The 129650-nt window shown below is 34.1% G+C and overlaps 11 protein-coding genes, 1 long non-coding RNA gene, 1 other non-coding gene and 1 pseudogene across 19 annotated transcripts; 10 read left to right on the forward strand and 4 right to left on the reverse strand.

Moving 5' to 3' along the window:
• The first annotated feature begins 5128 nt into the window (after positions 1-5128).
• Positions 5129-5202, forward strand: TRNAI-AAU. The gene has a single exon. It is a non-coding gene; the product is annotated as a tRNA-Ile (tRNA).
• Positions 5203-7168: 1966 nt separating this feature from the next.
• Positions 7169-7585, forward strand: LOC109161662. Its single transcript, XM_019310153.1, has one exon. It carries the CDS (start codon positions 7169-7171, stop codon positions 7583-7585), a length of 417 nt encoding a protein of 138 aa, XP_019165698.1.
• A 5448-nt stretch (positions 7586-13033) lies between these two features.
• On the forward strand, positions 13034-16651 carry LOC109162193 (peptidyl-prolyl cis-trans isomerase CYP40-like). The gene is made up of 9 exons (XM_019310935.1): positions 13034-13343; positions 14060-14560; positions 14675-14762; positions 14865-14917; positions 15204-15308; positions 15475-15550; positions 15849-15886; positions 15963-16024; positions 16309-16651. The coding sequence occupies exons 1-8, from the start codon at positions 13173-13175 to the stop codon at positions 16014-16016; spliced, it is 1086 nt and encodes a 361-aa protein (XP_019166480.1). The 5' UTR covers positions 13034-13172; the 3' UTR covers positions 16017-16024; positions 16309-16651.
• Positions 16652-29675: 13024 nt separating this feature from the next.
• On the forward strand, positions 29676-44711 carry LOC109161837. The gene is made up of 3 exons (XR_002050963.1): positions 29676-29759; positions 35044-35049; positions 44701-44711. It is a non-coding gene; the product is annotated as an uncharacterized LOC109161837 (long non-coding RNA).
• A 2529-nt stretch (positions 44712-47240) lies between these two features.
• LOC109161828 (serine carboxypeptidase II-3-like) lies at positions 47241-49494 on the reverse strand. Its single transcript, XM_019310359.1, has 6 exons — positions 48886-49494; positions 48528-48799; positions 48073-48452; positions 47886-47981; positions 47688-47793; positions 47241-47587 (listed from the first exon to the last, which is right to left on the reverse strand). The coding sequence occupies exons 1-6, from the start codon at positions 49388-49390 to the stop codon at positions 47438-47440; spliced, it is 1509 nt and encodes a 502-aa protein (XP_019165904.1). The 5' UTR covers positions 49391-49494; the 3' UTR covers positions 47241-47437.
• Positions 49495-53616: 4122 nt separating this feature from the next.
• On the reverse strand, positions 53617-69478 carry LOC109161829 (putative serine carboxypeptidase-like 23). Of its 2 annotated transcripts, none has more exons than XM_019310360.1 (10): positions 69457-69478; positions 55640-56061; positions 55438-55545; positions 55253-55348; positions 55085-55177; positions 54876-54964; positions 54431-54789; positions 54233-54325; positions 54023-54131; positions 53617-53937 (listed from the first exon to the last, which is right to left on the reverse strand). In XM_019310360.1, exons 2-10 carry the CDS (start codon positions 56055-56057, stop codon positions 53803-53805), a joined length of 1500 nt encoding a protein of 499 aa, XP_019165905.1. In that variant the 5' UTR covers positions 56058-56061; positions 69457-69478; the 3' UTR covers positions 53617-53802. The 2 variants fall into 2 exon arrangements, with proteins under 2 accessions (XP_019165905.1, XP_019165906.1); XM_019310361.1 differs by lacking the exon at positions 69457-69478 and adding an exon at positions 65193-65332 and having other exon boundaries at positions 55640-55965.
• A 564-nt stretch (positions 69479-70042) lies between these two features.
• Positions 70043-73072, forward strand: LOC109161835. 3 transcript variants are annotated; one of them, XM_019310370.1, is made up of 6 exons: positions 70043-70316; positions 70979-71137; positions 71235-72028; positions 72281-72440; positions 72532-72666; positions 72758-73072. In XM_019310370.1, the coding sequence occupies exons 1-3, from the start codon at positions 70314-70316 to the stop codon at positions 71877-71879; spliced, it is 807 nt and encodes a 268-aa protein (XP_019165915.1). In that variant the 5' UTR covers positions 70043-70313; the 3' UTR covers positions 71880-72028; positions 72281-72440; positions 72532-72666; positions 72758-73072. The 3 variants fall into 3 exon arrangements, with proteins under 3 accessions (XP_019165915.1, XP_019165913.1, XP_019165914.1); XM_019310368.1 differs by lacking the exon at positions 70043-70316 and adding an exon at positions 70776-70832 and having other exon boundaries at positions 71023-71137; XM_019310369.1 differs by lacking the exons at positions 70043-70316; positions 72281-72440; positions 72532-72666; positions 72758-73072 and adding an exon at positions 70776-70832 and having other exon boundaries at positions 71023-71137; positions 71235-72270.
• A 1984-nt stretch (positions 73073-75056) lies between these two features.
• On the forward strand, positions 75057-76474 carry LOC109161833 (annotated as a pseudogene).
• Positions 76475-79380: 2906 nt separating this feature from the next.
• On the forward strand, positions 79381-80147 carry LOC109161836. The gene is made up of 3 exons (XM_019310371.1): positions 79381-79488; positions 79587-79765; positions 79845-80147. Exons 1-3 carry the CDS (start codon positions 79443-79445, stop codon positions 79986-79988), a joined length of 369 nt encoding a protein of 122 aa, XP_019165916.1. The 5' UTR covers positions 79381-79442; the 3' UTR covers positions 79989-80147.
• Positions 80148-82551: 2404 nt separating this feature from the next.
• LOC109161830 (putative serine carboxypeptidase-like 23) lies at positions 82552-85888 on the reverse strand. Of its 2 annotated transcripts, XM_019310362.1 has the most exons (9): positions 85206-85885; positions 84992-85099; positions 84602-84697; positions 84395-84487; positions 83991-84079; positions 83544-83902; positions 83355-83447; positions 83153-83261; positions 82552-83060 (listed from the first exon to the last, which is right to left on the reverse strand). In XM_019310362.1, the coding sequence occupies exons 1-9, from the start codon at positions 85606-85608 to the stop codon at positions 82926-82928; spliced, it is 1485 nt and encodes a 494-aa protein (XP_019165907.1). In that variant the 5' UTR covers positions 85609-85885; the 3' UTR covers positions 82552-82925. The 2 variants fall into 2 exon arrangements, with proteins under 2 accessions (XP_019165907.1, XP_019165908.1); XM_019310363.1 differs by lacking the exon at positions 83355-83447 and having other exon boundaries at positions 85206-85888.
• A 1820-nt stretch (positions 85889-87708) lies between these two features.
• On the reverse strand, positions 87709-91851 carry LOC109161832 (polyadenylate-binding protein RBP47-like). Of its 2 annotated transcripts, none has more exons than XM_019310365.1 (6): positions 91268-91851; positions 89713-90208; positions 89268-89344; positions 89069-89199; positions 88781-88880; positions 87709-88123 (listed from the first exon to the last, which is right to left on the reverse strand). In XM_019310365.1, the coding sequence occupies exons 1-6, from the start codon at positions 91610-91612 to the stop codon at positions 87953-87955; spliced, it is 1320 nt and encodes a 439-aa protein (XP_019165910.1). In that variant the 5' UTR covers positions 91613-91851; the 3' UTR covers positions 87709-87952. The 2 variants fall into 2 exon arrangements, with proteins under 2 accessions (XP_019165910.1, XP_019165909.1); XM_019310364.1 differs by having other exon boundaries at positions 89268-89350; positions 91268-91850.
• A 2494-nt stretch (positions 91852-94345) lies between these two features.
• LOC109161834 (probable carboxylesterase 5) lies at positions 94346-95449 on the forward strand. The gene has a single exon (XM_019310367.1). It carries the CDS (start codon positions 94471-94473, stop codon positions 95383-95385), a length of 915 nt encoding a protein of 304 aa, XP_019165912.1. The 5' UTR covers positions 94346-94470; the 3' UTR covers positions 95386-95449.
• Positions 95450-100770: 5321 nt separating this feature from the next.
• LOC109162147 (presequence protease 1, chloroplastic/mitochondrial-like) lies at positions 100771-110664 on the forward strand. Its single transcript, XM_019310860.1, has 19 exons — positions 100771-101131; positions 101219-101402; positions 101542-101716; positions 101856-101988; positions 102109-102179; positions 102528-102611; positions 104473-104563; positions 105208-105728; positions 105832-105996; positions 106103-106321; positions 106483-106610; positions 107018-107207; positions 107710-107793; positions 107878-107975; positions 108428-108692; positions 108784-108946; positions 109020-109200; positions 109734-109805; positions 110069-110664. The coding sequence occupies exons 1-19, from the start codon at positions 100900-100902 to the stop codon at positions 110208-110210; spliced, it is 3198 nt and encodes a 1065-aa protein (XP_019166405.1). The 5' UTR covers positions 100771-100899; the 3' UTR covers positions 110211-110664.
• Positions 110665-121170: 10506 nt separating this feature from the next.
• Positions 121171-122846, forward strand: LOC109162148 (cyclin-dependent kinase inhibitor 7-like). 2 transcript variants are annotated; one of them, XM_019310862.1, is made up of 4 exons: positions 121171-121626; positions 121749-121801; positions 122001-122207; positions 122464-122846. In XM_019310862.1, the coding sequence occupies exons 1-4, from the start codon at positions 121207-121209 to the stop codon at positions 122531-122533; spliced, it is 750 nt and encodes a 249-aa protein (XP_019166407.1). In that variant the 5' UTR covers positions 121171-121206; the 3' UTR covers positions 122534-122846. The 2 variants fall into 2 exon arrangements, with proteins under 2 accessions (XP_019166407.1, XP_019166406.1); XM_019310861.1 differs by having other exon boundaries at positions 121172-121626; positions 121998-122207.
• The last annotated feature ends 6804 nt before the right edge of the window (positions 122847-129650 follow it).

Consider the following 129650-nt stretch of genomic DNA (forward strand, 5'->3'; position numbering starts at 1 on the left):
AAGCTCTCTATGTGTTTCAATGATATTTAAACCATCAATATCGACTATGATAATAAACAAATAACTCCATTAGCAATTCTTTAACGAACACATAATGGTACATATTTGCATATTCCTTCTTCAGGAGGAAAAATACACAGTCAACTCAATCATTCAATGTGCATTCCTTCTTCAGGAGGAAAAACACTCAGTCAATGATATTCAATTCTTACAAAGACTTTTGTACTTTAATGATACACGTTGCGATTTTCACTTTCCACATTCCAAAAGTGTTGAATCCATCGGGAATTTACAAATAAATATTAGCGTCTAATGACCAGTAAATTACGGTCATGACGTTCATCAACTGCATATTTAAATTTATAATTCACTGCCAATAATGTTAATTTGCGGAACGTAATGCCATATGTTGTGGGAGAGAATATTTGATCAAAATTAATTCAGGGTCTCTGCGAAAACCCTTAAGCTACCAGTCTCGCTTTATATCAGACCACCGTATTGTTTGTATTTCTCTTTCGTACAAACACTCATTTGTAACCTACAGGGTTAACATTAAATGGTGTACGTGTTATAAAGAGAATACAGTTTTAGCGAGCTGAGCTGTACATGCCTTAATTGCTCCATTATACATAAAAAATACCAAGGCACAACTGGTGCCATGCTCTGGATCCAGATTCTCATATAACGATAACAATTTGTAAAGGCAATTCTGTTGTCGACAACTATAACATTTTTCATAAATTTCTCCCATATATATAAAATAATGGCAATTTCTAATTCAACCAGACTCTAGACATTTCCCAAAGATATTTTTATCTGGTTGTTCCGCATCCCCAATATTATGATTTTGGGTGCACCTAAAATTTTACTGGGGTTTTCGCCTTCTGGACGAATGTCTTCAGGACATACTTCTTTAAGAGATTTCAAGAGTGACACCATTTTCTACTAGATTTAGCTTTCCGCGGATTATACCAACATGTCTCCACGCTTCTGGCATCAAGGAGCATTGGTAGATACATATGGTCCAAGTTGGGGAAAATATGTAGGACCTAGTCACTCTTTATCAATATATATATTGACAGATTAATTATCTTCTGAACTTCTAGTTCAGTTTACTTCTTCTGAACTTCTAGTTCAGTCTACCTAGTACGTGGATTTAAATATTGAAGATCTTTTTATCAATCATCCACAGAATTTCTCGGCATTCTATTAAATTTGAGCTCTTATCTCCCCCTAATGCCGTGAAATGATCTTCATAAAGTGTGCAATCAGCGTACCTAATTATATATTGATCCCTTATCATGGGCTCTAAGAATTTAAATAACAGACGGAGGTTTATAATCAATATATACATGCCCACAAAGGTACGCTATGGTGGTGATATAGGAAAAAGACTGCACACTGTGAATAAAACGCAGATGGAAAATGTTTGGTTTTATACCACGTACTAGGTTCTAGGGGAAATAATTATGATATGCAGTAGGTGAGATTGTGATAACCACAATAGCATATAAAACTGATGTCCCCAACAAGAAAATATATAATCAGATATGAAAGCATACATATCAAATTATATTACAAGGGTACACAACAATCATAGGGAAGCTGTGAAGCTTGTCAAATAAAATAGATCTTCAAGATCTCCTAAAAATCCTTATCCTCAACTTTACATTAGTTCACTCACTGGTTTGGGAATTGCTTCGTGCAAATTCACATGATATATTTCATTCCCTCATTTGCTTCGGGCAAACTAATATGAAATAATTTAGTCCTTCGTTTGCTTCAGGCAAATTGATATGATATGATCCATTCTATCTTCCAAACCAATAACATCTAAATCAATCATATCATGTATGGCATAAGTCAAAGATCATTCTTATAAAACAGTATACCACTCCTTAAACAACACAGAATTGCACTAAGCCATAGTCGGAGAGGGATTTGTCATGTTGACATCTTAAATTTAGTCAAAAGATGATTATCATAATTTGTTGATAATAGCAATCCTTCCGGGATTGATATAAGATTTATGGAACAAATAATAATTCAATTTTGAATTAGCAGCCAGTCAATTGCATACGAGAGTTATGTTGCATGCATGAGAAAAATTTCCATATATAAATAAGCATGCAAACTAAGAGAATTAAATCTGAGAAGTAAACTTCCTCTGGAAAATAAAGTTCCAGAAAGTAAAATTTCAAGAAGTAAATCGAGAAGCAAGATTACAGAGGTAAGCTTAGAGATGTAAGCTTAGAGAGGTAAACTTTTTGAATAGTCAATTCGAGTAGTAAAATCAGCAAAGTAAAATCACATTGCCCTCATAATAATTTGCATCCAAAACAATAACTTTGCACTCAAAACACATTTGGAGTGTATATACTACTCGGTTACGCAATCAGTTATTGCGGCCATGAATTAACTTTTCGAGTGTTTCAGGCAAAAACTAACTTCTCAAATGCTTCAAGCATGAGTTAACTTCTCAGATGCTTCATGCTTCAGGCATAAACTAACCTTTTTATCCATGAATATATTTTCATGAATTACCCAAACATTATCATGACACCAATCATTTCTTCATCAATACCTCATCATTTCATTATCATCATATATCACAGTATTTGCTTCCGGAAAATTACTTAAAATCATCAAGATGATGTGCATTCTTCGACGACCAAATGCACCAACATTGTTAGCAAACCTGCTTCTGGCTAGGATTTTGCCTCGATGAGTTTGGTCATCCTTGAATATATTGACCACTTTGTTTCTTATTCTGAGCTCGAAACTCATATCACACCGGTTATAATTTCGACTGCAACCCATTATAAAGTTGCTCAACTGGGTAACATTATGTGCTTCAGGCACCTGTGCAAAAATCGACCAGACATGCATTTTGATTCTTCATCAACAACTAGTTATGTTTCTTAGCCACAAGGGGTGCTAAAATCAGCTTAGGATGCTTCTCATAATTTGTTGTCTTGTACTACTGCTGGAGTACAAATTACTCTCATGAAAAGTTGGCAATGTCTTTCCAATTAAATATTTCTCTGAAACTTCTTGTTTAGAGTTTCACTTGCGAGACTATTTTGTGCATAGCTGAATTATAATTAATCACTTACTTATATTATGATCTCAAAATTAAACATGAGATTAAACTAGTCAAAATGTGTCTAAGGAAGAACATTTGATGACTTCTGGTCGGAATAGTCCTTCAGGGACTACCATTAATTCAAGGGGTTCTTTTTCAATCAGATACTCATTTTTTTAAGGTTGTGGTTCAAGTGGTGACGTATGAAAATGAGAGCTTGTGCCTTCTAGGCATCGGTGCTTTGTGACTTAGCAACAAAAAACTTGGCTCAATTCTTTAGATGCCGAATATATTTCAATATCAAGAGCTCAAGATAAATAATTGCTTCATTCATAAGTGAGTTCAATAAATTCACATTTGACAATTGAATACGTAATCTACAAAACATATATCATATGTTCTCATATACATTCATAATATCACATGTTTATAGAAAAATAAGGAATTTAACATCTTCTAGATGCAAAATGAACTTTCCGAGATGAAGTCAAAAGATAAAATCAGAAAACAAATTGATCTTTCGAATATACACAAAAACCGAAATGGTGCAACACGAATTGGTGAGGCAAACACCAAATTGAAGCAACAAGCATCGGCTCGTGTTTATACCATCAACTCGTGCTACAAGCAACAAGGCACGAATCGGTGCGAAAACACCGAATTGATGCAGCAAGCATCGACTCGTGTTTATAGCATCAACTCACGCTACAGGCAACGAGTGGTGTTTCATTCTCCAATACACCGAATTGATGCTCCCAAGTCATCAATTAAGCTTTAAAGTCTTACTCACTCTTAAGCTTCCACAAAATAAACTTTAACGATCTTAATTAAAAACCATTCATTCATTGCCTAATCGGCACAAAAACTAATTGCTAATCACATGCAAATGACATATCATAAAAACATAATAATGCACTACATCATAGGGTATATAACATACAAAGTATGCGAAATGAAAATAATATGTATACATACATTGCATCTTCATACGAAAAGCCCCATCTATTTACACAAACATATATATCACATGCTTTTCTTTCAATTTTAAGAATCAAAAATAAAATTGGAAATATATATTCAGGAATTTACACAATTATATATATATGAACCGGTATGTGCAATTCATATTTCAAATTTTAGAATCAATATGTATCATATCAATCATGTATTTCATAATCATATCAAGAGGTGTAGAATCAACATGTGCCATATAAAAACATGTATTATATGAAGCCTATGAACATGCTTGCCTAGTATAAAAATATGTATTATAACATGTCCGAGCATACCGTTCACCGAGAAATATGTTGGCGATTCGTGCTAATAACGTGTTGTAATTTGGCCTATCAACTAGCTCAGTTCTCACGTGATGTTTGCACGGTAACTCGCCCGGAGGTTCATATATATGTATGCGTGTATACGTAAAGAAGAGAAAAAGGAGAAGAAGAAGAAGAACACCAAATGTAGGGGACAACAATATGTGTGTCATTTCATTAGCCTTCACTCCATTATATAAGGTTTCATACAACCTTTCACATACTCAACATCAATACATGATTAAAGGTTAAGCTATTGAAAGGTCTAATGGTTTAATGGCCACTAATAAAATATTTATAACATGACTTTTTGTGTTTAATTAGGTCATCGGCTTTAATGATTTTACCCAAGTGTGTCTTTGGCTATCATAATCAAGGATTAAATTGAGAAAAATTACTATAGTTGATAACTAAATTGGATAAAACTTCTATAATCGAAGACGAATTTGGATAGAATTACTATAGTCGATGACTAAATTATGTATTAATAGAGGTGAAATTACCAAATCACCTTAATAGATGACTCAATTGCGTAAAACTATCAAAGCCGATAACCTAATTAAGCACAAAAAATCATTTAGAATTATATCAAGAAAATCACTAGGGCTAAATTAGATATTACCCATTTTATTTGTGTTTCTGCGTGTGAAAATGACAAATATGGTTGGAGTACTTATTCTTAATACACTTTACTATATATGCAGTAGAGTTAAATCTTTTTTCAACTGGCCTATTAGCTCAGTTGGTTAGAGCGTCGTGCTAATAATGCGAAGGTCGCAGGTTCGAAACCTGCATGGGCCAATATTTTTATTAACTATATAAATAATTAGTAATTATAATACTCCGAATTAAGCTGCCCTCTTACGGCGCTATTCTGATTGGGATACGCAAGCGGTGGGTGGCAATCTGGCAGAGACCCTCAGACCCTTTCTCTCACTGAAACACTTTTTATTCTCACCAAACACAACAGACATATTCCCTTCTTACACTCAGATTCTCTCTTTATTATTTTTTATTTTTTAAAAAAACACATTTCCCCAAATCCAAATAATTGAACAACCTTCCCATATCACCCCCACACCCAAACATCTTTGAATCAAAAACATCAAATGACTAACAACATTTGCCTCCGATGGAGCTTATTGCTGCCTCCCAGCCCCCGCCACCGGGTACTAGACATGGACCCTTTACCGGTCCTGTCCAACCGTCAATATAATATTGTGCCACTTTTTGACTTTTTGCTCAAAAGCAACCCTGGCTAGATTAGAAGAAACTATTGTTTCTTAGAGCATTCATAATAGTTGAGATATTTTATGGTTTTTGAGGAGTTTTTGTAAGTGTAATTAGAAAAGAGAATATGGAAGGAAGAGAAAAAAAAAACAATAAAACAAAATTGATTAAAAAAAAAAAAAAGAATAAGAGAGAGAATGTCAGCGTGCCTGGGCACACTTGTGACAGCCACACGAGGTTGTTTTTTACGAGTTGTCTATTTTTACTGCCAATATCTCCATCCTTGCAGATAAACCTCAACCTTCTCTCTTTTGCTTCTCTCTTAGTCAATATGACTTTGTTTTCATAGAAATTGTGCATTATCCACATATGTGGATGGCCTTACATAGTTACATATATAGTTAGTGTATAAATAATTTGTTTAGTGCCCTAAAGTCTTATTGCTTGTATTCATGTTTCAACTCTCCACAGTGTTCTTCATAGGTAATGTAGACTTCAGAGAGCCCCAAAGTCTAACAAACCTATTCTAAAAAGCTTCAAAAGGTGAATTGAAATTCAGTTTCCACACAACAAATTAATGTTGTTGTCACATGAATGAAAAGTGGGAATTGAACCATGCTCATTATATTCAACTCTGTTGCCTGGTTGGTCACTTGGTCCTATATGTATATAAATAAAACCGTTGGGCAAAACAAGGCCCCCATCACCTAGCTTGTACCTCCACAACAGTGGTAGTGTAGCATTGAAGGAATCAAGAAAAAGTACCAAAATCCTCAATTATTCCACTCCTTGACTCACCATCGGTTCACTCCAGTAAATATGCCCTTTTCAACACTATAGAGAGACACTTCGTGTCACTTAGACCACAAGATCATTGACTGTATTTTATTTTTATTATTATTAATAGGATATAATAGAATTTGGTCACATCAGATGAATCGAACTGGTTTGTGACAGGTTGTAGCAGAAATTGGTCCCGTCTGGAAAGAAAAGCTAAACCCAGACACCACACCAAACCAGACCAACCAGTAGCACTACTGTAGTAGTATTTGTGCACACACACCTTTTTTCTTGGGCTTTGCCCACCAACACTAAACAAACATGCCCTTAAAATCTGCTTTTCCCTATACTTCTTTTTCCCTCCACTCCCATTCCTTTTACCACCTTTACCATTTGGAGGCTTCAACCCTTAAGCACCTCTCAAACTCTTCACTTTCTTTCCCTGCCTTAAGCTCTCCCTCCATGTACCCAATGAGGTAAAAGATCGAACAGTTCTTCTTCCTCATCGAGTCTAATCAGAAAAAAAATCGAGTTTTTAATGCTTTTGTGTTCAAAGAATCCAACTTTATTACTGCTTATTAACTGAATTCCAGAATTTGGGTTTCTGTTTTTTAGCTTGCATCCAAATTCTAGCTGTCATTTCAGTGTAAAGAAGACACGGGCAGAGAGAGAGAGAGAGAATGTCTGAGTCAGACCCGGGATCCGAAATTCCATTACCTCCCAAGATCGACACTTTGGGGTGGGGGTATCCGCCGGAATGTCGAACACGCCGGTGGTGGATCCTCTGCAGCAGCCGCCGCCAATGGTGATGGAGCAGCAAGTTTACGCGAGCCGTACGGCGCACGGGTCGGTCGGACCCGTGATTGGGGTTCTTGCGGTGATAGCTGTTCTGGGGGCAATAGCGGTCATGATCGGCCGGTTGTGTTCCGGGCGTCGAATCATGGGTCGCGCCCACTACGATTTTGAGAGCTGGGTGGAGACCAAATGCGCGTCTTGCATTGACGGCCGGCTCGACCCGCCACCGCGTCCCGCGGCGGCGACTCAGGGCGGTGGCGCGCCTCCCCCGCCGCCCCCCGAGGCGGAAGAAGCACCCCAAGAAAGCAAGGAAGAAGGGGCGGCGCCGGCGCCGGCGGAGGAGGAACAGAATCATTCACACGGAACAGCTAATTCTTGAAGTGGGTTTGGTGGTTCACATGTTGATGCCCAGCTTTTAGTAACTCATACACTTCCACCATTTCTCAAATGTTTTTTTTTTTTTTTTAAATTTCGACCATTATTTTTCATTTCATCACGTCCGTCCATTCAATGGCAAGGAGATTGTTGACTGAATTTTGACATTTGAAAAAGCTTCCATTGTGGTGTACAACTTACCCAAAAGAGGCCTCTTCTCAGTCCTCATGGACCTCATCACCATAATATAATCTAATCTTATCTTTTTTTATTCCCTCTCTCTTTCCATGATTTTCTTTTATGTTAGTCTTGCTCTACAATTCTTTTTTTTTTTCCCCACTAAATTGTGTTAAAGTCATAACATTTCATCTAAACTCGTAATGATATAAATTAATTCATAAAAATAAAAATATTGTGACCCACAAATTATATAATTTAGCACTTCATATAATCGTTTAAATACTGGATGTAAAAATGTTGATAAAAAAAAATATTTTGGATATGAATATTGGATGGTTATTTACAATCGGCCACTTGTATAGATAGAGATACCATTCAACATAAACTTTTATAAGGTGACGATAAGAATAGTGAGAATATGAAGAAGCAATGGCCGCCCAGTGGACCACCAAAGATGAGGCTGTAGAAAAACCCATCACAACATCATGGCCTGGTCGAATCCTTAGCCAACAAATTGGGCTTTGTATACCACAAACAAAAGTCAGAACTGAAATATATGTTTACTGGGTTTCATTGGTATATGAATTATGATGTTAGACGGGCTGGACTCTCTGGGATCCAATCGTTATGTTGTGAAACCGTGTCCACCTTGCAAGGTGGACACGATTCTATGTTCATAATTACTGGATTATATGTTCATAATTATAAAGTTATATATTCATAATTTTTGAATTTCATATTCATAATTATTGAACTCTATATTCACAATTACAGAACTCTATGTTCATAATTACTGAACTATATGTTCATAATTATAAAGCTATATATTCATAATTTTTGAACTTCATATTCGCAATTATTGAATTTCTATATTCATAATTACAGAACTATATGTTCATAATTATGTTCACAACTCTACATTCATAATTATGAGCAGTTTTAGAACCGTGTCCACCTTGCAAGGTGGCCATGGTTCCACAGCATAATTTGCCGTTACGTGGGACGACGTGTTTAAGGTTGGCAAATTATATCATGTATCATGGTGTACTTTGCATTGTGAACTATAATTTAAAATAACTTTCAGATAATGTGTCTGACATATTTTGTAGTTGCAGTTAACTGTTTATATGCATTTAAATAGACATAATATGTTAACTACGTGCAAATAACATTGTAACTACAAACACACAATATGTTAATGACATATAATATGTTTGTGTCTTCCGTTTATTATTTACAGACACCACACATAAGCTGTAAAGTGTAAGTACAAAATATATCAACTGCAAACACACAATTTTTATACCAAAATACATACCGTAAGATAAATGTGACTCAATGGTTCAGAGACAAGGCCAAATGTCGGTGTGCACAAGAAATCTGCTCACACTGTTATCGTCGATGTTCGAACATTGATCTCTTCTCCTAAATACTGTTCACTAAACCAGTGGGTAAGATGAATGTGATCCTGATATAACAATTGTGTAAAGTGGCAGCAGAGATTCCTGGAGAAGGGTGGGGTGTGCTTTAATTTGTCATTTACTTCGGACGTCAACGACACATATACCGTCAGTGTCGGCACAGTGGACAAGACAAAATTACCGCGGCCTCGATTTCGATCTCTCCCAACACACGGCAGTCATGCACAAACGCCAAAGCCCTCGTGCTTTCAAATCACCCCAGACAAACATTATCCATGAAGACACAAAACCTTTCCCCAAACACAGTACAATGTGCACACCCACGTCGATATATATGTTTGTTGTTCTTAGCGTAGCGACTAGCGAGTAGCGAGGGCGTTTGTTTGTCCATTTTCGCATATTCTAATCTGGGTAGTAGTTCAATTAAGCACAATAATCCAACCATTTTTGTGTGGTATAAACGTAAGAGAATGCCTTATTTGTGCGTCCTCTCATTTTATTCACAATTGTATGTTGGCCTCTCTCATCTTTATATGCACATAACCTAAGAAAAAAGGAATTGAAGCAGTACAACCGTATGTCTGTCTGTCTGTGTTTATGTAATTTATTGCCCGCTGGCGCTTCTGCTGCCAGCTGCCGCTGGGTCGATCAGAATTCAAAGTGTCCGGTCATCTTTTCCGTCAGATGTTCCCCCGAGTCCTCAGACACCACATTTATTTATTATGTACTACTATGTGCAACCTTACTTCTATGTTAAACCAAATTTTATACTCCGTAATATTGTTCATTCCTTTGGGTTTTTAAATTTATAATTTGTGATACCAAGCACTTTGTGCTCAAATAACACATTTGTGCCTTTCAATGTCGCGTGATCAAATTTTGATGGTGAGATATTAAATATTGACTCGAACTACTATAGATACAGTTGTAATCGAGTCAATAGTACAGACTAACACGTTCAATATAATTTCAAGAGATATAATAAAAAAAAGAATTGAATTATATTATTGCTTTCAGTATAAAATATTTTGAACTCATTACAAGCTCCTTTTCAGAATATTTATATAATTCAAACTAAATTAGGAAAGTAACCCCACTCATACGTACTAATTACAAATTGATTGCTTGTGAAAATCAGAATGTAATATTATAAATCCACCTCGAATCTCAAACTAAAATGGTTTGAGGTCGACCACTTGGATTGCGGTCGAATACAAGATTATCAATGTCAAACCCATCATTCAATCCTTTACTTTCTTATGACTCACATAGTGCCTATCAATTATTTGAATATTTCTCATTGAGGTGTAATAACCTTTATTACTTACCTTTTCTTTTGATACTAGTAATTTTATAAAAATAGAGAACTTCAATTTGTTACTTTGACAGCGCGTTTGGTTGAAGGGAATTTAAATTCCATTCCAACTTAATTCTAAATATCACTAAATTTCTTAGTTTGGTGGGTAAGAATTGCAATTGTCTCATTTTGTTGAAAAGTGTGGCACAATCTATGCCTACCTTTTCAATGAGTGTTTTTTGCTACCTATATTTGTTTGCACAGCTATTGAGCGAACCATGAACTGCTACTGGTGGGGATCTGGAACTGACCGTGGGATACACTGAAAGGCATGGGATAAATTATGCCCGAAGAAACATGGTGGTCTGGGGTTCAAGGACCTTCGTGCCTTTAACCTAGCTATGTTGGGTAAATAGGCCGAGGTATGTAGTTTGCTTACTAAAACTTATTCTTTGGTGGCTCGTGTCTATAAGGCTAGATACTATCATAAAGGGTCATTTTTTTATGCATGTTTAGGGAATAACCCCAGTTTTGTTGGCGGAGTATTATGGCAGCTAAAGGCTTAATTTGTAGTGGTGTGAGACGCAGGATTGGGGATGGGGAAACTACACTAATATGTGATCATCCGTGGATACAGGATGATCAGATCCTATGATACAGACTGAGATGCCTCCACAACTGACCGGTGCCAAAGTTGTGGATTTGATTGATCAGGATACGGGTTCGTGGGATCATTTTATTTGACAGATATATTTCTAGGATGTGGCTGGCATTTTGAAAATACCTGTTTCCCAAGACTATGAGGACAGTTGGTATCGGCATGGGATCCTAGAGGAATTTATTCAGTTAAAAGTGGCTATAGACTCATCATTGGAGATTATGCAGATAAGGCTTTTAATAAATGGCTCGCCCTATGGAGACTCAAAATCCCCCAAATGGAAAACCTTTCTATGGAGAGCTATTAGTGATATCCCCCACTACTAAAATTTTGCTTATAAAGAGAGTTGATGTGGATCCAAATTGTGCCATGTGTGGTATAATCCATGAAGACACTATGCATGCTTTGGTGTTGTGTGATTTTGCAAAAGTCATATGGGATCAATCCAACCTTCCAATCCCCAATATTGTGACAAATATGTTTCATGTCTAGTTTAGTGAACTTTTAAATGTTCTTGACTCTAAATGGGATTATCTATTCAGCAACAATTCTATATCATATTTGGAGAGTACGAAATGGAGCGGTTTGGAATGTTTGTCTTCCGCGGTCAAGGAGACTACTCGCGGCTGCCACCGCAGCCATGCAGGCTTTGCACCATGCATGCACGCCCGATTTCCATCTCACAGCCACCAGTTGAGCTGCCGTCTCAGGCACATCCAGCTGCATTTGCTGTACCGGTTACTGCGCCACCGCCGAGAGTCTGCCGCATCGATGTCGGGTACCACCACGCGATGGGCAAGGCTACGGCTGCAATGGTTCTTCTCGATATAAATGGGGGGTATGTTTCAGCCTTCAGTGCTCCTCTTCCGGATTGTTTTTCACCACTTATGGCCGAGGCATTTGCATGCAAGGATGCCTTGTCGTGGTTAAGGGATCAGGGCGAGCGGTCTATAGAGCTTTACACATATTGTCTAACACTTCAGCTCGTTATCTTATCTCACCACCATCTACAGTTCGTTCGTACATCAGTTATGATATTGGTAGTTGCAGAGCATCTACATCCTTGTTTGATTTTTCTTCAGTTAAATTTATTCCTAGATCAGATAATTATTTAGCACATACTTTAGTATCTACAGCTTTCCAACATTCTACTACTATGTATTGGAATCTGCTCCCTCCTGACTCTATTGTAGCTTATTTCTAATGAATACACCACTGGTTATTTTCAAAAAAAATATGTATTTCAATTTTTTTTTTTTTTTTTACTTTGTCCTCAAATAGTATGTTTTTGATTAAATTTTATTTATTTCTTTTTTCTTTCCTCATTTAAATCAAAACAAATGAAGTAAGGGTGTGTTTGGTTCGCATCGGGGAATCGGAATTGAGAGATGAATCAAATACTTGGTAATAATAATATGTTTTGGTGAAAATATTTTGAATGTTTGGTAGTGATTGGAATTGGAATGATTACCAATATTGTTGTTTTGTTATATATGACCCTATAATGAAAATAAATGTTTTAAAAATAAAAAAATAAAAAAATTAAGGCAATTGATCATAATATAATGACATCCAAAACACCAATATATAAAAAAAAAATCAAATAAAAAATCTAAAAACACTAATCCAAACTTAAAAAATCAAATCTCCATAAAATAATATCTGTTTTAATTATGTAATGAAGTTTTTAATTAAATACGTAAGTAAATCTATAATTATGTTTTAAAAAATTGTCAACCAAACATTAACTATCATTTTGATTCTAGTGTCAAACCTATGAACTAAACACACTCTAAGTTTCACTTAGAAGTTAAAACCCATTTTTTATTTTCCCCTTATATTTAATATAATCCATTGTCGCCCAGAGACTGTGAAAGAGGACGCCATTGAAAAATGAGTTAGACGTGAAACAGGGGAGCGGTAGAAGTTAGAAATAAATATATATAAATATATCTCTATATAAATACACACGCAAACGCATAGCATAGCAGAAGCTTGCCTAGGGTTTTCACTGACTGTACGCAGAGGAACGGAGATGGGTTGGCCGCGGTGCTTCCTCGACATAAGCATCGGAGGGGAGCTGGAAGGGAGGATAGTGGTGGAGCTCTACAACGACGTCGTCCCCAAAACCGCCGAGAATTTCAGGGCTCTTTGCACCGGCGAGAAGGGCATTGGTCCCAACACCGGCGTCCCTCTTCATTACAAGGTATTATCCATCCCTCTTCTCTCATTCTGCTGTATATCCGCGGGGTAGACATGGCTGCTTCCTGAAAATTTGAAATGATTGTTGGTTTTCAGCTGTTGGAAGTTTATTCTGTGTTTTTCTTCTTTGCCTGCTGTTTAGTTAAATTCAGTTCATATTCTTTTATAAATTTATGATGATATAATGCTGGGATAGATGGATATCCTTGTTGATTATGAATAGTAGGTCCCTTTGATAACTTAGAAGCGCAATAGTAGCAGTTCTTTACATTGCTTTTAGTCCATATATCAACTCTTTTGACTATTATTTCGGCTAAGATTGAATCCGGACACTCTGGATGTCTATTTTTAAACACTTTCGCTAAGATGAATTTTGGTACATTCTGGTACTAAAGTATGTGCCACTACTGTTGGTGGATTCACTTAACTAAAAATAAGTTACTATATCTGCTACATAACTTGCTATATACCTCTTCCTAATCATCCTGGTGCACACAGTAAATAATTGATAAAGCTTTTATCTTTATCTACACAGTAGACACCCAGTCATTAGATAAAGATTTTAGCTTCAAATTCCAATATTTTTCTGTTTGTTGGTACAGTTCTATAGTAAAAGCATAGTCATGTAGATTGAACATTAAGCATTCCAAGGATTTCTGGGAGAGACCTGATGGGGGTTTCTTTGACCAGTTTCTCTTGACTCTTTAACACGTGTTGCAGGGAGTCCGTTTTCATCGTGTTATTAAGAGCTTCATGGTACAAGGTGGTGACATTTCTGCAGGAGATGGTACTGGTGGAGAGTCCATTTATGGACTAAAATTTGAAGATGAAAATTTTGAGTTGAAACATGAAAGGAAGGGGATGTTATCTATGGCTAATGCTGGTCCTAACACAAATGGGTCCCAATTTTTTATCACCACCACTCGCACTTCTCATCTCGATGGAAAGCATGTTGTGTTTGGCAAGGTAATAAAAGGAATGGGGGTTGTTCGTTCTATTGAGCATGTTCAGACTGGCGAAAATGATTGCCCCAGTGATGATGTTATAATTTCGGATTGTGGAGAAATACCGGAGGGTGCGGATGATGGAATTGCAAATTTTTTCAAAGATGGTGATATGTATGCTGATTGGCCAGCTGATCTTGACAACAACCCTGATGAACTCTCTTGGTGGGAGAGTGCTGTACTGTCAATCAAGGCATTTGGTAACGAATATTTTAAGGTATTAGCCATTACGTAGATAATACTGAGGGTTCAACATTTCAACCATTAACTGCTGCTACCTCTTTTTATTTATTGATTTATTTTTTGGTTCCTTTGTTTTGCTTTTTTCAAGAAACAAGACTATAAGATGGCTCTTAAGAAGTATCGAAAGGCTTTGCGGTATTTGGATGTCTGCTGGGAAAAGGAAGGGATCGATGAAGGTAAGCTGCTGTGCCCTTAAATATTTATGTTACAGACTCATACTTTCAAACTATATCATTAAGTAAATACTGACACTGTAAATGTGGTTTGTATTTATGCAGACAAGAGTTTGTATTTAAGAAAGATGAAGTCGCAGATTTTCACTAATAGTTCTGTGAGTTCCTTACCTGTTGTTTGTCCAGTTAATATTTGTGTTCTCCTCTCATTGTTAGCATGTTTCAGTGATCAAGGGCCTTTGTGGGATATTTCTTTTGATTGAAGAGATAAATTAGTGGAATGTCTTACCTGCCCTGTCTCCTCCAACTAACCCATACCTAAATTTTGCCCTTTCCCTAGTTCTAGTTTTGGTCATGTCTTGCTTCTTCCTATATTTTATTCTTCAGTTCTTCACCAAAACCAAACTGCTCTTCAAGTACAGATTTATTTATTTATTTATTCAGGCTTGCAAACTGAAACTGGGAGATCTAAAGGGAGCACTCTTAGATGCTGACTTTGCTATGCGTGATGGAGAGAACAATGCGAAAGCTCTGTTTCGCCAGGGTCAGGTTGGTCTTAACTCTTAAGTCACTCGGAACCTGACTTTTTAGTGTTATATTTTGAAATTATAAATGGGATATCTTTTAGGGGGGACCATGTTGCTTTGGTGCATGTTCTTCCCATCAAATGATTTGATATATACTCCTAACACTATAGTCTCACTGACTCAATCAGGCACATCTTGCTCTCAATGATATCGATGCTGCTGTTGAAAGTTTCAAGAAAGCACTGGAGTTGGAGCCAAATGACGGTCAGTATCTTTCTGTTATCCTTCTTATGTTCTCTTCTTTACCAATGTGCAATTGCTTTTAAAGGGATGTGATGAGGATTTGCTGCTGTCTAACTATGTTAAAGTTCTCACTAAAGCACCAAAGTTAATTGACCGCTCATTATCTTAATTGATGAAAATGTCCGAGTCAAAGATATTCTACTAAGCATTGAGTGAACAATTGCTTTGCCTAATTAACATACAATGTATTAAAAGTGTTGTTGAGATTCTGAATGCTATTACGTAGCTGACTTGCTTGCTGTTGCTTACTTGCTTTCAGTGGGGATTAAAAAGGAGCTTGCTACTGCAAAGAAGAAGGTAAATACAGTAAATTAAATATTGAGTTTACTATTGTGGTGTATTCACAATGCTGATGCACTTTTCTTTGTCACAGATTGCTGATAGACGTGATCAGGAGAGAAGAGCATATGCTAAGTTGTTTCAATAGCGTTTGAGGTAATCCTGTTTTCCCTGTTAGATAATAATTTATTTTTTTTTTTTAAATGGTAGCCAAGCATGGTTTGTTTTAGCTCCATTATGTATCAAGAGTGTAGTTTCCCGTAGTTTTGGGCAATTTGATAAGTCTGATGTGAATCGTTTGTACAACAGTTTTTTGTGCGTATGGTGTCTATGACCATATCTAGAGAGTCTACTTGTCCGCTACCATTTCTTGATTTCATAAGTGTGGTGTAAGTAATGCAATATTTGTACTGATTGATTTTCGTAATATTGGTTTTCAGGAGGTTTAGTTTAAAAAGGAGAGCAATGGTTAACTGGCTTCCAACATAGATCGAAACAGGATGATGCGTGGCCATTTTCCACCGAAACATTTTGAACTGATAGTTGTTGTATCATGTACTAATCTTTGTCACAACAGCAGGCCATTGCCCTGATTAATAGTACTGTCAGTGCCTTTAAGGATATTTATCCTGCTTGTTGAACTTTTCAGGCAAATCTTTTTTTTTTTTTTTTTTTTTTAAACTTTTTTCTATTTTGGAAGAAATATGTTAAACTAAAACACAACTCAATTTCAAGCCCAGTATTTATCTTCGCTTGCTTCTTTGTATGTAGCAAGAAGACATATACCAAATGAAAACACAGTTGGGTTGTCATTTGGCCCAAAGGATTGGAGATATAGCTTAACCTTCCAAACATTTATGGGTTGCAGTTGGAGCTCAACTTAGTGCTATATATATATATATATATATATATATATATATATATATATATATATATATATATATATATATATATATATATATATATATATATATATATATATATATATAGTTCAATAAGTTATAAGTGTTAATGACTTATTATATTAGTTTATTGGGACAATAAGCCAAAATTTGAAAAGATAAAGGCCCTGTTTGGTAAAATGGCTGTTAGTTGATAGCTGTTAACTGTTAACTGATTGTGTTAATTAGAGGGTATAAATAATTGATAACATTGGTTGATTGTAGAAAAGTGTTTGGTAAATTAGCTGTTAGCTGATAGCTGTTTGGTATAATTTCTTTTTTTCAAAAAGCTAATTGAAAAAGTTGCTTGGAGTAGCTTTTTGAATTTTAGCCTTTTGGAGTTGCAAAAAGCTAATTAACCAAACATTTATATTGATATTTTAACTAAATCAAACAATTAATAGTGGTCAAATAAGCCAAAATTGGCCTATAGGTCAATTTTTTACCAAATAGGGCCAAAAAGAGTAGAGTTTTTGATTAGCTGATGGCTTTAATCATGAAATGACCATTTTACCCTTACCATCCCTAATATTTATATCTCTCTTGTTGTTTATCTACCTTGCCCATTTTTCTTTTTGTTTTCATAACAACAATAATAACTTTTTTATTTCACTCATAATGATAATAACAATAATAATAAATATTTTTTAAAAACCTATTTATATATCTCACTGTTTCAAAAAAAAAAAAAAAAACAGAAGATATATGTAGATGAGAAGTGGGCTTCATTTTCCAGACTTCACATGGAGCTTTAAAAACAGAACAAAAACAGTGTTAAATCTGGTTTCATGAAAATTGTATGTTTTTTGATGAGGGAATGATTGGATTAGATATGTATGTTTTGATTGAAGTATTATTGTGAAAACTAAGAGGCGTAACATATGGGGTGTTTGGAGGTGCACGTGATTTCCACGGCAAAGAGGGGACGGAGACTCAACAGTCAACAGTCAACAGTCAAAGGTCAACTAAGTCAACGGAGAGTAACTCATACGCATATGCATAGTTTCCATAATTCAATACTAATGTTTGCTGTTTTCATTACTGTCGTTTTCTTGTCTGCTCATTTCATCTACAACAACACCCTCTTTTTTCTTACTTTTAATTGAAATTAAAAGGAATAAATTTACTAAAACTATGAACTAATAATCAATTAAATAAAACCCAATCCAATTAAATTTTATTATTTTGCATTAATATAATATTTTATGGTTTTTGTTGAGACTTTGTTATTTCCAATTCAAGTTTACTCTGGTGGTCATTTTGTTGACTTTTATTGTTTTGATTTGTGCATGAATCAAGATGATATATATTGAATAATGGACCTTCCTTTCAATTACACTTTAGACTATTTCATATAGACTTCAGCCTTTTATAAATGTTTCCACCACCCTTAATTAAAAATTTCAAGTCTCCCCAACTTCCAACTCAAATTCCGACGGACTTTGGTGGATCAAAGACTTTTTCTTGGATTGGATTTGATCTCCTCATTGCATCATTCATCATATTAATTATACTTAGATTTCTTTTTTGCTTTTTTCCCCCCTTTTTAATCCAAATTAAACATTCTTCTTGCAAGCAAGTGCTTGCCAACGGGACATTAATAAAGTTTTATTCTAAAGTTGATATTTAGGCAGTTTCAAATGTTAATTAACGTACGCCAGCAACATTATTTTATCATACTCCATATAGGTGGGGAAAAAAATCCATATATACATCCACTTTGTATACATTAGATTTTGATAGTTATTCGGCAATTAGAATATTGCAAAGTAACAAGTATAATGGCAAGTTTAAACATAAATGTTGTAAAAAATAATACCATTAAGCTGTTAGCAATGTTATTATTTACATTATTATTTGTATTATTTATGTTGACTAGTCTTTGCATTAGGTTAGTTATTTATGACTTTCCTAGTTAATAGGATTAGTTCACGCTATGTATTTAGAATACTGTTCTGTAATCTCGATTGTGTTGGAATTGAAACTGTGATCCTTATCTCATCTGGTATCAAGCCGGGTCCGTTTCTCTCTCCTCTCAATTATTCTCCGATCGTTTTCGATCGACAGCTCCTCTCCCAAAACCGTCGGCGATACACTATGTCTACCAATTCATCCGAAAAGACAGTGTCCGCCGGCGACTCTCAACGGGTATTATTTTTGTTGATTGTGTTACATTTAAGTGATTACTTTGAGGTAATATTTCGAGTGAGATTCACTTCTAATTTGGGTTGGGTCAAAGTAGATTTGAATTTTTCTAATTGAAGGGATCAATTTGATATATTAATTTCTCAATGTGTACACATGGGATTGAAAAAATGGAGCTCTTTAAAGTCTTTTAAGTAGCATTTGTCCAAATTGAATCAAAATTCCAAAAATGAGTTCACGGAATGTTAGATTACCTTAGGGAATGTTAGATTGCTGGGAATGTTAGATTACTGGGAATGTTAGATTGCTGAGAATGTTAGATTACTGGGAATGTTAGATTACTGTGTTTGGTTTAAAACTAAGATATGTAAATAAGACAACAATAATAAGATAAATTGATTAAAAAAATACAAAGCCCAACACCAGTAATAAGACAAGGGAATGTAAGATTACCTAAGAAATTGGAGGGTATCTCACATTCCCTTACAATAGCTAAAAACTTAATGCAGAGGTTATCTGACATTCCCTTAAAAAGTTACAAACCAAACATGGGAATCTTATATTACCAACCAAATATAACCTTGGTTGTCTTATATAACCTGAATCAAACACTTACTAAATGTTTGTTCGATTCATTATAGAACTAAATGCGGTCACTATGGGGTCTTGAACTCCTAACTACCCCTTCCCTGGTTAAAATATTGATTTCCACACGTGTGAGGTTAGTTTACGTGATTTAATGATTTTTAAGTGTAAGACTTATACAATGTAGGGATTGTCTATTGAACATTATAATGCCTTTTTGTTTTGAAAACCAATTTTTTCATTTATGTGGGTAGATTTGTGAAAACTTGGCATAAAGTGGCATATGAGTTGTAATGTTGAGACATTGTTTGAAGAATGAAGATACAAACTTGAATTAAAGTTGTAATTGAATCGCAATCTTGAATTAAAATATAATCTAACAACATTCAAAGTGGAGAGAAGCTATTTTAGAGAGATCTTAGAGGATAAAGTACATATGAAGTCCTTGTACTATAGTGTTTTATTCAATTTAGTTCTTGTACCTTTATTATGTTCAATTTAGTCTATCTACTTTAAAAAGTGGTGAAACTAAAGACAATAGTTAACGGTGTTAATATTACTGTTAACTTAGCTTACATGGAGCTGACATTATTGCTGCCGCATCATGATATTTATATTCCAACTCGTATATTATTTTATAAATATTTAAAATTAATTATTTTTACCACTAATATATTACTTTAATATGTCAAAAATAAATAATTACAAGCATGCTGACATCAAGTATAGCTGAGGTGGCTTGCTGATTGCTTCACCTTCATGATGTATGGGGTGTTTGGTAGGATGGAATTGCAATTCCATGGAATTGTAATTCTATGGTTTGGTTGGAGGGGATTACAATTCCCTTCAACCATGGAATTGTAATTACATGGTAAATTACCACTTTACCCTCATATTATTACTGTATTTATATTATATAAGGGCACTTTAGTATTTATTCACTTCTTCCATCCAACCAAACTTCAATTCCCAAGTGAGGTTATGAGAACCTGTATTAATTGTATTCAATGAAGAAAGAATTGCACAGTATAAATAGTGTACAAGGGAAGAGAATTAACCGGAGGTTACAACTAAGCTAGACTACATGAACGTAAATAGAATTGATAAATAAACAAATATAATATTAACCACATATAGGCTTAACACATGAGAGCTTATAATAAGGTTCTTCAATGCTATGTCTTACTAAAATACTTATAGAGTGATGAGTAATATGCAATGAGGAAGTCGGCAATGATAAATATGTGCCCCAACTTGAGTTTTCCCGTGCTTACAACTTGATGATTGTTAGTTTATTTGGGGTTTAAAAGCCTAGATCTCTAAGTTATAGTGAGATTGGCCTCAACTACTAACCACCCCACTGCCACCTGAAGATGATCGAAAACAAAAAGTTTGGATTGACATGGACTTATCTCTTTATTTTTCTTTATCTGTAAATCTTAAGTGTGGGAGCAGTTTATTATATCCTGTATCCTATTATATTAAATAGTTGTCTTTCAGGATGGTTTTATCTCGTCATTCAATTTTTTACCATACTCTTTTGTTTACCTCTAATTGTTTTTAAAAGGAAAACATTGCTAAAATTCTAAAAATATGAAGTAATAATCAATTAAATTAAATTAAATCCACAACAATATATTAAACAATAAAATTTTTTCATTAATCGACCTACGATAATATATATATATATATATATATATATATATATATAGAGAGAGAGAGAGAGAAGGGATCAGGTACGGGAGGGACTTCCGGTACGGTTGTGCAGTTGGACGCACATCAAGCATTAATTGACGCACTTTAAGTACACAATACACGCACATAAACAAAACACAAACTCACACACGTTAGACACAAAACTCACGCATGTTAAGCATAAGCATCACGCATGTTAAGCACAAGCCTCACGCATATTAAGTACAAGCCGCACGCACCTTAAGCACAGAACTCAGACACCTTTTAAGTTTCAACAACTACTCACATTAAACACAAAACTCACGCACCGTAAACACAAAACTCACGCACTTAAGCACAAAATTCACTCAAGTTTTCAACAACTCACATTAAGCACAACCCTCACACACATTAAGCACAAGACTCACGCACTTGATGTACAAAACTAACTCACGTTAAAACCGTACAACGCACGGGAAACACTAAAAAACGTTAAGTATATATGTTCACATATTGAGGGTGACTGTACTCATAAAAAATAACCAGCCCTTCTACGTAAGGGGTATGTTGAGACCTATAATATATAAAATTTAAATGTGTAATTCAATTATTAGTTTATGTTTTTAGTTGAGAAAGAACACATCATTCAATTACTTCATTTTTATTCAAGTTGAATATATATTTCATTCTCCAATTATATTTTATATTTTCTACTTAATATTTTATCGATTTTGTTGAGTCTTTATTATTCAAGTTTACGGACCGTTTACTCTGGTCATTTTATTGGGTTTCTGCTTTTCATATCTGCATGAGTCAAGATAATGAATGGACCATCTTTTCATTTATACTTTAGACCATTTCATAATATATAATAATATATAATATATTCTAATTTAATTTAAATGCATGCTTCCATATATGCACCATACTCAATTGAAAATTTCAAGTCTCCCCAACTTCCAACTCAAATTCGGACAGATTTTAGTGGATTGGATTTGATCTCCCCATGGCCATTACATCACTCATCAAATATAACTACCTTTCTTTTCTTTTTGTTTTTTCCCTTTTTAAACCACACATTCTTCCTGGCCTGTAACCAAGTGCTTGCCAACCAGACATCAATAAAGGCTTATTCGATCTAATTAAAGTTGATATATACGCACACAGTTTCAAATGTAAAATAACGTAATATACTATGCCACCAATATTAATTAATAATTAATTTATCATACTCAATATAGTATTAGTTTGAATAGGGAATCATAAATTAAAGTCGCATTCAATATGTATACATTGTATGAATACTTTTAAATTAAAGTTTAATGATGGGTCGGGGTTTGTATTGCCAATATAATTCACTTGATTATTGAAGTGGTCAGTACTTCATATATACGTAATTTCCCTTAATTTACAAAAGGAAAAAAAATCAAATAAGCTATCAAATAATTTTAAAAATATTGATTGTACTCCCGAACAGTAAAAAGCTTCCAATTAACACTCAAATTTCTATAAGAAAAAAATATGTTGTAACTTGTTAAATTGATATTCATGTGTAAGTTAGAATTGACGTGTCATTTAATAATAATAATCACAATAACAAAATTGTTTTACTAATATTTTTCTTATGTTTTTTTTTTAAATGTTTGCTTTTGTAACTATTTAAAAATAAAAAAAATATTAAAAGAAAAAAAAAACGTTTAATTGCAGACCGAAAAGATGTAACCATGCTTCTTCAAATACGTGACATTGTGACAACCAGGATCAAGGAGGACCTTGGTCCTCATCTTAGAAGTGTCACATCCACTCTAACCTACACATGGATGTTAACTTTTTTTTTTTTTTCTTTTTTTTTAAAAAAAGTTTAAAATCTCAATTAAATTCTTTTCAAATAATTTTAGAGCTTATTTAACTCTTTTCATGATACAAAATAATAACAAATCATTTGTGAGAATTTTAAAGATATTATATGTAATGGTGCCATATATTTGATGCAGACATGCATGTAGTATCACTACTATGTATTTTATTATTGTTACTAATCTATAGAGAAAAAGTACAACTTTGTAACATATTATGTACACCAATGACATAACTACATTAATTAAATAACATAATTTTTTTTAATTGATTTTGTGTGACGTCGTTTAATGTGAGAAGTATTATAATTTTTAGTGGAATTTTTTTTTTTAAATAAAAAATATTTTGGTATGTTGACGAAAAGTGCAACGTAAATGATAACTTAGGAAAGAAAAGTGAGTATGACTAACATTTAGAGACGAATTCTATAATTATCCTATAACTTAGGGACGAAAAGTGTAATTTTTCCAAAAAAAAAAAAAAAAAAAAAAAAAACTAGTGGTTTATAGTCCATTAGCATATAAATAGGAAATTTAAAAGTTCTTGTAGAGTTGCAAGCTATTGATAATTTGTTCACGTACAATTTGTTCAATATCAATAATAAATAGGACCTATTTGATAACATATAGTTAGCTTATCAGTTAATTTTGGTTTGTTTGACCGCTATTAGTTGTTTGACTTGGTTAAATAACCAATGACCCTGTTTGGTAAATGGTTGTTAGCTGATAGTTGTTAGCCGATTGGATTAGAGGATATGACTAGTTGTTAACATTAACTGATTGTAGAAAGGTGTTTGGTAAATTACCTGTTAGTTGATAGCGGTTTGATATAATTTATTTTCTCACAAAGCTAATTGAAAAAGTTGGTTTGAACAACTTTTTGAATTTTAGCATTTTAGAGTTAAAAAAAAAAATTGATTAACCAAACACATATTGATTTTTTTACCAAGTCAAACAACTAATATAATAGTGATCAAATAAGCCAAAATTGACTGATAAACTAACTATTTTACCAAACAGGGCCAATATGAGGGTTTGATTAATTAATTTTTTTGTAACAGCTTATTGTTCTAAACTTTTTCGCTAAGCTTTTTGAGAAAGTTATTTTTGCATGTAATCAACTATCAGCTAACAACTAATTTACCGAACAGCTTTCTACAATCAGATAATACTATCAACTAGTGAAATCCACTAACCTAAGCAATTAACCGACAATTTACCAAACGCCGTCATAGTCTTTATTTCACTTATTACAAGTCTAGCCAGGCTACATATATATGCAAGAAAACAAATGATAACAAGCTAATTAAGCTCCTGCGGGCGAGGGATTTCCTAATTGAGATTCTATTACTATCATGGTTGAAAAATTACCACCAAATGTCAATCAATCAAATTAAAAAGAGAAGAAAATATTCTAAAAATTTCCTAGTTTTTCGACATCTTTGGTGGTGTTCGAGCGGTAAAACCTTTGTCGTAGTAAGAATCTAAGATTTTTTTTTTTCATGTGATCGAATTTTTCTTGCGGCCTATTCAAAATTTCAAACTTTTTTTTTTTTTTTTGACATAGTTAAAAAAAAAAAAAACACAAGAAAGAAGAGGAAACAAGTTTTTAATACAAAAATGGTAGATAAAGCTAGGTTTTTGCTACCAACAAAAAATTTCGAATTTTAGACTTTTGGGGCTCATTTATTAATTGAAATTTTTTTCCATTTTTATAAAAAATTGAAGAATAGAAAACAAAAAATATAAATTTTTCCGTTTTTAGAAAACTGGAGAATTTTTTTTTTCTTGTTTCTATATGAAAAACAAAATCTTTATCATTTATATGGTAATATATCACTACAACTACATTCTCACCATTATCTACTTACATATTTGTCCATTACTATGAGTACATTCATTATCATTTTTTTTTACTTATTACAATCTTCTATCTTTTCTACTTGCATTACATACTAATATAAACATAATTTATTTGCTTACGCTTACAGTTATATATTATTCACATTATCACAATTAAAACTTGAAATCTAAACCAAGTTTTAGATTCTTATTGAACTCAATATATTATTGGTTTATATATTTTTAGATATGTTATATTCTAATATAAGTTTGGTTCGGTTATTAGATATTAAAATTTCTTATATATTGGACTTCAAATAAAAATTATATATATGTTTCTGTCAAATGAATAATCAAAAGATATTCTAAAAAAATTTCTAAATATTAGCTCAAAAATATTAATATAATCTAAACAAAAATTTAGGTGAACTTAATTAATAGGTTATTGATTCGGATATATTTTTAATTATGTTATATATCCCTATATAAATTTGGTTCTAATATCAAATGTAAAATTCTTACATATATTAAATTTATAAAGACTTGAAATTTAACTTACATTCACCACTCTGCTAATTGTTCAAATTTTCGAATTACCTTTTTATGGTGATTGGTATTTTTTCTTTTATCATTTTCGACATATGACTAGTACTGGTAGCGATGAACAATATAATTTTTCAGTTTCTCAAATTGCTTGAAACCATTATTTTAGACAAGAAGTTATATATTTCTAACTACTTTTGGGTGGTAAAAAAATTCCAAATTTGTAGCTATCCCCTAGCAATGCATTTGAAAAAATTGTTGAATTATCTTTAAATTGAATGATCCTACCTTCCTTTTCTGTTCATATATTTAAAATGAAATAAGTACACCTATAAAAACAGCAACTAAGTAAAACCAATTAGAGAACTAAGTTATGTAACAAAAGAACCGCCGACATCATTATTAAATGAGCGAAGTGTAAGGACGATGATACCGTAATAAAAGGAAGCAACTTTTTGGATTGAGGGCTGTAAAATGATGACGCCCACCTCCTGCCTCCTGCATATATTATATATGACTTCTTATATCAAGTACGCATGAACAGTTCAGTTGATCATATGAATAAAATTTGTAAATAATGATTCTAATTGAATTTTATTAGCAGTAGTGTAGGAACAACATTTTAAAGTGAGAAGGCTTCTTATAGGCAATAAATAAATGTCTAATATGTTCAGTTGAGTTACCACGATGATTTATACGTATATATATTTACACACAAGAATATGCTCTCTCTATCTTCTGCATCCTGCTGACAGGTGTATCAGATCTTATTTAGTATTTATTTTTGTTTTGTGTATTTTAATGTTGTAAAGTACAACCAAATTAACTAAGTGTGATTAAGAAAGTATTAGAAGAAGTACTTAATTAAGTAGATGGAGGGATGGATACATTGATGTCATGTGGGTTTCCGGCGATGGAGGCTTTCTGTAAAGGTGGGTTTTTTTCCAGCAGTTGGGTGGGTCGTCTCTTCTTTGCCCTACACGATTAACTATCCAATTATCATCCCACTCTTTCTTTATTATTTTATTTCTTTTTAATCATCACATTTCCTCTTCTCTTAATTCTTCTTAGGTTCCCAGGCCCCATGCATGTGGACTATTTTTATGCATTATTTATATTTATATATATATTCCATAAATACGTGACTTGACTAATAGCAACTAACATGTTATGGTTTTTCATTTTTAGAGTGATAATAAGCGAAACTCGCAGCTACTATTCAAGGGTGTGAGTGTGTATGAAATAAATCTGGCCTTGTGATTCTAACTGACAAATGACCACAATGAAATAACTTATAACTGACTGATTCAAATTAAGAAGGTTGAGATTTGAACTCGTGATGACATTGTGATTACAAGTTTATATCATTAACCATCTTGGCTAGGGTTTTCATTAATGTTGGTAATATGCATATTAGGTATTATGGAAATGGAAACGATGAATTTTAATACACACAAATATTAGGGTATATTTGTTAAAATTTTACCTTAAATATGCTTAAGAATCCACTTGAAAGCTTGTTTTGACCAAATTTTTTTACTAGACACCTTATATTGAAATGCGTCTTGAAACACATTTCCTTTTAATAAATGCACATTGATTTTTTTTTTTTTTTTTGATAACTAGCTAAGGAACCACTTCTGAAATGTTTTAAGTAATTTAATTATATTATTTATGAAAAGTTTCTAATGTAAAAACATGTTACGAAATACGAAAACACTTGTCCTTAAAAGTTTTAATTAGAAACGAACCCCCCCGCTACACACACATACATACACATTTGTATATATAGTTTGTAGATGCCTCATGCTCTTAATCTTTCACTTATTTGATGGTTTAGGTTCACCTGCCTAATAGGCTTGATATTTCTAACAACAATGATGATCCAAAACAATTATTGCTAGCTATTATAAATTAAATGGAAACAAAAATCTTCATAAGGGTCATTATATATCCTCCTATATATGAATGGACATAAAGCTAATTAAGGGTCATAAAATAAAAACTAATTACTCCATATGTTATTTTTGAGTTCATTCTAGGTATCCCCATAAAACCAACCCTTGTAATTATAATAACTGAACCTTCATAAATTTATAATTATTCGACAAAATTATTCAGTGGATCCGAGTCCACCTTACAAGGTAGACTCGAGTTTAAAATACACAATTTATATACTGAATGTTCACAATTTACCTACTAAATGCTCACAATTTTGTAAAAGATAAATTGTGAACATTCAGTAGGTAAATTGCGATTATTTTAGTATGTAAATTGTGTATTTTAGATGCGGATCCATTCTTGCAAGGTGGACCTTGGTCCATGGTATAACAATTATATTGATTATTAATGTATATTTGCATAGAAGGAAAATAATAATTAATTTCATTCAATTCACTTTTGTAGACAACAGAGGCCCCCCCTATCTTCTTCTAGCTAGCTAAGCTGATCTCTACTTTTCCTTTTAACTACTCTCCATTATTGTACGTACGAGTTTATACAATGACGACCATGCTAGCTAGCTACACTCTATTATACATACATGATGGATATAGCAGTTGAGAGGATGGGACTACACTTACACTTTTTTCATCCATCTATAATATAAATAAGGTTATTAATTATTTACGTTCATATATTGCATGCATGTACTGTAATACGTATATATATGCTAAGATTATGGAACGTATAGTATGTCGTTTTGGAAAATTGCAAAGTTAAAATGTATTTATATGATGATGATGTTCCTTATATGTTTTGTAAGTTAGCTGCCAAAATTCTGAATGGGAATGGCATTGTTGGCCACGTTTGCATCTCAGGTTCTGATTTTAAGAAAAATGACACCTCTTTGTATCGCTTTCGGTCGGCATGCAAGATTTTCACATCTAATTCGATTTTTGAGATAAAGTGTTTTTGCGTTACGTTTGTCTTTCACTTTTTATTTTGAATATATATGCATAATGCATCATAATCTTATGCTAATTATTTTCATTAAATAAAATATAATGTGTTATTAATTTCATGTCACCTATTAGTAGACTACAGCTAGACATGATCACATGAGAATAATCCTGCATGTAAGAACTGCTAACTACCTATTGAGCATCCGCGAATAACTGATTGTGCATATGAAAACATTCTTTAAGCGCACTGTAAAGTATTTTTTAAAAAAATGCGAGAACATTTTTATAATTATGATTGCGCACCTTATAATGCTTGATTGTACGTTTGTGAATAAATTATCGTGCATTCTAAAACTTGTTTAATTTCCGATTCACTATTAATTATTTTTCAAATGCACAGTCAAGTATTCTTAACTACACAACACAATTTTAATTATAAAAATGTCACCACTTTTTCTTTAAAAGAATTTTTAATCATTACCCATCTTAGTTGGACAAATGAGATTAGTTATCACATTCTCAATGGGAGTAATTCTCCTCACCCAAAAAAAAAAAAAAAGGGAGTAATTCTCATTTGATTTCAATCTTAGCAGACTGATATTATATTAACTTTTAGTTGTATAAAAAGCTCCAGTGTTACTAATACAATATTAGTTTTTAAAAAGTGAATTAAACATTAATTCTCTATTATAAGTATTTTTAGTTTTTTAGTATATATATTTTTGACCAATCAGTATAATATATGTGATAAAAATATATACTTCGAAAGTAGAAATACTCCGTAATATTTTTCTTGAAAGTGTAATTTTTCATGTGCTCCATTTTTTACACCGGACTAATGTAACTAACATATTCTAATTGATTAAGGAAAAAAGTATATTATTATTATTATTATATAATTTAATATTTAATTATACTAATGATACTATTACAAAACTAATTTGGATTTGACCTATATAGTTCATAATTTTATAATTGTATTAATAATAACTTGTTTATATTGCAATTTATTTTTTCATTTTCAAAAGACACGTTCATTGCAAATCTTAATACTTCATACTAGCTCGCATAAACTAGCTCAATAATTCAGTAGAGAATATTTGGAAGAAGAAGACTTCATACTAATCATTAATAATGGTAGGTTTATAATAAAATGCCACAGAAGTGGACGTATAAAGTTTATAGATATATGGATCTTTATTCAAAGAATATAAATATGAACCCGACCAGCCTGCCGGCTGCGTACATAGGATTAAATGTGAAACATTTAAAACCCATACGACTTTTTCAATAATAATAATAATAATAATCATTTAACTATTTCTATGTGATTTGTACGAACAATACCAAAGAAATTTTGGAATCAAAGTGCACGTAAAACACCCAAAAAAAAAAAAAAAAGGTTTGAGAGATCGTTTCATTGCTGACGGCTACGGGGCATAGACATGGAAGCGAGGCCTTTAGAAATTTCCGGCACCGGCGGATGGAATCCCAGGCAGCCCAATAGTCCCTGTTTGTACGGCAAGAAAGTCTTCCGTTTCATCTCCTCCGACGCCGCCCGGTTCACCGTGTAGTGCAGCTCGTGAGCTGAGACTGGCCCTCTTCTCCTCGACGTCGATCCCGCGCTTTCCGTCGACCGGAAACTCGAATTCTTCACGTCGTCTTGATGATGGCTCTTTTTCAGCATTGCGTATTTGTTCATCAGCTCTTTACTGCTCGCTCGCCCCTCCGACGCGCTTCGGAATAGTAAAAGATCTTTCAGCTTCCATTTCCGGTACCACATGGAAATGAAGGAAGACACCGCCGCCGACGACGACGACGATGAAGAAGAAGAAGAACACGTGTTTTCTTGACTGGTTTCGTCGCGATCCAGTAACAAATCGGATATGCGGAAAGGGGAGAGAGATCTTGTTCCTTTGTGCCGGGAGTTGGAACGGGCGGCCGTCGGATCAGTGTTTCTCTCTCTTCCTCGCCGTTGATTTGATGAATCGTTGTCGTCCTTCCGGCTCTGTTCAAGTGCGGCGGAGAACGGGTCAAACTCCTTCCTCCGGTGGCGCGGCGATAATGCCTCCTTAATCCTTTGCTTCGGCGATCGCGGAGAGTCCGGCGGTTTCCCCTCGTACTGCAACCTCGGCGGCGGCTTCAACGGCTTAATCTTGCCGCCGTCGAACAGCTCATCCGCCGCAGAAAAAGAGGATTTTTCCAACTGCCCACTAAAATCAAAAGCGAACTCGTCATAATCATCATCGCTGTCCTCTTTGGGCTTCGCAATTCCGGGCTCCTCTTCCCAATCAAACGGAACTCCACCGGAGGCCAGGGCGGAAACCCTGGTGGGGCTGGCGGGGGCGCTATAAAAGAAGTTCCCAAAACGCTGTGGACTCGAAGGCGCACTCATATAAGGCGTAGTACACGCACTGTCGAAATTAAACTCCGGCGCCGGCGATGTTATCATCACTTCCATCTCCACTTCTGCAACACAAATCACTATTTCTCTCTCAAAACACAGAAAGAAACTCAAGGCTTTTCAGCAACTTGGAAAATGTATTATTTATATATATATATAGACACATATATAGAGAGAGAAAGAGGAAAGAGGAAGGAAAGAGATGAAGTGAGATGAAGAAATGGGCAGAGCCGCCCTGTAATATATATGCGGTATACTATGTTTTCGTATTTTTATTTATCCCTTTGTTCGGGTGTGATTTTTCTCAGGTTTGACTTTGACGTTTCAACTACTGTTTTCTAATGCCAACTATGCCCTCCAGTCAATACGCTATGAGTAGAAAAAGATTCGGGGGGATAATGGTCTTTTCCGAAGATATGGTGGGTGGCAGTGTGAATGGATTTTCCGAAACGATATGATTTTTACCGTTTGATTTAAAAGATCTTTAACTGCTATTTTTCTTTTGAATTTTAAATTAAGGATTTGATTTGATGATTAATTATGCCGCATTTACTAGGAGGTACGTTTGATTTTGACGTTGTACTACTTAATTACGGAGTGATTTTATTTCGATTTTTTCCCAAGGGAAACGTAATCTAGGTTTTGTGATGTTACTCGAGTCTTGGTGTTTTCTTTTTGGATTTTGCAAACGTCTTTATTTCACAATTAATTTTAATCACAATAAACATTTATTTGAACAAGAGAAAATGACACTTTTTACCCCTGAGTTATATACTTATAGCATTTTTTCCCCCTCAATTATTCTAAAAGTGGTGTCTTTTCCCCATGATATATTAAATTGACATTTATACCCTTAAAGTAAACATTTTATTTATTTTATTACTCCAACAAATTATTACGTATACGTAGGGATGACCACGGTTCGGTTTGAATTGAACCGCATACTAAAGCAATCGAATTAATAGTTTACGATTATAATTCAGATCTAGAACCCAATATTTAAATGTCAATTTATTAAAATTATGTATCAAAAAAATTGAATCTTGAACCGTGAACCGGCGGTTCCGAATCTGATTCGCGATTTTGAACCGTCTTTATTTTAAAATTTTATTTTTTATTTTACAATAGTCTAAATTCAACAATAAATGTATTTTATTTTTTCAGTTCGGAACATGAACCGTCCGTTCCGGTTCACGATTTTAATAAACTCTAAATATCAAATTTCGATTCTAAATTGTAATTGGAATATTTCGGTTTGGTTGCTATAGTGTTTGTTTAGTTTGAACTAAATTATGGTCATAATTTGTTGGAAAAAAAATAAATTAAATATTTAGTTTAAGGGTAAATATGTCCATTTAACATTTCAGAGGAAAAAACAGCCACTTCAATAATTTAGGGGGAAAAAATACTATAGGTATATAACTCGGGGGGGAAAGTGCCATTTTCCCTTTGAACAATTCGACCAAGTCAATCCGATCAAAACTTTTAAAGTTTTTTGCTTATTTATCAATCAAAGGCATTGTGATATAGTGTGGTACGTATCTGGAAGGAGTAATATGATTTAAATCCAATTGATTGGTCAATATTTGTTGCAATAAGTGACTTAACTAACGTACGAGAGAATTGGAGTTTACGGATTATTACATACTCCGTGTAAAATATAGAATTATATGTTCATAATTTTTGAATTATATATTCGTAATTATGAACCGTGTCCACCTTGCAAGGTGAACACGGTTCCACATCATAATTTGCCATGAACTCGAATTTATACATCTAGTCTATATGCAAACAGGATTAATAGTGATAGATAATTTGGTTTCGTCAGATCGTGAGTAACGAGTTTACGGTATATATATAATCAATTGTGTGACAAATATTATTAGTTTTGGTACCATGATTCTTGTTAGTATTACAAGAGTACAAGACAGTCTTTAGAATGTGAAATTATCTTTAAATAATAGCATTACATTTTTTAAGAGAATGTGAGATTACGAGATGTAAAACTGCCTTATGTGTTTTTTAGTTGGAATTATGATGATGTAACATTAACATGTTTAATTAGTGTTTTATTTTGAATTATGTTGCATAATTTATTTAAGTGTGCTTAATATTTATTATTGTTGTTATTGTCAATAAGGTTCAAATTGACCATTGAACGCAACCTGAAAATGTAATCAGGCCAGTGAACAAAAAAAATGCAATTAGGTCACTCAACACTCTAAAAACGTGCAATTAGGCCACTGAACTCTCCAAATGTATGCAATTTCACCGGATAGCAGGTTATCATCAATTTTAGCAGGTTACCTACTTACGTGACAGCTGAGTTGACTTTTTAATAATTTTTAATAAAAAATTTTAAAAATTTGAAAAGAAAATAAATAAATAAATGAAACGAGGGGTGGCCTGCCCCTCCTTCGTCTCAGGCGCGGAGACGAAGGTAGAAGGGGGAGGTTGGCGGCCACCCCGTCGTTTTTTTTTTTAATTATTATTAAAATTTATTAAAAATGCCAACTCAGCTGCCATGTAAGCAAGTAACCTGCTAAAATTGATGTTAACCTACTATCAGGTGAAATTGCATACATTTCGAGTGTTCAGTGGCCTAATTGTTTTTTTTTTTTTTTTTTTTTTTTGGTTCAGTAGTCTAATTGCATTTTCAGGTTACGTTCAGTGGCTCATTTGAACTTTTTTTTTTTTTTTTTTTTTTTTTTTGGTATGTATGTATAAGGGGTAATTGATCAAGGGAAAGTTAGAATATTAAAAATAATGTAAGAATACTTAAGATAATGGACTCACATTATCTTTAACATTGTCTCAAATATGATATAGGCGGTGTTTTGTAAATGACTGATAAGTCAAAGTTGGTTGGTTTGACCGGTCAATAAATTACCAACAAGGTGTTTGGTTGAAAGGAATGAATTAGGGAGGAAATAAATTGTAATTCATAAAATGATTTATTGCATTAATGTGTTGAGGCAATAAACCAAAATCCGAAAAACTAAGAACAGTAGTGTTTTTAGTTGAATTAATTTCACTTTTGGTCCCACGACTTTTAAGTTCTTATCACTTTTGGTGCACAACTTTAAATTTTTTCAATTTTGGTGCCTAACTTTGTTATTTTTATCAGTTTAGGTCCTTCTAGCCAAATTGACGGTAAAATATTTTCAGATTTTATATTTTAGGGGCAAAATCGTCATCCCATGGAAAGATCTTCAATATTTAAACAAAAGAAAAATCATATTAAGAGGAAAAGAAGAGTTTGCCAATGGTCGAAACTATAAATCCCATAGATCTGTCTGGTTTCTGCCCATCTTCCCCATTATTCTCATCATCAAACACCTATAGATATGATTTTACGGTGATTTTGTTTAGATATTGAAGATGTTTCCTTGGGATGACGATTTTACCCCTAACAATATAAAATCCAACAACATTTCACTGTCAATTTGGCCGAAAGGACCAAAATTGATAAAAATAACAAAGTTAGACACCAAAATTAAAAAAATTTAAAGTTGTGCACCAAAAGTGATAGAACATCAAAAGTCGTGGGACCAAAAGTGAAATTAATTCTTTTTAGTTAGTTGATTGGCCTTAATTATGAAATAACAATTTTATCATTGGCATCCCTAACATTTATATATCTCTTTTTGTTGTCCATCTACTTTGCCCCTTTTTCTTTCTATTTCCGTAACAACTAACAACTATAATAATGTTTTTATTTCATTCATCCTTGAAACAACAAAAACAACAATAACAACCACAACAACAACAACAACAATACCAATAACAACAACAACAATAATAATAACAATAACAACAACAATAATAATAGTAAATAAATAAAAAAAAAATTATAAAAGTAATTTAAGAGTTAAGAAATTAACAATGTGCTTATGCCATTATATGTCATTTTACATACAATTCAATCACTTAAAAGTAAAAATTTAATTTACCAAACACTTTTCTTTACAACTAGTTAATACTATTAGTTGGTCAAACTAACTAATTACCTAATCATCTAACTTAATCATCTATCAGCTTTCAGCTAACAACCATTTACACACTAAACACTCCCATAGTATGTATTAGTCTAAAATTATTAAGATAATCACATAACTTGATCAAAATAATGTTATATAACTTATAGATATATAACTTGTAGTCATATATATTGATTTTTAACTACTTTTGTAGCCAAAGAGAACTCAAAAATTCATGTTGCTTCATTCATTAGATTCAAGTTAAAATATGAATTTCCTTGTCAGGATTCAACCGTTACGAGAAAAAAGTAACGAATGAGGCATATTTCTTTAATATTTTTGAACTTATAAATATTATGCTTTATAGAGACTAGATACTAGATATATTCTATTGTTCACGTCTTCAAAAGCTAATAAATTAAATGTGTAAATTAGATACTGTCATTCATAGTTTCTACCCCTTTGGGTCTACAACCTTATGAGTTATAACGACTCTCTGCCTTTGATTTCTTATATAGATTCTTATAATTGTTTTGACTTTTCATTTATCTAGGTTAAATTTCTTCCACTTATTATGATTTCTTTCCTTGGTAGACAACTATTATTATAATTTGGGAGTATCTAATTCTGCAATTGAAAAATGATGTCAACCACCAAAAATACTTTAAAAACTAGTTTGGATGGCCACAATAATAGCACAACAATCTTGAAGAATAGGTTGCAACATGAGATAAGGCCCATTTTTCATTTGATTTCTTGAGAATTATATCAAATTACGACATGTGATTAATTCATCGTAAGCTCAGCTTAAGTCTTACATTCCGGCAACAATTATTATTATTATTTTTTCTCTAACAATAGTTGTAGAAGACTTCGTGGTGATATCTAATAATACAATCCATGGACCGACTTGTTTATTTTCAATATTAAATTTTGCTTATTGTCGTTATACGTGGTGTCGTTGTTACATTGCGTGGAGAAAGTGACAAATCATTTTTTTAAATGTTATTTTTCAATTAAAAAAGGATCGCATATTATGTAAACTGATATTTCTTCTATGCATTTTATAAATTAATTAGCACAAGTTCGTTAAGTGACAATACAAAATTATTATCCTAATTAGACTTTAAACTCCATGTGCTTGCAAATAATTTTCTGTTTAACATGTGTTAATAAAAAATTATAATACCGCTATATACTGGACTGCCATGCAGGGTGAGAGTTTTTTTTTTTTTTTTTTTTTTTTTTTTTTTTTTTTTTTTTTTTTTTTTTTTTTTTATTTTCCTTAATCCAGGTTCGAACCTGTGACCTCCCATTTGAGAGTATCACAAAAGTGGGTCAAAGTACCTATGAGATTCTTGTATTATAGTGTTTTGTTCAATTTAGCTTTTATATTTTTATTTTGTTCAATTTAGTCCCTATACTTTATAAAGTGATGCAAGTAAGATAATAGTTAACGGTATTAATATTACAGCTAACTTAGTTTACATGGTACTGAAATCACACAGTCAAATCATTATATTTATATTCCAACTCATATATTACTTTATAAATATTTAAAATTAATTATTTTTACCACTAATATATTACATTAATATATCTAAAATAAATAATTACAACCATGCTCCGAATAAGATTTGAACACTTGATGTCATCATGCTTGTAATTATTTATTTTTGACATTAATGTAATATATTGGTTGTAAAAATAATTAGTTTTAAATATTTATAAAATAATATGAGTTGGAATATAAATATCATGATGTGGTAGTGATGATCTCAGCGCCATATAAACTAAGTTAACAGTAATATTAACACCGTTAACTATAGTCCTTAATTGGACCACTTTTTAAATTACAAGGACTAAATTGAACAAAACACTATAATATAGGGATCTCATAGGTACTTTGACCCACAAAAGTGTCATTGAGCTACAAGCTACTTGGCGGTGAGAGTGTTATTCCAATTCCTATTTATTACTAACAAAGTGACTCTTTCTACCCAAACCTATTATCATTACCAAATATTTGATTCGCGTTACTATTTTAATTAATTTCAATGTTTGAACCAAACGCACCCTTAGTATTTTTTTTTCTAGAATTTTAAAATTCTAGAGTTAATCAAAGATTTGCATTGAATTGATTGAGACTCTGTTTGGTAGAACTTATTTTAAACTACAAATAAGCTATAAACTTTGTTTGGTAAAGCACGAAGAGCTTAAAATAATAACTTATTTTTAAACACTACCTCAAGTAGCATATCAAAATCTTAATATCTTAATTTATAATTTTATACTTTTTTTTTTTTTTACTCTTATTAGCTAATTCAACAATTAATTTTATCAAACACTTTAATTTCAATTAGTTAGCTTATTAGATACTAACTTTTCAACTAGCTTTTTAGCTAGACGTGCGAAACAGAGCTTGAGTTGGCAAGAACTAAATTAAGTGTCAACAAACTAACTTCACAATGAATAATGAATATATTTACAGCCAGTGACCTTGTGGGAGGTTGTGAGTATTGACTCTTTGTATTTTAGTAAGTTGAGAAAATAGTTATGAACAGATAATGTATTGTAACGGAGTAAATAGTATTAAAATAAATGAATATATTTATATTCATCACTTATATCTATCATATTGAATACAAAGAAAGTTTTTCATTCTAGAGTCTACGTACAAGTTTCGAGTGTGACTTTGTGAGAAATTGAGGATATTGGGAGTTCATTTTATCAGTAAAATTTAAGTTTATTTAATTAACTTTAACTGTATCACTTCGTAAAATTATTAAAATGAGTGCAAACAATTATTTAACTTAGAGCATCCACACTAAGGGGAGATTGTGGAGTTATTTCAGAAGAAATAACTTGGATTGAGTTATTCACTAGTGTGGGATGGAGTTATTAGATGAAATAATCATCCTGCAAATTACAAAATAATGTCAGAAAATAAAGAAAAAGAAAAAGTGAAAGGAAGAAATGCTGTGCGCGTTTCGCGCACAGCAGGGCCAAAACCTGGCGCGTGCAGTGCACGCGCCAGGTGGCGCGCCTGACATAACTTTTTTTATTTTTTATTTTTAATTTTTTTTATTCTGTTTTGTTTTATTTTATTTATTTTTTCTCTCCCCTCCCACCTTCTCTTTCCTAATCACTCTTACATTATCTCCACATTCTTCCCAACTAATGTGGATGCTCTTAGGGGGTGTATTCAATCATGACTTTCATAGAGTTTTAAAGACTTTTATGAACTTTAAAAGTTTGGGGGTATTCAATTCAAACTTTTAGAAAGTCTTTAAAAGTCACGCGGTATTCAATCAAGATTTTTAAAGAGTTTTTAAAAGTCGTGTGGTATTTGATTAAGACTTTTATAGAGTCTTTAAGGGGCCGTTTGGTTCACGGAATGTCAGATTACCTTAGGGAATGTTAGATTGCTGGGAATGTTAGATTACCGGGAATGTTAGATTCTTGTGTTTGGTTAAAATTGGGGTATGTAATATAATCATGTTTGGTTTAGGGTTATCTTTTATACACACTATAATATCCTTAACATATTTTCATATATTTTAATAAATTTAAAAATTAAAATAAATAAATAAGATAACGGTATCATATATAATTACATGATTTTAAAATATTAACTCTAAAATTTTGAACTTGAGAAACAAAATTATTTTATATGCTAACATAACATAATAAAAATTAAAAAATATATAATTACATATATATATATATATATATATATATATATATATATATATATATATATATATATATATATATATATATATATATATATATATAATAAACTAACATAACCAAGGTTATCTTACATTACCTAAGATTTTGAAGGGAATCACATTCCCTTCAAAATCCTATGTGGAAGGAATGTGACATTCCTTGGGAATGTTACATTCCCTAAGATAATATGAACCAAACACTGTTATGTGAACTTTGGAATGTTACATTCCCTTGGTTATGTTATATAACCTGAACCAAACGCCCCCTAAAAGTCATGTGGTATTCAAAAAGTTATGAACTTTTGTAGACTTTTTAATTTTAACTTTTGTAGACTTTTCCTTCTCAAATATAAATAATTGAAATCCAACCATCAACCCCAAGATTTCAAAATTTTCTTTCTAACAACTTTGAATATTTTCTCTCTCTACTTAAACTCTATTTTTCTCCCTATTTAAACTTTATAAACCTATTTAAATTTAATAAAATTAATTTTTTCTTCATTATCCCATATTTTCCTCATACCTAAAACTCTACCAATTTTTTCTCTCTCCTAAACTTTACAATCTTCCTCTAAAAATTCGAAAATAATATTATTTTTACTTCATTATTGCTTGTTTATATTGATTTTTATTTTTTCAGTGAATTTTTTATCCCTAACTTTCTCTAATTCTCCCTAAATACATGAATAAAGCAAATTTTTCATCATCAAATTTTAGTATATGTTTCATAATATTCATATAAATACTTATATATTTTGATTTTTATTCTTTTTATGTTTATATTCGTAATATATATTTTTCCTATTTTTAACAAGTTACTACAAATAGCGAACTATTGTTCTCAACAACAATTTGGGGTTGCAAACAGTAGCGCCTTCTTGTTGTTCGGAGTCTCTTATTGCAAATAATAGTTCTTTGCGTGGTGCCTAGCAATATATCAAGTATAATTATATATATATATATATATATATATATATATATATATATATATATATATATATATATATATATATATATATATATATATATATATATATATATATATATATATATATATATATAATAAATATTAAATTTTTATTTTTTTTATTTAATGCAACTTGTAATTATATTTTTAAATATTTTATTTGATCAATTCTTTTATTATAATTTTATTATTCAATATTGTTATAAATTTCTAATGAAATAATTTTTTTTATGTTTATTAATAATATATATAAGTAATTAGCATATAAGTCTCAACCTACATACTATGGAGATAAATAATAATGTTGATGTGGGTGAAGAACTATATAATAAGAAAATTTTATGACATATTATAAATGTTTTGTAAGAAAATTATATAAATGATAAGAATCAAAATCATTGAAAGTTTGTAAGGATGTATTCAATTTAGAATTTCAATGACTTTTGTAGAGTTTTTAAAATAAAAAGTTGATAAAAGTCTATGGATGTTTTTTATATAGACTTTTATAGAGTCTTATAAAGTTTTAAAAAGTTTTAAACGACTCTATGAAAGTCAATCAAAGTTTATTAAAATCTATTATTTAATTATCAAGAATATAATATGTTTAACTATTTCATAATTATGACATTATATTAATAATAAAAATATATTATTGTAAATGAGTTTATAAGAAGATCGAATACTTTCAGACATAGACAATGTTGCTGCTTGTTTATGGTAAATGACTAAGAATTAAGATATTTGATAATCTTTTCAAGGTGGGAAGCCACTTATTTTCACTGATATTATCAGTATTATCAATCCTTATGGTCCACACAGTTATGTGGACCATCTTATCAAATAATATACATTCATTACATAAATAATGTACTTTTAATGTATTAATAATGTATATTGTATGAATAAAAAATACATTATTTGAATACTGATAATACATTTTTTTGTATAATGTACCTTTCATACACTTTTGTTTTGATCCACACAATAATTTGCCTAGTATTATCTAGGGATGGCAACGGGGCAGGGCGGGAGCGGGGAATGGGGTCCCCGTCCCTGAAATGTCTCCCCATTCCCCGTCCCCGTCCCGGAAATGTCTCCCCATTCCCCGTCCCCGCCCCGCTCCCCGGCGGGGATGGGGAATTATTCCCCGTCCCCCGTCCCTGCGGGGATTTTTCGGGGACGGGGAATCCCCGCCCCATTTTTTATTTATGTCTATTAAAAAAAATTAATATTATCAAAAATTCATATTGTGCCTTGAATCCCCCTTAAAGAAAGTCCAAATCCAAAATAATATCACACACTCAGTATATTATAAAACACTGGTATGAAACATTTTACAAGATTAATGAAGGTTAATAAATTAAAAAAAAAAAAAAAAACAGTGTTGCTAACATCAACTTTATCATTTTTTTTCCTGCTATTTCTCAACTTTATCCTTTTTTTTTTTTTGTTAATAAAACATTTTATCCTTTTTTCGTGTTGTGTTGCTAAAAAAAAATGTTAATATCAACTTTTTCCTGCTATTTCTCAACTTTATCATTTTTTTAAGTCAATTATTTTTAATTTTAAAGTTTTATTGTTAATTGTATACATATATTATATATTATAATGTTAACGGGGATTCGGGGACGGGGCGGGGATCGGGGGTCGGGGTCGGGCCGGGGGATGTATTCCCTGTCCCTGTCCCCGTCCCCGACGGGGATTGAGAAATTCCCCCCATCCCCGCCCCCGTTCCCCGAAAGAAATCCCGAGCCCGCCCCCGTCGGGGCGGGGATCGATTTTACCCATCAGGGGCGGGTTGAATTGCCATCCCTACTATTATCGAATTCAAATTTATTTAACTTATACGGACAATTATTTTTGTCTCATTTCTCTTCTTGTTATCAACTTATATATCAAGCCCATTACTATAATCTTTGTGGGCTTACATATTAGTAGCAAGAGCCTAATCTTGGGGTGGTTTGTTGTTGTAGAGGAACTAGACCGGCTTCTATAATTTTTTTGTCATAAATTTGATTACCAATACAATTTATTTAGAATCAAATTGTGATATAACTTTATTCAAAAAAAAAAAAAAAAATCCATTGCACTTATAGTTCAATTCCAATTTCTATTTATAAAACTAAGACCGTAATCACTTTTTAGTGTAGTCCAGCCGTCGAACACAGTAACTAATCTTCTCGCTGAATTGTATGCACCTTTATTGGGTGGAACAGCTGTCCTGGAGATTTAATGTTGCTCCATACCCAAAGCCAAAGATCGAACCATTGATCTTTGATTAAGGATTAATGAGTCCCTTTCCACTCAATCACATCCTAGGTTCACTAAGACCGTAATCTTACTTTAAATGAACCACATACACATTCTACTCGGATTATGCATTTTTTTTTCGCAGCACCCAATCATGGTGAATTCACAACAAATTATGTTACTTGCAATGTTTAATTTGTTTCTTTTTCTTTTTGAATAATGATGCATGTAATAGATTTAATTTGTATGTACTTTTTATGAATGACACTGCAGTGAATAATGAATATGATTTTATTCCAAAAATTTTTTGTTTCTGTTTACAAAGTAAAGAATGAAGAGAACAACCAACAATTACTATAGAATAATGAATGATATGATAATGATACATGCATGTGATAAGTTATTTTTTTTAATTAGTATGGCATGCTTGTGCGGTTTTCTTTTTTGACTGCTTTTGTCAAAAGTGATGTGATCATCTTATAATTTCAGTGAGATAAATGGCATGGTAGTTAATGAGAAATCATATGTTTCTTCTTTATAAAGAGATTGAAGAGATGAATCTGCTAATAACTTGGATTGAATTCTCATTAAATGTAGAGTGAATTTCATTAATAATAACAACGGTATAATATCCTCGCTCGTAACAGTTGATAGTCCAAAGTGATTGAGCTAATGAGTCTAGCTCATCATGAGAGGCAAATTATATCTGCACCAGGCGCTGACCCAAAACAACATTGTTTTTATAAATTGGTGGAGTTGACGCGACGGCGCGACGGACATCGTTCCGTCCGTTCAATCTTGTTACAGTTTTATTTTTGTGTGTTTATGTGGATTATGTTAAGAGTTCATGTGTATTATGTTAAGAGTTTATGTGTATTATGTTAAGAGTTTATGTCATTATGTATTATGTTAGATGAATAGAGCAAATCATTTGCCTAGTCCCCTACCATTTAGTGTGCTGACAGTAGGGACGGAGAATTAGTCTTTTAGCTATATATCGGCTTGAGGGATACCTTTAGGCATGTAAACACAAAATAGTAAACTTTGTATATATTCACAAAATTCCGTGTACAGCGTGTGTATAATTCAATGCAGGTACAAAATCTCTGTCTAGTCCTCTGATTCTTCACTGACGTTATCTATGGAAGTGCCTCCGGGATTCAAATAGCGTAGCCTCCGGGATTTAAGTGGCCCGTGCCTCCGGGATTTAAGTGCGTAGCTTCCGGGATCTAAGTGGCGTGACTTCCAACAACGAGCGTCAAGAATTTAGAAGTAATCAGCCCTGCAATGGATTCAAATTGCCTGCAAAATCAACAAAAATGCGTTCAAGTCTTCAAGCGTTCTTCAATGCCGTTATCTATTGAAGTGCCTCCAGGATTCAAATAGCGTAGCCTCCGGGATTTAAACGTCGTAGCTTCCAGGATTCAAACGGCGTGATCTTCAACAGCAAACGTCAAGCTCCGAAGCAATAAACTCTACAAAACATCAAATTAAAGCTCCTGCAATGGCTTCAAGTTGCCTTCAAAAGGCTCCAAGATCTTCAAAGTACCTATAAAAAGGCTTCAAGTTGCTTCAAGATCTTTAAAACCTGCAAAAAATGCCTTCAATGCCTTTAATTCTTCCAGATCTTCAAATGCCTTCAAAAGAGCTCTCAAATCTTCAAGCCTTCAAGTTGTCAAGCGTTCTTCAATGTCTTCAAGCTCTCAAGTCTTCAAGTTGTTCTCAATGTATTTAAGGTGTGATTTGAAGAATGGAATTGAGGCTCTATTTATAGTGAAGTTTGTAACTAAAATCCCTCAACAAACTCCACTAATATTTATTTAATTAAATTAATTAATTATCTACTAAAATGAACCTTGCCAAAATCAAGTCTAGGTTCATTATTCTATCATCTAATTCAAATTCAAATTAAATTATAATTATCTAATTCAAATATAATAAAATTATATTATATTTAAATTATAATTATAATTATAATTCAATTATGAAATGGGCTTGGACCAATTAATTAATTAATTCAATAGCCCAAATCAAATTTACTTGGACTAATGATCAACCCTAAAATTGGGCTCGATAATGATTTAATCGGTCCACTTGTCGGCTTCAAATTTTCTGTGTCTACAAGGCAATAAAAAATAAATGTATTATGTTAGGAATTTATGTGTATTCTACTATATAATTCTTTACATATAACAATTGATCATGAGAGATCATTAATTGGTCTATTTGAAGAAGTCAATCCAAGTTCCTCAAAAACTCAGTCTGGTGAGGACTTAGCCGTATAGTAACTATTAAAAGGTGTGATTATATACCTAAAAGACCCCAAACTAGTTGATAATTGAGTGGTTGACAGTTATATTTGTTGGTTGTCATGTATATATAGGTCAAAAGTAATTGTAATATTCTGACATTCTATTAGAAATGATATTTGCTCTTTGCAATTACTCCCATATTTTATTCATTTATATTCTTCTTTCACTATTTTATTTTAACTAGATAGCATTAATACCCCTAAATAAATAAATAAAAAAATTAAAAAAACAAATGTGTCCAATGTTTAAATTATTAGGAATGAGGAACTTGTTTTTCAACTAAAGATCAGAGGACAAATACATAATAATCATTATGAATGATTCTTCATTATATGAAATAATTATAAACAATATAACTTTTAATTTCAAGAATAAATTTAAACAATCTATAAAGCTAAAAATAATTATAAAAGTAGTTTGCTTTTAGTTCCTCGAATATGCATGATTGTAAATATTCCACTTCTCACTATCCTTGACTTAAAAAATTGGACTCCACTTTAATATATCTTTTGTCAAGCCACTGAGATTTTAATCATAAACTTAAGATAATTTGAACTAAAAATAAAATATTTTTTTCAAGAATTTAAAGTGAAATAACTCATTTACTTTTTTTGCATATAACTTTCTATATTCACACTACAATAAAAGTGATCCGCATTCACCCTGAGTTGCATAAGCAAAGTTTGATTCTTGGAGAAAAGTTTGATTCAAACTTTTTTAACATGTTGCACATTAATAAGAGTGTTTACCAACGGCTAACATTTACAATTAAAATACACCCAATATATATATATATATATATATATATATATATATATATATATATATATATAGGCGGGTTCAGGTGCGGCAGTGTCTTACGGTGCGGCAACACCAATAGTTCACCAAATATGCACCATCAACGTTAGGAAATACACCACACAAAACAGAGTAAACAGAGCCCTGCATTACCAAACACACACCATTAGGTGTGAGTAAAAACACCATACACTGTTCGAAAATACACCATTGGGGGTGGTGAGTTATATGGTGTGTTTTTTTGAGTCTGTGGTGTATTTTGTGATGTTTTATTACATTTCATTGGGGTGTGTTTTTATTACATTGTTGGTGCATATTGTTAACACTGTTGGTGTATTCTGGAATTTGACCGCACCGCCGCACCGTAAGATCCCGCCGCATATGAGCGCTCTTCTATATATATATATATATATATATATATATATATATATATATATATATATATATATATATATATATATATTTGGGATGCAAAGTGAAGATTTCAGTCAAAGTATCTATGAGATCAATGTACTATAATATTTTGTTCAATTTAGTCCTTCCACCTTAGTTCTATTTAATTTAGTCATTGTACTTATAGTTGATGTGGTGATGACATCATCTATGTCACATCATCATATTTACATGCCAACTCATATACTCCATATGTTCCATTTTATATATCAGGTTTTAAACAAGGCTTGACTGAAGTTACTTAATTACAATTTAATTTTTCATAATATTAAACTTAGATTTAGTGTGTAAAATTTATATAGTTATAAACTATATTAAAAGTACTATTAACACAAAAAATTAAAATTAAAAATTATAAGAAAATACTAACAGAAATAAGCAAACAAGAAATAATTAGTTTGACCAATGAATAATAAGTACGACAAATAAAATTGGACAGATGCCGGGAGTACATTATTATGTCAAAATAAATACACATATGCACGCTCATATCGACATTTGAACATTTAACCTCTTACACATAAAACACACTTACTACCCCGAAACGAACACTTTAATCTCTGATTGCAAGCACCTCATAGAACAGTTTCAAGTGTTCAAGATCATCCACGTGTTTCGAGAAGGCAATTAATGTGCAAACTACTTAGCTAATCTGGGATAGTCAAGTACTTGGGGCACAATCATACTGGATCGTCCCCCGCACGGCCTAATGGGCTTGCTGGTTCGTGACGCTCATAACATTGCTTCTAGTAGGCTTCGTTAACCTTTGGGACCCGTAGGGTCCCCCCTTCCACCAAAAATAAAAATAAAATGCACTTATTACCACTTTGCACACTCTTATCTCATTAATCCATTTTAAAAGAATGTTTAAATACCATTATAAAATGAAATTTGTAGAAAATTTTAGTTGTAATAAGAAGTTTCCTACGGAGAAAATTGTTACCAAAAATAATATAATAATCTATATTGATAAAAAAATAAAAATGAAGATTAAATTGTAATATTTTAATTTATTTAGCTTTTTTAAGAAATAAATTTTTTAATTTATATTAAAATGCAAGTGACTTAATTTATTCAAATAAAATAAATTAACATTTGTAATATTTTTTTCATAAATTAATAAGTAATATGCATTTTAATACAAAATATAAAAGTGTCCATTATTAAAATATTATAGACCATAATAAATTAAAAAATTACAAATTATCATCATTATTAATTTTTATTAATATAAATTTAAAATTGTTACAAATTCCATTTTGAATGGTATTTAATCATTATTTACAAGAAATGAATAGAATAAGGGAGTAGTAAAGTGGTAGTGAGTCTTTTCACTATACAAGAAAATAATTTATTTTAAATATTTATATTTATATAATAATATATGATGAGTTGCCGTGTGAGTATGATGATGTGACAAAGATGATGTCAACGCCACATTAGCTATTGTCTTTAATTGTTACCCTCAAATATAGGAATTAAATTGAACGAAACATTGACATAGGGGTGTAAATGAGCCAAGCCGCTCGCGAGCAGCTCAGTCAAAATTGAGCTCGAGCCGAGCCTAGATATTCTAGGCTCGTGGCTCGTCGAGCCGCTCGCGAGCCATATAATATATAATATAATATAATATAATATAATAATAATAATGATAATATATAAAAATAACAATTAGAAATTAAAATTTTAAACTCAAAATCCCTAAAGGATTTCTATTATTTATGTATGGATAAAACAAAGTAGTTTGAATTTTTAATTAAAAGTATTAAATAGGTCAAATTCAATGTCAAAATCGAGTTTGAACTCCAGCTCAAGATCGAGCTCGAGCTCGAGCCTACCCAGGCTCGAGCTCGGCTCGACTCGTTTATACCCCTACATTGACATGTAGAGTGATCATTTTGTGATATAATTTTAGGTGGGGTCAAAGTAAATTTAAGTTCTTCTATATATAATTCACTTTTTGAAAGAGATTGAATTGTGTCTTGTGTGCAGTAGTGCAAATCAAATCCTTGCAATGCAACCTGTGTACTTTGTTTATTCACAATACGAACAAGGAGATAACATCCCAACAACAATCTATGAAAGTGTTTAAGTTATAGAAGATCATTAAATAGTACAACACAGGCAGCCTGTCGGGGCTTTAATTTAATTAAATGGGCCCCTCCAACTCCCAACTCTTTAGTTACTCTGCAGATTTAGGGGGAAGCTTTCCCTCAACGAAGGCTGAGAAGAAGGTTAGGGCACGCTCAGGTTGATAACTTGGTACAAAATGCCCTGCCCCTCTTATGGTCACAAAGCTCAAATCCTCATATCCGACCACATAGCCACCAACCTTAGTTAACCAAACCCAAAAACAAATTAGTTTCACACCATAATCAACATTTTTGCTACCTATATTATATTGGAAGATGTTTTTATGTACTATACAGTACCTCTCCTTTGGAGTACCATGGATACCAGGGAGTTTTGACTGAAGTATTAAGCTTGTTTATTGCATATGTAGTTGTTGTCACTGCCACTTTGCCATCTATGTCTCCACTGCCCATTCATCAATTTTCAATTTTTAGACATAAGAAACATGTGACCAAAAAAAAATAAAAATTAGAAATTACACGATCGAATATGTTTACCTGTAAAGCCAGACACTAATTCCGCTACCCATTAGCTCTTTAATGGTGGGTAATACTGTATCCGGCATGTCTTCCCAGTTGACATTGACATCTTGACTGTTTTTCAATGATACGGATCGAATGAGGACTTGGGTTCGTGTAAAAATTGAGAATTAATATTAACAATGGATAAAATAATGATGAGTACCTGCAAGAATCCCATGGCCCTGGAATCCCTGTGACATTGGCATGAAGTGCCTTTTGCACTTCAGGGGTGTTCAAATACACGTAAATATAATCAGATGAGCAGGGATCAAATCCTCTACTAGAGCCCTGAACCGAGGAAGAAGACAAACCCGAACCCGAAGAACAAAATGGAGCATAGATGTTGTAACTGTATATGTTGCCCATAGAACGATCTGCATCATCCACAAAGGTGTCGCAGGTATCAGACGGAGATGCTGCAGACGAGAAGTTGCAATTTGCAATGATTCCTCGGTGGGTCTCGTCGGATATTAGTGCATGCGTCCAGTAAAAATCGTAGGTCCCAGAATCTTGTGTTTCTTCGTCGATATACGCATTCCCAATCTAATCAACTTCAAGAATCAATAATTGTTTTTTTTTTATCTGATGATATAAATAGGAGTGAAATGAAAAACTTACGGCAATCCCTTTAAGGTTGATGATGGTTTGGTTGGTGATTTTGTTGTTACGTAGTATAAGTTGAGCTAGTTGAGGCACGTAATGACCGGCATAACTTTCTCCGGTAATGAACAAGTCCCTGGTTTTATATTCCGGGAATCTTTCCAGCCAGTTCAGGAGAAAGATATAGTTATCAGCAGCCGTTTTTTTGTCTCCGGTAACATAATCCGACGATCTATTAGAGTACGAAAATCCCACTCCGGCAGGCGATTCCAGGAAAATAACATTCGCCACTGCATATATTCATCACTTTAACCATTTACTAGTTAAGCCAAACACATATTCCAATTTAGTATCTGTAAAGTTAAACGTAAGATACCATTATTCCAGGCATATTTGTTTAGCCAGAGAGTTTTGGAATCGGAATTGACACGAAAGGGACCATTTTCCATCATTCCTCCATTCCCGAATGAAGAGCAGCCAGGTCCGCCATTGAGCCACAAGACAAGAGGTTTGTCAGAAGGGGTTTCAGATTCTGCAAAGTAATAGAAGAGGGCACGGCCGGCCTGGGGATCCACAGTCACGTACCCAGAAAACTGTGCAAATTTCACGCCTTCTGGTTGGCCTGGAAGGGCAGAGATCTTGTCTGCATCCTTCAACCCATCTTGAGCTCCTATGTACACAGAACCCAAATCCTGAGCGCTCATTATTATCGTCTGGGCATTGTTGTTTTGTCGTTTCTGTTTCTGGGTTTTGAGGAGTGATTCCAGTGGATCAAATTTCCTCCCCCCAATGCTGTAGCATTCTGCAAAAACCAGGAGGTGAACCACCGCAGCAAGAAGAATGAACATACATCCCCCCTTCATTGTCGCCCTGTGAAACATTATATTAAATCAACCCACTTATGTATCGCGAAACTCAGAATATATATAATGTGAGTTGCCGGCTTTGGTTCATTACTTTCATAGAATTTACCGTTTCAGGTCAACTTGGGTTGTCTCACTTGTCTGACATTTACAATGATCTTGCAGGAGGGTAAATTTGTCTTTTTAGTTAATTTTTTTTTTTAAAGATTTTTTTAGTTATTTTTTTTATCCAAAATTTAACTGGATGGATTGAAATTGAGAAAAATTGAATACTTAAGGTACTATTAAATTGACAATTCGTGAACTGAAATTAACAAGACGCTAATAGTTATAGGACCAAAAATGAAATTAATTCCACTTAAAATATTTACATTTTGTACAAATTTCACCATACTACTTACTAGCAAGTCAATTCAATCTAATCAAGTTACAAAATTCTCACATGATATATATCTATCAATTTTTTTCATCACAGATTTAAAAAAAAAAAAAGTGTTTGTTATCAATCAATTTTGATTTGTTATACTTCTATTTCTAACCTTTAAAAAATATTCCAGTTTTGGTTCTAAACACTTCAAATATTCACACTTTGAGAAAATCTCACAATACTACTTACTAGCAATTTTGAGAAAATCTCACCATATATAGTACCACACTACAAACTTCACCATAGTACTTACTTGCAAGTCAGTTCAATCTAATCAAGCTACGAAATTTTCACATACGATATATCTATCAATTTTTTTCATCTCAAATAAAGAAAAAAAAATTATTTTTATCAATCAATTTTGATTTGTTATACTTCTATTTCTAACCTTTAAAAAATATTTCAGTTTTGGTTCTAAACACTTAAAATATTTCACACTTTGAGATAATCTCACCATACTACTTACTAGCAATTTTGAGAAAATCTCACTATACAACAAATTTCACCATAGTACTTACTTACAAGTTACAATTCAATATAATCAAGCTACAAAATTCTCACATACGATATATCTATCATTTTTTTTTCATCTCAAATAAAGAAAAAATTTGTTTTCAATCAATTTTGATTTGTTATACTTCTATTTCTAACCTTTAAAAAATATTTCAATTTTAGTTCTAAATACTTAAAATATTTACACTTTGAAAAAATCTAACCATACTACTCATTAACAAGTCAATTAAATCAAATCCAGCTACAAAATTCTCACATGTATCTATCAATTTTTCAATCCCAAATCTAGAGGATTTGGCCAATAATATTGGTTCAATTTTCCACTAAAACTACCTTTCAAATAGAAAAATATAAAATATAAGTATTAAAATCTAATATAAGACTGACCAATGAAACTGATACATGCATTTAACAATTTCTAGGCAGAATGGTCAAATAGACTCATGTACTATCATTGATTGTTCATCTAGCACAATGAATTAAAATATGATTCGTCTAGACTATTATACTCCCAATTATTTTTCATCTAATATTTTTAGCAAGTTTATAACAAGTAACCCATCTAATTTGCTTACATGAAAAAATAAAATAAAATAAGTGCTACATGTTAATATTATTATTTTTTTTTTTCATCTAACTTGCTATTTTTGTCACTTTTTTTGACAGAAAAATTTAATTTTTTTTTAACGTATTTTCAGATTACGTTGATTTCTGATATGACTTGAAAGGTTCCAACTCATCCTTGTTGAGTGTGAAAACACATAGGGGTATTCTAAGCTTGCATCCATGTTGTTACCATAAATTTGTCATGCAAAATGTATATTTTTGTTGTGGAGGGATACCCCATCGCCTTCAAATACATGGTCCCTTCCCTCGGGGACATAGGGCAGTCTCCTTTCTTCGCTGTCTATCTTTTTCTCTTTCCAGTGTTGCACATTATACCTCATAACGCGAAGTTCCTTAGCTTCTACTTCAGTCAGATTGTGGCTGCAGCCAGTCAACGCAAGCATGTCCTTTTCGTATCTACACTCAAAGGAAGTCAGTTAATTAAGTTACAACTCAAACATTAAATCAAAAGTCGTGTTAGTTATTATACCTCAAATGAAGAGCAATATACAGATCATCGTTGTCGATCCCCTATTAACCAGTTTTTTTTTCCAAGCTCCTCAATCTCAGGTGTATACCGAAGAGCCTCATAAACGCACCATCCAAAACCAAAATAAAAATCAATGCCAATGCCAATAAATGGGTTCAAAAATCACAAAAGCGGTAACATACTTATTTCAAAAATAGATTCACTGTTTTCTAGAAGAAATCAACATAATCTGGAAATACGTAAAAAAAAATTGAATTTTTCTATCGAAAAAAGTGACAAAAACAGCAAGTTAGATGAAAAAATAACATATCAGCATTTTGTTTTTATTTTATTTTTCCATATCAGCAAATTAGATGGGTTACTTGTTAGAAACTTGCTAAAACTTGTTAAAAATGCTAGATGACAAATAATTGGGAGTAATAGCCAATAGTTTTGCTGTGAACACAGGGGTAGATCCATAATTTCTATACTGTAGATTCATAATTTATTTTTTTTGAAAACGTAGATTCATAAAACTTGCTAAAAATGCTAGATGAGTCATGATGTTGGGCCACCGAAACAGTACATAATTTGTTTTTCAGTTATTATTTTAAAAATTTGATGGTAAATTTGTCTTTTCAATTATTTTTTGTTGAAAATTTGACCATGACCGAAATTGAGAAAAATTAAATAGTTAAGGTACTAAACAGTTTTGAAACTCATGAACTGAAATTAACAAAACATCAATAATCATAGGACCAAAAGTTAAATTAACTCTATCTATCAATCTAATGAGGCTACAAAATTCTCACACGCTACTATATATCTATCAATTTTTTTCATATCAAATATAGAAAAAAAAAATTGTTATCAATCAATTTTGATTTGTTATATCACTTAAAATATTCACACTTTGAGAAAACCTCACCATATTACTTACTAGCAAGTCAACTCAATCTAATCCAACTACAAAATTCTCATATGCTATGTATCTATCAATTTTTCAATCTCAAATATAAAAGAAAAGGAAGGTGATCGAAGTGTGAAGTCTAATAATATAATTGATAGCGTAAATAGAATTGTGGTTACGAATACGTATGTTGTGAACAAATAGAGAGGACACTCAATGGGTTAGTCGGTCTACAGGGTGACGATTGAGCGGTCTGAGATTACGTAGTATTACAAGTAGTGAATGGTTACAAGTGAAATAGAGTGAAATATAGAGTAAATCACAAGTGGTGTGATGTTACAAATTTACAATAAGATGAAGGTCACAAGTAGTGAGTAGTTGTTACAATGTGATGAATATGACAAGTGAGGGGGAGACCCTCCTATTTATACTAATCAGGTCGGTCTAAGCATTTAATGTTTTGCTGCAAGTGGTTTGACGTAGCGCATTCTCGTTGGCTTGGTCAGACAGTCGCCCTGCAGCTACGTGCAGATTGACTGTTCGATGCGACAGAGCTGTTATCCCTGCAAGTTGTCAATCGCCGTTCTGCAAGTGCAAGTTAGCTTCTATTACTTGTCATGTAAGCTAAGCTTTTCCCGCTCGCGGAGTGCATTGCACCGTAGGTCGACCAGTCAACCTACGGTAGATTGGCCGAGTGGAGCTCCATCAGGGCGATTCTAAGGGTGATCCGAGAATATCTTCATCTGTCACGAGGCTTGTTAATACGAGTGATACGATCGGTTGCAAATGCTTTGGTTTCATCTGGTTGATGGCTATAGTGGACCGATCGGGTATCTCTTAACGGACTACCTAGGTGATCTCACGAGTAGTCTGTGTGCTTATATACCCATCAATAATATATTTTTTTTCAATTTTTAATGGTTCATTTAAAATTGAATATAGAGTAAATTTTTAATAGAATTGTAAATATTTTTTTAATTTTGATAGTCTTACCCATTAAATTCAACGTTGTTTACCAAATTTTTTCATGACTTCATTCACACTATTAAATGTTAACAAAAAGTCACATGCAAGCTTAGCATACGTGAATATTAGTTAAAATCTAAAAATTATTTATATAGTTACTTATCAACACACTCATTATATTATTTCTAAAATTATCCCTGTTAGTCTACTTTTGACAACAATGTAGAGAATGAGATGAGAAGGACAAAACCTTGGAGAGTGATGATGGGCATTACAAAGCTGCTAACTTTGTTATCAATGGTATTTCTTAGCATAGATATTCTGTTGGCCGGTCAACAAGACAACCTTCAACCTTGCTTGACTATGATTGTGTTATTGTTTTCAATTGATGTTCTGAAATAAGGGTACTAGAATTTGTGACAAAACAAGTGGAAATTAAGCCGGAATATCTGTCTGCAATACTGCATTACAAACTGCTAAACTATCTTATTATCACTAGAAAATGAGAGGAAATATTGCATTGATTCCAATTTCCAATTCTAATGGTGATTGTTGGCTAGGAACATCTCCAGCAAGGCGAAAGCTCTGCGCGGTTTAAACTGTGGAACTTCATGGCCAGCACCTCTGACCGTGGCGAAAGTTAAACCCTCGTACACCACTTTGTATCCAACCACCTGCAAAAACAACATCATCAAAACACTTGGTTTAAGGTACAACTAACAATCTTGCAGTTCTGAAAAAATGAGGTTTAAGGCCTACTTCTTTGGTGTTGTCTTTCCATGGATGCCAAGATTCGATCACTTTCAAGTTCATAGCTTTCAGGGAATAGCGGGTGGCAGTCACTGACACTACTGAATCAACATCGCCGCTGCAGAAAACCATGAATCAGTAACTAACTAACTAACATGAACCAATTCAATAATTTATCATAGTCAGGACAGAGATTTGAATGAGAAACCTTAATTTTACCTAAACAGAAGTATTTGGAGGCCAGATGTTATTAACCTCCTGTATATTGGGTACATGGTTGATGGGCTGTCTTTCCAAGTTGGGATGATATCACTTCAAGAAACAAAATGTAACAGAATAACTGAATCATTGCAAACCTTAAAACAACCTCAATTAAGACAGACAGACAATATAATATATTATAGGTTGCAAATTAACCTGCAGAGTTCCCAAGTGTAAGGAAGCTTGGTCCTGTTGGCATGCAAGGCCTCTTGAACCATATGGAGATTGAGATAAGTGTGAACATAGTTTCCTTCACAAGGATCGAATTCCAGATTCCGATGTACCTTCCTCGAATTCTTGGAATCCAAACACAAAGGGCCATAGATGTTGTAATAATCTATTCCTCCAACCTCACCCCCTGCTGCTATTTCAAAATGTTCACATGTTTTGCTCACATTCCCCAGACACTGCTCCACCAGCCCCCGGTGAGTTTCGTCTGAAATTAGGGCGTGGCTCCAGAAATAGTCATAGCGTCCTCTAATGTCCGTGGCATCATTCATTATCCCATTACCTATCTGATAACAACAAGACATATGTACAAACGTTTTTTGTAAGTCGATCGAGGTTGCAATTTACTTATTAGAGCGTGGTTAAATTTTACCATAACTCCCTTGAGTTGGATCTTTAACGTTGCCCCGGGCATCGTATTCCTCTTGACAACTATATCAGCTAGCTCGGGGATGTAATACCCTGTGACAGCCATAACAAGAGTATCTATCTGTCAATTTTCTGCTAACATAAAAAAGTTAAAAACAGACAATCACCAGCAAATTTGAGTACTTTAGCAGAAATCAAGAAGGCTATAATTACCTGCATAGCTTTCTCCCATAATGTAGAAATCCCTAGTCTTGTAATGTGGGAATCTCTTGAACCAATTTACCAAGAACTTGTAAGCATCCTCAGCTGTAACAGAATAATGGTATATTTCAAACAAAAACAAAAAAATGGATATTAATTACAAACAGAAAATGCTTTTACCGGTCCTCCTGTCTCCTGACTTATCATAATCCGAGGAAGTGTTGGAATAAGAGAAACCAACGCCGGCCGGTGACTCCAGAAATAATGTATTTGCAACTGCAACATCATCATCATTAGCGTACCATTAACGTAAGAGGATAATTAATTAAGGTTGCAGGCCAGGTATGAATGGAAGTAGTAAGTACCTCTATTCCATGCAAATCTTCTTGAGTAAAGAGTTTTGGCGTCTGGGTTAACGCCGAAAGGTCCAATCTCTACAAAAGCACCCATTCCAAGTGATGAACACCCAGGACCTGCTTCAGATGAGATGATTAAATACTAATTAAAGATTCAAGAAAGACTGGAAATTTTAAATTAAAGCTTGAAACTTTATGATATCTGGTTCACCTCCATTAAGCCATAGAATGAGAGGTTTAGTGGCAGAATTCTCAGCAGATTCAGCAAAGTAATAGAAAAGGCTTCTCCCATTCATCTTATCCACACCCACATACCCTGCGTACTGCTTGAACTTCACATTTGACGGCTGTCCCGGAAGCCCGCCGGCGATGAGATCATCCTCCATGCTTCCCACCTCGGAAAATGACGACACCATTTCTTCTTCAGTCACTGTGCTCGCTTCTGCCCATGGCTCGCTATTGACGGAGATCGGCTGAGCGTGCATTTTAGCACGGCGTAAGGACAGTAATCCCCGGCCTTGATCAATTTTGCTCAACCCATCCCCAAATCCCGAAAATGTTACCATGATAATAAGAAGAGAAAACACATAATGAAATTTCGTGAATAATGAACCATGTTTCTTCTCCATTGTTAGTTTGTTACTATACGTTGAAGAAGAAAACATACACCAAGGGAAGACTTTAATTTGTATGCTTCAATAGTGGATATAAGGACATATATATATAGGAAAAATGATATGGAGACTATTATTATCTGCATCACGACCAACTGAGCTGTCCATGTAGACTATTATTACGTGTCATGATTTTATTAATAGAAGAGAAAAGTAAAATGATAGATGTACTCTATGGAGAATCATGACTGGCCTTCTTTTTTTAATGAGTCTAAAAGAACATGCAAAATTATTCATCTCTACACTGAAAAAGTAAGATTTTCGAATGATTGGTTGAATTAGTAATTTTTTTAATGAATCTACGGAACATGCCACATCGTAGAGATATAAAATGAAATAGAAATTTGGAATATGCGTAATATTAGTCTATATATAGCCATCACCAATCATATTGCCATTTAACCATTTGTTTATAAATTTATGAAATTTAGTAAAGTTCAGTAGTTCACCGATAGGCTTACACAATACTATTCTTTTTCTTTTTCTTTACAAAAGGCCAAAAACTATCTATGTAGTGAAATATTTGATAAACATTCGTACTACTATACTCATGTGACAAAAGTGAACTTTTATCTCATACGAGTGTTTGAGATTAATGGTGTGAATGATTTTCTTTCTTCTCTGAAAAAATTAAATTCACAACTCTTTACATTCTGGTCTAACAGAGTATTTGAAAGGATGTAACTATTTACTGAATTATTGAATTAAGTCTTTGAGAATGTGTGATTTTCTAGTGTGATTACATGATATCTTATCTCAAGGGAATAATTCAAAGATTCTCACTTTCTCAGTGCTTTATATATTCAGTTGTAATGATTTTCTGCCTATACTTTACATTAGAAAACTTGATTACGTTATAGGACGTGATGCAATAATTCCAAAAAAAAAAAAAAAACATTTAAAATTTGTCTACTTTTGTTTTTTTTTTATTCCTTTTATTACCCCACTTTCTTTTTGTTTTTGTTTTGTTTTCGTAAATTCCACTTTATTGATATGTGTGCGTGTGTTTATATATAAGATAATTTTAGAAGTTACTCCGTATTACTTTAATTTCTGAACAAATTCAAAATCACTATATGAATAATGAATATATACTTTTGAGTGAAATATGACTTGTGACGCTATTCAAAAAAAATTACGAAGTGGTAAATCAATCTAAAAAGGTGAATAAAATATTTCAACGGGAATTGAACTTGAAATTTTGACTAAATTAATTGCACAATAAACATGGTTGGGATACTCTCAAGTTAGTATTACTTCATAAAGGATGTGTTTGTCAATTAACTAATACTTTGTAGTTAATTGTGTTAGTTCTTTTGATTAACTGATAGTATTAGCGATTTGTAAGAATTTGGTTGATAAATTAACTGGTAACATGTAAAATGATGATGTATAACATGGCGTTTGGTTCACCATAATTTAGTTGTGGTTGAATTGTAATTCAGTGGAGACCTCAATTACATTGTTTGGTTGGAGGAAATTGTAATTCGCTCCTTTTGTTGAATTGCAATTCATGGGGTACCCCATAAATTGCAATTCAATGAATTTGATAAAGAAAAAACATATGAAATGACATTACTACCCTTGGCTGTTATTACTATTATCATTACACAAAGGTATTTTAGTCTTTATACCACTTATTTTCTTCTCAATTCCAATAATTTTATTTATCCCTACCAAATAACGTAATTTGAATTTCTACTTTTTTCTTTTCCCACCGAATTACAATTCCTTTTTCCCCTAAATAAGTCTTTTTTATTTATTTATATTTAACTATGAATAATGTAGGAATTCAAATTACATTGTTTGGTAGGGAGAAATAGAATTATTGAAATTGAGAAGGAAAGAAGTGGTGTAAAAACTAAAATACCCTTGTGTAATAATAATAGTAATAATAATCAAGGGTAGTAGTGTCATTTCATCTAAAAAGACACCCTAAAAGTTTGAATTGAATACATCACCCTAAGTATTGGGCACAGGTCGATGAAAGATCAACACAACATTATATGGGTGGGAGCATTATTAAGCGGAGGCTGAAGGGGCAATTATAACATTTTGCCTCTCAAAAATGTAGCAGGATAAGAAAATAAAATTATATCTTCATTATTAATTATAACTTTTGACAAAATGATAAATATTTGATTCATTATGTGATCAATAATATAATTTTCCTTGGAAAAGTGCATCCGTTGTGTCACACATGACATGTTTTCCAAACCCAATGCTTTCTTGGGGCCCAAACCATGTTTCTTTCAACTTTTTTTCCTGCAATCATATATGGGCATCTTCATTTATATATCCTTGTCCTTTTCCTCCAATGGGAATTGCCATTCAGCTTGAGGATGTTATGCTATCTTTCATTGTTATGCGCATTCAATGATAACCAGCAAAATTTTATTTCCACATTTACTCACTCGATTATAATTGACATTTTATTTTAGAGTTAATTTTTTTTTTTTTTTGTCTTAGATTTATAGGTGACAGTTCACTTTTAATCTTTTTTTTATTATAACATTCTCTTTTAATTTGGTCCTAGTATTATTGTGGCATGATCATTTTTTGTCCCTCATCAACAAAATCGTTAAAATGTCATTAAATATAAGGACATTTTGATCTTTTTAATAAAAAGTGTGTTTGACCCATTATATTTTTTATGTTCTATCTTTTTGAAAAAAATTCATAACTGAAAACTGAAATGTCCTTTTATTTAATGGTATTTAAACTGTTTTGTTGAGGGCCAAAAATAATCATGGCACAATAATACTATGACCAAAAGAGGATGTTTTGAAAAAAAAATGGACTAAAAGATGATTGCCACCTATAAATCTATGACCAAAAATGAAATTAACTCTTTTATTTTATTTTGCTATCAATTAATTTTAATTTGTTATACTTTTATTTCTAACCTTTAAAAAATATTTCACTTTTAATTTTAAATACTTAAAATACACATTTTGTTAAAAAAAATAAAATAAAAAAAAAACAAAAAAAAAAACTACTAACTAGCAGGCCAATTCAATCTAATCCTGACAAATTTTACTGGGGACCAGAGGCGGACCCACAGTGGGGGCAGTGGGGTCAGCTGCCCCCACTCACTCCACCCCCACCTCTTATATAATCCTTGTATGTATATGTGTATATATAGTAGAAGTTTTAGTATAAGTATTAAAAAATAGAGAAATGATAACAGAATGTGACTTAGCCTAGTTGGTAGAGCGCATGGTTGGCTTGAAGGTAGGCTAGGGTTTGAATTTGTGGTTGAGCGTGTGGTTTGTTTTCAATTTTTTTGACATTTTATTTCACATTTTCACCATTAACACTATCTTTTCACATTATTTCACATTTTCAATATTATTAATAGTGCATATTGCTTCAACACAATAATATAATCTTCATTGATATTAATAATGAGATGAGATGTGTAATTTGTAATGGATCTTTTATTCAAATTATTTTATCAAATTGAGTATTAGTATCACATTTTCAATATTATTAATAGTGCATATTGCTTCAACACAATAATATAATCTTCATTGATATTAATAATGAGATGAGATGTGTAATTTGTAATGGATCTTTTATTCAAATTATTTTATCAAATTGAGTATTGGTAGGGAATATCCCGACCGACATAGCTTCACCACGACCGAGATACCTTTGCCCTTTTCTTTTCGTCTTTGCAGGTAACAGGTCGGGATCCTTGTGAAGAACCCGGTGGGGTTCCGATCGGGAGTTGCCCGAGTGATAGTGTCGACCACCGAGCGGTAGCCCTTTGGCAAGAGAGCTGATGAAAAACACGTGGCGGTTCTCTACGACGACAGACAGGGCACCCGGGAGGAGGACACGTGGAGGCTACGTGGAGGGCATGTCGAACGACCGGATCCTTGTCTCCAGCACAGCGGCTATAAATACCCACAGTAGCTACAGTGTAGAGGACTTTTGGACGATCGATAGGTTGTTGTTAGAGAATCCCGACCGCAGTTAGTCGGTGCTCAGAGCAACCGAGTAGATTGTACTTAGGGCTTCTACCTTGATCAATAAAGACTTTACTTGCTTTAATTGGTCTCGTGTTATTTTATATTGCTTACGTAGAATTAGCAGTATCATTTTGGCGCCGTCTGTGGGGACCCGTACAAGAAAGACTACGTCTTGACGAGCACCCGGTCACTATCAACATGTATCCGTGGGCACACAACAACTTTGCCGACGACCAGGCGGATGCGGCGAGCTCCTCCGACCATTATGCTACCCAACAGCAAGGTCAGACGATGGATCTCAACCTCAACCTCTCGCCACCGCATCCATCAAACACATACCCGGCCGCCCAACAGCCGGTGAATTACATACAACCGGGATTTCAGACGCCCGGTCAGCAATACCCTCAACCGATGATGTATCCCGGTCAGTACCCATACCCGGTCCCACCTCAACCATACGGGTATTGGCCAGGCCAGCCAATGTATTACACACCACCGGTTGGCTACCCACCGTTCACGCCAGCGTACACGGCTCTAGCCGCCGCCCCTCCAGTACACCCGGCCGCTCAGGTAGAGCCGCAGCATCAGCCCGCTTCCCGGGCTCGACGCTCGGCTCATTCGCGGTTGGGGTCGGGGGGTGCTGTTGCGATGGAGGCACCACGGCAGGCCCAACAAGCAGAAGAAGTCCCCGCCCGAGCGGAGGACCCTGAGGAAGTTACCCGAGCGGTAGCTTTTGACCGTCTTCGACCGGAAATGCGGCAAAGATTGGGACCCCAAGACCCAAACCGCCAGCCAGAAGATGTGCACATGCAGGACGCCAGCCAGGAGGCTTCATCTGGGCATAGCGGGTCGAGATCACACCGACGGCGACGCGCTCGGGACACAGCCCAAGCCGTTCAAACCGCCGAGCTCAACGAAACCCGAGGATTGCTCTACAACCTCCAGGCCGAAGTTGCGCAACTCAGGAATGCGTACCCTGCAGTACCCCCGGTCGACCAATCGACCCTACACCAGACGCCTTTCACAGCAGCGGTGATGGCCCAGCCTTACCCGCTTGACTTAAGCCAGGAGCTCTCAGCATAATTCCCCGATCCATCCAACTTCTTTCCACGATCGCACCCACTCGTGCCTCGAGCGCACAATCGTGTGGGGGCTGGGATGAAGGAAGTATTTATTTACAGGCCCGTCGCTTGGTTATATCCCGACCGTAGGGGCTTGTGTATTTTCAAAAATTTCGTCTAAGGCCAGGAGATCGGGTAAACTCGATCGGATTGGTCAATTTCATGACGAAACCACAAACGCACGACCGAGCTATAAGGTCCTAAGGCTGGGCGTCAGTAAGGTCGAGTATTGCGAGACCGGGCCTGAAGGCCAAGCGGTCAAGTAGTTCCGATCGGCATGTGCATGACTAAAAATAAAGATACAGAAAGAGAGACGAACGATGCAAGTAACAAAAACAACTTTCATTGATTGAAAAGAGTGCCCGGTACAAATTCGGGACCGGGCTCCCGACTGATGTCACTTACAAAAGAGAAAGAATAAAAATTTATCCTACTTCTTCGCCTCGGCATCGCCCTTCCTCCCCGCTCGGGGCGGCTTCAGCTCCGCTCGCCGTAGCCCGATCCTTCGGATCAAAAGGTGTTGGCCCCGGGTCGGCTACGTCGTCAGGGAGTGTGGTCAAGACCAATTGAAGATCATCCCCTTCAAGGGCCTGCTCCATGATCTTCTTGGTCTGATTACGCATTTTTCGCTGACCGGCTTTGTACGCCCACCGGCCAAACGTCCATATCAGCTTCTCCCCGACCTCTGTGCCCCGAACGGACTGGAGAAAGCGAGCGCCCGATTTGGTATCTTGAAAAAGATGTTGGGCGAGCTTATCCGGGTCGTTTTGACGAGCCTTGAGCTCGACCGCCTCCCCGATCGCTTGCTGGGCGACCTGCTCGGAGAGGTCCCGCTCAGCTTTGACCTTCTTTAGCTGAGCCTCCAGATCCCGGATCTCCTGTAGCCGCCGATTGGCGACCTTCTTCGAGGCCTCAGCTTCGCTGGCCTGAAGGGCCCGTTGTTGGAGAAACTGGGCCGCTCGGGAGATCTGCGCATATGAACGACCATGTTAGCCGAACGGCAATACTTCGAGAAAACTCAGAAGAAGGAAAATACGCTTACCTCAGCCAAGTCATGGCCGATCTTCTCGGCTACCTGGCTCGGGGTCAGCTTGGAGAGGTCCTCCTTGGCCGACCCGGCATTCCCGATCCGAGCAAGGATCGAAGATCCGCCTCTGCTGCCCCCGCCCGAAGGGGTCGGGCTATGTTGTTCCCGGCGCCGCTTCAAGGCCCCGGTCTCTGAGGTGGTCTTCTCAGCCACCTTCTCTTTCCCCTTCCCGACCTCCACTCGGGAAACCAGGACCTCTGAGGCGTCCACCACGAAGCCTTCGGTCGTGGTGATGGTCGATGCCCCAATGGGTCGGGCAACCGGGATCTCCTTTTCCCCGGCCGGCTTAGCCTGGCCCTTCTTTTTGCCAAGGGAAATCTTGGCCACCGGGCGCACCGGGACATCCTCATCTCCGAAACCGGCCATTGCTGCAAATAAAACAAAGTAGGTTAGGTCGATTAGTTTATAAAGATAAGTCGGGAGAAGTGGCTCGGGTTAAACCTTTCTTCTTCCGCCTCGACGGCTTGGCAACCGTCACGCCCATAGGTACGGGTAGATATTTTTCCCGTAGCTCATATGTAGGGGGCGGGAGCTTAGCCGCCTCGAGATTCTCGGCCGTTCGGAAGATTGTATACTCGTGCAGCTCGCTCGAGATCCGAGCGACCGTCTCCTTGAGCGCTTGCATCTCGACCAGCACCACTTGTTTCCGAAAGTGGGTGCTCCAAGCGTGGTCAACCGGGAGGATCCAGGGATCGTATTTGAGGGAGAAAATTCTATTCTTCCACCCCCTGTTGTTCCCGGGCAGGCCTTTGATGGCGCACATATCCGCCCGAGACTGCAGCATCAGAAACCCGCCTCCATAGCTGCCCGGGAGAACTTTGACTTGGTAGATGTAGTTGAATAACTCCATCGTACAGGCGGCCTCGTGCCGGGCGCATATCTGAGGGAAGCAGGCGATGATTCGGTGTGAGTTGGGGCAGATCTGAGCCGGGACGACTCGGTAGTAGGCCAAGAAGGCGTTCAAGAGGGGGGGGGAAGGGAATGGCGATCGGGGCCATTAGGGAGTCGTAGTGCATCCCGATCCATTTGCCCCGATGCCGATCGATGATGTTCCCTAGCTTCCGGCTCGTGTCGAATTCCACCCGACCTCTGAGCCTTTCAGCAATCCTAGCCGCTTCGCCTGTGGTCAATCGGCTCATTTGTTGTTCGACATTCTCGCTGTTCAAAAACTCGAACTCCACCACCGCTGGCGCGCTCGGACCATCTGTATCTTCCTCGGCCGGCTCGGGAGTATTTTCCCGGTCGCCTCGTCGTGGAGCAGTTTCCGGGTGGTCCCCAACCACCCGGGTAGGCGTTTCCCTAACGCCTTCGGTCGGAGAGCCCCGTCTGCCCGATGGGGCTCCTTCTTCTTCCTCTTCGCTAGAGCTCCCCGACCCGCTTGAGCTGGAGCTCGATGACCCGGAGGAGCTTGACGCGTTGTCTTGTTCGGAAGCCCGCTCGGGGGCTGGCGTCGGTCGGTGGGTGACCTCGGGAGAGCAGGACATGATGTCCACCTCCTCGTCGCTGATGTACTCGACCTCCTCGTCGTAGTCCGCGATTGAGGCATTCTGGCTGTCAGAGTCCGTCATTTCGATCTACCTAAAGGTCGGTCGGGGTTAGTAAGGGACTTCATACGTCCGGGACAGTTAGTTGGCCTATCAGTTCTATTTACGAATGAAAACGTGAAGAATAAAGAAAGAGTAAAGAACTAGGAGCTTACCGAGTGAAGAAACTTGGAAGAGGATCTGAAGTTTTGCTTTGCTCGATCGGATCGCTGATCTGCTGCTCGGGACTCTCTGAGGGTACCGACTGCTTCAGAAGATTGAGGAAAGTTCAAAAGAAGGCCTCAAGGGCCTATTTATAGGAGAGCGTTTGGGCGGGAAAGCCATCCACTTGCGTGACACGACCAGCGCTGACTCCGAGGCAACGGTTGCAGTCGCAGAGGCCGGCAGTGGCCGACACGTGGTGGGTAAGGGAATGACAGCTGGCCGGTCGGTTTAGTGGCCGACGGTTGGGCTTCTTCATCCCGTCCCGTTTTTTCCCGGACGATCAAAAAGGCCCGGGCTGGGGGGCTCTTGGTAGGGAATATCCCGACCGACATAGCTTCACCGCGACCGAGATACCTTTGCCCTTTTCTTTTCGTCTTTGCAGGTAACAGGTCGGGATCCTTGTGAAGAACCCGGTGGGGTTCCGATCGGGAGTTGCCCGAGTGATAGTGTCGACCACCGAGCGGTAGCCCTTTGGCAAGAGAGCTGATGGAAAACACGTGGCGGTTCTCTACGACGACAGACAGGGCACCCGGGAGGAGGACACGTGGAGGCTACGTGGAGGGCATGCCGAACGACCGGATCCTTGTCTCCGGCACAGCGGCTATAAATACCCACAGTAGCTACAGTGTAGAGGACTTTTGGACGATCGATAGGTTGTTGTTAGAGAATCCCGACCGCAGTCAGTCGGTACTCAGAGCAACCGAGTAGATTGTACTTAGGGCTTCTACCTTGATCAATAAAGACTTTACTTGCTTTAATTGGTCTCGTGTTATTTTATATTGCTTACGTAGAATTAGCAGTATCAAGTATATTCATATTTTGTTATGAATATTTTTATAATGTTTTGATGTGTTTTATAATTTTCTTATATCCAACATTATTTATGGTTATACTTTTTAAGTGTTTCATTTTTTTTTTTCTAATTATCAATTTTCCTTTAATATTTTGCCCCCGCTGAAAAAAATTCCTGGGTCCGCCACTGCTGGGACCATGGTGCATGTAGCAAGGCCGTCGGCGATGAGATCATCCTCCATGCTTCCCACCTCGGAAAATGACGACCACTCCATTTCTTCTTCACCCACTGTGCTCTCTTCTGCCCATGGCTCGCTATTGACGGAGATCGGCTGAGCGTGCATTTTAGCACGGCGTAAGGATACCCATCCCCAAATCCCAAAAATGTTACCATGATAATAAGAAGAGAAAAAACATAATGGAAATTCGTGGATAATGAACCATGTTTCTTCTCCATTGTTACTATACGTTGAAGAAGAAAACATACACCAAGGGAAGACTTTAATTTGTACGCTTCAATAGTGGATATAAGGACATATATATAGGAAAAATGATATGGAGACTATTATTATCTGCATCACGACCAACTGAGCTGTCCATGTAGACTGTTATTACGTGTCATGATTTTATTAATAGAAGAGAAAAGTAAAATGATAAATGTACTTTATGGAGAATCATGACTGACCTTCTTTTTTTAATGAGTCCAAAAGAACATGCAAAATTATTCATCTCTACACTGGAAAAGTAAGATTTTCGAATGATTGGTCGAACTAGTAATTTTTTTAATGAATCTACAGAACATGTCACATCATAGAGATATAAAATGAAATAGAAATTTGGAATATGCGTAATATTAGTCTATATATAGCCATCACCAATCATGTTGCCATTTAACCATTTGTTTATAAATTTATGAAATTTAGTAAAGTTCAGTAGTTCACCGATAGGCTTACACATTACTATTCTTTTTCTTTTTCTTTACAAAAGGCCAAAAGCTATCTATGTAGTGAAATATTTGATAAACATTCGTACTACTATACTCATGTGACAAAAGTGAACTTTTATCTCATACGAGTGTTTGAGATTAACGGTGTGAATGATTTTCTTCTTCTCCGAAAAAATTGAATCCTCAACTCCTTACATACATTCTGGTCTAATAGTGTATTTAGAAGGATATAACTGTTTACTGAATCATTGAATTAAGCCTTTGAGAATGTGTAATTTTTTGGTGTGATTAATATCTTATCTCAAGACAATAATTCAAAGATTCTCACTTTCTCAGTGCTTTATATATTCAGTTGTAATGATTTTCTGCCTATACTTTATATTAGAAAACTTGATTAGTTATAGGACGTGGTGCAATAATTCCAAAAAAGAAAAAACATTTAAAATTTGTCTACTTTTGTTTTTTTATTCCTTTTATTACCCCACTTTCTTTTTGTTTTTGTTTTGTTATCGTAAATTCCACTTTATTCATATGTGTGCGTGTGTTTATATATAAGATAATTTTAGACGTTACTCCGTATTACTTTAATTTCTGAACAAATTCAAAATCACTATATGAATATATACTTTTGAGTGAAATATGAATTGTGACGCTATTCAATAAAAAATTACGAAGTGGTAAATCTTAACTATAATAAAGTTATATGGTTTTGGAAGTAATTAATGTTACAATTAATACCATAACATCCTTTATTTAAAAAAAAAAACACAACATTTGAAAAATAAAATAACTATATATTATATAATCATATAAAAAATGTACTTTTGAAAAATAAAATAGCTATATATTATATAATCATATAAAAATGTGTTCAATTAGAGTTTAAATTTACTCATACAAAATTTGAAATTTGCTTTTCAAAGGTAATTATCTTAGTTATTATTCATAATGTGAAAATTATAATATAGATGAAATATAATTAAGAATAAATCAATGTAATTATGTAAATTCTCTCTATAAGTTTATTTGAATATGCACATAATTAGAGATTATATTAACCATAAAAAATTTAATTTTAATTTTAATTGTAATTTTATATTCTATAAAAATAATAAATACTTGACCGATGGAAGCTCAAAAATATTATTATATTAAATAATTTAAAATATTTTAGTTTTTCTATTTTTTATTTATATTTATAATAACATAATTTTTTCCGTGCATCGCGCGGGTGAATTACTAGTTAATCTAAAAAGATGAATAGAATATTTCAATGGGAATTGAACTTGAAATTTTGTAATTACTAAATTAATTGCACAATAAACATGGTTGGGTTACTCTCAAGTTAGTATTACTTCATAAAGGAAGTGTTTGTCAATTAACTAATACTTTGTAGTTAATTGTGTTAGTTCTTTTGATTAACTGATAGTATTAACGATTTGTAAGAATTTGGTTGATAAATTAACAGTGTACAATTAACTGGTAACATGTAAAATGATGATGTATAGCAGGGCGTTTGGTTCACCATAATTTAGTTGTAGTTGAATTGTAATTCAGTCGAGACCTCAATTGCATTGTTTGGTTGGAGGGAATTGCAATTCCACGGAATTACAATTCATGGGGTACCCCCCGTTAATTGCAATTCAATGAATTTGATAAAGAAAAAACATATGAAATGACATTACTACCCTTGGTTGTTATTACTATTATCATTACACAAAGGTATTTTAGTCTTTATACCACTTATTTCCTTCTCAATTCCAATAATTCTATTTCTTCCTACCAAATAACGTAATTTGAATTCTTACTTTATTCTCACTTTATTCTTTTCCCACCGAATTACAATTCTTTTTCCCCCTAAATAAGTCTTTTTTATTTATTTATATTTAACTATGAATAATGTAGGAATTCAAATTACATTGTTTGGTAGGGAGAAATAGAATTATTGGAATTGAGAAGGAAAGAAGTGGTGTAAAGACTAAAATACCCTTGTGTAATAATAATAGTAATAATAATCAAGGGTAGTAATGTCATTTCATCTAGTTTTTCCTTTCCCACATCCATTAAATTGCAATTCATGGGCGTACCCCATAAATTGCAATTCAACAAAAGGAAGGAGCAATTCTCTCCAACCAAACAATGTAATTGAGGCTTTCATTGAATTACAATTCAATTACAACTAAACTACATCCAACCAAACGCCCTGTAAGAGTTGGTAGAAAGAAAATTTTGAAATTTTGAGATTGGTGGTTGGATTTCAACTATTTATATTTGAGAAGGAAAAGTCTACAAAAGTTTTAAAAATAAAAAGTCTATAAAAATTCATAACTTTTTGAATACCGCATGACTTTTAAAGACTCTTTAAAAGTTTTAATCGAATACCACCCGACTTTTAAAAATTCTTTAAAAATCTTAATTAAATCCCGTCTGACCTTTAAAAAGACTCCCTAAAAGTTTGAATTGAATACATCACCCTAAGTATTGGGCACAAGTCGATGAAAGATCAACACAACATTATATGGGTAGGAGCATTATTAAGCGGAGGCTGAAGGGGCAACATTTTGTCTGTCAAAAATGTAGCAGGATAAGAAAATAAAATTATATCTTCATTATTATCTATAATTTTTGACAAAATGATAAATACTTGATTCTATTATGTGGTCAATAATATAATTTTCCTTGGAAAAGTGCATCCTGACATGTTTCCCAAACCCAATGTTTTCTTGGGGCCCAAAGTGGCCCCAAACCATGTTTCTTTCAACTTTTTTTCCTGCAATCATATATATATAGGCATCTTCATTTATATATCCTTGTCCTTTCCCTCCAATGGGAATTGCCATTCAGCTTGAGGATGTTATGCTATCTTTCATTGTTATGCGCATTCAATGATAACCAACAAAATTTTATTTCCACATTTACTCACTGGATTATAATTGACATTTTATTTTAGAGTTAATTTCATTTTTGTACAGTTCACTTTTAGTTTTTTTTTTTTTTTTTTTTCATAACATTCCCCTTTTAATTTAGTCCTAGTATTATTGTGGCATGATCATTTTTTGTCCCCCATCAACAAAATTGTTAAAATGTCATTAAATACAAGGACATTTTGATCTTTTTAATAAAAAGTGTGTTGACCCATTATATTTGTTATGTTCTATCTTTTTGAAAAAAATTCATAACTGAAGACTGAAATGTTCTTTTATTTAATGGTATTTAAACTGTTTTGTTGATAGAGGGCCAAAAATGTCATGGCACAATAATACTATGACCAAAGAAGGATGTTTTGAAAAAAAAAATGAATTAAAAGATGATTGCCACCTATAAATCTATGACCAAAAATGAAATTAACTCTTTTATTTTATTTTGCTATCAATTAATTTTAATTTGTTATACTTTTATTTCTAACATTTAAAAAATATTTCACTTTTAATTTTAAATACTTAAAATATTCACATTTTGTAAAAAAATTAACCATACTACTAACTAGCAGGCCAATTCAATCTAATCCTAGCAAATTTTACTGTTGACCATGGTGCATGTAGCAAGGACAGTAATCCCCGGCCTTGATCAATTTTGCTCAACCGGTCCCCAAATCCCAAAAATGTTACCATCATAATAACAAGAGAAAACACATAATGGAATTTCGTGGATAATGAACCATGTTTCTTCTCCATGGTTACGTTGAATTGAAGAAGAAAACATATACTAAGGAAGACTTTAATTTGTATGCTTCAATAGTGGTATATAAGGACATATATATATATATATAGGGAAAATGAAACCAGATATATATATATATATATATATATATATATATATATATATATATATATATATATATATATATATATATATATATATATAGGGAAAATGAAACCAGCTAGGTTGGCGTGAGCTCTGTTCAGATACTTTTTACAGTTAGGACACAATTTATATTTTATTAATAGAAGAGAAAAGTAAAATGGTAGATGTTGCCTATAGATAATAACTCATACTAAATATTTAAAAAGTTTATTGCATAAACAAAATTATGATTCATCCCCTTTTATTAATCAATCTAAACATGTTACATAATATGAAGTGAAAAATAAAAGTACATGCAAAATTACCCATCTCTACACTGGAAGTAAGATTTTAGAGTGATTGCTTCACTATGATTGTGTTATTGTTTTCAATTGATGTTCTGAAATAAGGGTACTAGAATTTGTGACAAAACAAGTGGAAATTAAGCCGTTGAGCTCTTATTTACCTATCCGATTCCCACATCGGATGGTCACACCATTAGGCTTCTTTGGAGGTGGATGTTAGAAACGCACACATCCCACATCGGCCGTTGAGCTCTAACTATTTACCTATCCGATTCCCACATCGGATGGTGTGGAAAAACACACCATTAGCCTTCTTTATTTAGGCGACAGTTTGGGGCGTGGAAGATTTGGGCATTTGACGCAGCACGTTTTGGCATTTGACGCAGGACGCAGCGACGTGCATTTGACGCGGCGACGTTTTTGGCCCCGGCCTCTTTGTTCACCGCCGGATAATGGTAAGTTTTGCAAATTTTTTTTATTAGTTAGTCTGTTTTTGCTTATAGTAAACCCTAAACTGTGTATTGGGAAGTGTTTTATTCTGGGTTGAGTTCTCAAACTATGTATTGGTATCTTTTTATTAGTTAGTCTGTTTTTGCTTATAGTAAACCCTAAACTGTGTATTGGGAAGTGTTCTATTCTGGGTTGAAATAAACTGTGAAAGAGTTCTCAAACTATGTATTGGTATCACTGTTTAATGCTTTCATATTATAAAATGCTTTCATATTATAAAACAAAACAGACAGACTTAGAGCAGATACAGGAAGTATGTATGACTACCATTAGGCTGAAAGATGAGATAATTGCCAACACTGTGTATTGGGAAAGATGGGCAGTGTGTTTTATTCTGGGTTGAAATAGCTAAACTGTGAAAGCTGCAAAACTATGTATTGGTATCACTGTTTAATGCTTTCATATTATAAAACAGAGACAGACTTAGAGCAGATACAGGAAGTATGTATGACTACCATTAGGCCGAAAGATGAGATAATTGCCAACACTGTGTATTGGGAAAGATGGGCAGTGTGTTTTATTCTGGGTTGAAATAGCTAAACTGTGAAAGTTCTTTGCAAAACTATGTATTGGTATCACTGTTTAATGCTTTCATATTATAAAACAGGCAGACTTAGAGCAGATGCAGGAATTACATATGTCTGCCATTAGGCTGAAAGATGAGATGATTGCCAAGCAATTAGCAAGCAAACAAGATTTGAGGGAGGCAATTAGTGTCATTGCTAATGCTATGAAGTCCCTGAGACAAATTTATAAGGAGGCAAAGGTTTTGTTTTTTTGTTTTTTTTTTTTTTGAATTTTTTGAATTTTAATTTAGTTTTGATTGTTGTAAAAAAAATTTAAATTGTTTTGTTTTTTTACAGATCACTACGAAATGCAATGAAATTTCAAATAAGTTTCAGATACAGAAGTTTCAACCTACTGAGCATGTTGGTTTTCTATCTACTGAGGCTACTGAGACAGAAATTAGGAGTAAACTCCGGCACTTAAGGGAATTGTATGTTAAGAAAGATAGGTACTTGGTAGAACTCTACTTCGAGCTTGAAAAGCTTGAGGCCGAGGTTGGTATTTTGTTTGGATCTCTCGCCTCCTTGAGAGATGCTATGTCCCAAATATTCGCAGAAGTTGGCGTCCTTCCAGTAGCGTCATCCTTCCAGCAGCGTCATCCTTCCAGCAGCGTCGTTCTTCCAGCAGAGGGCGTTCTTCCAGCAGAGGGCGTTCTTCCAGCAGAGGGCGTTCTTCCAGCAGAGGGCGTCTACGTTACTCCTTCTAGCAGAGGGCGTCGCCCAAGACGCACTAAACCTTCCAGCAGCCCTCAACTCCTTCAAATTTTCAGCAGCGGCCGTGGCCTCCGACCTTTCAGCAGCGGCCGTGGCCCTCGACTTTCCAGCAGCGGCCGTGGCCCTCGACCTTCCAGCAGCGGCCGTGGCCCTCGACCTTCCAGCAGCGGCCGTGGCCTTGACCCTCCAGCAGCGGCAGCGGCCCTCGACCCTTCAGCAGCGAATTAAAAACATGATCAATTTGGCTGGGGTGCTTTTTTGGTTATTTCTTGTTGTTTTTCTGTGAAGGACTATCTTCTTAATGCTTTAGGTTCCAAACCTTGTAGGTTTGGGATATACTTGGTACAGTGAAGAGATGTTGGTAAAGAAGTTTTAGGGTAAGTACAGTGCATTTTTACTATGTGTCACTTTGTTACTAAATCAATCTGTTTTGTTTGAAATCTCTATTTCTTTTATCTGTTAAACTTCAATGGGTTAATTAGGGTAAGATGTGTGGAATGAGCTGAGTTTTATCAAAAATGGCATGAGCCTTTATCGGTAGACCTTAGTTGGATAAGTAGAATGAACTTCCTGTTTCCTGCATTATGTCTTAACAAGCGCATATTTTGTATGTTTTTAATTTGACATAGTATGGATTTTAAAAAGAGAATATACCCTACCAAGTTAAGCTCAATGACCGTAAATTCAAGTAGTCCATTGACAACTTCCGCTGGCATAGTATCACAACCTTGTGCAGGTTCTGCTCGATTGGAGTTGAGCAATGGCGATAGTTTGTATGCAAAGCTGGTGGTAAATCTCAAGCTTAAGAAATTTCTTCTATAGCTATATTAATAGTTCAGTTGGGTGTTTCAGCTGTTCACAGCCGTGCTGTGTGTCACAGGTTGGAGCTGATGGGTCAAAATCACGTGTTAGGGAGTTAGCGGGAATTGAGACAACCGGATGGAAATATTCCCAGAGTGCAATCATATGTACAGTAGAACATGCAGAGAAGAACCACAGAGATTTTTACCTAATGGTCCAATTGCACTTTTGCCCATCGGTGATAATTTCAGTACATAGGTGATTGCACTTATGCATGTACTGATCAAAAGGCTTTCCTGAAACAGGTTTTTGTGTTGAAGAAATACGAATCCGAGAGAAACCTGCAAACATTGCAATAATGGCCGTTCTCGATGGTTTCCATAAGGCATATTCTGTTCATTTCATGCCTGTGAATCAACTGCGGGCTGCTGCATTCCAGGCAGCGCACTATATATCGCCACTAAAACGAAATATCATCTCTTTTGCTTCAGGTGAACACATGATTCCACTGTTCACATGATCTGTATGGTAGATTTTAGAGATATTTTGTGGTATGCGAATTGTGGAATTTGGTTTAAGTTACTGCCCACTAGAGAAGGTCTTTGCACAATCATTCCTAATACTATCCTTTGAAAAGAGTTAATTCTGAATTTAGTTTTTTTTTTTTTTTTTTTTTTTTTTTTTAACTATAACTTATTTTCAAATTTAGTCATTGATTTTAAAGTTATCAAATTTAATTTTTAAAAATATTAAATCATTTTCAATTGTAATTCAAGATTAGCGTTTCTTAGTGTGAATTGTTAACATTGAGGATAAAATTTTAAAGTGTCATTGCTTCAATTGTTTTTTCACACTTGAAAAGTAAAGTTTTAATTTTCTTAGTCTAGCACCTCAGGATTCAATATTTGAGATTAAATTTAGTTAGTAGCTTTAAAAGTTAAGTACTAAAATTAGAATGAGTGAGAGTCAAAGGGTTAAATCCGAAAGTAATTCACAATGAAATGAGTTGATATATACCTACACTCTCTTACAATAACACTTAACTACGACAAATTATTACAATATAATTAAAAGGGTTAAATCCAGTGATGTCCCTTATCTTTGGTGACAATTCTAAATTTAGCCACAGATAATTGTTTTGTTATTTAACATTCAGACATGTTTGGTTTTCTAATGATTCTTTTTCTAGTGAAATTCTATTTTAGGAAATGGTATTTTCTAATGAAAAAAAAAAAAGTTTTTTTCTTTCTTTTTCTCTACAATTATAATAGATGATTCACAGAATCATGGACTAAAACAAAAGTAGTACTGAAGCCTACTGGGTAGCTAGCGACATCCTGAACTTTCCAACTGTGTTGCAAAATGATTCTTTCGCACACAGAGGTTCTCACGTACTCGGTATCGCCAATGATGAAGGACAATTTGGGGTCGAGTTGAAAGAGATGAAGATAAGATATGGGTGAAGGAGATGGTGCAATCCACAGCGGAAGAGACAAAAATTGGGAAAAAATATCGCAAAAAATTTTGGAGAAATGAAAATGTCATTTTTAGAAATAGGATTTCACGTGAAAACTAATTAAAATGACCAAAGTATCTAAAATATGATAGTTTAGGTTGTTAAATCACAAAAATGATTGTCTAAAACTAAATTTGAAATTGCCACTAACGACAATAAAACTCCGTTAGAATTAACAAATCATAAAGAAATTTATTTTTTTTTTTTTAAAATGAAAAGGCGAAAATACTCTTGCCTAAATTTGAAATTACCCATGGATGACAATTTCAGCAATATTGTATGGACTATGGACCCAAAAGAATTATCCGCGAGCGAGAATGAGTTTGTGAACATGGTGAACGGTGAACCATGCATTGGATCAAGGGTATGGCCCTCGTTCCAAATCACGGCAAATTATGTTGTGACCACGTGCTCACCATGCACATGGTGCACACGAATATATATCTATAATTTCTATATTGTATATTCTTAATTTTTATATTGTAGGTCCATAAATTTCTAGAATCTCGGTGAGCTAAAATTATGAATCTAAAGTATAAATTTTAGCTCACCGAAAGTCTCAAAATTATGAATCTACCGTATAAATTTTAGTTCACCCAAAATCTCGAAATTATGGATATAAATTTGTGCGCACATGTTCACAGTATAACAATTGTCAAATCACGTGCATCACATTATCAGCCAATGACCGTTTGAAGCTGAAGCTTCACCCAGAGTTATAATCTACTAAAACACAACAAGTCAATAGCACATCCACTAAAGCTCGAACTCACGACCTCCTATGTGGGAGTTCAATTTGATGCCATTAGATCACAAAATTTTTGACATATATTGTCATTTATTACCAAGATACTTGACACATCATTTATTTGTTTCTCATAGGTAAGTAAGATACTATATGAGATGGATTTTCCAGTCGGGTAGAACATAGACACAATATCATCGGGTACAGTTTTGTATACTATTTCTAATAACAGTAAGAGTTAGTTCATTAGCTCCTCATAAAATAGAGATGATTTTAGGAACAAAATATTAAACTAAAACAGCAAAAACCACAACTTATAAAATTAAAAGAAATCATCTGCTCTTTCTTCACTCGTCCTCGCTATTCTCTAATTTAAAACAGCAAGCATTTTCTCTTTTGAAACAACAAAAACCTCTCTTTTGGAGCAACACAAACATCTCTGTGTTTGATTGAAGTCAAGATGGCCTTGTCAACCTCTGCAATTGGATTTGAAGGCTATGAAAAGAGGCTTGAGATCTCATTCTTTGAGGCTGGAATATTTTCTGACCCTGAAGGCCGGGGTCTCCGAGCTCTTTCTAAGGAGCAATTGGACAAAGTTCTTAAACCAGCTGAGTGCACTATTGTCTCATCATTATCAAATAATGAAGTTGATTCCTATGTTCTTTCTGAATCCAGCCTCTTTGTGTACCCATACAAGATTATCATTAAAACTTGTGGCACTACAAAGCTCCTACTCTCTATCCCTCCCATCCTAGAGTTGGCGGATGGACTCAGCCTCAAAGTGAAATCTGTGAAATACACTCGTGGGAGTTTTAACTTTCCTGAGGTTCAGCCATATCCGCATCGTAATTTTCTGAAGAAGTTGCCATTCTTGACGGTTACTTTGGTAAACTCGGCACAGGTAGCAAAGCCTATGTGATGGGTGATGCTGGAAAACAGCAGCAATGGCATGTTTACTCTGCATCTGCTGAATCTGCAGAAAACACATTTCCCATCTATACCTTGGAGATGTGCATGACTAGCTTGGACAAGAAGAGTGCATCTGTGTTTTTCAAGACACAATCTAGTTCTGCTGCTGTGTTGACTGATGCTTCAGGCATTAGGAAAATTCTTCCTGGATCAGATATATGTGATTTTGATTTCGAACCATGTGGATACTCAATGAATGCTGTTGAGGGTGGCGCAATTTCTACAATTCATGTGACCCCAGAAGATGGCTTCAGCTATGCAAGTTTTGAAGCCATGGGTTATGATTTCAAAGATGTGAACTTGGATGCCCTTATCCAGAGAGTGTTGTCCTGCTTCCAACCTGCTGAATTCTCTGTTGCTTTGCACTGTGACTCCATTGGAGAGAAGCTTGATTCTGTGTTCGAATATGCCTGTGGAGAAAGGAGCTATGAAGCCCTTGGCAAGGGAGGCTCAATTATGTACTGTGGCTTCACTAGTACTGGTAGTTGTGGATCTCCCAGATCAACCCTGCTCTGCTGTTGGAGTGAAAACGAGGACGAGGAAGGAGAGAAGAAACACTTCTAATCAGATGATTCTAGTTTTTCTTCTCTATTAGTATTTTTATATTATCTACTTGCCTGTTGTGGAATAAAGATTCTGTTATGTGGAATCATTAGTGGACAATCTAGTAGTCCATGTTATGTGGTCATTTCAGACATTTATCGTATTCAGAGTTCATTTGTTGTTGTTGAACATGTTGTGATAGTAATAAACTTGAGTGCTTAAGTAAAAAAAAAAAAAAAAAAAAAAAAATTGATTCTTGTGAATTATTAATTAAATTTTAAGAAATCAAGTTAAAATGTATGAAATCTTAAAAACCTTAATCACAAAACTAAAGTAAATTTCGAATTTACTACAAAACATAATTCATAAAACTAGGATTTATAGGCAAAATCTTAATAATCTATAAAGAGTTAATATTCGATTTGGTCCCTTGACTATTAAGATGCCTCTATTTTAATTGTTGACTTTCAAACTTGTTCAATTTCATCTCTAAATATGTAATTGTTTATCAAAATGACTAGAGCTGTCAAAGCGGGCTGGCGGGGCGGGCTAAAAAGCCCGCCAATAATACGGGCCTAGGTAGGGGCAGCCCGCCCCGCCCCGCCTTAGGCCCGCGGGCCCCGCCAAAGCCCGCCTTTTTTTTTTTTTTTTTTTTTTTTAAAAAAAATCATGTGTGATGTATCTCTAAAATCTAAACTCTAATGTGATTATGTTAATAACTTAATTGCTATCTACTTAAAACACTTATTCATAAGAAAATAACATAAATTCGTTCATCACAACATAACAACAATGACACCAATAGGGGTAACCGGGTAAGTATAATTATTCCTATTATTTATATTATTATATTATACATATTATTTTTAATATATATATATATATATATATATATATATATATATATATATATATATATATATATATATATATAAACTTAAAAACTAAAAAAAAAAAAAAAAAAAAAGGCGGGCTAGGCGGGGCGGGCAAAAAAGCCCGTTTTTAATACGGGCTTCAAAACCATGAGCCCGCCCCGCCCTTTTGGTGGGGCGGAGCGGGAAAGCCCGGCGAGCTAAGCCCATTTTGACGGCTCTAAAAATGACCCAATCAATACTATATTGGTTTGAACAAAAGACTATTTTCAATAAAAATTGCATAATTGATGATGAAATTGAACACCATTACAATAATGAATCTATATATTTTATGTGATATAATAATCATTCATATATATATATATATATATATATATATATATATATAACTTTTTTATTTATATTATATATATTATTAAGGTCATCATACAAATAACACAAATAAATGGAGAGTTATGCTTTGGACCCATGTCCACCATGTACACGGTGGACACGTTGTACATTCATAATTTTTATACTGTAAATTCATAAAATTTATAATATAGATTCATAATTTATGTATTGTAGATTCATAATTTCTATACTGCACATTCATAATTTTTGTACTGTAGATTCATAATTTCTATATTGTAGATTCATAGTTTCTATACTGTAGATTCATAAAATTTATAATGTAGATTCATAATTTATATAATGCATATTCATAATTTATGTACTGTAGATTCATAATTTGATAACTATGTGTTCATAATTTGATAATTATACAATTTAGAAATTATAAATCTACAATACAGAAATTATGAATGTGTAGTATAGAAATTATGAATCTACAGTATAAAAATTATGGATCTACAGTTTAAAAATTATGAATCTACAATATAGATATGAGTTAATTCCAGCAATGGTCCTCCGACTATGTTGATTTTTCAAAATTAGTCCTCGACTTTTAATTTGGACATTTTACGTCCCTTGACATTCAATTTCTTTCCAATTAGGTCCTTTTCGTCAGATTACGGCAAATTAAACTTTAAATGAAAGGGTAAATTAGTCATTTCATCTGTCTAATGTATATTTCGTCTTTATATACGCGACTTCATAAATTTGATGTCCGAAGTCGCGTATAAATAAAAGAAATACGAAGAATTATACATTAGGCAGATGAAATAAATACTTTACCATTTCATTTAAAGTTTAATTTGTCGTAATCTGACAAAAGGACCTCAATTGGAAAGAAATTAAAAGCCAAGGGACGTAAAATGTCGAAATTAAAAGTCGATGACTAATTTTGAAAAATCAACATAGTCGGAGGACCATTACTGGAATGAACTCATATAGAAATTATGAATGTGTAGCGTGTCCACCATGTGGTCCATAGCATAATTTGCCCAAATAAATATTACAAATTATTCCCTGGACCCGTGTCCACAATGAATTGTGGACACGGGCCCAAAACGACGTCGTTTTTTTAAAAAAACGCGTCATTTAATTAAAAAAAAAATTGCGCGTGTTTTGCTGTTAACGGCGTTATTTTTTTTGGATTATGAATGTACAGTTATGCCGTTATGAATGTACAATTATGCAATTATGAAATTATGAACACAGAGCTCTAATATTATGAACTTACAATTATGAACATATAGTGATAAAATTATGACCATGGAGCTTTAAAATTGTGAATATAGAGCTTCGAAGGTTATGAATGTACAGTTATGGAGTTATGAATGTACAGTTATGAGATTATGAATCTACAGTTATGGAATTATGAATGTATAGTTATTGATCGAATTATGAACAAAGAGCTCTGACATTATGAACTTACAATTATGAACATATAGTGATAAAATTATGAACATAGAGCTTCGAAAATTATGAATGTACAATTATGGAGTTATGAATGTACAGTTATGGAGTTATGAATGTACAGTTATAGAGTTATGAATGTACAGTTATGGAGTTATGAATGTACAATTATTAACATATAGTAATAAAATTATGAACATATACTCCTATAACGAAGCGGTCTGAATTAAAAAAAAAAAAAAGAAAAAAAAAGGAAGGAAATAACAGTGCCTAACGGCACTGTTCCCCGTGTCCAGCATGCATACTGGACACGGGTCCATAGCATAACGATTACAGTGTCCAAATTATTTACATTTTATATTCTGATCCAAACCCAAAACATATACATAATTTAGAGTTTATATTAGGCCCAACATATTTCTACACCCAACCAAACCAGTTATTAAAGCCCAGCCCGTATGTCCCTAAACCTAAGTATAAAGGCTCAAATTCAAAATGCTTAACCGCAGCACTCCGTTTTCTTCCTTCTCCGAATCTCCGCCATGACGCCATCCCCTTCTACAGCTCGCTCTCCGCCCTCGTCTCGAAGTCAGCTTTTCTGTTGCACAATCTATTGATTCTTCTTACCAGGTATAAAATCTCCTTTTCTATCTATATATGATTTTTTGTTTTTTTGTATATTGCAGGTATGCAGACAAGGGAACTGATGATGCAGGGTTGGATTACTATCATGAATTTAAAAGAAGCGCATATCACTAATCTTTTAGCCTCAAAGGAGAAGTTACATAAAGCAGTAGGTAAGAGCATGGATTTCATTGCACAAGCTCAAGACTCCCTCCAGCATATCAGTCAGGAGCTGGAGAAGGTATAATACAATTTATTTTTATTTTAGTTTCAATTTTATCAATTTGTTTTAAATTTTAATAAAAGATTTGTTTTCTCAGATGAACATAGAGACGGACTCCCAATCTGAACCCGAATCCCAGCTCATGTGCGGTAATATTCAGTACCACGCTGCAATAGTATTGGAGGCCCTCTCCAATGCTCAGGCTTCCCTCGAGCAACCCAAGGCTGAGGATGCAGATTAAAATCTGCCTTTATTTTTCTTTTTCCAGCGCTCTAAATTTATATTCCTGAAGTTATCAAACAAAGTGTTTTCCATTGGGAATGAGCCTTTTGTTGCCAATACAATGATCTGTTTTTTCACATTTTTTGTAATGAATTAGGTTTCACATTTTTTCACATTTCAAATTAGGTAATTCATTCATAGTTCCTAATCTGTTTTTTCATATTTTTTGGGGAAACCTAATTCATAGGCAGGAACTACAAGTGCTGTTGCAGCTAGGTTAGACAAAGGAGAGATAGCCATCACTTCCTCCTTCCAAATCCACTTTCAAAGTTACTATTATTTGTCCCTTATCCTCAATCATCTGTACAGACATGTCTGCTGCCCAAAAAACCCAGATTTTCTCATTTCCATAACAATTATTAAAATTAAGCCCAACAGATATAGCACAGCTTCTTATTTGAGCAGTTTCTCTCAAGGGTTCCAACAGACAAACAATTTTTGGATTAAACACCCTCACCAAGTTCCTTATTCTGTGAGGGGCCCCCTCACATTTCAACAGGAGAGAACTTTCATCTTTTTTTTCTTGGGAGAGGCTTTTTTTACCTCTCTTAGCAGACCTTGGGTTCTGGTTTTGCTCCTGAGCTGGGTTCAGATTCTGATTTACCTGAGCCCTTGTTCTGGTGCCAACAGGAGAGACATGCATTCCTCCTCTTTTTCCAATTCAAGCTCCACTATTTTTTGGTCTGAAATCTCCCTTTCTTGACTTTCCTCATCTCTGACAAAATTTTCATTACCATCTATCTGGTTTCCTTCCTCATCTATGTGGCTTAGGGCATTAAAAGATCCACCCTCTACCACATTCACTCTCTTTAGTTGTTTCTTTTTCAGTTGGTTCCATGCTGCACTCCCTCTTGTCTTACTCACACTTCTAGTTCTCCCTCTAGTCAATTCCCAATCTGCAAAAATCCACTGAATGCCCTTGTTTATAACAATTGGAACCCTCTCATACTCTATTTTCTTAAAATATCCAAGCTCCTCTTGGAAGGCGACCGGATGCAAGGTGGTCAGCCATTGGCGAAAGGGCTGGAGAGTGTGGTTCCCAGCGCTTTACAGAAAGACAATGAAGACAAGCGTTAATATATAAAATATGTTAAATTACCTTTTTGTCCTTAAATCTAACGGCTTTATGGATGGAGGACCAAAATGGTTAATATTTTTAAAATTAATGACTTAATTTTTCAAAGTCAAGGACTTAATTGCGTAAAAAAAAATTGTTGAGAATCAAATTGGTAATTTTGTAATAGTCGAAGGACCATTTCGGTAATAAACTTCTAATAATTTAATATCGTTATTCATTTTCAATTTTTAATAGTTTGTTTAAAATTGAAGAGTTAATACCCAAAATGGTCCCTTAACTATGCCATAATTACCAATTTGGTCCTCAACTACCATTCTTACCCAATTAAGTCCTCAACTATGTAACTTTTACTCAATTAAGTCCTCAATTATACAATTCTTACCCAATTTAGTCCTCAACTATACAATTCCTACCTAATTTAGTCCTCTGTATTAATTTGATTGTTTGTTGACTGTCAAAAGTCAGGATAAAATTATAATTTTACAATATTTCTCCTTCCTCTCCATTTAGCAGCGCCAAACCATGCAACAATACACTCTGATGAGATTTCGATCGTCAAAAAATCGTTGGAAATCAAATTCATGGGTTATCCGATGCATAACCACTACTTCGATGCTGACAGGTTTAGAACCCAATCGGAGCTTATTGCTACATGGTTTGACGCTGCTAAATGAGGAGGAAGGAGAAAACTTGTAAAATTACAACTTTATTTCCACTTTTGACAGTCAACAAACAGTCAAATTGACAAAGGACTAAATTGGGTAAAAATTGTATAGTTGAGGACTTAATTGGGTAAGAATGATAGTCGATGACTAAATTGGTAATTACGACATAGTCGAGGGACTATTTTGGATATTAACTCAAAATTGAATATAGAGTAAACTTTTAACAGAATTTTAAATATTTTTGAACTTTGATAGTCTTACTCATTAAATTCAACGTTATTTACCTAACTTTTTCATGACTTCACTCACACCATTATGTTAACAAAAAGTCATATGCAAGCTTAGCTTATGTAAATATTAGTTAAAACCTAAAATTTATTAACTCATGACCACTTTATATAGTTATTAAAATGTCTTATCAACACACTCAATATTTCTAAATTTATCCTCATTAGTCTACTTTTGACAACGATGTAGGGAATGCTTATTAGCCATAGGAATAAGAGTTAAATACGTCATTAAATTATAGATGCAAACATGGTTGCAGTAGGCGCTAGGTGCTAGTCGGGCGGCCGGGCAGCGCCTAGGCGGATTCTAGGCGGCGCTAGGCGGGCACCAAAAAAATTAAAAAAAATAATAACAGACTTGTAGTTCGACAATTTTAATGAGGTTGTTTTCAACGTTCACTCAAATAACACATCTAAATAAATGAAATAATGATAATTTATAAGTCATAATGTCATAATAATATTAAAATCAATAATTAATGAAAGACGACATCGGTCAAAATCGGTCAAAAATGGTCAAAATCGGACAAAATCGGTCGACACGGCCGAGTTTGGCCGCCTAGCAGCCGCCCAGGCCGCCTAGCGGCCGGCCGAGTTTTGGCCAAAACTCCAAGGCTCGGGGCCGCCTAGCGCCTAGGCGGGCGCCTAGACGGCTAGGCGGCTGAGTTTTGCAACCTTGGATGCAAAGCTACAATTGTATCATTCAACTCAACAAACTTTAAACAATTCAAAATCATGCAATAAAACAAAAACAAAAAAAAAATGACATGTTCTTGTTTTACTAACGTTACAGTTACCTTATTATACATTAATTTTTAAATTGGTTTTAATAATTTTTTTTCTTGTTTTCTCCTCTCTCTCTCTCTCTAATGGTGATTGGTGGAGAGAAACATGTTGAGCAAAGTCAAAGCTCTACGAGGTGTAAACTGTGGGACTTCATGGCCAGCGCCTCTGACTGTGGCGAAAGTTAAGCCCTCGTACACCACTTTGTATCCACCCACCTGCAACGTAACAATATCATCAAATTAAAATGCTTGGTTAAATTTCAGTACGTTAATTAGTTCTGAAAAAATGAGGTTTATATATTAATTACTTGTTTGGTGTCATCTTCCCATGGATGCCAAGGTTTGATCACTTTCAACTTCATAGCATCCACAGAATACCGGGTAGAAGTCACTGGCACTACTGAATCCACGTCCCCACTGCACAAACAAAAAATAAGTATCCATCTTAGGATCAAACGCTTATTACTACGTACTAGGTCGAAATAAAGTTACCTTAATTGTATTACGTACCTAAACAGAAGTATTTTTTGGCCTGATGCTATTAACCTCCTGTATATTGGGAACATTGTTGATGCGCGGTCTTTCCAGTATGTAATCACCTCACTTCAACAACCAACAACAAACTAACATATATAACTAACTACTGTAAACCTTAAAACAATATAATGACAAATCAAAACACAAGTGTATATATAGTACCTGCAAACTTCCCAAGTGTAAGGGAGTTTTGTGTTGTTGGCATGCAAGGCTTTTTGCACCTTAGGAAGATTGAGATAACTGTAAACATAATCCTCAGCACAAGGATCGAATCCCAACCGCCGTTTTACCTTCCTTGAACTCTCCGAATCCAAACACAAGGGCCCATAGATGTTGTAAAAGTCTATGCTTCCAATCTCTATCCCTGCTGCCCTTTCAAAATGTTCACATTTTATGCTGAAATTTACCACACAGTGCTCTATCAGCCCGTCGTGAGTTTCATCTGAAATCAGGGCATGGCTCCAAAGATAGTCGTACCCGCCCCTCACATCCGTGTCATCGTTCATTATCCCATTCCCTATCTAATTAATATGAAAACGACCATGAACTTTATATGTTGAGGTAATTAATGATCGAGTTACTTATCAACGTAGCATTAATAAGTTTTACCATAATTCCCTTTAGTGGGATCTTTAGTGTGGTCTCGGGCATTGTATTCCTCTTCACAATTACATCGGCTAGCTCGGGGATGTAAAATCCTGCATGTGACAGCCATAACATACAAGATCAGAGCATCTATCTATCTGGGCTATCAATTTTAATTTCTGCTAAACAGATCAGATAATCACATATCATAGGTCCATTGCATTAAAGTAGACATTTGTTTTGAATAGTGACAAAGTTGGTTCAGAGGATCCATGTTGAGTGGTCCTCCCCTCCCCAGCAAATTGGGGGTACTTTAGCAGAAACCAAGAAAGGCACAAACTACTAGGAGAATAACTGAAGAACGAATCTACTGTACAGTACAAAACTGCAGAAAAACTTCTGATTATATATGTTAATTAATTAATTACCTGCATAGCTTTCTCCTATAATGTAAAAGTCCCTAGTCTTGTAATGTGGGAATCTCTTGAACCAATTTACTAAGAACTTGTACGCATCCTTCGCTGTTACACAACCATATATTTCAAACAAAACAAAATGAATATAAAGGCCATTAATTAGTGCAAGAGATTATCACATAATCAGAAAAAAAAAATTAAAAGAAAATTTAATTTTACCGGTTCTCCTGTCTCCTGACATATCATAATCCGAGGAAGTGTTGGAATAAGAGAAACCAACACCTGCCGGTGATTCTAAAAATAATGTATTTGCAACTGCAACACACATAAACATTTAATAATGATGAGATCATTAGTGTACCATTAACAAGATATTTAAGGTTGCAGTAAGGGTAACCCCAACCAAGTTAGTCGATCAGATTATTTAATTGCTAACTATATAATTACAGTCTTAATGAGAGTATCCTATTGACCTTCTTGGTTTTAACCAGCTACGTTTGACAACTTAGGTCTTGTAGGGGTAATAATGAAAGTACTAAACTATATATAATATATATATATATATATATATATATATATATATATATATATATATATATATATATATACCCTTATTCCATGCAAATCTTCTTGAATAAAGGGTTTTGCCATCCGGGTTAACGCCGAAAGGCCCAAGCTCTATAAAGGCACCCACCCCAAGTGAGGAGCAACCAGGACCTGCTTCAATTCATCATATCAGATCAAACACATAATAATAAAAATTGTTGAAAATCAAAAGACTTCAATTACTACATTTTTACAATGATATAGATATATATCTGACCTCCATTAAGCCACAGAATGAGAGGTTTAGTGTGAGGAGTTTGAGCAGATTCAGCAAAGTAATAGAAAAGGCTTCTCCCATTGGTTTTATCCACATTAACATACCCTGCATACTGCTTGAACTTCACGTTTGATGGCTGCCCCGGAAGGCCGCCATTGATGAGATCATCCTCCATGCTTCCCACATCATCAAACACCATTTCTTCTTCTTCCATTTCACTCCATGCCTCATCAGTTATGCCGCCATGAAGCTGCTGCATTTTAGCTCGCCGCAACCACATTATTCTCCGGGCTTGATCAATTTTATTTACCCCATGCCCAAATCCCAAATGTGTTGCCATAATAATAAGGAGAAACAACATATGGAATTTTGTGGACATTAATGAATCTTGTTTCTTCCCCATGAATAATGCAGAGGGAGAACACAGAAAAAATTAAAGGAAGAATAAGGTACACTACTGTCTTAGCAGTGGTTCAACAGTGGGATGAGTGGAAAGATATATAGCAATGATCAAAGATGGTGGGTGTGTTGATGAGGCTAATCTTGTAATTTTCGTGTCTGAATTGAATGATTTTAATTCCCTCTGGGAACAGAGAATATCCTTATCTTCTACATGTCTGAATTGAATATTTGAATGATTTTAATACTACACAATCAATCAAATTAAAGATTCCCAGTGCTGTACATTCATAGGTTCTCTTCCCTAATGATGTCATGATTAGACTGCCCATATATACTTTATACATATACCAAATATAAAAAAACTAAAAGCTTTAAATCTCAAAAGTGGGAATTGATAGCAAATGAAAAAGATTGAGGAATAATGGAGTGGATAGAGAGTTGTTGCCTGTTGCTGTTAACGGCTAGCGTTTCATATTAGTAGTGAAGGCAAATTTATTGTGGATAATCATCCAAAAAGATGGCATTTTCTTTTAATAACATCCCTTACATCCAACTAATCCTATTTTTATGACATATTCAGTTTTTATTTTTTTAATTTACACACTACTTTTATTACAATACAACTATAATATCATTCTAATTGAACTACATACACTCAATATAAGACCTGTTAATAAATTTTATTTTATATACAATATAGTTTCATTAAATATAATAACCTAGAATTTAAAGTATATATTTCACTCTATTATCACTGTATTATACATTTGTCATGTTATTCTTGTCATACAAGTTATCCATCTTGTCACACCATCACCAATAATTTACTCCGTAAAACTTACTCCATTTTTGTAGGAGTTTCTTCCTAAAAATTAATGTTAGTACAAGATAAAAGCAAAATTTACATTTTTTCTTCCTAAGTTATAAGGTAATTATATGATGTGTCATTGTTTGTTGGTCATACTCACTTATCGTCCCTAAGCTATATAACTAATATTGCAATTTTCATCATATTTCTAACAAAACATTAAGAATAAAATTTGCAACGTCAATTATAACATAGGGACGAGAAGTGGACACGACCTGCATGTTAGAAAAATGACAAAAATTACAACATTAATTATAGCTTAAGGACAAAAAGCGAGCACAACTAACTAGTATAGTATAGATAAACTCTACAATTACCTTATAATTTAGAAATGAAAAATGTAATTTTTCCAAGATAAAATAATAAAATTATGAAAAAGTTAATAAGGTTTTAAAAAAGGGTATTTGACTTTTTGGTGCGAGCAATCATTATACCATTTATTTTCAAAAAAAAAACATTATACCATGAACCATAGTCTACCTTATAAAGTGAAATAGCTAATTTCAAGAATGGTCACTTGACTATTGATATTTATTAATTTTTATCCCTGACTTTTAATTGTATCATAAATGGTCCCTTGACTATTGACATTTACCAATTTTCATCGACTTTTAATTTGACCATAAATGGTCCATTGACTATTGATTTTGTTGCAACTTTGATCCTACAATTAAATATCCCTTCAGTAAACATTGAATTTAATAATAATAAGGTAAAAATTGACTTGTTGAGACAGGTTCTAGTCCAATCAGATTGTCAAGTCTTATGTTCGAACTTATTTAAACGTGTTAGTATTAATTATTATCTCGGTTATGTTTATGATAGTTGTATAGCCTTGCTTGGTTCCTTGGTGACGGAATCGTTTTTCATCTAGCAATCAGCTTTAGTAAACATCATCTTTTTTTTTTTATCAATAGAAATTGGCCCATTTGTAGCCTTTGTATCAATTCTTGGAGGCTCATAATGACTAAAACCCAAATTGCTTTGATATGATGTCGACCAGACTCGAATCTGGGATCTGGGATAAACGACAACGCCTAAAACTCAAACTTTCCAACTAGGCAATAATTATCGTGGATGGATGGATGGATCTCTAATAATACCTTAAAGCTCAGTGGCCAAACCTTTACAGAGTGTAGACACTACTTTTGTACATAAAAAATAAATAAATAAATAAATAAAAGATGGTTAGCATCTTCAAGATGAAATACGTCTACACAGCAGAAATGTATATGTTAGTAAAATTTGAGAGTCGAATAACATCAGCAATCATAATAACACCACCATGTTTAAGTAGCAAGTATGCAGGTTAATTTAATCCAATCCAGCTACAAAAATTCTGACATGATACATATTTATATATATTTATACCAATCTTTCAATCTCAAATGTAAAGGAAATTGTGAAGGGAAAGATGGGTGGGTGAAGTCTATAAGTTGTTGTCTACTTGTTCAGATAGTACAGAGATGAATATTGTTCAGTTTAGGGGCTGGTGGTGGTTCCCATCTCCATTTGCAGCTCCTCCATACCCACTGCCACCAGAATACATATTTTGATCATGATTTTGTGGCATGGAATGTCCGTATCCACCATAGCTTTGTCTTCCATAATAAGCACCACCCCACTGACCATTAGCCTCACCTCTAGCCTGCAAACAATGAGATTAAAAATCAGAAATTCCGCTTTCCAAAAAAAAAATCAGAAATTCCGCTTTCCAAAAAAAAAATCAGAAATTCCGCTTTCATTTTGGTTTAACTGTGAAATATCTTCTTCCATTTTTTTTCACTTTTCCCGAGGACATAGTACCAAAAATTCAAGCAATATGCAATGCCATCAAGGCCTAAAATCTCCAAACACCTCATGTGCTAACATTAGCACCAATGAAGCTTCAGTTGAGTTGGTTGGAGGTCAGGTTCCAAGGCCCATATACCAGAGGTCTGGGTTTAAAACTTTAAACTCTCACTGGGCCAAGCCACCTACTGAATTCAAGTATAACCCACTACTTGAGGCGTAAATATATTATGAAACTCTGCCTTTGTGCAAAAAGGTTCCAACAAACTATTGGGGAAGTATAGTATAGTACAGTTCCTGCTTAAAATAAAGATACATGCTATGAATCTTTTCCTATACTCTACAACATTAGATGAGTGGGCACAAATTGATCATTCAATAGGACAAATCACAGTGGGAAATTAGAACCAACATCAACTGCAAAATTGTCATATGATCCGGCATGGGACTAAACAGCTAAAGCTGAAAATATTTTCCTAATGACAGGCTTAATTAACTCATATTAATGTAATACCTGCTGCTTGTTTGCTGGGGTTCGACCCCAGGAAAGGCGAACTGTGTTCTTGCCAATGACTGATCCATTTAGTTTCTGTATTGAATCCTCTGCCGAGCTCCTAAAGAAAAACAAACTCCGGATTATGTATACTTTGGAATTGACAGTGTAATAACAATACTACAGAAAATTTAATGGAGCATGCATGACCCAAAAAATCACATTTGGCAAAGTACTTTCATGAAACAAAGTTAAAGCACTCCTAAGATAAATTTCTCATGGGATGTCACTTTAGCACAAGGAGATTACCTGTTTGCAAATTGTACAAAACCACATCCCTTCCCAACAGGTATTTTAATTGAGATAACATCACCAAACTGGCAAAATGACTGTCGTAGGTCTTCATCAGTAACATCAGAGTCAATTCCTCCCACAAATACCTAAATAGCAAGAGTTATTAAATAATTAAATCACCAACAAATAACTTGTCATGTCAAGCCAGACTTACTGTTGTGTTAGATAAATCAACATCAGACTGGGAGGCTTGGATCATAGCACCATTTGAAGCATATCCACCAGCCAATACTACAGCTAAGCAAACATGTTTCATTAATAGAATGGTCAATACAAAAGTTGAAAAATGAGAGGGTAAAAGCAAAGATGAGCTCTTGTAGCCAAGTGATGAGATATTGAACTATTTGGAAGCGCCTTTCCAATATGTTAAGTTTAATAATGAAACAAAATTTGCATACCTTTTTTTCTCTTTCTGCCAAGCATAACAACTAATAGTCCAATTAATATAAACATTTTCATGCATGTAAGCAAGGAATAAAAATTTCCACACCAGTAGACAGATAGTTGATTCTGTATCTCAGGCATTGTTAAAAACCAATTAGTGATTTAGAATAATAGGATTTGATACAACTTGCAGAACAAGATACAAATAATCTTACCTTGTGAAGCATATTGTTGTTGTTGTTGTTGTGTTGATGGTTTCTTGGGGGTTGCTACCCCAACTCGCATAGGCCTGCTAGAACAATACACACCATTCATTTCAGTCATGGCACGGGACTTTTCATTCTCATCTCCAAACCTAACAAAGCCATAGCCTTTTGAACGCCCAGTATTTGCATCAACTACTACTTTTGCACCTTTAACAGAGGAATATCTACTAGCAAAAGTTTCAGACAATATCGTGTCAGTAACTTCAGCAGCTAAATCTCCAACAAATATTGATAAATCAGAACCAGGATCTGCTGCTGCTGCTCTCTTCTCGCCGGTGCTAAATCCTGCCCAATTTAAGCGGAAGGGTTGTTCAGCATTTGGCATCATAGTGCCATTATAGCTCTGCAACACTTTCTCTGCAGAAGCGTGACTATTAAACTCTACAAATCCATATCTCTCTGATTGACCAGTCTGCTTATTGCGAATGACCTTAACAGAAAGAACCTGCATGTTTTGTAACAACCTATGTGAGGAGTATTACATACAGGCATTTCCTAGGAAGCATGATCCATTTTTGAACTTTGATATTTATAATTTTGTGTAGAGTACAAAAGTATATTTCAACTACTAGTGAAAATGCAAAATGTTTGTAATGCCAAAGAAATTCTGTCAGCAGTTTCAAAATTCTAGCAAAAAAGAATTAAGGAAAAAGTGTCAAATAGATCACTAGACTTATAGCTTTTGTGCAATTGGGTCACTAAACTTAAAAGTGTGCAAACAAGTAAAATATGTGCAATTAGAACATTTTTCTAATTTCTTTTAATGCAATTTGAGTTAAAAACATTTCAATCTTTACTCCCAACTAATATGATAGAGGAAAAGGCAACTCTTAGTACATACATGTAAGTAACCGGAAATTTTGAAAAATGTCCCAATTGCACATATTTTGCTTGTTTGATGGTTCAATTGCACACTTTTTAAGTTCAGTGACCCAATTACACAAAAGCAAGAAGTTCAATGGCCTATTTGACACTTTTTGCAAAGAATAATAAATAGTTTGACAAGGCTGAATCCAAAATGATTTCAATGATTTACCAATCAAGAATGCAAGGGGCAATGAGATCTAAACAGCAGCACCTTTTTTCTTGCAATTACAACCTAAACAACACACTATATACTCGACAATCGCTCTAACTCAGAATTTTTTTATTTCATTACATCATGTCTATCTCTAACTAGTATTTTAGTTGTTTATCGAATCCAAAATCACGAGCCAAACTGCTGATTGCAAAGCACAGGCTACAGGTTGAGGTTACTTTCATTCTCTCATCTTCAAATTGGTACGTAAATTCAGTTACTATAATACTTCTTTTTTCTTGTAAAGTTTTCAAATTCCAACAAAGACTCAGACATTTATTTAGGCGAAATATTTGTTTTACAAGTTTTAGGATGTCACGTCGGTAATAAACTAATAATAAAGTGAAATTAAGAAGATCTGCATGAAATAAGAATTAATGAATAAACTGATAATAAAACGAGCAAAGAAGGAACGTATATGCTTACATCACCAGCGTGAGCAAAGCAAGTATGAAGATAACCTTCGTCCATCCATTGCTGGAGGTCTCCAATCCAGATGGTGCGGTTATCTTCCCCGGAGCTATGAATCTGAGGGGACTGCTTCTGCTGCTGGTACTGCTGCTGCGACGGGGGCTGTTGCTGGTAGTACGGCGCGTATTGCTGCCCATACATCATTTGCTGCTGCATCGCCATTGCCGCCGCAGGATACTGCATTGCCATCCATTGTTGCTGCTGCTGGTACTGCTGCATCGCCATCCACTGTTGCTGCTGCTGCTGTTGTTGCTGCTGTTGCTGTGGCTGCGGCTGCTGATTCGAATCTCCGCCGTTCATTTTTCCTCAATACCCGATTTACCCCTTCTACTATAATAATGTGTAAATCTCTTCCGGGGAGGGAGAGAGCAGAGGCACCTCACCCGGTCCGACCTCCGACGAACCAGGGTAGAGACTGCAGAGAAGAAGAAGAAGAAGAAGAAGAAAGTGAAGAATTGCGAGATTTGGCTTAAGAAGGGATCTAGGTAGGGTGTTTAGCGATGTCGTTTCTTGAACCGTTGATTTGTCAGCGGCCAGCGGGGTTTAAAGTTTAAACCATCTTCTAGGGATTTTTAGGGTTTTTGAGAATTTCGTACAGGAGTCGGTATAGGGTCCACTGGAAAACCGTAGGGTAGTCTTCCCTCTACAAATACTAATACTATATGGAATTCCATTAATCAATTTCTTTTATTACTCTATTTTCTCCAAATGTTTCGACATTCGACCCATTCAGCAAAAAAAAGAAAGTGAAATCCTGAAAATAGTAGTAATCAACTTGACACATTTACTGTACTTTACAAAATATGAGAAGATTATAGGAAGTAATATTGTTTCCTAATTAGATACTATATTTTACATTATGCTTTATACTTTACTTAAATGCTCAATTAATATTATCTTTATCATAATTTTACTTCCTAATGTTTACATCTTAACGTGGTAATAAAATATATTTTTTTCAAATAAATATAAGTAGTTGACTTCACCCACGTTTAAGACAAATTGTTACTTATTAATGAATTTGTTTATTAAAAAAAATTCAAATATTGTAATGTAATGAGGTGAATATTAAGAAAGTAATGTATAGTAGCATTATTCTATGCATTTAGGGTCCATTTGTAAATTTTGAAATTATTTATGAAAAATGATTTTTTTAGAAAATGACTCATTGTTCAGAAAATAATTTAATTTTTTAATATTTGCATTAAGGTCATAAAACTATTTCTTTCTGTTCGGCTGAAAGTTTATAAATTGTATTTTTCTATTTGGTTCATTTTCTTGAAAATGAACGCAATAATAATAATAATAATAATAATAATAATAATAATAATAATAATAATAATAATAATAATAATAATAATAATAATAAGTGGCGGAGGAGGTTGTGGTGGTGATGATAATAATCCGGAAACTAGTTTGAAAAATATATAAGAGAGAAGATAAATACGGATAAACAAATAATCTGAAAGATGTATTATGACTAAAAATCCAGAAAGACGTTTTTCATTAAATTTGAACTTTTTACGGTTATCAAAATGAATTTTTTCATTGAATACCCAAAAACGGAAAATTTGAAAAATGACTTCCGAAAGTCATTTTCCATATTTTCAAATATACCCTCAGTTCAAGTTATATAACATAATGTCAATCCAGCAATCACAATGTTCCAAATTCAGCTCCCTGTGTAAGTTGTCTATTGGTATTTTTGATTTGAGCCGGTTGTAAATTAAGGTCAGAGTGCGAGTTTGACCTAGCAAATTCATTCAAGTAGCAACGACAAACTTTCCCCTAAACCAAATAAGGAGGTGTTTGACTCATGTAATATAAGGTTACTTATATAATGTGAGTATGGTAATGCTATTACCTTGTTTGGTTCACGTTATAAGGTGAGTGTTTAGTTGGATGGAAAATATTTTCATAAAAGTGGAGGAAAATGTTGTTTTATGTTGTTTGGTTGGATGGGGAACAATTTCAATTAGAAAATGAATTTCTCAAAGTTGAGAAAAATGAATTCTTTGCAAAGAGGTGGGATTTGTTTTCCGCAAAGGCTTGGGAAGAAAGATAACATGACGGATCATTTTACCTTTATGAAAGTTTCTAAATTACATAGGCACCTATTTATTCATTCATATTTTTAGGGGCAGATTGGTCTTTATATTCATTATTCCTTACCTTTTTAAACCCAACCAAACAATGGAATCCATGTTCCCAGTAATTTCTTTTTCACCATCCAAACAATTGAATCCATTTTATCTGGAATTAATTTTCCATGAAATTTTAATTCCATTTTATTCAAATATTTTTCAACAAACCAAACATAGTGTAAGATTACCTCATAATGTTATGTGGTGGTAATATTTCAATATAATTTGATTACCTCAATTTTATTAGGTAATCTAAGATTACCTTCAAATATTTCAAGTTTTGCATTGTTAACTAACCATTATAATAATAATAATTACTCAATCTGTCTCATTTTATACTGTCCTACTTACTATTCATTGGTCAAACCAATTATTTTTTCTTTGTTTATTTTATTTATTATTTTTTTTACTTATCTTTAAATTTAATTTTTTGTGTTTAATGGTACTTTTAGTGTAGTTTCTAAATATATAATTTTTTGTATATTAATACTAAACTTAATATTATGAAAAATTGAATTAAAAATAACTTCAGTCAAGCTTCGTTAACCGAACTAGACACATAAAATGGGACGGAGGGAGCACTTTTATTTTTATTTTTTGAAAACAACAACAACAACAATAATATAATAATAATAATAATAATAATAATAATAATAATTATTATTATTATTATTATTATATGTTTATATATAATCAAATATACATACACGTGTTATTCCAAAAAATATATACATATTCTTGTGTATATTGTACTATATATTTTTATTTAATATTATTTATGTATTGACATACATACATTTATTTATAATTATACACACATTTATAAAAAAAATATATATGGAGTTAATATTAATTAACCAAACAAGTAAATGTGATAGGGACCCAATAAGTTAATACCAAAATTAGGTGGGGTAAAAATGTAAAACATTGACTTTCTTTTATAAAAGACTATCATCAGTCTTGAATTCTTGAAATGCTCATCAATCCTCAGATCAGAGTTTACTGAACCACAAAATGGCATCCATAAACGACGAAATTGCCTTCCAAATGCACCCGTATTTCACCCTCTACAAAGACGGTCGCATTGAAAGATTAAGGGGGCCGGAAAGTGCTCCCAATTCCGACGATCCAGACGCCGCCGTCTGGTCCAAGGACGTCGTTGTCCACCCGGAAACCGGCGTCTCCGTCCGTCTATTCCTCCCAAAACTCACCGACACCGACAAGAAGCTTCCACTTGTGATATACATTCACGGCGGCGCTTTCGTCATCGGTTCCGCTAAGGCAGCGGTTTTTCACAGCTTCATCAGCTCGATCGCCGAGAAGGCTAAGGTTGTTGCGGTGTCGGTGGAGTACAGGCTAGCACCAGAGCACCCTCTCCCGATCGCCTACGACGATTCCTGGCTAGCCTTTCAGTGGATAATGTCTCACGGCAACGGGAAAGGGCCGGAGCCATGGCTGAACAATCACGCCGATTTCGGCAACATTTTCCTGGGCGGAGAGAGCGCGGGCGCGAATATAGCCCACGACGTCGCTATAAGGGCCGGAAATAGCGAGGATTTCAAGGACGATCGGAAGATGTCGGGGGTGTTCCTAGTCCACCCATTCTTTGGGGGAAAAGAAGAGGACAAGCTGTACAAGTTCCTGTGCCCTAGTAGCAGCGGCCGCGACGACGATCCGCGGCTGAATCCGGCGGCGGATCCGAGGCTGGCGCAGATGCCGTGCAAGAAGGTGCTGTTTCACGTGGCGGAGAAAGACTTCCTGTTGGCGAGGGCCAAGGCTTACTACGAGGCGTTGAAGAATAGCCCGTGGAAGGGAGAAGTGGAGATTCTTGAGATTGAAGGTGAAGGCCATGGTTTTCACTTGATAAATCCAACCCATCCCAAGGCTGGAATTGTCACTCAAGATTTGGTTACTTTCTTCACTTCTTAATTTTATTTTTGTTACAGTCCTACTGTATTCTGATGATGCAATAATAATATCGGGGATTTTACTACCAATTTTTAAATTATTATTATTATAACTTTACCTATTATCCAAAATTAGCATAGATGAAATTAATAATAATAAAAGAACAAGAAGGCAATATATTGGAGATAAATACGGAGTAATATATTAGATGTTATTGGGTTACAAATTAAATACTCACAATTGTGGATGCCTGATAAAAGATTGGTCTGTAAAGAAAGTGTATGTAGCTTTGGTTGATTGAAATCATGATTTTAATTTGTCCATTTTGTTGCTATAAATCATTCTTTTCAAAAGGTTAAATCTAAATTCACATAAATTACAGAGGCTAGACCCTAAATCTTACTTATTGCACATAAGAAGTACAAGAAACCTCCCTCACTTTGAAAGGTTGTTCCCACAAACCTTGCTTATTGCATATAAGAAGTACAAGAAACTTTCCTCACTTTGAAAGGTTACTCTCACACTATTGTTGGTGAGACTCAATCTTTGGTCATTCTTTCTATTTTTTCACTTCTATAACTAGTTGAGCTATCAATGCGGACTTGCCTGCTATAAATCATGACCGAACAGAAGGTTGGTAGAAGTTGCAAGGAAGGCGAAAAGTGACGAAATTTGCTAACCTCATAACGGGCTTAAAGAACGACAACAACAAGGCAGCTGGTGCAAACGTTGAGCTACCACGAAAGAATAATGACAAGAAGCCGAGGATTAAGTCTATCCTCTTGGTCCCACATGCAACCGCTTCAAATTGATTTCATCCAATGGGTTTTACGATTTATACTAGCGTTATATATATATATATATATATATATATATATATATGCGATGCACGAGAAAAAATAATGTTATTATAAATATAAATAAAAAATAGAAAAAATAAAAATATTTTAAATTGTTTAATATAATAATATTTTTGAGCTTCCATCGATCAAATATTTATTATTTTTATAGAATACAAAATTACAATTAAAATTAAAATTAAAATTTTGTATGGTTAATATAATCTCTAATTATGTACATATTCAAATAAACTTATAGATAAAATTTACATAATTACATTGATTTATTCTTAATGGTATTTCATCTATATTATAATTTTCACAATACAAATAATAACTAAGATAATTACATTTAGAAAGAAAATTTCAAATTTTGTATGAGTAAATTTAAAATAAATGTAATCCTTTGTTATGAGGAGAAAAAAATAGCGATTTTATTTTTCAAATGTTGTGCTTTTTTTTTTTTTTTTTTTTTTTTTTTTTTTTAGTAAAGGATGTTGTGGTTATTTTATAATAATAATAAGGATAGAGATAATAATTGTAACAATAATTACTTCCAAAACCATATAACTTTATTATAGTTATAAGATATATATATATATATATATATATATATATATAACAATGTTAATATTTTTCATAATTATTTAAGAAGTTATAGTGGATGGTGAGAGGTGATTAAGAGTTTATGTGTTCAATTCTTGCGAATCTTAAACTTGCACACTATAAAACCATTATATGAGTAAGGTAAGTGTCTAATTTATAATTTTGTCAAGAGTGTTCCTTATTTGATTCATCTGTGTTTAAGTATAATTCTTGACGACTGAGATTAATTAAATGATTTTTGGAACATTTTTAAATACATATAGAGTCAATGGAAGTGAATGATAAGCTATGAAAATGAGGACAACATTTCTTGGAGAGCCAAAAAGTGATGTTTTTTTGGTTTTGATCACATGGTCAAATCAAGTGAAAAGTGGAACAAAATAATACAAAGTTGAAATTTTCGAACAACAAGACCATTGCTCAATATTTTGATTATATCTCAACATATGAATGTTCAAATCAAATGATTATTGCACAATTAGAAAATCAACTCAGAAAGATACAATCATACAACTGTTATGAAGACCATCTTTCTAGCAAGGAAGACGTTTTGCCATAATGCACACTCGTAAGCACACATATGCGACTAATGCGAGTGCATATGCATCGCTGCTCTCCGAACCACTTTCTTTATATTATCTACTGCACATAACTCCCATCTGGTTAGTTAGCCATTATGGTGAAACTATTTGTAGGAGTTAGATGCTTGAATTTGCTATGTAGGATGTTCGATGTTTTACGCTTATATTCATTTAGCGCTTTAACTTTTATTGGCAATCCATATGATTTTCTTTCGATTATATTTTCCATGGTTTAGATATCAGCATATGAAGATCAATTTCCTTATTTTTTGTTTTTTGTATTTAAAACTTTTATTCCAATTATATATATATATATATATATATATATATATATATATATATATATATATATAAAGGTTCAAGTGCGGCGGTGTCTTACAGTGCGGCGATGCGGCGTCACTAATAGTTCAACAAATATACATCATCAACGTTAGGAAAATACATCACAAAAATACACACAAATTAGATACGCATCACAAAAAACACACCATTATTAGATTGAGTAAAAACAACATGCACTGTTCGGAAATACACCATTGGGGGTGCAGTGGTGAGCTCTATGGTGTATTTTTTGGGTTTGTTGTGTATTTTTTGTGTTTTTTTGGCATTTCATTGTAGGGTCCGTTTGGAAAGCAGGAAAATGACTTCTGGAAAATGTTTTCTGGAAAATGAGTCATTTTCCGGAAAACATTTTCATTTCCAGTGTTTGCTTGCATTCTGGAAAACTGTTTTTGTGTGTTTGGTTCATTTTCTGGAAAATGATTAGAATTGTACAATTAAACATTTTAATTATTTTATTTAGAATATTACAACATGTATAATAATATAATAATAATTTTAAATATAATAAAAAATAACTAATAATATATCAAAAATATTATGGTGGTGGTGGTGGTGTAGTGGTAGTGGTGTTATTTGTTATATAATAATAATAATAATAATAATAATAATAATAATAATAATAATAATAACTGGTGGTGGTATGACGGTGGTGGTGTAGTGGCGGTGGTTGTGGTGGTGGTGGTGGTGGCGGCGACGGTGGTTGCGGTGGTATAGTGGTGGTGGTGGCGGCGGTGGTATGGTCGTGGTCGTGGCGGCAGTGGTGTGATGCTGGTGGTGTGGTGGTGGTGGTTGCGGTGGTATGGTGGCGGTGGCGGCAGCGGTGGTATGGTGGCAGTGGCGGCAGCGGTGGTATGGTGGTGGTGGTGGTGGTGGCGGCGACGGTGGTTGCGGTGGTATGGTGGTGGTGGCGGCAGCGGCGGTTGCGGTGGTATGGTGATGGTGGTGGCGGCGACGGTGGTTGCGGTGGTATGGTGATAGTGGTGGCGGCGGCGGCGGTGGTGGCGTGGTGGTGGTTGTAGTGGCGGCGACGATGGTTGCGGTGGTATGGTGGTGGTGGTGGTAGCAGCGGTGGTATGGTGGTGGTGGTGGCGGCGACGATGGTTGCGGTGGTATGGTGGTGGTGGTGGTGGTAGCGGTGGTGGTGATGGTATGGTATTGGTGGTGGTAGTGGTTGCGGTGGTATGGTGTTGGTGGTGGTAGTGGTGGTGGTGTGATGGTGGTGGTGTGGTGGCGGTGGTTGTGGTGGTATAGTGGTGGTGGCGGCGGCCGTAGTGGTGGTGGTGATGGTGGTAATGAGGTGGTGGTGGTATGGTGTTGATGATGTTGGTGGTGGTGTGATATTGGTGTAAAAGTTGGAAAATGACTTCCCCTCAAAAAAAGAGGAAGTCATTTTCCTCTAAGGGTTCGTTTGGAAAGCAGGAAAATGACTTCTGGAAAATGTTTTCCGGAAAATGAGTCATTTTCCGGAAAACGTTTTACTTTCTTGTGTTTGGCTGCATAATAGAAAACTGTTTTTGTCATTTTGGCTCATTTTATGGAAAATGATGTAAAATTGTATAATTAAACATTTTATATAATTAATTATTTTGTTTAAAATATATTAAATTTACAATAATATTATAAATAATAATAATAATATTATTAAATTTACAATAATAATAATAATAATATTAAATTTACAATAATAACAATAATGTTTACTAAAAAAATAACAAAAAAATAAAAAAAAATAAAAAACGAAAACCAGAGAGTAAAACTCTCTGGTTTTTCGCCGTTCTCTCTGGTTTCGTCGGAAACCAGAGAACAGTACTTGCTCTCTGGTTTCCGGCGGAAACTAGAGAACAGTACTTGCTCTCTGGTTTCCGGCAGAAACCAGAGAGCTTTTCTCTGGTTTCCGGCAGAAACCAGAGAACAGTATTTGGGGGGAATTCAGTGTTAGTTGTTGCTGTAGACAGAGATGACGGTGATTGTTGTTGTAGACAGACGAAGGTGGTTGTTGTTGTAGGCCAAAGAAGTCTTCCGGAAAATGACTTCCCCAAAAAAAAAGGGAAGTCATTTTTCGGAAAATTGAGCTCATTTTCCATTGACCATGTCTCATTTTCCTTTGACTTCTCATTTTCCAGCCTAGCCAAACACCAAAAACCCGGAAAATGATTTCCAGAAATCATTTTCCAGGTTTCCAAACACACCCTAAAACAAGCCTATTTTCCAAAGTCAACGGAAAATGATTTCCGTTGACTTGATTTTCCAAGCACATCCAAATAGTGAAAACTTGGAAAATGATTTCCATAACTCATTTTCCAGGTTTCCAAACACACCCGTAGTGTGTTTCCCTTACACTGTTGGTGTATTCTGAAATTCCGCAGCACCGCCACACGGGAAGACCCCGACGCATTTGAATATATATATATATATATATATATATATATATATATATATATACAATATTGGTAATAATTCCACTTATAATTTACTACGGAGTACTAAACAAGCAAAACACTTTTAAAACTCATTCTAAATATTAAATATTTGATTTCTATTTCAATTCGATCTCATGTTCAAACCAAACACTCGATTAAAAAAAAAAACGCTTGAAAGTCTGGTCAATTAGTCTTCAATTTCTACCTTTGCATGTATACTATACACACAAAAAGCCTTAATCACCTTTAGAGCATCCACATCAGTGGATATTATGGAGATAATGTCAGATGAATTATCTTGGGTGTGGATAATAACAAGTGTGGGGGAGTTATTGGTGGAGATATTTCTCCTGCAAATTCAAGGAGAATGCAGAAACAGAAGAAAAGGAAAGAGAAGAAACCCACACGGGCGCGTCAGGCGCGCCTTTTTTTTTTTTTTTTTTTTTTTAATTTTTGATTTTGATTTTTTTTTTCCTCCCCTTCCCACGTTCTCTCTCCTAATCACTCTTACATTATCCCCAATTCTCCCCAACCATTATGGATGCTCTTATTCTAGAGTTCGATTGATCAAAAAAACAGACCGGACAAAAAAAAAAAACCTAAAAAATTTGGGAACACAACTTGTCATTTCTGAACACGGAGCAGCAGTATCCTTTGTCCGTTAAACTCCGTTGATATTTTTCCCTCCCATGAATCAAAACCCCCTATCATGGCCACATCTTCATCATCTCCGTCTCAACACTATCAATGGAGGGACGAGTTCTGCTACGCTCCCTCTCACCACCGAACTCCACACTCTTCGCACGCTCTTCTTTTTCCTTTTCTAAACGCCCTCATTTCTTCGCTAATCACCTCAGCAATCCCCGCTCCACCTTCCGCAACCGCCTCCTCTTCACTTCCACCGCCGCTTTACCTTCTCTCCACCTGAGAACACGCTTTTCTCCTCTCTCCGTCCGAGCCGTCTACACTTTCCCTCCAGGTAATCATCAATCGGCCTTTTGCGTTTGGGGTTGGAGTGTTTTATATTTCTTATTTGATTAATTTTACATTGACGTTCAATTTGCAGAACTCTCTGGAGCTGAAGATGATGTTGCTCGGAAGCTTGGGTTCGAGAAAGTATCGGAGCAGTTCGTTGATGAGTGTAAGTCGAGAGCTGTTCTGTATAAACACAAGAAGACTGGTGCTGAAATTATGTCGGTTTCCAACGATGATGAGAACAAAGTATTTGGGATTGTTTTCCGAACTCCTCCGTAAGTCAACCCTAGATGATGATCGTTAGGAAGTAGACATATGCACTTATCATGCTAAACCGTTATAGTCCTCATTGCTGACTGGAGTAATCTATTATTTATAAAATTGACGCCATTTATCTTTAAAACACAAATGCAGGAAAAATTCAACTGGAATTCCTCACATATTGGAACATAGTGTACTGTGCGGTTCAAGAAAGTATCCCCTAAAAAAGCCATTTGTTGAATTACTGAAGGGGAGCTTGAACACTTTTCTGAATGCATTCACCTATCCGGACAGGACTTGTTATCCCGTTGCTTCCACAAATACAAAGGTAGAAGTGCAGAACCTTTTCTCAATAAGGAGTTGATATATACAAGTGCAGCTTTCTCTCAAGTTTTAATTTGTTCCTTTTAAATCCCTAATCTCTCCTTTATTTATTTATTATCATTAGTATTTTGTTTTGTTTCCAGGATTTCTATAACTTGGTTGATGTGTATTTAGATGCTGTCTTTTTCCCAAAATGTATTGAGGACTTTCAAACTTTTCAACAAGAGGGCTGGCATTATGAACTGAATGACCCTTCAGAAGACATAACTTACAAAGGTTTTTCTTTTCAGTAAATATTTCCTTTTTCTTTTGTTTTTATTATTCATTTATTTATTTATTTACTTGGCATTTAAATCATCTTCATAATTATGATAATTCATACCTATTACAATTCAGGAGTTGTTTTCAATGAGATGAAAGGGGTTTATTCACAACCTGATAACATATTGGGCAGGAAGTCCCGACAAGTAAGGGTTTCACACTTTCTGCATTGACGACCACTTACTATTTGAGCCAACTAAATGCCTTGGTGCTATTCAGCATTCAGCATATACTAGAACTGACTGTGATTTACTATAATACATTGCATACATCTAGTAATGTAGTAATTGCTACCTGAAGAGCCAAATAAAGGCAAAAGAGCCTGTAAATAATTGCTTCAGTACTATTGGACATATACTGGGACTAATTGTGACTAGAATAATGTCATAGCATATATCTAGTAATCTAGTAGTTGCTGGCTGAAGAATTCTGTGTTGGACATCTGAACCTAGGCCATGTGTTACACCATAAGTTTTACTCTATTCTATTTGCAGGCTCTTTTTCCAGACAATACATATGGTGTTGATAGTGGTGGAGATCCAAAAGTCATTCCTAAACTTACTTTTGACGAATTTAAGGTTTGGCATATACATGTTATTGCTCTACTATTTTAAAGCATAATGTTATTATATTTTTACTCATTGTTCATTTTTCTTGGTGCTCATTGATTCTCATCATGAGATGTTTTGCCATTAGAAAGTTAGGCAGGCAAACTAATATGCTGCTGTCTTAGACTCGCTTGTACAAATAAACTAATGGATATGTTTGCATGTTTGTGCATAGTACTGTTTCTGTGTTCAGGCAATGTATACAAGTGTCTCATGCTTTTGTTGCCTTTGCTCTTCAGGTTTCATCATGGAGTATATGAACTAGTTGCTTCTTCTGTATTCTTAAAAACATTCCGAGTCTTGTGTTCAAAGTTTTCCACTTATGTGTATAAATGCCATATTGCTATGTGTATTAAGGGCGTGTTTGAAAACTAGGAAAATGACTTTTGGAAAATGTCTCATTTTCCAGAAAAAATTTTCATTTCCAGTGTTTGGTTGCATTCCAGAAAATTGTCTTGGTGTGTTTGGTTCATTTTCTGGAAAATGAGCATAATTGTATAATTAAACATTTTAATTGTTTTGTTTAGAATATAACAACAACAACAACAACAATAATAATAATAATAATAATAATAATAATAATAATAATAATAATAATAATAATAATAATAATAATAATATAAATGGTGGTAGTGGTAGTGGTAGTGGTAGTGGTGGTGGTGGTAGTGTTGGTGATGGTAGTGGTAGTGTTGGTGGTGGTCGTGGTGGTAGTAGTGGTAGTGGACTAGTGGTGGTGGTGTTATTTGTTATATAATAATAATAATAATAAGTGGTCGTGTGGTGGTAGTGGTGGTGGTGGTGGTGGTGGTGGTGGTGGTGTGGTGTGGTGTGATGGTGGTGGTGGCGGACTGGCAGTAGTGGTAGTGGTAGTGGTGGTAGTGGTAGTGGACTAGTGGTGGTGGTGGCGGATTGGCAGTAGTGGTAGTGGTAGTGGTGGTGGTGGTGGTAGTGGACTAGTGGTGGTGGTGTTATTTGTTATATAATAATAATAATAATAATAAGTGGTCGTAAGTAGAGGTAGTGGTAGGGGTAGGGGTGGTGGTGGTGGTAGTGGTAGTGGTAGTGGAATAGTGGTGGTAGTGGTGTTATTTGTTATATATAATAATAATAATAATAATAATAATAATAATAATAATAATAATAATAATAAGTGGTGGTGGTGGTGGTGGTGGTGTGGGGTGATGGTGATGGTGATGGTGGTGGTGGTGGTAGTGTGGTGGCGGTGACGACGACGGTAGTGGTGGGGTGGGGTGGTGGTGGTGGTGTGGAAATTAGAAAATGACTTCCTCAAAAAAAGAGGGGAAATCATTTTTTCAAGAAAAATGATGGTAATTTCCTTTGACTCACATTTTCCACTCTTTACCAAACATTGAAAATCCAAAAAATGTTTTCCAGAAATCATTTTCCGGGTTTCCAAACACACCCTAAGTGCACAAAGCATTTAGAAGCAATTATTGTCTGTTTTTGAATTTTTATCCACATTTCTGTAAAATTGGTGTTTAATCATCAGAGATACTTCTCACACCATGCTTTTAAACTGAAACGGTATGTTTTGTATTAAGGCGATATTAGTAGTAAAAAGTTTATTGTCTATTAACTTCATCCTGCCTCCAATGTATTAAGCTATGCCAGGATTTCAGCATGCTTCACTTATGTGCACTAGTTATTCTTTCATCTAAGGTTCATAACTATTCTTTATTGTATCACATGCTTTTCATATTTTGTTGAATTACTAGCCTATGCTAATTATGAGGTTTTTGGTATGCCCTACACTAATTGTGATGAATGCTAAATATTAATCTAACTTTTTACGCTCTGATAAACTCGGTAGGACTTCCACCGCAAATATTACCACCCCAGCAATGCCAGAATATGGTTTTATGGTGATGATGATTCAACTGAACGGTTACACATCTTAAGTGGTAGGTTTTATTTCCTCATTCGTTTTCAATGTAGGACCATATCCTTTATGCATTTAGGAGCATCAGACTCACTCAAAGAGGGCTTCTGACCATTAATTTGTTTCAAAGTGGTATTTTCATAAGAAAAAACTAAAAAATTATCAAAAGGAGAGGATAAACATCTAACCTTCTAATCAATGGTAGTGCAAAAGTTGGAGATAGATAATGTTATTCAGCAGTGAATACAATAATGCAATATACAGGTCCATTTCCCTTTTCTTGTTATTTCATCTGTCTATACCAATTCAGTCATTCTCCTATTTTATATTCAGTATGTGAGCTAAGTGATGCTCTTAGCCTCTTAATATTTGTTTTCTTACCTTTATGGACTTTTTTAAACTTTAATTTTCTTACCATCAAGCCTTGCACCCATTTTCAGTGCAACTGTAACCAAGTATCCAGTGAAAAGAAAAGGAAGGATCGAAATCATGTTTCAAATGGACCTGAATTCTTCAAATATCTGATGAATGTCCTCTATTGTCTTTCGACATCTGTGTGCTTTCAAACTGACATCTTTGTCCCATAAATTAGCTACTAGCCTACTACCGAAACTTTGTAACTTGATTTAATAATTTACCCTTTTTTTTCCCAATTATTTCATGCAGAATATTTGGATATGTTTGATGCAAGTTCAGCACCTCAAGAGTCTAGAGTTGAACCTCAAAAATTATTTACTGAGCCAATCAAAATTGTTGAAAAGTATCCTGCTGGGGAGGGCGGTGACCTAAAGAAGAAGCACATGGTGTGCCTTAATTGGCTGTTATCTGATAAGCCACTAGATTTGGAAACCGAGCTCGCTCTTGGATTTCTGAATCATTTGCTTTTAGGAACTCCTGCTTCTCCTTTAAGGAAAATATTGCTTGAAAGTGGTTTAGGTGATGCTATTGTTGGGGGTGGGGTTGAAGATGCATTCCTTCAGCCTCAATTTAGCATCGGAATGAAGGGTGTTTCAGAGAACAAGATTCTACAAGTAGAAGAATTGATCATAAGCACCCTAAAGAGTTTAGCAGAGGAAGGTTTCAACTTAGATGCTGTGGAGGCATCAATGAACACGATTGAGTTCTCTCTTAGAGAGAACAACACTGGCAGATATCCTCGTGGGTTAGTCTTGATGCTCCGTTCTGTTGTAAGTAATGCTTGTGCTTCTGTCAATATCTTTATTTTCTTCATTTGTTTTCCTTCTCTTCCTGAATGCAATATATGCTCTTATCTTGTGATGTTCCTTCTAGGGAAAATGGATATATGAAATGGATCCATTTGAACCACTAAAATATCAAAAACCTCTTGAGACCCTGAAAACAAGAATAGCTGAGGAAGGCTCGAAAGCTGTTTTTGCTCCATTAATAGAAGAATTCATCTTGAATAACCCACATCGTGTGACTGTAGAGATGCAGGTAATCATTGTATTGGCTTTGTGTTGCTATATGTTATGAAGATAAATATACATGTGCACATGGGATTAAATGATTCTGATTGTGCATGGATTCTATTTTGTCACAGCCTGATCCTGAGAAGGCTTCCCTGGACGAAGCGACTGAGAAAGAAATTCTAAATAAAGTGAAAGCAGGCATGACTGAGGAGGATCTTGCTGAGTTGGCACGTGCTACACTTGAGCTACGGCTGAAACAAGAAACTCCTGACCCGCCAGAAGCCCTGAAAAGTATACCAAGTCTCTCTCTACAGGATATTCCCCGCACACCAACACATGTTCCTATTGAGGTAATTGAGCTCCTTAGTTTAACACTTTAGTTCATCATGTTACCTGATTCCTTCCAAGTTAAACTTATTGAACTTGTGATTGTAAGGTTGGTAGTGAGCTCCTGAGTTAAGTTCATTGATTTTACCTGATTCATTTCCATGTTTAACTTAATGGATTGTAGGTTGGGGAGATTAATGGGACAAAGGTTTTGCGACATGACCTCTTTACAAATGATGTTCTCTACGCAGAAGTTGTCTTCAATTTGAACTTATTAAAGCCAGAGCTTCTTCCTTTGGTGCCACTTTTCTGGTAAGTTGCCAACTTAATAGAGCATTTCCATCCTGCACCCCTATTAGGCATCAACATTAAAAGTTAGCAAATTTAATGGGTATCATTATCTGTAGACATGAAATTGGTTCTGCTATACTCGTATTTTGTGGAATGTTATTGAACGCCATAAAATCATCCTGGCTTTACAGGAGCTGTCTTTTATAGTTGGCAGCTGGGAGCCTGGGAGTCTTGTGGGATCAGGATATAATTTTTCATAAAACATTATGCTGGGAATTTTGTGAAGGCCGAAAAATATTTAATATATGGTTTGGAAGATATCTGAGCTTATCGTTTTCTGAAACTATGTTTAAATCTATTTTTATTCTGTAACCTAACAGTAGTGATGTTAACTGGTGTTAATTTGCAATTGCTTAAATGCTTAATAGTCAATCATTGTTGGAGATGGGCACGAAGGACTTGAACTTTGTTCAACTCAACCAGTTGATTGGAAGAAAAACTGGAGGCGTTTCAGTGTATCCTTTCACCTCATCAGTGCGCGGCAAGGTGGAGCCATGTAGTCATATGATTGTCAGAGGCAAAGCTATGTTTGGACAAACTGGAGATCTATTTGAATTGGTAAGTTTAGTTCTCCCATGACTGCTAGTGACTAATGAGTAATGACAATATTCAATTCACACGGATCTTAAGGGCTCAAGGCATTTGATGAACAAATGTACATATATCCCTTCATCTCTTTATCGCTATATTTTTCTTTCTTCTAACCTTGTAAGGAATGGTTGTGGCTCCTAAATGGTTGTTTAGCATTGGCAAGAACCTTTCATGCTGTTAGCTTTTAAATGCTGAATCCTAGATGTTATTGATATGTATCCATGGGGTATTATTATCTTAGCAATCTTTGTTGAAACTTGTCAGTTCTCCTGTCCTAAACTGGTTCAGGTTTCTTCTCCTTGTTCCCCCTAATTTGGAAAATTAGCATGTGATTGGCATTAAGGTTTTGTTGTGTGGAACTGAACATACTATGATTTTTTTGTGATTGATCAACATTTTAATTTATTATTTATCTATCAGACTAGGTAAAATAACTGATTGATGAGATTATTCAAATTGGCTTTTGTAGGTCAACTGTATCCTCCAAGATGTCCAACTTACAGACCAAAAACGTTTCAAGCAGTTTGTTTCTCAAAGCAAAGCTAGAATGGAGGTATCTGACACGCCTTCGAACAGGAATTGCTTCAATCTGAAATTTTTCTCTATTCTCTAATCCCAAAAGGATTTTTTTTTCCAGAACCAACTAAGAGGCAGTGGTCATAGGATTGCAGCTTCTAGGATGGATGCAAAACTTAACATTTCAGGGTGGATCTCTGAACAAATGGGTGGTATCAGGTTACACATGATATATACTGATTTACCTGTAACTCTGTGTACTATCCTACAATGTACTGAATAAGATTTGCTGCACAGCTTACATGATAGTATTTTAATGTTTCCCTATGGTACCCAGTTGTTGAACAAGATATCTTATAGTATAATAACTATACATTGATAATATGAGCATAGAATTCACAGGATTCAACTAAAAGATGAAAAGGCTCTTACATAACTTGTTTACTTGGCATAAGGCATGTGCGATACTTGACTTCTCCAAGAGTGTTTAAATTAAAAATCATTATCTTTTTTATTTATCTTGTTGTCACATTAATATCATTTTTACACTTTTAAGTTTGAGTTTCCTTTGTTGAGATGTGAAACTCAGTAGCTCTCTTTATTCTGTTCTGTATTTACTTGTTGGATCACAACTCACAAGAAGTAAAAATCTTTCATTCATGTGCTTGAAGCTACTTGGATTATCTGAGAAGCCTTGAAGAGAAAGTTGATAAGGACTGGCCAGAAATTTGTTCATCTCTCGAGGAGATCCGCAGATCTATATTCTCAAAAGACAGCTGCCTAGTTAATCTAACAGCTGACGAGAAAACTCTAATGTTTGCTGAAAAGCATGTTAGCAAATTCCTTGATTTGCTTCCTAGTAATTCCTTAACAAAATCAACTGCTTGGGAAGGTCGACTTTCACCTACAAATGAAGCTATTGTTATTCCTACTCAGGTAAGTTGTCTACTATCAATTGCTTTTTAGTTTTCTGATACTTTGTTAGATAGTAAATTCAGCTAATAAGCCTATTTCATTCTTTATGAAGGTAAACTATGTTGGAAAAGCAGCTAACATCTATGCGGCTGGTTATGAGCTCAATGGAAGTGCGTATGTTATTTCCAAGTACATTGGAACCACTTGGTTGTGGGATCGTGTACGAGTTAGTGGTGGAGCTTATGGAGGATTTTGTGATTTTGACACCCACTCTGGTATAGTTGTTTCATGTGAAGTGTGACATCCATTCTTGATTCCCCAAGTACTGAATGTACTTTGGTTCTTCAGGTGTATTCTCGTTTTTGTCTTATCGGGACCCAAACCTAAAGAAGACACTTGATGTGTATGATGGAACAAGTGATTTCCTGAGAAACCTTGAGATAGACAATGATGCTCTCACGAAGGCAATTATCGGGACCATTGGAAAAGTTGATGCATACCAGCTACCAGATGCAAAAGGATATAGTAGGTAAGGGTTTCTGTATGCTCAATCTCTGTAAAGAGTCATCCCATACCCTGTAAGCAACAACAAATTTTGCTAAATCGTTTTTTCCCCCCAATTTATACTTGTCAACTTTTATGTTTTTCTCAATTGAGTGCATTGACTCATTGTTATATTGTTAATGTTACCTTTGTATGATCTAAATCCCAATTCTGTTGATACTGTTTAGGCTTTAACTGGAAATGGTATTTATGTTTAGAGTTGAAAATTATGTGGTCCTCCGAGATTTCTGGTTCAAGCCTTATACGGAAATCAATCTTGTTTCTCTATTTGCTATGAAAACTTAACTTTTTGATATATCTAAACCTTGATGGTTATCAAGCTGGGAGTTGCATTAACCTTTAAAATATACATTACTCCGTATTACTGATGAAGTTATTGTGGTTATGGAAAGATCCCATTTTTAGGAAGTGGGCAACAAGGTTCAACTTCTATGTAGATTTATATCTTCCTTCTTCCCTTGAAAATAATCACCTTGTTACTAATTTCACTGCTTTCAGCTTATTACGGTATTTATTGGGAGTTACTGAAGAAGAAAGGCAAAGGAGGCGTGAAGAAATCTTATCAACCAGGTAATAGTGTTGTTAGTTATTGAGCGTATAAATAGCTCATCAAGCAGGGAAAAGAAAAAACACAAACAGATGCTTAAAAAGTGAACTCTAGCAGTATCTTCTTCTTCATCTTCCTTCTTTTTTGAAAGTATTTTGGGTGCGTTTAGAGACTATTATCCATCTCTTTCTGTAGTTGTAATTTTACAGGCTGGTTCTCTGAATGTGATATATTGTGTTGTTCCAAATGAATGATGAAGTGCATTTTGTTTTGTGATGTAACTCAGGCTGGCTGATTTTAAAGAATTTGCTGATGCACTTGATGGTGTAAGAGATAAAGGGGTGGTGGTAGCTGTGGCATCACCAGATGACGTTGAAGCCGCCAACAAGGAGCACTTCAACTTCTTTGAAGTCAAGAAAGCGTTATGATGAACTGTTCGATCAAGGACGACGCCCCTCTCATCTTCTTCATTCATGATCACACTAGATTCTTAAAGTTGCAGAAGACAATACATAATGTACAGAAACAGTCATTTTGTGAGTTCAGTATTAGCCCTTTATTTGAAGGGTGGACAGGAAGGATGAAAGCCCCCTGAAACAATTTTCCATTTAAGAAGACAGTGTTTGAATCCATGTTTTGTTTACAGATACAAGGTTCTGAAAACAAACGAGGCTGGAGGGTTTCTGTTTCTGTGAAAACGAGTGAAACAGTGCCACTTTATACAACATTACTACGTGTATGTAATAATGAACTCATATGCTAGTGTCGTGAACAGGAGGAGCAGATCAAATCTTATACCCCAAAGTATAGTTGATTTTTACTCCCACCTTACAATTTGACAATGAAACATTGAAGGAATCCTATGGAAATAATTGTGGCCTATCTCGTCATTGAAACATCGCTGTCAAAGTTTAATAATACTCCAATGTTCTAATAGCACTATTACTTGAAATTAGTCTCTAGCTTATGAGCAAAGTATAAATTTAATATCTCAATTATTTACAATGCAGATTTAGTGCTTTATTAAATGATATATTGGTGACAAAGTAATGGATTTAGTTACAAAGGGACCAAATCAGGGCAAATTATGCTCTGCATCAGTATGCACCATGCATGGTGCATACGGATGCAAAAACGATGTCGTTTTGCATCAAAACGCGCGTCCTACTTAAAAAAAAAAATCAGTTTCGATTCCCAGTAACAATATTATGTTATTCATTTTTTAGTTCATTCATTCTGGATTTTTAGTTATGCAATTCTGGATGTATAGTTATGCAATTCTGGATTTATAGTTATGAAGTTATAAATGTGTAGTTATGCAATTCTGGATGTATAGTTATGAAGTTATGGATGTGTAGTTATGCAATTCTGGATTTATAGTTATGAAATTATGGATTTGTAGTTATGTAATTGTGGATGTATAGTTATGAAATTATGAATGTGATGAAATTTTGGATGTGTAGTTATGCAATTTTTTTTTTTTTAAAGTTAGACGTCAAAACGACGTCGTTTTTGCATCCGGATGCACCATGCATGGTGCATACGGATGCACAACATAACGATCCCCAAATCAGTCACTTTATTAAGTGACATATTGGTGACAAACTTGACAAAAATAATTACTGAGAGACTAAATTCCGCCACTTTGACAATAATTGAAGGACTAAATCTATATTTCAACTAATTAAATGATTACATCTATACTTTGATCATAACTGAGAGACTAATGGGCTGTTTGGTTCACGGAATAGGCCTGGAATGGCATAACATTCACAGTAATAGGCCTATTACTCTGTTTGGTAACCACTTGTATTCCCAGGAACATTGTTCCAGGGAATGACCTATTCCCCTTGCAAAGGGAATAGAGATTCCTGGGGCCCCCTGGTATTAGGCTATTCCTGATTTCTCAGGAATAGCCTAAAGTTTCTATTTCCTATTTTACCTTCCAATTAAATTTATTTCCTATTTCACCACTGCCACTACCACCACTATCGCCACCGTTGTCGCCGCTATCGCCACCACCATCGCCGACACCACCCTAGCATCGCCGCTGCAATCACCACTGCCGTCACTACCATCGCCACAAACACCGCCGCCGCCACCACCACCCAACCACCGCCACCGCCACCACCACCACCGCCCCAGCACCAGCACCACCGCCGCCACCATCGCCACAATCACATATTTTTATAAGGGTATTTATTTATGTCTTTTAAAACATATTTCATTTCTATTCCTTAAATCAACCAAACACTTTAATATAATTCATAAAGTCTATTCCTTCCGCGAACCAAACAATAGAATATAATTCCTATTATATTCATTGCCTATTCCATTTCTTATGGAATGACATTCATATTACCTCAAAATTTATTCCGTAAACCAAACGTGCTGTAAAAGTATTATTTGTCGTAATTCATTTAAATAGTCTTTTAAAGAACAGCTGAAACAATTCACTAGCTACATCAATTGCTATTCCAAACATACCTATAGAGTTGAACTCCTTATTGTAAGTGGTTGAGAGTACCCCCATTTCTCCTTAGATCTCTTGAGACATTTTTGATAGTGAATAATTAGTGTGAAGAATAGGAGAAAACAAGAGCAAGGTCTGAAATTTATGTATCGGATCATTCTAAATGTCATATCTCGATTGAAATTTCTGCATTTGACCATTCTAAAAATACAATAACTCATTTAAATAATTTTTAAAAGAGTTATTAAAGTAATTCACTATTCCAAACGTAATTCACCTAAATCTCTTCCAACATACGGAGTAGTTCCTAAATACTAAAGACGATTGAGAATAATACAGTATTGTTTTTGCTTGGATGTTTGGAAACATTATATTTTTGATAGTAAATATATTTAATTAATAGTGTGGAGAATAGGACGAAAGAAGAGCGGGGGGTGGGGAGGACAGAAAGGAGACAAGAGCCCCTGTTTTTAGGGGAGTGGGTTATTTGTCCACAATTTCTCTTATTTCTCCATCAGTGGGCAATTCGTAATTTTGAATAATCTCCATATATCTATCAGGAATCCAATGTGTTGTTGTGCTACCAAACAAAATATAATTCCATAAAATATGCTTATCCAATATCCAATATCCTCCTCCTACCTGCATGTTTAAGATTCCCTCGGGATCACCAATGCCTGCCTCCCCTCCCTCCACATTTTTTACAAATCTAAATATCTTTGGATTTCAAGTTTATATTTTACATTAACATCTCCAAAATAAATAAATAAATAAATAAATAAATAAATAATAAATAATAAATAAATAAATATATATATATATATATATATATATATATATATATATATATACACGTCACTAAATTTATTCAAATAAAATAAATTAACAATGCATAAATAATTTTTTATAGAAACGAATAATTTCAAAATTGTGCAAACCACCAAAAAAAAAAAAAAAAAAAAAAAAAACCTCTTTAGCCTCTCAAACCTCGCTGTTTTTTCGTAGTGTGACCGCCGGCCCCTGGCCAACTCTGTCCTTGGCCGGCGGTTTCGTAGTTCCTTTGTATTTTGTTTTTTTAGTTTCTCAACTTCCACCACCAGATCTAATCAAGAAGCTCCGCACCATTGTCAACGCTTATTTTTCAACAAAAAGAAAAAAGATGGCTTTGTGTCAGTGATTTTTTCTTGAATCTAGGTAAGGCTTTGAGTTCTGAAAAATGACAATAAGTTTTGTGTTTTGATCAAGGACAAGAAGGCGTGGTGTTTTCTTGACAGAAGAAGGCGTGGAGTTCTGTTTTTTATCTAAAGATCTGTATTTTTCACTTTTCCATCAGTTATTTTGACAAGTTATTTTCTCTCGCTTCTTTGGCGAGTTATTCCCTCTCGTTTTCTTTGGCGAGTTCTTTTTCCAGTAAGGTGAAACGTTTTAATTGATCATGGCGTATGTTTATCTCATCCTGAGCAACAAAATGCAGTTCAGATTAATGAAGATATTGTCTATGGACAGAATAACTGTAATAGTTACTCAGGTGGTATGCAAGACTTCTCAAATAGAGTCAGTATTGGATAGCCAGATCATTAACATCAAAGAAGCTTCAGGTTCTTCCAATGAATTCAGCTTCAATCTTGTAACACAGTTTGCGATTCAAGTTTCTTTTAGCATTGCTAGGAAAGTTGTTTCTATGTCTGACTGTAAAGAATGTCTTATCATTCTATCAATCTTTATTGTAACTGTTTCAACTTATGAGTTATGATTAATGAACTAGCTCTTTATTTTCAAAAAAAAAAAATTATTAATGTCAATATTTTTTGATAAATTAATAAGTAATATGCATTTTAATACAAAATAAAAAAAAGTCTATTATTAAAATATTATAAATCATAATAAATTAAAATATTACAAATCTAGTGTCATTATTAATTTTTATTAATATAAATTTAAAAAATTTTACTTATCAATTTGTTCTAAATGTTATGAATTTTTTTTTTTTTAATACAACTAAAATTTTTTACAAATCTCATTTTATAATGATATTTAATCATTCTTTACAATAACTTAACAAGATAAGAGAGTGGTACAGGGACTAAATTGAACAAAATTAAGGTAGAAGGATTAAATTGAGCAAAATATTATAGTACAGGGGCCTCATAGGTACTTTGACCCACTTTTAACACAATTTACTTTCACTTCAAAGTTTAAATTAATTACAAAAATGTCACAACGTTTTGTTTAAGTATTTGTGATCCGTTAAATCAAGATAGATGGACGAATGCGATAGATTCTCATTACTCTCCTAAGCATGTTGTTCTCACATGATCCGTGTCCAAAAAATTATGAACCTTGTGTTGTGACCTATATATATTGAGTGTCTTGGGTTACCATGTTAATACCTATATAAAAGAATAACAAGTACAACTAGTAAATAATAAATATTCTTCAAAAACATTGGGGTGTAAAGTCAATTTAAAGAAGAATTTGTTGATGCCCTAAACCCTAGCTTTCTAACCTAATGGAAATCTAGAAAAATATAATGGAAATCTAGAAAAATAAAAATAAAAAAGGAAAGAAATTCCAATTTAACGAGAAAATCTGATATAAATAGAAAATAATAAATACAAAGGAAATTAATTAATAATTACCTAAACAAAAATGGAAATTTTAACACAAAATAAGCACCACTTAGGTAAACCCTAATGTTGTCTTTTGTGGGTGTATGTATACAGGGACATGCTCTAATGAGAACAAGTGTCCAGAAGAGAAATAAGAACCATTTACAGTTATCCACGTGTTCAGATCAACAAATCAGATATAATTTAAAAAAAAAACAACGCGGTGGCCTTTTCGTAAATGACTCAAATTTTTGTGCAAGTAAATGTATTATAAGTGCAAGTAGCTGGTGCACCATTGCAAGTAAAAAGTGTAAGTAAAATCACTTACAATACAAGTGCACATATTTTCACTTACAAATGCAAGTAATTTACCTTATTAACATTCATGCACCTAGGTGCAACTAATTATAACGTTAGATGCACACACTTAGTATTGATACTCAGTGTAAATTTTACTTGCACCTGTAATACGTTTTACATGCACTTTGGTGCACTATATGAAAGTGCTACTTGCTCTTGTAATACATTTACTTGCACTTTGATGTTCAATTATTTATGAAAATGCCACTGTATTTTTTTTTTTAAAAAAAAAATCAGTGTTTCTCATCCGTTAGATCTAGACACGTGGACGGATGTCATGTGTTCTGAGTTCTCTCCTGGGCATACCGTTCTCATTTGAACGCGATCCTACACATATATAGAATTTGGATTAAATAAAAAAAAAATAGTTGCAAGAGAGAACTAAGAATTACCTTTAAAAAAATGGTGACTACAATCTAACTCATCCATAATATCTACTCATGATTATGCCAATAGTGATGCCATCAGACCACTAGGTACTTGGCAGCTAAGAATAACTTAGAGGAGTTAGAGCCATATATAGATTTTGGAAGCTATAACGACTTTAAAGTTATGAGAGGGGGAAAATGTAGTGACATTTTAGTAAATAATTTAAATTTTAAAGTGCAATTAACCACACCATATATAGTGTAACTAGCAATACTATAAAGTACGACCCACATATGTATAAGTACAATGAACAAGTGCACTCTATAACTTAATTGCACACTATAATGTTGAAAGTTGTACTTTAAAGTTTGAGTTATTTACAAAAATGTCCCAATATTTTTTAACATATACATTATGTTGCTTTGTTTAGTTGCACTTTATAATGTTGATATATAATTTCACTTTAGAGTTTGAGTTATTTATAAAAATATCATCGCATTTTTTCCCCTTTAATGGCTTCAGATCCATTTTTCTCTTATCGGTTCCTAGTTTTCTTTATGGGGGTGATTTTTATAAGAGTGCATATGTATATGGAAAAAGGGCATCCTTGGTCCTTGAGATACCCGTAGAGACAACTCAGTCCCTCAATTATGATCGTATCAATTTTTAACCCCTCAATTATGAGCGAAGTGATGTGTTTGGTCTGGCTCTGACGATAGGGATCCGTCTCAACATGACGGAGAAGTAGAAAAAAAAAACACTTTAATATTTGAGGGGTAAAGTAAGAAATTCACATCTTATTCTCCTTATATTGAAATCAATTTTGTGTCATTATTTTTGACTTCCTAGGCTCTTATTTCAAGGTTCTTCAACTCCAAAGCATTTCAATAACCATCGTATGACTTGTTAGAAACCCGAATCTCGTATAAGGAACATAAGACTCAATACAAACAAAGGAACACTTGATCACCACCTTTAGGCGTTTGAAACACACTATCTTAAAGACTTCTAATTTCCATTACTAAGAAACATAGGGTAATCAAACCACAAATTTTGAGATACAAGAAGATCAAATTTCTCACGTTGTTTTTATGAGAAATTCACAAAGGAAGTAACTTTAGAGTTTTAGTTGATAAAAATTTATTTGTAAACTCTACAGTAACTTAGTCAAGAATAGTATATCCTAACAAAATATAAAAATTTTATTATATATATCCATCATCACATCCCGACATCCCTTATATTCTCTTAAAAACCAGAGTAATAAATAAGGTTATAAAAAAATTTTGTAACTAGCTTCTATTAATGTGTTTCACATGCCTGAAGATGACTTAAGTTTTCATAAAATTTGGAAAAATGATTTTTTTTTTGTCCTTGAATTCTTTACATAGCCACTTTTTATCCTTTTAACTGTTACCATGGTGGTTCTTTCTACTCATGGCTAGATGGAAACATCAAAACTTAATAGAAGTATTGCACTGCCCTTCTTATTCCTTCAAATCTCTCCTTTAAAGCATTCCACTTCTTATTCCCTCACTCAGGTCATTTTCACTTTTTTTTCTTAAATATTTAACTGAGAAAAAAAATATACAAACTGTCCCCCACGTACATTAAAGTCGTATAAAGAAAAAAAAACAATAATGTTAATACTCCAAAACTATAAGTTCTATTTATTATTTTTGTCTACTTAATTAATTAAATTTTGTAACTAGTAATTAAATTCAAAATCTAGAAATAAAAATTGTATGTATACCATTATTCTTCCCATTTATAATTACTATTATTCATCTTCCTTCATTTAATTTCTCTATCCGTTTAACGGACCAAGTCCATCCCGTTCGCTCCGAAAGGCACAGGAGTTGACCCAAAGAAAATCATCAAACTTGTGGAAATCAAACTCGGGTTATCCCAAAATTTTACCATACAAAGAGAGCTCATTTATCACTTAAGATACTTTGTTGGGTTATTATGTATTGTTTTATGAGTCAATTGATTTAAATTCAACATGACGACACAAATTAGAAAAAGTTAAATGGTATTCTATATATACCTGTTGTTCAAACAAACAAACAAAAAAAAAAAACAAAAAAAAAAAAGAAGAAGAAGATATAGTTATACATCTAAATTTACTTTAAAAAAAAATACAAAACACGTCGGGAATTATTATTTTTAGTATGACACCAAAAAGATTTCAAAGTTTAGATTTTTAAAATTATATGAAAATATTATATTTAAAAAATGTAAATAAATGCATTAAAAATTTAATTAAAATTAAATTGTGGTGATGGTTGAGAGATAAAATATGAAACATAAAATACAATAATTTTGACATACTTTTTTTTTTTGAATGTTACTGGCTCTATTACATTGTAGTATCTGTTCATATACTTTCTCAACCTACTGAAACACAAAGAATAAATCATACTTTAATTTGTAATAATTTAATAGAGAACCAATCATTTGCAAGATTCAAATATTTGCATATGTTTTAATGAAGCTAGCTTTTGTGTTGGCAATGATAACCTTTCTCTTTAAGGTGTACTTGTTGGAGAGTAAAAATAATGGGAATGCTTTAAATGAGAAATTTAAGAAATTAAGACATTCTTAAATATAAATTAAACTTTTACAAATAAATAATTATCACACTGCCGTATATAATGTATCTGTCTATTTTGAACATAATCATCATACTGTAACTGTCGAAGTTCAAACATTAATCTTTTCTCTTAAATACTGCCTACTGCATCATTGTGTTAAAGTCCTAGCACGCTTCTTTCTCATTTGTCTTCTCTGAGAAAATTGTTTTTGTTTTTCTTTAATTCCATGCATTGATTTGTATGCATTTGAAATCCATGCCATCGACCCCTACAGCCTAATGCCTAACCCCACCTGACAGAGATTTGGTAGTCTGATTTTAATTTATTACCCATTTTATAGAGTACTTATTATTATGTGCACAGATCAGAGCTACCATAGCTTCTATATGACTATATATATATGTGTGCATGAGAGTGATCGAAGTTTTTTTTTTTTTTTTTTTTTTTTTTTTTTTTTTGGAAAAAGAGTGATCGAAGTTATAAGCTCAGGAGTTAGGACCACCCAAGCTATACATACATGCATGAATTCAACTATGATCTTTAATTTGTAATCATTCTTTGTCCGATCCTGCAATTCTTCTTCAAGTTTATAATAAACACCATTCATCAACTCGATCACAAAAGTCTAAGGGACCCTACCCTTGCCTTTACTCCTCTTCAATGCAAAATCAATTTTCAAATCAACCAAACAATTTGAAACTAACTCATTTATTAAAGTTTTTCTATTAAAAGAGACATCGTACCGGTAATAAGAATTTTGTCAAGTTGACAAAATTTAAGATTTTTTTTTTTAAATGAGTTGATGTCTATTGAGAACAATATACTTTGAGGTAGTTTAGTTTTAAAAAAAAAAAATGTAAGATGTATTTAATTTTCGTTTATTTAAAAGTGTTGTAAAAGTTTATTGATAATGATGTTATATTCATTTCAACTAGCTAGGCCAATATTTCATAATAAAGAAAGAAATCAAGATTTAAGATTATTAAACTTTTGGCTTAAATGTAACATTAAGAGAAATGGTAAGATAAGAGGTTCGGTTATGATTTTTCTTAAATTAAATTTATCCTTAAAAAAAAAAAAAAAAAAAAAAAAAAGGAGAATATGTTCCTATTACGGGGTGTTTGGGTGGGAAGAAGGAATTAGGAAGGAAAAGAATTGCAATTCGGTGGGAAAAGAATAAGGTAGGAATAATGTAAGAATTCAAATTACATAATTGTTTGGTATGAGGAATAAAATTATTGAGAATGAGAAGGAAAAAAAAAAAGTGATATCCAGACTAAAATGTCCTTTGTGTAATAAGAAGAATAACGATCATCAAGGGTATTTTTGTCATTTTATCCACATTTTCCTTTCCCAAAAGCATTGAATTGCAATTCATGATTCAACAAAAGGAGGGAATTGCAATTCCCAACCGAACACTGTAATTTATCTTGCAGTGGAATAAAGTAGGAAAAGAATTACAACTACATTCAACCAAACTCCTCCTTAGTGTTCATCTTCAATGTATGTTTATATAAAGGGAAAAAATCTTGTAAAGGTAGAAGTTGATGATTCTAATTGAGAAGTCTCACTTAAGATTTTCATGAACATTTAACGGTAGATTGGAGTTCAATCTCTGTCATGAACAATTGAAGTTTGAGTTTGGGATGAATTCTTTGTGTGGGGAAGTGTACAGTTTGGTGTTAAGTCTCAAAGCTAGATAAATTGTTGAATCTCAATTCTAGATTGTCTCGATTTACCTCTTCATAAATCTAAGGACAAGTTCATAGAGAGTCTAATACTTATGATATAGTTCGATAAAATCGAGATACCTGATTAAAAAAAAAAAAGAATGAAAAAGAATTGATTCTAATTGTGTTACAGAAGAAGCAAACAACACACTACTTCCAATTGTTTAAAAAAAAAACACACACACACACTACTTCCAATTCTACCTCCATACCCCAAATAGTACAAAACCATTTATCACATTTCTTAATAATAAATACAAATGCATGACCCCCCCCCCCCCGATGCTCTGCATCCCCACCTTCTGGAAAACTATCCCCAGCCTTTCTGGTCCAAGTAAAATTATTCCCTCTGCAATGTTACGTAGTCACCTAACAAAACAACAGCACCAAACTTTTTTTAATTAATTTCTTTATTATTATTAAAGTTTTTAACAACATCCAACATGCAATATAATACTACCACTACTACTACAAGACACATAACAAACTATATAATCCTTACTTTTCAAATAATTTCTAGATCAGAGCACAATGGCATGCAACACATAATTGTTGTTTGTTTAAATATAAAAAGACGTCAAAAGTCATTAGTTTAATTTAATAAATTATTATTATTATTGTCATGTTTCATCTAAGGATGTCCAACGACGTACTGCACGCCTGCACCAATCATTCGTGAAGAGATGAGAAATTGCCAGGTTGATAGTTTGTGTGAAATTTTGCTAAAAATTGTCTTATGGTTGAATGAAAACTGAAAGGAGTTATGGAATTTTTTTTAATTTTTGACATAAAATTTACTCAAATACTTGGTGTTAGTAGAAATTTGTTTATATCTTTAGAAGAGACCCGCATCATCTCATTTGTAGGTAATATTGAGATAGTTTAGGAAGTAGAGTAGGACAAGAGGTCACTAGAGTAAATAGGTGGTAGGGGAAGGGTACGAGAGGAAGTAACTACTAAAATTGGATTATTTAAAAAAAAAAAATGGATTGGTGGAATCCGGGTTGGGTTATAGGCGGGTCATTCATACCCGTTACCTGTCGCTCACTCATTAGCTATCTGATCTGTAATCACTTTCATGACCCTCTGACAGATCTTCTCTAACGGCATTCCCATGTGCCCTGTCACCGTAACGGAGTCTGGACCACATGTTCTGTTCATCCCACCGTAATACCCCTTTTTCCACCCTCAAATCCCCACTTTGCCCCTCCCCAAACTTCTCTTTTTCCCTTTCTGCCCATACCCACTCAGAGTGACACACTACTCACTTTTCACACATACACTGCATGTATATATCGAGACGGTTATATATATACACATATACATACATTCATTCAAGCACGCCGGCCTCTATGTATGACTTGCAGAGACGACGGATGGAGGAATATTTGAGAAGATGTGAGAGAATGGGGGAGACGGCGGCCGAGATGATGGATCAGTTTAGCGGCGGAGATGGAGCTTTGAGAACGACTATGGCTGTTGAGGCGGTTACGAGCTTCCGCTCAAGGAGGAGTGAGAAGTCCGTTGGTAGTCGCGACGAGGAGGAGGAGGACGGTGAGCTCGACGTGAATTTCTCGGGAAATTCGGTGTCTCCGGCCGTCTCTGCGACGTCCGTTCGTGCTCCGTCAACGTCGAAGAGCTCAGGCGCCGCACGTCGCAAGTCAAGAGAGGTTGCGAATGACATCTGGAGATCTTTGGATCTGCAGGTTAAACGTCTTCAAAATTTAAATTCACGTTTATTTCGAGTGTAATGCTCTTTCAAATTTCATTTCTCACGCTCTTTAACTGCTTACACTAATAGTACACTTTAAAAATTTTTGAATTTCAGGAAGAGGATTTCGTAACCGACAATTCAGATTATTATTTCCATTGCAGTTTCAGGTATTTAACTCTCGCTTCACTCAAATTAATTTTCTTCATTATCACAGCGCCTCTTCATTTTTTTGAAACTGATATATACATATGAATCGTGAAAGACGACAATATATGTATGTAGCGCTAGCTATCTGTGTGAAATCATAGCTGTTCAAAATCTTCAAATTCATTCAGACTCATTTAATTTGTCTAAATTTTGCAGCAGAGAGACGACTCCAAGTAGCGATCAGCATCGCGGAGACACAGTAGAGGCAGAAATGGAATCCCCGGCAAAGCCGAAAAAGAAATCCCGAGAGGTAGTGATGAATCGTCGAGGTGGGAAGCCGGCGGCAGGGAATAAGGCACCAGCGGCGGAGATAGAAGAGTTCTTCGCGGTGGCCGAAAAGTACGAGCAAAAGAGATTCCAAGAAAAGTAAGTGCAAAAAATAAAAAGTAGCGTCTCCGATCCCACGGAGTGCGCATGAGAGGATGAATTATCACAACACGTGCTCCATCCATCAACTCATAATAATTACATTTTACCTTCAATAAACAAAAAAGAAAAAAGAAAAAAGAAGTTGTAGCTATATATAGTACTGCATTATTACTACACATATACGTACTAATAATACAAAGATTCGATATAGCGGCGGGCGGCGGATGATGGTTGTGGTTGTTGTGGCGTGCAGGTACAACTACGATATCGTGAAGGACGCGCCTTTGGAAGGTCGGTACCAGTGGGTTCGGTTGAAGCCTTAGTCTCGATCAGATCAGATATATATGCACCAGAAGAAGAAGATCGAAGATCAGATCAGATCAGAATTAAAGAGACAAATGTAGGTTAACTTTTGTTATCCATCCATTATTCATCCATCCCTACCTCCGTTCTTTTTAGTCAAATTTAGCTTAATTAGCTGTCGTCTTTGTACAGTACGTATGTTCATTTCCACCGCCATTGACGTACTCCATCTCCTTTCCATTTCTACATTAATTATTTTGCATGCAATGGTATATCTTCAGCTGTATCTTTTGAGTATTATATGTCGACAATATTTATCTGCATTATATTTCATTTCTTCGTTGGCATTTTATTTTTTTTCTTCCGGTGTGTGTGTGTGTGTGTATATATATATATATATATATATTATTCAATTCAATCGGTTGAGAATCAGTAGTACGTCTGCAGTTTTGTTAGGGCATATTTTGGGTGTTTGTTATATATGTTGGATCTGTTGTAGTATTTGGAAAGTACGCCGAATTTGTCGCAAGGGCTGAAACGTTTCCCACGGAAAGTGGGCATGCATGAAGCTCATCATGGTTGCTGCTAGTGATGATTAATTAGAAGATGCATATATAATATTTATTCTGACCTCCAATCTTGGTGTTATTGAGTTACAAACTAAGCTACCTGGCAAATGTTACGTAATTTATGTACACATCTATTAATGGGTAATACTTCTGTAAAACTGTCTCACGGAGTCACAGGTCTCAATCTGTGATGCAGGCCAAATCTTTAATTAATCGGTCAAAGCTTTGACTAATGGGTTGGATCAATTAATAAATATAGAATTCATGAAAATGAGTGTTTTGTCATCCTTTAGAATTCTATACATGAAAATTATTAGTTTTGATAAATATTACTCCGTAGTTGATAGATTAGGAAAATAAAATAAAGAAATTAGAGTTAGTGTAGTAGGAATAAGGGGCGTCCATTTTAGGTGTTTGACGCAGTGATTTGATGATGAAATGAAAATTTTGAAAGGAGGAAAAGTTAGGATTGGTGCGAGTAGGGCGGGGAGGAGCAGCACGTGGCGTGGGTGGGGGTCACACTGACTTCCATGTGCTTTGGATCTGATGCCGTAATAATTGTTAATTCAAAACGGCCAGGACCGAGGAAATGATCGGAGAATGTTGTGACTTTTAAATTAAATATTGTCATCTATATATCACCACAAAAGGAGACCAACAATTCGAGGTTTAAATATTGTCATCCACTCATATTTATTAATTCTTTTGTTTAGACTAAGATACAATAATTTTTACCATTTAAATCCTATTTTACAGCAAATTTAGGTGATTATTTAATATTTGTAAGATCTAATCTTAATTTGATTGATCAAAAAATTTGTAATTATCATTCAGAAAATGTGTTTTAAATGAAATCTGTCTTATAATTCAGATTAGTAAATAATCACAAAAAAGTAAATTAACATAAATTGTCTATTGTTGACCCGTTTAAACTTAACAAATTAAACGATTTGTCAAATTTAAAACTTGGTTAATTATTAACCTAAGTTTGATAAAACTTGTATGAGTAAAAATTCCCAACTATACAGTTCATTAGATTCTACTTTTCATGTAGATTAGGATTAGGTTTTACCACATGTAAGTACAGATGGGCATGCAGCAAGCAATTCAATTCAAGATCTATGTACTCATCAATACAAGATATTGACTTTGATTTTTTCCATTTCGAATTTTCATATTAAAACTATTGTGCATTTTTTTTATTATTTGTCATGTTTTATTCTATTATTATCTTTGTTTGCATGAATCTAAACTAGTAATTTGGTAAATTATATAGGCTGAGGATCGAAATTATATTCCATTAGTAAGCATTCTTAGCTTATTAAAATTTTAGATCTCATATCTTCATATCAATAAAGAGAATTGGGCAATGAGCCATATATATCTAAGCTTGATTGTTGTCTAAGCTAAACTTTTTTAGAGTATGATTAAAAAAAAAAAAACTCTAGAATTTATCAGAAAGCTTGCATTTACATAACCTGTTAATTGAAAGTACATAATATATTAATTGTATGTACATAATTTGAACCAGTGTCCACAATACGCATGGTGAATCCTGATCCATGATATAATTTGCGCTAAATCTTCTTCATGACATTGTCACAATCTTTAACTGTATGTCTCAATTAAGTTTATAGTAGTAAGTCTACTCAGTCTGTTTACTTATTGTAGTGGAAGAACTAAATTAATCATTATGTTTAGTAGAGATATTAAATTATGCATTTTATCATAGTAGGTAGGAATGATTGTATGCATATATATACCCCATTTTTCCAAAAATTTACAAGGACAAAAAATAAAAGAAATACGGAGCAACATAGTTTTATTTGTTTTTTTTCCCCCTTTTGAGTACTACTGACTCTGTTACAATGTAGTATCTGTCCATACGTACTTTTTCAACCTACTAAAGCACAAAGAGTTAATGTTCCAATTGGGGTTCGAACCTGTAAACTCCCATTTGGAAGAGTCACAATTATATATATTTATTTTGAGAGATTAGAGATTAGTATTTGTTAGGTATTTTTTTTTCCTTACCTACCATACTATATTCCTATATTACAAAATACGTTAATTCTCTATAAGACTCCATTAAGCACAACTCTCCTATTATTATACTGTATTTGTTTACGTTACGAAATTAAAAGTTATCATTAGATAGATAAGGAAAGAATTTGTACTATTAAATAATGATTAGGTAAGTAAAGATGTTTGATAAATCTTTGGTATAGCCAAAATAGAAGTGGCAGCATTATATGAAATGTGCTAAGTGCCAAGCACCGCCTAGGACGAGAGGTTGTTTGGTTAGGGCGAGAATGCAATTAAAAAAAAAAACAAGGATTCGGTGTCAGAATCTCCGAATATAGATGTTAAACGTAATCCTGGGGTGTCTTCCTCATACCTTATTCTCATCTTCCTAATTGGAAATTTGAAAGCTTGTTCGTTGTGGTGTACGTTTTTGTTGGTCATATGTCAGAGTCTGCAACTCCCTCTACTCATTTGCCACAACATATATGATATATCACACCTGCTGTCTCTTCTGCATACTTATTTTTTAGCGAGCTGAGTTATACTACATAAACTCTCAAATCTCTCTATCTCTCGCTTTTACTATCAGATATGACAAACAGTGATAAGTTATTTTCATCGTGTAAATCGCAAGAAAATGACTACATCAAAATTTGAGTGAGGAAGTAAAAGTTGAGAGTCCAAATAATATTTTTCTTCCCCTACAATAATGAATTAGTTAACTTAGTTTTCCAAATTTCTGAAAAATGAAAAAATGTTACATTTTTTAAATTGGAGATCTGCATGGTAAGTACTCCGTAATAAGCTTTTTAAATTTTTGTTGAGCGGAGGCCGGTAAAGGCCAAATTCAATACCTGGTGGTTGGGAGATTGTTTGGGGGAGGTCCGTAAAGAAATTAAATAGCCAAGTTTGGCATCCAACGTCTCAAAAATGTGTAGCGGTATAAGTAAATAAAGTTATGCATTTACTACTAGCTATATATAACTTTTAGCGGATAAGCACTTGATTCTAATAAGTGGTATCAGAACCCGGCATATAAATTTTGAAAGTTCTTGAAATTTTGACTTGTTCTACATATAACAACGGGAAAATGAACAAATAAAATGTAAAATAAGGAACGACAAGAGAATAAAAAGAAGAAAGAAGAAAATTATAGGAAAAAAAAAATCATGATTTATCAAGTTTTTGTTTTTTATAACAAAACTTGTGTAAAACCATCTCATGTAAAATATATAAAGTTTTATATGAATTCATAGAAAAATATTATATTTACGTTAAAAAGATAATACATATCTCATATGAAACAATAAATTACACTAAAAAGTATCAAACTACGCATTAATATTATCAATTTAAAATAATATACTTAAAATGAATTAGCACAAACCAGTAATCGTAAATGGATAGTTAAACAAGAATTTAAGCATGTCGAGCTTCAAGGGTGTGAAAAAAAAACTGAGATAGTTTATTAAATCTATTAACAATCATAACTATCTACAAACTACAATAATATAAACTTCTTTTTGTAAAAAAAAAAAAAAAAAAAAAAAAAAATCACTTTTGATCCATTTAATAGTACATGTATTGAATTTGTTTCCACTATCAACATTTTCAAATAGATACATGACTATGTAATTTGTATCACATTTAGTTATACTGTCCAAACTTTCGGTCAAATTTCTGACCAACTATTGCCGGAATTTCAACGAGAAAAATAATATATATGTTATAATTAAAGGGTATTTTCACAGCCAATTATTGCCGAAAAAATTATTATTCTCGTTGAAATTTCGGCAATAGTTGTCAAAAACCTGGCCGGAAAATTTGACGGCATGACCAAATGTATACAAATTACATAGTCATGCACCTGATTTAAAAATGAGTTAATCCAAAATTGTCCTTGACTATAGTGGTTTTTCTCAATTTTGTCCTAAACAACTTTGGTGACTTAATGTAGTCCTAGAGTTTTGTATTTTTACTCAATTTAGTCCTAGACTTTTGTGTTTTTGCTCAATTTAGTTCCCCATTTGTTATTCCGTCTATTTGTTGTTAAATAAATAGACAATTCAGTAATTTTAATATTGTCATCTCTTTACTCATAGATAGGTGAAGTGCAAAATCTTTTTTTTTTTTTAAATTACTCCCAGATCACTCCTAAACCTACGAATATAAAATTTGATTCGTAGGTTTGGGAGTAATTCTGGGTGTAATTCGTACAAGAAAGAGGGATTTCTCACTTCACATGTTGAAAGTAAAGAGAGGTCAATAGTGATATTATTGAATTGTCCATTTATTTAACACCAATTTGGCAGAATAACAAACGGAGGACCAAATTGAGCAAAACACAAAAGTCTGGGACTATATTGGGTCACCAAAGTCGTTTAGGACGAAATTGAGAAAAACCACTATAGTCGAGGACCATTTTGGGTATTAACTCATTTAAAAATATTAATAGTCATTGATCAAATATGATACAAATTACATAGTCAAGCACCTGATTTGAGATATTAATAGTCAATCACCAAATTTGATACATATACAATAGTCAAAGAATCAAAAGTGAAATTTTTTTTACTTTTTACTATTTTAATATTACAAGTTGAAAATGCACATTTTGAATTGTTTTAATATAAAAATTGTTAGGATATAATTTTTATTTTCAATCATAACTATCTACAATAATATTGCTGTTACCTTTTTTTTTTTTTAATTACAAATTGAAAATAACTTTTGATTATATTAAGAAAATAAATTTTATTTTATATTAATTAACTTTCATATTTTAAAATTTATATTTATTTACTTGTTTTAATTTCATATTAAATATTAATTTATTCATGTAATGCGCGTATTATAACTAGTAAGTTTTGAAATAAAGGTAAAATAAATATTCAAACCATTTTCAAAACAATAGCTCAATTAAATTATATATACATACAAAAGTTTCAATTTTATATGTGAAAGTCCATTATCACTGACTTGGACTGTTGGACATCACGCCATGTTATTTTTTAGTTTTATAATATAATTAAAACTTATGCAACATTTAAATATGATGGTTAGAGTTAGACATGATTTTCTTTTAAAAAAAAAAAAAATAGTGCCAAATTTTTATTTTCTTTTGAAAAAATTCATGACCATGACTGACTTCAGGCGAATAGCCATGGTTATTTGGCATTTGCCATGGCTGGCTTTTGGAGAACAACCATGGCCTACCATGGCTCTTTGTCTAACGTTACGGCCTTCTTCATTATCTGTGTCCAAAACAATGCCGTTCTGTAATTTGGGAGTAAATGGCACCGTTTTTCCTCCACCAACTAGATTTTTTTTAATGTTAAAAGAATTTAGCGACATAAAAAATTGTGAATATACTGTTACGTAAATATGAATATATAGTTCTGAATATAAAGTTCAAAAATTATGAATATAGGAATTATGAATATAGAGTTCAAAAATTATGAACATAGCGTTTTGTAATTGTGAATATAGAGTTCAAAAATTGTGAATATGAAGTTCTATAATTATGAACATAGAGTTCTGTAATTGTGATTTGTGAATATAGAGTTCAATAATTGTGATATATGGAGTTCAAAAATTATGAACATAGAGTTCTATAATTATGAACATAGAGTTCAGTAATTATGAACATAGACTTCTATAATTGTGAATATAGAGTTTGGGAAGAATATTGCCGAATATGAAGACAAACGCCGTTAACGGCGAATGAAAGTAATTTTTTTTTTTTAAAAAAAAATTGACATGGCGTCATTTTCTACCAAAACGACACCGTTTTAGAAGGCACATTATACCGTGCATCCTGGCCCAAAACGACGTCGTTTTGTACATTTCGCGTGTCTGCTGTTAATTTCTTAAAAAAAATCTCATGTTTTGAATGTACAGAATTGTATAATAGAATGCACAGAATTGTATAATCGAATGTACGGAATTTTATAACAGAATACACAATTTTTTTTTGAAAGGATAATACACATAATCTAACATAATACATAATACACAATACACATAAACTCTTAACTCTTTAAAAAAATTCTCATTTTTCAAATGTACAGAATTATATAATAGAATGTACAGAATTGTATAACGGAATGTACAAAATTTTATAACAGAATGTATAGAATTTTATAAACGCGTCAATTCCCCACATAACTTAATAAAACAACGTCATTTTGGAAGGCGCGGAATGCACATTGCTATGTGTGTCGTGATGTACGATATAACGACTAATTTTAGAACGGTGTCCACCTTTCACGGTTCTAAAGCATAATTTGCCCAATCGTTATACGGATGCACCATGCCAAAACGACGTCGTTTTATTAAAAAACGCGCGTCTCCCCTTTAAAAAAAATTCAGGTTCGATTCCCAGCAACAACATTATATTGTTCATTCATTCTGGAATTTTAGTTCATAGATTATGGAATTGTAGTTCATTGATTATGGAATTATAGTTCATCGATTATGGAATTGTAGTTCATCGATTCTGAAATTTTAGTTTATAGATTATGGAATTTTAGTTCATTCATTC

Source organism: Ipomoea nil, unplaced genomic scaffold (assembly GCF_001879475.1).
Source record: "Ipomoea nil cultivar Tokyo-kokei standard unplaced genomic scaffold, Asagao_1.1 scaffold2926, whole genome shotgun sequence".
NCBI lineage: Eukaryota > Viridiplantae > Streptophyta > Magnoliopsida > Solanales > Convolvulaceae > Ipomoea > Ipomoea nil.

Coding starts and splice junctions, on each gene's coding strand:
- LOC109162147 (XM_019310860.1), top strand. CDS start 100,900: ATGGAGGGACGAGTTCTGCTACGCTCCCTCTCACCACCGAACTCCACA. Junction 101,132..101,218: donor CGTCTACACTTTCCCTCCAG/GTAATCATCAAT, acceptor TTCAATTTGCAG/AACTCTCTGGAGCTGAAGAT. Junction 106,322..106,482: donor CAACACATGTTCCTATTGAG/GTAATTGAGCTC, acceptor AATGGATTGTAG/GTTGGGGAGATTAATGGGAC.
- LOC109161662 (XM_019310153.1), top strand. CDS start 7,169: ATGTCGAACACGCCGGTGGTGGATCCTCTGCAGCAGCCGCCGCCAATG.
- LOC109161834 (XM_019310367.1), top strand. CDS start 94,471: ATGGCATCCATAAACGACGAAATTGCCTTCCAAATGCACCCGTATTTC.
- LOC109161828 (XM_019310359.1), bottom strand. CDS start 49,390: ATGTTTCACAGGGCGACAATGAAGGGGGGATGTATGTTCATTCTTCTT. Junction 47,982..48,072: donor GGGCCATGGGATTCTTGCAG/GTACTCATCATT, acceptor ATTGAAAAACAG/TCAAGATGTCAATGTCAACT. Junction 47,588..47,687: donor CATGGTACTCCAAAGGAGAG/GTACTGTATAGT, acceptor TGGTTAACTAAG/GTTGGTGGCTATGTGGTCGG.
- LOC109161835 (XM_019310370.1), top strand. Junction 71,138..71,234: donor AAATTTATAAGGAGGCAAAG/GTTTTGTTTTTT, acceptor GTTTTTTTACAG/ATCACTACGAAATGCAATGA.
- LOC109161832 (XM_019310364.1), bottom strand. CDS start 91,612: ATGAACGGCGGAGATTCGAATCAGCAGCCGCAGCCACAGCAACAGCAG. Junction 88,881..89,068: donor TTTGTACAATTTGCAAACAG/GTAATCTCCTTG, acceptor GTTTTTCTTTAG/GAGCTCGGCAGAGGATTCAA. Junction 88,124..88,780: donor CCCCAGCAAACAAGCAGCAG/GTATTACATTAA, acceptor CATTGTTTGCAG/GCTAGAGGTGAGGCTAATGG.
- LOC109161836 (XM_019310371.1), top strand. CDS start 79,443: ATGACGCCATCCCCTTCTACAGCTCGCTCTCCGCCCTCGTCTCGAA. Junction 79,489..79,586: donor CTCTCCGCCCTCGTCTCGAA/GTCAGCTTTTCT, acceptor TGTATATTGCAG/GTATGCAGACAAGGGAACTG. Junction 79,766..79,844: donor TCAGTCAGGAGCTGGAGAAG/GTATAATACAAT, acceptor TTGTTTTCTCAG/ATGAACATAGAGACGGACTC.
- LOC109162193 (XM_019310935.1), top strand. CDS start 13,173: ATGGGTTGGCCGCGGTGCTTCCTCGACATAAGCATCGGAGGGGAGCTG. Junction 14,763..14,864: donor AAAGGAAGGGATCGATGAAG/GTAAGCTGCTGT, acceptor GTATTTATGCAG/ACAAGAGTTTGTATTTAAGA. Junction 15,551..15,848: donor GGAGTTGGAGCCAAATGACG/GTCAGTATCTTT, acceptor ACTTGCTTTCAG/TGGGGATTAAAAAGGAGCTT.
- LOC109161829 (XM_019310360.1), bottom strand. CDS start 56,057: ATGGAGAAGAAACATGGTTCATTATTCACGAAATTTCATTATGTGTTT. Junction 55,178..55,252: donor GTCAGGAGACAGGAGGACCG/GTAAAAGCATTT, acceptor ATTCTGTTACAG/CTGAGGATGCTTACAAGTTC. Junction 54,132..54,232: donor CTCCAAATACTTCTGTTTAG/GTAAAATTAAGG, acceptor GGTTTTCTGCAG/CGGCGATGTTGATTCAGTAG.
- LOC109162148 (XM_019310861.1), top strand. CDS start 121,207: ATGTATATATCGAGACGGTTATATATATACACATATACATACATTCAT. Junction 121,802..121,997: donor TATTTCCATTGCAGTTTCAG/GTATTTAACTCT, acceptor TAAATTTTGCAG/CAGAGAGACGACTCCAAGTA. Junction 122,208..122,463: donor CAAAAGAGATTCCAAGAAAA/GTAAGTGCAAAA, acceptor TGTGGCGTGCAG/GTACAACTACGATATCGTGA.
- LOC109161830 (XM_019310362.1), bottom strand. CDS start 85,608: ATGGGGAAGAAACAAGATTCATTAATGTCCACAAAATTCCATATGTTG. Junction 83,903..83,990: donor TCCCACTAAAGGGAATTATG/GTAAAACTTATT, acceptor CATATTAATTAG/ATAGGGAATGGGATAATGAA. Junction 83,262..83,354: donor CAAAAAATACTTCTGTTTAG/GTACGTAATACA, acceptor TTGTTTGTGCAG/TGGGGACGTGGATTCAGTAG.